At 44.0% G+C, this 144,179-nt stretch overlaps 1 protein-coding gene across 1 annotated transcript; it reads right to left on the minus strand.

Annotated features, from left to right (window-relative positions):
* Nucleotides 1-8,172: 8,172 nt before the first annotated feature.
* LOC129325992 (amine oxidase [flavin-containing] B-like) lies at nucleotides 8,173-107,923 on the minus strand. Its single transcript, XM_054974042.1, has 15 exons — nucleotides 107,795-107,923; nucleotides 75,052-75,146; nucleotides 73,369-73,506; nucleotides 44,957-45,061; nucleotides 37,852-37,943; nucleotides 27,673-27,814; nucleotides 25,002-25,151; nucleotides 22,935-23,094; nucleotides 21,305-21,401; nucleotides 20,084-20,137; nucleotides 16,738-16,795; nucleotides 15,560-15,657; nucleotides 15,100-15,211; nucleotides 10,375-10,437; nucleotides 8,173-8,623 (listed from the first exon to the last, which is right to left on the minus strand). Exons 1-15 carry the CDS (start codon nucleotides 107,841-107,843, stop codon nucleotides 8,465-8,467), a joined length of 1,572 nt encoding a protein of 523 aa, XP_054830017.1. The 5' UTR covers nucleotides 107,844-107,923; the 3' UTR covers nucleotides 8,173-8,464.
* Between the last annotated feature and the right edge of the window lie 36,256 nt (nucleotides 107,924-144,179).

The raw sequence follows: 144,179 nt of genomic DNA on the forward strand, positions 1-144,179 counted from the left end.
TAGACAAAAAAAGATGGCACCCACACTGGGATTAAAAGTGGCATGCAGAAAGGTAGGTGGCCAAAATAAATCTGGAATCTGATCCTTGAGGAGCAAACACTCAAAAAGAGAAGAGTAAATCACTCAGAAAAGGCCTTAATTTTCAGTAGATTCTTTTGCAGGGATGAAGTTCCAGAAAATTTTGAATTAGATAATTATCCAATGCCCTAAGTAAAGCATGATCTGACTTAGCATGTTGTTACTGAGTTATATTTAGTAAAAAGGTGTTTCAAGTACCCCATGTTAGTTTTTTGTCCCAGTAGTAACAAATATTTGAACTGAAATATTGGATTAGAAAAAGAATGCAAATGTGCTTTAAATGTTATAGTCAAACACATTCAAAACCTATGTGGAAGCTATTTTTACTGGAAAATACTTGGGGGGAAAATAAAGACAATATAGCATGTAAGCAAAACTTCAACAGGAAAGAAGAAACCTTAAGAATGAACAGAGCATGGGCTCCAGTTCTGAAAAACACCAGGCCAACAAAACACTCCACACCCGACAATAGCCCTGCAGAGAAGATTAGCACATCAAGCACCAATCCATATGCAAAAGAACCGCCTCAGGATACAGTGAAGCCTCCCGCCATTAGCATTCCACACCCTGGGAAACTCTTACAGAATGACTCAGCTCAACCCCACCCCTCCTGAGTAGATACAAATGACCTACATCTTTTCCACACTGTGACACTGAGAGATCTCTGTCTTTTGGTGCTACACCTCTGAAGATGCCAGCCACAGCTGCTGGCGAAACGTCAGGAACTACAATGCCAAGACCACGGCAAGACAGCCCGGAAAACCCCCAACAACCATCGTTCTCCGGCCGTGAAAGCCTTCGACAATACATCAATATAGCATGTACTTCCTGTATATTGTTTGCGGGGGGGGGGGGAGGATCACAGCAGCAAAAATGTGGACAAACCAAGAGTGAAATCTTTAGCAAAATTATACCCGTCTAAGTCTATTGAATTAAGTGTTTTATGCATGGTCCCTTTAAACTGGTTTTTTATCTGATCCGAATAGAATTGGCACGGCTCTCCTGCATTCTGTATCATCAGAGATAGCTTCGAGTTGGATTCTTGTTTGCATTTTACATGCAAGCGAATGGGTTGGTAGAATGCATTGATGTAGTTTCGGGATTTCGGAGATTTTTTTTTTTAAAAAAATTGCGCAAGCGTAGTAACGTTGGTATGTTACTTCATCATCTGACTGTCATTCTCTTAAGTTTCCAACAGCTGGAGCTGTCTTTTTTTTCCCGCACAAGAGCATTTAGGTTGCCACGATACTACAGTACATCAGTAGCCTGCCAGTCTCCTTCCATCTCAGGTGGTAAAAGTTGTTAATTGGACAGTCGAGTTCCCACCAAAAGTTGTTTGCCAAGGCTTGGGTAGAGATTTTTTTCCCCCGCGCATGTGTAGTTTCGTTGTTGTAACATCAAATGTTGCCGTACACTTTTCTGATGAGATGCACATGTAGCAATTGCGCTAACATAGCAGCTTTACTTCGACTATTATTAGATTAAGAGGCGGGGGGGAGAGAATCGCAAGCACAGAGATCAAGGCATCAAATGTTGCCCTTCACATTTCTGAGGAGAACGTGAAGGGCAACGTTTGATGCTTTGATCCCTGTGCTTGCGATTATTCCACCCCTTTTTAATCTAATAATAGTCGAAGTAACACTGCTACATAGCAGCATTATTGTGTTTTCGCTGAACAAAAAACAATGGCTGTAAAAAGGTTTCCCTCAGATAGACCAATCAGCTCCCGGTGGAAAGAAGGGGCAGGGGAAAGAAGCAAAATGGGAATATTTTGATCTGCACTGACAGAACTGCATGCTGCATGCCATCGGCTTAAAAAAAATTTGGGAAATGTGCGCAGGGGGGGAAACCGGGTAAAAACCAGGCAAACCCCATTTCTGCTTCCCATGACTTTCTTGCAGGTACGTAACTCTGGAGAACATGGGAAGCAGAACAGATTCAGAAACGCTATAACTGGACCATACATAAAACACTTTAGTGGGATGTAACCCTGCTTAGGATAGCACTATGATTTTAGAAAGAAAACAAAAGGGTCACAGCAGTCATTAGGAGAATATGCAAAAAAAACCACGATGGTGCAATAGAAGAGAATAGAAACATACAGAATTAATAACCCCTACATGTTTTGCGTTAACTTTATTGGAGACATAGTAAAGTAATAATCCTTTCTACTCACAGCTCATACAACATAGAATGTTCTTGCAAGTAGAAAGGATGGATTATTTTGTTATATCCCCTGATGAAGCTAACACAAAATCCTGCAAATTATTCAATGCATTTCCGCAGTCTTCTATTGTATCATTGTAATTTTAGCACTCCCAAAGAACTGTGCTTCATATGCCATTTATATGGTTGTCTATTCTTGTATTTCAACAGTTTAACTCTCTCCCATGGCACCTCAGTTTCGCATTGTCTGTTGCATCACTGCATTCCTACTACTTTAAATCAGATTGGAGATTCCACTATTCCTTCCACCATGTATGAAGAGACATATAAATAAGAATTTTAGCTTTGGTTTTGACTTGACCTGCATGGCCAATCAGACAAATTCTTATTGAGTTTCTAATTTGGATTATTATGTTTATTTGTGGTTTTACATCACCCCCATCTACAAATTAATAAACCATATGCTCCTTCACACAATTCTTAAATATAATCATCTGAAAAACTAAATTGCAACTTTGAAATGGCAAGGCTTGCCTAATATTATATTGGCAAATAGCATCCATTCTTTGTTATTAATTTTTTGGAAAAAAAATTTTTGGAAATGAAAGATTTCCTATGGAAAAATAAACAACCGAAAAAATTTCCAGCCTATACATTTGCATAGCTCTCATTTTCATGGCAAGACAAGTTTTATTACAAATAATGTTAAAAATTATATCATGTCCAAATGTATGCACTAACAGAAAGCAAGAATTCCAAAAAGATAAAATGGAAACTCAGAAGACATTTAGTATGACAGTGTTTATTCATTTGGGGTTTCAAAAGGTTCACAGCTGTCAGATAAAAATAGCTAGAAGACATATTGAATCAAAAAGGAATGCAAGAAGGGACTTAGTGAAGAGACAGCCACCACAGAGGCACTTGAGAAAAACACCACAGGTATATAAGGCACAAACAAACCATAACTTACAGAATCCATATCTCTGTGATGTAATGTCATTTTTGATATACAAAATAGACAGACACTACTACTAGTAAGCAGCATGTGATCAAAGAAGGAACACAATCAGCTGCAGCATGTAATGCATTTAATGTTGGAAAATCACCTTACTTCGAATTTGTTACTTTTATTTCTCTTGGAATAGAAGTTAAGCTGGAGAGAAGGTTTCAGGGAAAAGGAGCTAGAGGAATATTTTGTTTAAAGGGTAGATTTTGTAGGCTACTTTTAACTGCACTGTTCATATTTGCACAGAGAATTGGGAGGTCTTCCACAGTTGAGCTTTTCCATTTTTAAACACTCAAACTTCTAGAGTATAAAATTCTCTTTTTCTGACAAGCAAATATTTTCTTTTCTCTCTCTGCAGAATTGATATTAATTTAAAAAGCTCACCACTGGACACAGTTCTGATACCAGTCAGTCTGGTCTTCAAGACTAATGCTTCTGTACTGGCATCTTCCATACAAGAGGCTAGGTAGTTTACAAACCTTAAGTAATGGATCATAGACATAGTGCAGGAACTGAAAAGGCTCTCTCTGGAGCAAGGGATTTACAAATTCTAAATCAGGTAGGGAAGGAAAGCCCTTTAATAGCATGAAAACAGACGATCCTATTTTGAGCTGCTCTGGGTTTGGATAGAAGACTATCTGAGAGATCCATATAAGCTGTGTGTAGCATCCAGGAGGCGATGAGAATGAAATAAAGTAAATAAACTTGAGAAGAAATTAGTTTGTCACAAACAATAGGCAAAGCAAACTTGTATGGTTTGTGAGCCGCTAAGCTGAATGCAGCTCATCACTCATTACTTTACTCACTAAAGGGGTCATAAGCTTCCTGTATTTGCTGCCTACCTGGGATAGAACTTCCAAACACCTGGCAGGCTTCCAGATATGATTGACAAACTTCATTCTGGGAGTGGAGTGGGGGTGGGGAAGAGACGTGGCAGCTCATGAACTATTCTGGCTGAAATAGGGACATGGCTCATGGATTTCTTTTACTTTTAGTTGAGTCTTTTAGAGACAGTGTCTGAAGAACAAACTGGTAGGAATCTACACTAATGTATTGTGCTATGCAGACATCATTAACCACACTGGTCTTGTAGGATCACCTTTTGTTATGCAGGTGACCTAATGTTTAGGACAGGTTGACCAGGGTGAGGTTCATGATGATTACTTTGTGGAGATCAAATTCTTCTGAAGCCCAGAGACAAATCAGTGTGGACATTATCTCCTAAGCTTACTTCTTCTGGGTCTATTGAGCTAACTTCAATGGTAGTAGGCTAATTATTTCAAAACACTGGCTTTGTTCTCCTCTCCATCACTTAACAATGTGCTTCATTCCTACCAATATTTCTGATACAGATGTTATCTAAACCAAGATATACTGTATGAGAATCTTTCTAAAACTTAACCGTTTGCCACAGAATATTCATTTGATCCACTTGCAATGCAGTTTTAGTTTAAAAATGTATGTTGCCTTTTCACCCAGTATGGGCCCTCAAGGTGGCAAACAGCTTAAAACCATTAATAACCAACATTATTCTCTGTTCACTCTCTCAGTGGTAAATGCTGCAGCTGATTCCCTGACCACACTGACAATAAGAACATCAATACAATGGCAACAGCTATACAGCATATAAACAACAATGCTTAGAGAGATAAAAATTAAGAAAAATTAACAGACATAGAGCAGCACCCATTTTGGCTTCCTTCATTGTTTCCCAGATTCTGGACAGCTTTTGTAAATCTTTCTTATGCTAGCTTTGAATTGTAGAATTATATCCATAAAACCCACATGAAATGAGAGATTAAACTATCATGATGCTTCAGCAGCTTTGAGGCATTCACATCTGGACCCCATCTGACGAAGAGACCTGTGGTTCTCGAAAGCTTATGCTACAATAAAGTTGGTTAGTCTTAAAGGTACTACTGGACTCTTTACTATTTTGGACCCAATGTGTGACTATACCATAGCATCCGTTGGGCGCTGGAATTGGCAGCAGGGTGTGCCCCCCTCCAATAAAGTGAAAGTAAAGCTTGCAGTACAAATATCTCTTCCATAGTGCCTGGAATTCCAAAGTGATAAACAGATTGTCATACTCCCCTCAAAAGTGTTGGCATCAACCAACTATGTGGAAGTGTTGCCTGCTGCCCATTCCAGAATTGGGCAAAGATACATACACACATGCTTTAGAGATGTGGCCCAACAATGCCACATAACAGCCATGGCTAACTGGGGTCAAGTTGAAAGGAGCACCATGATCAAAACACAGTTCAGTACACAATCACCTTAATTTGATTTTTTTTAAAAATTATACCCATAGCAGCAAATATGCTGTTCTTACTGAGTCAATAAAGTGCAAATGTTTTAGTACCATGGCATATTGCTGATCACCTTTGGCAAATAGTTAAAAGCACTGCACAGAAGAACCATCACTGGCTAAGAATGTCAACCATGCAATACCTCATGCTATTTCCCACAAGCCATCCTTTTGTAATAATAGTGAAGAAAGGATCTCTAGCCTGTCCAGCTGGAGAGTTTGCTTGGGGCATTTGGCTTGTTGCTGAGCTGACACAGTGCTGGAGGGGAGATGCCAGTTGCCTGGTCACCTGCAGGACAGTTCTCGTGTTCTCTTATTGTAATGTTGCCTGTTCAAGGAGGTTATGTATCTATCTGGTAAGTGAAAAAAATGTCTCTAACATTTGGGCATAGTTATCTCCATGTTAGATTGCCATGTGATCAATTATATTGAAATGCCTTTTCAAAATGGGGTGTTGTTATTTACCTCCATGCCATGAAAAGCTTCAGCTGCCCATTTCCACTCATATTAAGTCTCTGTTTAAGACAGAAGATGTTTTTCTCAGTACTGTTGACAACCCTATACAGAACCCTACTCTTTCCCCCACCTCCTCTTCAATCCCTGCTTCCCTCATGAATGATCATCATTGTAAACACTGAAAGGCTAAGGAAGAAACAGGGTCAGTTGGGATCTAGTTTCTGCTTCCTGTTCTCCCTGCCTAACTAGGAATCAAGGAAGACAGCCATGTTAGGTCATCTGCATGGCTGCAATATCTGGTGCTTGCATTCAGTGTTTTTTCTGTAATGTTAATTAAAGGGTGTGTGTGTGTGTTTGCTGGTACTCATATATAAAGTTGCACAATTTCCACCAGTTCCCTCCTCAGGGCTTGGGAGAGCTCCCACAAAAAGTACCTGTTCTCAGATGTTGGCTTTGGTGCCTTATCAGTAATGTTTGTACTATTTGTGCAAAATCTTGATCAGGAACCTGTTTCATTCATTGTTTTTGTTTAATGAATGGGATATGTAGAAGAAAGGTACACTGAAACAAGTAGACACCCTTCCAAAAATATTGTCAAACATAGTGCTAGAAGGAACAATTCTAACCTCTTGACTAAAAGACAGAAGCCATCTACCAAATGTCAGAGATCAATTTCGGCAAAGTAGACCACATCTAAGGTCCTAATATGCAAGCAATTTCTGTTTCTCCTTAGGCCACAAAAGAATTATGTCCCATTTACCTAGAAATATCCATTTCAATTTAATACAAGAAACAAGAGAAACTGAGTAAATGGAATATACAATTAAAAATGAATGATCAAACCTAAGTTTTGAACTTTTGTTGAAAACATTTGCGCGCTTCTAAACTGTTTAGTCATTATAATTAATTTTCTCATTCTTCATGGTTGAATTCCTGTAACTGCTACATTCAAGCTAAGCTAAAACAAGTAAGACAGGCACAGCTGAAACTTTTTGAGTTTATGGAGACACACTTTAAGTAATGTGGTTCCTGTAGGTCTGTTTGAGTTGTATTTTTTGCTCACTCCTGCCACATATTCCTAGATATGTATCCTTACTTACAACTACACCCACAATTATTAAACATTTACTTTGTCTGTGTTATCTTGTCCTATCTTATGAACACAGCTCCAATACAGAACCAAATATAAACTCAAAATTAAAATGTCAACCACTACACTTACCTCATACACACTGAATGTTGGCTGCTGATGGTCCAGCTAGATGTTGTTTATTATTATAAAGATCTACAGCTGCTAAATGTCTTCCAGCTCTGTATACTTTGTAATGTCCAATATAAACAATGCAAGATACAACAACCATAAGTACTGCCGAAAAATGTAGACTAAAAGTCCATATGGAGCTTCCATGCTAGAATTTATTTATGTACAACTCCTTACTTAAAATTAGCTTTCCTCTCCTTTACTTAGCAGGCCCCCAAAATCACTGGAGAAAAAAGAGAAGTTCACACAACTATTTGTTTCCTACTATGCCATGATTTTCATTATTCAAACCAAAAGAGGCTATCAAAGATGCTCACCCACCCAAACTTGCCAAAAAACACAAATGAGCACTGATGCAGTGAACTAAATTCTTCACACAATGTTCACAAAAATAATTTAGTGAATTTGAAAGTAATATACAAGAGTGAATACAACATGTGAAATTCTAAAACATCATAATCACTATAATATCATCACAATCAATCACACACAGCAAGGTGTTACAACACCGAGTAGCATGTGTATCCTCAGAAAAGGGAAGAATCCCAAGAGCCCCTCGGGGGCTCCCGGTTGCTGTTCTCCACCTGCACATTCCATTCTCCTCCCAGTCTTCCAGCTCCTTTCCACTTTGTCCGGAGGGACTTTTCATCTGCCCCCGCGGTTTCAGCGGGAATCCTCAGTGTACTGACTGAAGACAGCTCATAAGAGAACTCTTGGGATTCTTCCCTTTTCTGAGGATACACATGCTACTCGGTGTTGTAACACCTTGCTGTGTGTGATTGATTGTGATGATATTATAGTGATTATGATGTTTTAGAATTTCACATGTTGTATTCACTCTTGTATATTGCTTTCAAATTCACTAAATTATTTTTGTGAACATTGTGTGAAGAATTTAGTTCACTGCATCAGTGCTCATTTGTGTTTTTTGGCATGATTTTCATTATAACACTGTGATGAGATGAATGCGGAATTTGATTTTTTTTTAAATGGTGTCAGCAGCACACAGTGTGTTCAATGCACCCAGGCCTCCATACATTTTGTGGTGGTTACCAATTATATAGTGGGCTGGAAAAACATATTAGTCCCATTCACAAGGTAAATGTGTGAGATAACTGAAATAATCACTGCTTAGAAAGAGTAAAATGATTGCACAAATGCACAAAAGGGAAAAAAAATCTTCATATTAATATATTCGCACCACCAAGCCCTTTTTATATGTAAAGAGTCCAGCTACAGCCACAGATGTGAAAAACATAGAAAATCCTATCAACTTCAGCAGTCCTGGTACAGAAGGCAGATTCCTTTCCCAAAAGGTACTGGTGATTGGCAGAGCTGGGACATCCTAGATGGAAGAATATTAATGATTAGGGTGGGCTCACCACTCTGACCGAACAAAACACCAGAAACTTTAACACACTAGAAACAGAGGTGTGTTTGGCTGTTAGGCATCTCTTTTGCTCCACCTCCCCATATTCTCTTGATAATATTCTTTTAAGCATTCTTTACAAATGGGGTAAGACTGCATTTATCAAAATTAAAACAAATGAAATGATCACATTTAAAATAGAGAATGGACATTTGCTCCCCTTATCTTTCTCCTTGGGGCAAAACAAAAAGAAAACAAACCCCCAAACATCCTTCTTCATGTACAAAGCCATAAAGAAATAAAAAGGTGCAGCAGCAATAAAAATGGCAGATTCCAAGTTGATCATTATCAGAAAAGGAATTTAAAAGGTATCAATCAATATTGAGGCATTTATATGAATATACGTTGCATCTTTGGGGGCAATACTGCAAACATTTCTGGTTATATCACCACAAAAAGGATGTCTCACAGCTGGAAAATGTAGAGAATAGGTTTTTCAGTAGTAGCACCTCACTCATAGAATGCCCTTCCCCTTGAGGCTCACCTGTTGCCTACATTACTCTCTTTTAGGTACCACAGGTGTTTAAGAAAAGGGTTGATCTTTTAACATTAACTTTAGTGTGTATTAGTCTGAAAACTGTATTTCATTTTAAACTGATCAATTATATATAGTTTTATGCTGGATTATGCTTTTTAATGTTTTAATGTTAGATATTAACATTTAATTTATGTTTTTATTATGTTTTATTATGTTTTGTTTTGTAAGCTGCCTCAGGCGGGTTCCCTGGAAAGGCAGCATAGTTTTCTTCTAACTAACTAAATAACTAAACAAAGACAAATAATCAAGTACAGGATCAATCATTAGGTGAGAGCATGACAGATTCTTATGAAGTTACTTAAAAATTGTCCATCGTTATGATGGACAGTGCATGGGTGGGCCTCTTTAATCGCTGGACTTCTCCCCTGGAAGGAACCAGGTTTATGTAATATATCTGAGTGAGGAGTGTGCACAAGAGGCACATTGGGCATATACCATGCTACCTCTCTCAGCAGAAATCATTTGCTTATAAGGAAAAAAATTATGAAGTGCATACCTACGAGTGCCATTGTGAAGAGGCATAAGCATATCTTTAGTGATCCTGGAGCTAAGCTGAATGTCAGGTTCTGCCTTCTTGACTATACCTAGCCTGCAGACCATTTATTCTGGCTCACTGAACTCAGTGGTATCCATAGAGAACCAAGATAACCTTGGCTGCATAGCTGTACCCTGGCTCCTGCTTGTCAATGCTACGAAGTGGAATGTTAGGAACTGAGATAAAATGATAGGGACATGGAAGAAGAAAGCGTTTTTTTCACTTCACATGGAAAGTTAAGATCACCCAATGAAGTTACTTGGTAGTAGATTCTGGACAAGCGCTTGGAACTAATTCTCTATAAAACTTACTAACACAAGATGTGACAATAGTCAGTGTCTTACAGGCCATATGTCTCTTCTAGATTGGAACAAACAACAGGATAGTCATTAACTGTTTGCTACAATTTAGTCTCTGTTAGGCACAAAATGTTATACTAAATAGACCTTGATGTTGCTAATGTAATTAACTACAGATCATGTGCAATGTATGTCATAAATTGGTTGACACATGTCTGGTATGCTCAAATAAATGAAGAATTGTTTTACCTTTACATTGTCAGCAAAATAAAATGGCAATTCAGTAAAAACTTACAAGTGATTCTGGTTCTGATTTCCAAATTTCTCCTTCTGCAATTTTCCCCATACAGAACAGTATCTGAAAAGGGAGAAGAACATCATTTATTACCTTCGACTCTTTCTTGAAAGGGAGAAACATACATGATTTTCACATTCCACAATGTTGGTATTGCCATGGTAAGGCTTAGAAAGCAATTATACGTTGAAGGCACATTAAGGTTTCAAATCTTACCGAACTGAGTGAGTTTTACAAAAGAATGTATCATGTAAATTTATTAATAGAGTCAGCATCATTGTACTGATCTCTTGCCGAGTCAGTTCAATACAGAGAAAACATTTTCTCCACGTAAGCAGACATGGGAATAAATCTTGTATCTGCAACAAAACATTAACAGCTAGACATTAATGATTTCCTGGGAATTGTTTAGAATATTGCAGCTCCCATTGCCACCATTCAATTTCAGGCAATCATTGTAATTTAAACAAGCTGTGTCTTACTAGAAATTCTTTTAATACAAGCCTTCTTAGAATAAATGGGCATTGCTCAAGAGCTCAGGCAATATTAGGCTGCAATCGGTGGCAATGCACCAAATGGTAAGCTGGGGGTGAGAATGAGGTTTACCACTTGTTCACCATCACTGCACAGCATCCAAGAAAGGCAAAGGAAGCACTGTGTTGACTGGCCCCAAAGAAAAGAAAGTCAAAAGGGGAGGCACACCAAATGCCAGAGTAGATAAACCCGAACAGCTAAGTTAAACATTTAGTATGAAATTCTCTTTTTCAGGATGATCACCAAAAGTATACATAGGAGTCTCCTCTTTACCTGAGGCAGTCTGGGGCAGAAACCCCCTCCCGGGGTACCCTCTCTAGGCCTCTCTTGGAGGGGGAATCGGAGGTGCCTCAGGGCCAAGCTACACATGACGAATGACACTTGAACAGCAAGTGTATTTCTCCCTCTTCACTTGCCCTCCAATCAATCCACTTGCCGTTCAAGTGTCATTCGTCATGTGTAGCTTGACCCTCAGAAATGGCAAAGGAGGGGGGTTAGAAGCACATCCTCTTCCCTCTCTTCCTCTAGTGTTGAGCTGCCTGTTCTGCTCTGAGAATGTGCTCATGCTCTTCCTTCCCAGTCCTTGTTCCTGTGGCCTTTTAAAGGCTTTCCTGGGGGAAGAGCTGTCCTAGACTCTGCGTCCCTGCTTGCCCATTCAGAGGCCTCTGCAGGGCTGCCAGGCAATTGAGCTGGTGCAGTTCCTGGGTCCTACCCCCAGCCCTCAAGCCCCTGCCCCTCAGGAGCTGCAAGTCCCTCCCAGGTGTGGCACCCAGTAATGCCATCAGTTTCAGAGCTGGTGGAGTTGGCCATGCCTTTGTGGCTGGCTTCTTGATTGGGGGGCAGGAGTCCCCCTGGTCACTGCAGAGCCTGGGCTTGGGCTAGCCCCCAATGTCTCCACCTGAGGTTCTGCTCCTGTCTGCCCAGGCAACCGCCTCATGTCATTGTGGCTGTCGAGCAGGCCTCTGTTGCCTTCTGAAGAGACCAGCAAGCAGGGCTCATCCTTTGCCACAGTGTCAGTGCCTCCTCCTGCCCCCCCCCCTGAAGATAGGGAAGCTGCAGCAGCTCTCTCTGTGCTGAGGGAGGTTCTTCTGGTGTTGCTGTGGTGGAGGGAGGGGGAAAGACCAGCATCGGGAGATCCTACTCTGGACAGTATATTTTTGAAAACATTCATCATGTCTTCCTGGGGGAAATGATTAGGTAAAATTGGGTGAACATCCACAAAGACAGAACTGTTATTGCTTCTGAGATGTTCTCTCCATCAGGAAAAATGGTACAAAAGTTCAGGATAGAATGCAGTGGTTAGCCAAGACAGGAATATATAAACTACAACTCTCCAGAATAAACAGCTATAAATTTGCTTTAACATGTAGAATGATTAGTATTTAATTAGAACAGCTGAAGGTGATTAGGACAAGATGCTAAAGAGATGGAGCTATATAACTATTTGCTATTTGACACTATGATTTCCCACTGTATTATATTATGTTTTTAAATATGTCTCTTTTGTGTAGTCATATAATTTTTTCTAGTCATTATGAAGTCATTTCTTTTATCTCGTAATTTCATTTATGTTATGCTATAATAAACTATAATAATTTATTTTAGTTAAACAACTTAGCTTGTGTATCCTCAGTATGGGCAGACTGAGATGTTAAAAGCTCTGGAGCAATTATGTCTGGTAAAATCTCTATAAATAAGATGTGTATAATACCTAAATTTCTATCCCTTTTGAATATTTTATTTAAAAAATACAAAAGAAAGAGATTAACAATTGACAAAAAGTGACTCTAGAGTTCAGTTTCAGAGAGAAAAGGTCATGAAACCTTTCCTAAACATTATTTCATACTATACGAGTGAGTGTCCCACAAGGACTTACAGAGAGGCACCACATTTTCCATTGTATCCCCTCCCACATTATTTCTTCGTTGCCTTCTCTAGCAGCCCTCACAGCATCTCATCTTTTCCCGCTTTTTTTTCTTCTTCCCACCTACCAACATCTGTACCCTGTCTTAACTTTTCCCTCCTTCCCCACCCCACTCAGTATCTCTCCAGGAAAAGTCTGGTCAAGTCATAGGGTGACTATGGTTGCCAGGTGCCCACTGGTGGCAGGCAAACTCCTGGTGGTTTGCCCCTCTGCCAGCCAATTGCTGTGATAAGTGGGAGGGAGGGCAGCTACCCAGCAATCACTCACCACCAATGGGCAGTCTGGACAAACGTGTACATGTGCTCCCAGCCCTGTGTGCAATGATGTCAATTCTGGAAATGCTATTATTGTGCAGAGTGTGGGAGTACTCTGTGTTTTAGGCTGATTCTGACATGAAGCATACATGGGAAGCACATGTGTGGAAGTACACATGCAAAGTCCAGTAAGTACTGACCCTCTTACTGGTTGCCAGAAAGGCCTGGCAACCTTAGGTGACTGGCAGTAGAGGTCTGTCCCAGTTGCACAGTCTGTCCCCTTAGGTGACTGGCAGTAGAGGTCTGTCCCAGTTGCACAGTGACTGCAACTGCTGGGCTTCCTTCTGATATACCAGCCAGTCTTCATTTATCTGCTCTCATGTCTTCATTGTTCCCTTCTTCCCTACCCCTGGCAGCCTCTCCCTGAGAAAAGTGGCTTCCAGCTGAGGACCAAGCACAGCTGCATGGTGGCCTCCATGGTTGGACTGGTCACAGTTGTACAGTGGCCACTGCTACTGGGCCTTTTTCGTTCTCTCATTCTGACCCAACAGCCAACCTGGCTTTATCTGCCTCCATGTCTTCATGCCTGCCTCTTTCCCTACCTGATAGCTTCTTCCTGGGAAAAGTCTGGCTGGACTGCATTGTGGCTGGTGCTGAGCTAGGCTATGTAGTGTCCTGGAGCAGTTGTGTGATGAGTGACCACCACTGTACAAGACTGGGCTGGGCTATGTGGTGACCACTGCTGCCACTAAGCTTGGCTAAGTTGTGTGGGTAGGGAGTTTCCAGTAGTCACCACTGGGCCTGTCTCCAGTGAGTCTTCTTCCATTAGGGGACATGACAGTGGAAGGGATGTAGGGTTACCAGTCTCATAGGCAACTAGCGGGAAAAGGGGTGGTACTCACAGCAGTTCTTTCCTTCACATGTGCACTTTGCATGTGCGTGCTCTTGGCTTCTGCGTGACAACATCTTTCTGGATGTTATCACATGGGTCGTAGGAGTGCTCCCATGCTTTGTCTGGGTGGGGCTAAAATCAGCCCCATGCAAAATGCAGGAACACTCCCATGGCCAATGCTACCATGTCACTTTCAGATGTAACATCATCATGCCCCATCAGGAGCACATAAGCCACACATTTGCCTGGACTGCCTCCCAGTGGTAGATGATTGCCAAGCAGCTCGGCACCTCCTACCAATCACCAGCAATTGGAGGCACAGGGCAAACCGCTGGGAACTCCAAGCAGCATGACCTTTTGGGGGTCTGACAGCCACCCAATCTATTTCTGCTCCCCCTCCCCACAGCTTTTCTTTAGAGAAACCAAGGCTTGGAAATATTGCTATGGTTGCCTGGAGTGATGGTGGTGCTGCGACTCTACTCTGACTTGGGCATGGCAATGATGACATTGTTGGGTAGAAGCTGAGTGGCCCCTTAGGTACTGCCAGCACTACAGGGGCCACTTGGCTCAGCTTGCTCTGGCCACCAGTAGTGCTCTAGGGCACTGGCCAGTTCACCCTGCTTCTTAGTGATTATATGCTACCCATTAGAATGGTAGAAGACCCAGACATATGCTGCTGAGGAAGAATCCATGGGGAATTTTACATCATTGCTCTGACTAAAAAATTTTCATACTAAGTTATGAACCACACTTTTTTTGGCTGTACTTATTGGCAAGTGCCACTTGGAGAGAGTGGGGTGGGGGGAGGAAAAAAGTCCTGAATGCTCTGTGAGTTGCCATAAAGGAAGCAGCTAGAAATGCTCAGAACAGGCATCACCAATATGTCTTTTGAATTCTCCTCAATGGGGTGATTCCAAGATTTGTCCTGTCTTATATTTCCTGACAGGATATTTCTCTCCCAGATCAGATCCAAGATGGTTGTAAAGTTAATCAGCATAATTGACAATGGAGGTGGAGATTCCAGTAAAATTTCATCTGATGGTGCATCTTTTGGATTATCTAAACACAACTAAGATAGAAATATATTTAAAATGTCTGTGATGCACCCGCATCCTCTGTACCTCTCTGGCTGCTCTCTCTCCGGCCTGTACTGCACCTTCCATGTAGCCACTCCATTCTGAAGCAGTCTCAGTACCAGCAAAGAAGATCCTCCCAAAAGGCTCGCGAATGATCCTTCAAAAAGAAAGCATGAAACATTTTTCTGATTACAAATTAGCCAAGGTTTTTTCACGAATTTTGTTCCCTAAGACAAATGGTCTCTGGCTTCCTTAAGGTATCTAGAGAAACTTAGGTTTCAACACTTCATCACTGCCACTCAGTCCAACACTGCATGTATATGTGAAAAAGGACTAACTTGCGGTGATGAAGCCAAGACCTAGGGAGAAAACACCCAACACTCTCGGTCATGATTCACAAATTAGAGAATGACCACTTTCTAACATTATTGTTCTATAGTTTTGCTGCCGTGGGGGGGGGGGCACAAGTCTATGAATGAGACATCCCTGTTTACTGTTCTCATACCTTCCGTACTGAGTCATTATCCCTGGTGGAAAATAGGCTGTGTAGCACCCTCCAGAATACTGCTCTTCACACCAGTTCTTTTCTTCATAATGCACTGGCTAGAAGGCAAATTGAACAAAGCATGAAGGAGAGACGAAACTTGAAAAGGACAGTACCTCTGATTATATTTCCTTCACCAATAAAGAATAGATTTCCTCCATTAGTGAAGTAAACAGCTACTCAGTTTTCAATCATTACATCTCTCCAGCTGCAACCCTCCAACTCCTTCCCATATTGTTTCTGGGAGTTCCTTGAGCAGCATTTGTGGGGGCCGTTTGGGACTGAAGTGGGAGGGGTAGGGTTGCTAGGCATCTGATTTTCCTCCAGATAGTTCGGTACTTTGCTGGACTGTCCAGGAGAAATGTAATAAAAAACCAGACACCTTGAAGGCCTTCCTCTCCCCCTTCTGCTTCCAGCAGCACAACTAGTAGCAAGAGAAGTGAGAGTGAGAAGCCTGCCCAATGGAGGAGGAACAGGCAGTTACAGGTCCAGCCAGGCAGCCCCTTTCCTTTCTCTACTGTTACTGCCCCATAGGCTGGAGCATCCTGGCACCACCAATGGTGGACCCTCCTGCATTGGTCAGAGTGTGAGTAAGGGCTCTTGGGACTTGTAGGGAATGGGGCCTCCTCCAGAAGTGGGACATGGCAGGTGCATAGCAAGAGTGGAGAGGACTTTCTGTCCACCATTTTCCTTGCCTTGCTTCACTGCCTGAGGCAGCAGGGTGGGGGGAGGCGGCAGATGACCACTTTCAGAAGTGACATCATTGTGCTGGGGCCCAGAAAAAAACTTTACAACAGTAAGTCTGGTTCTATTTCCCATACTATCTAACAAACTTAGGGATGGGGAGATGAGGAAGATGCACTATGTGGACAGAAATCCATGGAAATTACTGTGTATCCAAGCCAATGTTTTAATTTCTATCTTCCATCTTCTAGAAGTTCCTTTAATAACTAATTCTTGGATTTCATACAAAAATGAAGGAGCATATGAGTCATCTAATGGGCAGTGAATTTTGTTAACAGTTTCTCATTTTTATATTTTGGAAATCAAACTTTGGAAATTTATAAACAGATCACTAAGCTAATTATTTGTGTATGGTGCAAAAAGATAATATAACACACTGGTTATTAAGTTCTCACATGTAAGGCCTCCTGTGATCCCAACACTTTTGCATAGAGCTCACAGATCTGAGTTTTCCTGTAGAAGAAATGCAAACAAGCCCAAAATATAATATTGATCTTTACATACTTTAAGAACACAAATAATAGTAATGGTCTGCAACTTGGATGTAAATGTTCACATATTTTATATTCAGGCTGAACAAGTGGGGACCCACAAGATCCAATCTGCCTTTTCACTGGCCTTCTCCCCCTGCCCCCACTCTGCCAGGCCTCTTCCCTATTCTCCCTCCTACACTCTGCCAGACCTTCTCCTCATCCTGCAGCTCCCCTGTCCATCTGCAGCCTTGCTGCTGCCACAAGCCCAGCATGGCTCCCAGCCTCAACACTGTCCTATGCCAATGGAGAAGGTAGGCGCATTGTCTAAACAAGCACAGACAACAATCATGTTTGGTGGGGATTTAAACTCCCCCCAGAAGTATCATGCCAGGACTGACAGGGAGATGTAACAAAATGTTGTCCCATGCAGCCTTTCCTGTTACTGGCCCCCTACCCACCCACCTTATCTGGTTGGGTTGCACCTCCCCCCCACCCCAAGGCAGCCTTCTGTGTTATCTTCCCTTGCTTTCCAAAGAGTCTTCCCCTCACAATCCACTCCCTTTGAAAGTTCCTTACTCTTCTCCCCCTTTGAAACACCCTCACCCTTTGTGCCCACCCTCTAAAACACCCTTCCTCGTGTTTTTCCCTGGGCCCGCAGGGTCTTGCCTTGCTGCAGTGCTGGCCACATGCAGTATGGCTCCACACATCCCAGTGCTGGCTGGGCACAGTGGTGCTCTGCATGTAACAGCTCTGGCTGGATGTGATGGGGCTAGGGGTGTGCGCTTCGGGTATCCAATTCAGGTAAAAGTGGCCCCAATTTGGAAATAATGAATCAAAGCTTCCTGAAGCATTTGTAATGCTTCGGGAAGCTTCGGAGCCCCGGGGGTTAAGTTTAAAGGGCCCTTTTGCAAGCCTCAGGGCCTTTTAAACTTTCCCATTCCCCACCTTTATCCCCCACCCTCACTTACCCGGCACCGTGCTGGAGGAGGCAGCCCTCCTGCCTCCCTGCTGGCCTCCGGCACCAGCAGCCCCTCTCTGCTGGCCAGCTGGCCATGCTGTGACACTGGCAGGGCAGGGAAGGCGCTCTCTGCTGGCCAGCCACACCAGCTACGGCTGCGTGGCGGTGACAGGGAAAGCCTTCTCTGCCGGCCAGCTGGCCCGCGTGGGGTTGGCTCCAGCCTTCCGCCTGACCAGGTAAGTGGTGTGGGGGGTGAGGGAATGGTGTTAAAGGGTGGGAGTTTAAGGGTAGGGATGGGCCTCCCCCTCTCCCATCACTTCAGTATGCTCCAAATCTTTACAGAGCCTACCAAAGTGATTTAGAAACCCAAATCCAAAGTGGCAATTTTGGGTTTTTCCAAAGTTTTTTCAGGTAAACCCGAAGTGAAAAACCCAAATATTTTTCGGGTGCACACCTCAGGGGGGGGGGGCTCCACATGGTCCAGCTCTGTCACCCTTCTCAGCCCACCAGCCTGCTCCATGTGCCCCAGAGTGGTCGCAGAGCAATGGAATGGGTCCCTCCCAATCTGGCAGCATTTGGGCATTTCCCCCAGCTCAGCTGGAAGAGCATGCAGATCTGCTTGGGCCTCATGGGGCTGCTCAGCTCTGTAAGGGCAGGTGGGCATGTGGCACCTGCTCACAGAGCATGCTGCTTAAGCCCCTAATGTTTTCTTACTTTTACCATTTTTATGCAAACTTAGGGGGTTGGTCCAGCGTATTACTGGATAAAAGTCACCCAGTGAGCTTCCACAACTAAGTGGTGATTTGAACCTAGGTCTCCCAGATCCTACTCTGAAACTCTAACCGCTACACTACTATGGCTTTTGAAGGGGGGCTGCAGCCTCTTGGGTGAGTCATTCAAGTCATGTGGTAGAAAGTTGCTTCCTGGCTGCTTCTGGGCCTCACCCCGATGAGTCTTCCCTCAAAAACAGTGCCAGAGAGACCATTTTTCAGATGTGTAGGAAGATAGGTCTTTTCTGTTCATGGATCCATTCTCCAGATTTAAGTATCTTCAGATCAGAGCAACTTGGCTATTAGTATATAGGATGATAATTTTGACATCACTTTAAACCACTTTCTATTTGATGTGTGCCTCCTGGGAAGTCAGTTACCAGTCAGGCACAGGCCTGGTTTAGATTGTGACCACAGCATGTGGGGAGAAGGAGTGTATGCTTTCCCCTGCACTGTTTTCCAAACCTGAAATGGCCCTAGTAAATCAGTACAGGTAATGTGTTACAATAGATAGATGCAAGTGTCCCCTACTGGGCAAATAGCAGTTCACCTGAGGCCATTTCAGGTTGGGAAAATAGCACGGGGAGAGGCCTCTTCTCTCATCCCCACACGAGAACTGAGATTACAGTGGGGAACCCCCACACAGAAACATGAAAAACTCTGGTTACCTGTGACATGAGACTTTCAGGTATATTGCCATGAAACTTCTCCTCATATACAATGAATAATGTTCCAACTAAATACTTTTGGCCTCCCAAATGAAAAATATTTATTGCCAGCTAAATGCTGATCTTTCAAAGCCAAATGGTATTTTCAGAGTCAGATAAATGTTTCACTTACAAATAATGTCCTTTTCTGGCACTCTGTTACAAATAACTCAAACATCCATTCATTTCACAGCAGCAGGAGCCACTCATGGGATGCAGATGTGCAGTACTATACACTGATACTAACTGTGAATTTATGGCACTTTATTAATGTATTGGACTTCATGTTACTGAAAAATGCTACATGATGCACACATCAAGTAATTGGCATATTTAAACAAATACTTTAAAAAGATTTTCTTGCCGCCAAATGAAACATAAGAGCCATCACTTCTGCAATTTCCAAGCTATCCTACTGAAGTAATTTGAAGTTCATAAAAAATATCCCATAGCATGAATGCAATTGAAAAAGCCATGCTAATGATCCTGTAATTGACTAATGCTACCTGCGGACTCATAATATTAATTTTATCATGTCTAGTAAGAGCTCAAAGGATATTTCTGCTAAAAAATTATGACTCTAAAAATGCCTTTTTCATTTCCCATCTCTATAGCGTGATCATAAAACCAACATTTGCTGGAATATGTGAGTAATTGAAAAAGGATTCTGCTCTTTCTACTCTGCATGAACAATATTCACAGATATATACCAAAAGTGAAACTCAAAACATCCTAGCCCAAAGCGTAATGGCATTATTTGTTTTTACTATCATATAGACATTGAAAAGACTAAAATCTCTGGGAGCTGAAACCAACTTATTTATTGTTCTTACCTTTCTTCTTTACTAAGGTGTGCTAATCTTCTACATTTCCGCGCAAGAATGAAACTAAAAACACACACACAAAAAACCCAAATTCATGAAGAGAAATATAAAAATTCACACAATTATTTATATTAACATATTTTCATTATTTTAAAAATGGAATATGCTGGTGTCAGTTTGATATGACAATGTCTCTTTCCTAACCCTTATAATGTCTGAAGGCAGCTTTCCATAATTCACAAAAGCACCAAAACAGAAAACATGACTGAGGTATTTTTTTCCTTCCATGCTTCTAGGGTAATGTGGAAAGAGAGATTGCATTTCCCAATCTAGAAATATGTGAACACACATATCGCACGTGGGACAACAATACAAAGAGTCCCTTCATTTCCACAGAAGTTTGGAAAGCAAGCATGTTTCAGTACTTCTGCATACCACATAAAGCCTCCTTGAAATTATAAATGAAAGAAAAACCTACACTAATCCATTAGAATAGATATACAGTTAAAATCAAATAGATTTAAAGTTAAATTTACTAGACTGAACTAAGATAAAACTACATTATCTGAATATACTGCCTTCTTCAGGGATAACTTCTTCACAGATAACTTTCTAAACAAAATAGGAAAGACAAAGCCATGTATCCAATCTCTGTTTCTGCAAGTAGAGTAGGGTGGTGGTGGTTTTCACTGATTCTCCCTGCCTTTGCAGATAGTCCACTTTCCTCCTTGTTCTGTGTATGAAGATTCTCTGACCCCCCTCCCCTCCCCAAGCAGAATTTTGGGGGCAGGCAGCAAAGCTACACCACTCTTAACTCATTACATTTACCTGACTTTATAATGAATGTGAGAAACTATGAACAGAAGATTTTTTTCAAACCTAGAGACATTCTCTGTATCAGCAAGCTTAAGATGGAAGCAGAGAATCCAGCACACACACACATGAGAATCTCCACTTTAAAAAAAAAAATGAGCCACTAGCTCACATGACTAAGAGGAAAATGTAAAGATCTGAAATCAGAGGTTTTGCAAGCTCAAATGAGGTGAGGGTGTGTTGCCTCATTGGATACAGTCTAATCTTTTATTGTGTTGTTCTTATATCGAAAGTCTTATCACAATATATGGTACATACTTCAGTCAAGAGACATAAGTTTCTCCCCACATTTCCCCACATTCTCCCCTTCCTCTTCCACAAGACCCAAAAGATGATTTTTTTTAAGAGTCTTCTTACCCTATTATGGCTGGAAAACTTCCATCAGGTTTGGTATCATCTAGTGTCAAACCAATTGCTGCATCTTCGTCTTCAATGATCATGGTACCACAGTAATCTGAATGAAAACGAAAAGTTACTCAAGATGATAGCAGTCGGTATTACAACATATGTGACAACAAGACTGATGTCCATCTCATGTTTTCTAACAATACCTCTCAGGTGACTTTATTAATAAGGGCACCAAAGGAATATTTATTGCATTGACTGAATGCAACAATTTGACCATTGCAACAAGAAAGTGGTAACACACGCATACATAAACAAAGCAAGCAGGATTTTCAGTAGCTGAAAAAGCTTTGCAAAAATAACGGATCCCAGACTCATCTGGGGGCCTGAGTTGTGGGCAATGCGGGTGGAGGTGAGCGGGGAAGTGGCACGGCAGCCGCCATGTTGTGGAGGGGCGGAGAGTGTCCAGGGGCCAGGTTACTCTGCCCAGGCACATCCGGCGCAGGACCCTGGTCGGATGGGTGGTCCCCGCCCCTCAGCACAGCCCTGCTGTGGGTGGGGGGGGAACTGAAGGATGGCAGTTAGCGGGGTCAATTGGGTGTACACCCCTTATTGTCCCTCTGCCACCTGGGAGTGAGCCCTTATTGGCAGGCCCCCTGAGCTGGGCCCGCCCCCTGGCCTCACTCCCTTACACCCACCTGGCATCCCACTGACTGTCATCCCATGGTTCCCCCACTCAGCAGGGGTCTGAGGGGGGCATGTGGGTCATCGGCTTGGCAGGCGGGTCAGCCGATGCTCAGATCTGTGCCCTATGTGTGCCTTTGCTCCCTGAGCTGTAATCTCAATAAAGTTGTGGCCTCTTTACCTCCAGCACTGTGTCCATGTGTTTCTTGTTGCCATGCCCCCTCCCCACTCTCCTCCCCCCAACTTAGCACTCGTCTGCAACACTTCTTTGCAGTTTTAGAAGCAGGCCAATCTGGAGATGCTTGGGATTGAACCTGGAATCTTACACAGCAAAGCAAGGGAGCTAAGCAGTGAAAGAATACAGGTCACTAAAGGCTTACCTCCCATGCCCAAGACAAAGCCACCCACCATCATCACATGTGAATCTTCAGAAAATTCTGATTTCAGATCTTTCCTTTCAGTCATGCAGCAAACTTTTAAAAAAAATAAAAACGGAGATTCTCAGGATGCCAGATTTTGTGTTTTGGTAGTAAGCCTGCCAACACAGACAATGTCCCTAGGTTGGTATAAAATCTTGCTTCTCTTAGTGCATTGCTATGTTTATCATAATAGTAAAGGGCATGCCAAAAGAAAAGAAAGCATTAATAAAACAGAGAACAAATGTACATTTTAGGGTAGCACTACATTGGTAGACTTGAGTTTTTGCCCATCTCTCTACATATTAAGACACTAAAATGTGTTTGCTTGTAGTAACATGTTCTGGATGCCACATCAATGAGGAGCAGCAGTGGGATTCAGACACTTTTGGACATGTACACAACAAACTTTAGGAAAAACAGCTGAACATATTTTAAACTCCTTTGAAAATGCTGATATTGTTCCAGAAATGGAATTATGAATTGCTGTAAACTGAAGCACATTACTCCCATTCCCTTGCATCTCAGTTCAAATGAAATACCTTTTTCCCTCCAGAAGGATTCCTTGTAGTACACTATACATTTGATGACTGATCCCATGGGAATACGGTTAATCAACTGATTTCTCAGTGAAGGCAAAGGTGGATTAAAGTGAATCTTCAAACCAAGAGCTGGGGGGATGGCACTAATAACATACTGGGCCTTAGAAAGAAAAACAAGAAAAATTGGCTCCATCGGTCAATGAAAACACTACAGTAGATTTTAAATTCTGTTTTATAGAAAATGCATTCTCACTTTATCTAAGATAACGACTTCCACAAATGGCAATACATTTCTCACTAATCTATGGTCAAAGCTATCACTATCTAAATATCAAAAATGGCTATCCACACTTTTCTAAATGGACAAAAAGCAAACCGTGGAAAAAGTTGTTGTGATAAATAGCACACAAAGCTAATATGTGTTAAATTTCACAAAGAATACATTTATTCTTCAACTTACTGCTCATTATAGTTCCAGAAGATAATGTCTTAATCTGTATCAAGTGTTCATATTTTGTAATGATTCAGTTTAAGGTATTGTATAATAAAACCTCATCCGTCAAGAATAATTTAAATTGGAATCAACTGGTCTTAAACCGGCCTGAGCATATGAGCATTAGGACAGCTCACTGTTGCACAAGTCCTATTCCAGCCATAGGACTTAGCCATGGTTAATTATAACGAAAAGAAGTTCATCAGCAAAAGTAGGCTCAGGGGGAATCAAGGCCACCACCATGCATTCTTATGATTCATGATTAACTAGCAATATCACATTGCAGAAGTTCTTAATATTATCAAACCATGTCCATATGAAATGCGGCTGACTTTGGCTACTTCTGCCTCTAAAATACCCTTAACATAACTGGTGAGGGTACTGGTTTGTTCTCTATCCCTGTTGCAGTCATTTATCACTGCACCACCTCACCAGCTGCCACCTATACAAGACACTAAAGAGAATTAAGTTGGTACACAAACAGGGCCTAATTTTTACATATCTAATCCAGTCCAAGAGCAATTAAAACAGTGCCATGCATTCCAAGCTGGGCTCTGAACCACACACATAACCAGTAGTGCTGAAATGTGTTGAAAAGGGGCAAAGAGCTACTGTAGCACAGTAGTTAAGTGGCTGGATTGCTAATCAGCACTGTCCTAGGGCCAAGCTACACATGACGAATGACACTTGAATGGCAAGTGTATTTCTCCCTGTTCGCTTGCCCTCCACTCAATCCACTTGCCGTTCAAGTGTCATTCGTCATGTGTAGCTTGGCCCCTAGTTTGACTCCCACTACTGCCATGAATTCTGCAGATGGCCTTGGGTTAGCCACTCCTCTCAGCCCCAGCTCCCCAGCTATATTGTGGAGATAATAACACTGACTTTGTTCTCTGCTTTGACTGTGGCACTGATCTGTCCAGAAGGGTGGTATTTAAGAACATTGATGTTATTATTATTTTCCTTCCCTTCAGATCACCTCCATATTCACAGTAGGACCCTAGACTACAGTGTTTATTGTTCTTATTACCTTGGTGGGTTGATGGGAAAACCATACAGACTGAAGCAGCCTGCACATGTTAGCTGTAAAATACGGGCACCTTAGCAGAGGTACCTACCTAACTTTTTGCCCAGTATAAAAATACATTTCTCTTTAACAATCAAAACACATTTGTATGTATTCTTTTTCTTCACCCCACAGTGCCTACAACATCTTGATGAGTGGTTTAGAATAGGTAATTGGCACAGGAAGAAAGAGTTACTCCTCCTCCCCTTTCTAAGGGCTGCTTTCCTCATAAAATTAGCAGTCCCGTATGCATGAAGTAAAAAATACCAAAAAATAGGCAGTAACACATCACATCCTGTTTACCTCTACATGCAGGACTGCAGCCACCAAAATCAGTGGAAATAATTTAAACAGTTAAATAAGAAAGCATAAAAATTATGACTTTTTGATGGTTTCAATACATTTTTAGGGTTAATTTAAAAAACAACATATAAATATATCCTTTGTATTATTTTTCCTCTACTTTGCAAAGACAATTGTTCCAGATATTAGGATTCTAACTATAATTCACCTCATATGTTTCATGGTCTAGTGTCTCCACCATGACATTTTCACCTGTCTGATCAATGCAGACTACAGGCTTCTCTAGTTTAACATGCTCTCCAAGGTATTCCATAATTTTCTCACAAATCTGGCCAGAACCTCCAACAAACTTCCGCTCCTGGAAGACAGAGAGAGAAAACAACTGTACCATAGGCAAATGTGGTGATGTGAAATAACATCCCTATGGAACTACAAAGTAATCCACTTTTAAAAATCCTTTAGCTCTAGTTAAATTATAGGTAACATACTATGAAAAGACTTCTGCATGCTATAAAATTCCTTTTATGTATTGCTTGAGAGTTCATAGGTAGCACACGCACTTTGCATATATCAAGGTCCCAGATTCCATTCGTTAAAGGATCTCAAATATCAAAGACAGGAGGTGAGATCCACCACAGAGCTTCTGTGTAATTAAGGATGTCCACCCACAAAATGTAACTGTTACAGGCAGCTCTCTTTGTCCATGGCAGCCCTAAATGCTCACTCCACTCCAGTTCTGCTGTTGGATGAGAGTGGACCCCAGAAATCAGACCTGGGAGGCATTCTGAACTACCATGGGAGAAGGGAGCCTTGGAAGTAGAGATGGGCATGATCAGAATCACGATGTGAAAAAAACCCAGATAATGGTGTTTGCACCATCAGGACTCAGCTAATTGGTTCCGTCCACGGTGACCGATCCAGCATTCGGGGGGGGGGCTTGATCAGGGGGGCCATCGTGATCTAATCGGAGAGCCAATAATCTATTCCCCTAGCAACGGAGCCAGGGGAATGCCTGAGCTGTGTTTGCCCTCCTTCTGTCACCCTAGAAAATCGAATGGAAGCCCAGCTTTCCTTGATTAGCAGGCTTCCTTCCAACCATGGAGCAGCAACCCGGGGAGGGAGGGGGAAGGGGGTGTTCTGAAGCCATGGGCACAAAGGTTTTTTGCTTTTTAAAAAAACGGGGCTTTGTAGGAGGAATGGGTATTTTTCTGTCTGTCACTCTCTGTTTTTAACCTACTTTTAAAACTGTATTTTGTGGGAAAACCTCATTCACGGTTCTGTGTGTGTGTTCAAAATATGCTTTTTGAAGACTGGCTGCTTGCTTTTAAAATCGGGTGGGGAGGAATGGAGGATTCTGTCCCTGCTTTTTTTAAAAAGCTGGCTGAAACATGTTGACGGGATGTCTCTCTCTATTTGGAGAGGCAGGGATAGATTCCCCCCCCCCTCTGCTCTAAGTGTGTGTGTGTGTGAGTGAATCAGGGCCGGATTGACGGGGGGGGGGCAGGGGGGTAGTCCCAGTGCCACCAAAGAGGGGGCGCCGGCTGCAGTTGCCAGCCCCAGGAGCATGCTTGGGGAAAGTTGAATGGAGCAGGCGGCCTCCCAGCCACCCGCGCTGCCTTTTGCCTTTCCCGCAGGACAAGGGGCAGTCGGCTTGCGGAAAAAGCAAAAGGCAGCGCAGGTGGCTGGGAGGCTGCCCACACTGTTCGTCTTTCCCCAGGACAAGGGGAGCGCGGGCAAGCCAGCTGCCCCTTGTCCTGGGGAAAGGCAAAAGGCAGCGCGGGTGGCTGGGAGGCTGCCCGTGCCATTCACCTTTCCCTAGGACAAGGGGCGTGCGGGCAAGCTGGCTGCCCCTTGTCCTGGGGAAAGGCAAAAGGCAGCGCGGGAGGATGGGAGGCTGCCTGCCCCGGCCACCCCTTGTCTTGCGGGGCAGGTGAATGGAGCGGGCAGCCTCTGAGCCACTCGCTCTGCCGCCAGCTCTGCAGAGCAACGGGACAGCTGGCTTGCTGTGTGTGGGGGGGGGGGCGACCCAGGAGCATGCGCGCACGCAAGAGCCTGACTACAGTTGCCCTGGGCACTGGCAACCGTAGATCTGGCCCTGGCGTGAATGTCCCCTCCCTGAGGGGAGGCGGCTCGTTGCCAGGTTAAAAACTTCCCCCCCTCTGCTCTAAGTGTGTGTGTGTGTGTGAACATCCCCTCCCTCCCTGAGGGGAGGTGGCTCATCGCCGCCTTCCCGTGCCCACCAGGCCTGGCAGCCGCTGTCACCAACCACCATTCCTATATTGCTGGAAACAGCGGGGCGCCTCCCGCTTTGGCCTCCCTGATTCCCGATTCTGGATTGGAAACGGGACTTGATCGGTTAGAATCGGTGACCTGGGTTCGGAGGCGGCCCGGATTCACGAACGGCTTGATCGGTATTTTGGGGGGGATCGTGCCCACCTCTACTTGGAAGTCACTTTGCAGGCAGAAGTCCTTGCACCCAAATAAACGCTATGCTGGTTGCTGTCCATGAGTTCCTGGAGAACTGCTGCCAGTGAGAACAAGCAACAACAACAACTATCTAAGGCTACTTCATATGGTCAAATCTGGTTTTGCAATGTATTCTGCTATAACTGATATTCTGAATCATTGACTCCCTAGATGTCAGAAGAACACCTTTAGGCTGTACACAGGAAAAGCATATTTGGGTTTCCTTCTCTCTTACCCTCATCCAATTTCTGTGCTATTGTAGTATCTCTACGTAAAGACTAATTAACTTACTCTCAGCTATTTAACACAAAGAAACATCACATTACATAAAACTTTCAAAGATTCACACCACATTTCCTCAGGACTGAGAAATTGTTGTCATAGTATCAGTATGGAGTTATGGCTTACTATACCTGGCCTCCATTAGTTGTTGAAAATATCCTGGTTGTCCCTCCACACTGCTTAACATACCACAGGAACCAGAGAGCAGACACCTCATGTGGCTCAGAAGTAACATCAACATTCACAAACAGAGTAGCAAACCGCTTGGCAGCACTGTATGGAAAGGCAGATTACAGATATGAAGTTTTTCTGAGACCAAAGAATCCTTCTTGGAAGATACAAAAACATCTGAAAAACTTAAATTAAATTCTGCAACACCTCCTACTATGTATTTAAGCTTCTCTGAATTCTCTTTGTGTTCTGAATTGGATAGTCCAAACGTCATGCTCCATTTCCCCCTACAGTGTACCCTGATAAAGACATAATAATTCAGGAATAGAGAGGAAACAAGAATAATGAGATTTAACAGAAGCTCCCATTAGAATAATTTCTGTCATGGTGGGAATGGTGGAAGAATCAGTCAGATAGGTGTGGCATCCTTTTGGTTGCCTTCTGCCCATTGTAAAGAAAGCAGAGAAAAATGAGTACATATGGAACCACAGAGATACTATGGTACATAGGTATAAAGGAACATTTTCACTTCTGGAGATATGCCTTCCACAGTTCTCTTTCAAATTAAATCCTGGCCGTCGTCACACGGGCATCTCTTCCGTTAAATTTACAGCATATAGCGTCCTACCTGTTATCGGCACAGTAACGTTTCTTTGGGTCACCTAACGGCTCTTCACGCCACCAGCTGTCCAAACCGAAGCACTCTGTTCTGTTCTCTCTAACCGCACAGAAGCAGCTCCCCCCCCCTTTTTAAAAATTATTCTGGCGTTTAATTCCGCTATAACGGAATAACAGCATATAAACATTCCGTTAGAGCAAAACATTACGACCCAACTTTGAAATTATATAAATAGCCCTTTGCCCGCAGAAAACTCCCTGTCTGGCGTGATCCCCATCGCTGATGACTCTGCCATGGCGATTGAGTCATTTTTACTTCAGCAGAAAGTTTGCATTGTGTTATGTCGTTATGGCGTTATAAAGACATAATAAAAAAAAAAAGGGGAGTCGCAGGAAGAAATGGATTCTGGGTTTGAAGGGAGGGCATAGGACATTGCGAGGCGAAGTACATCGAAGTGAGGCATTCACACTGAGGCACAAAATAGCGCGACTATCAAGCACAAAGCAGAAGAGAGAAAATCGCTACAGTGTTGGAATAAGGTGGGTGTTTGCCGGGAAATAGCGCCATTTTAGCGCTAAATAAAAGCCCGTGTGACGACGGCCCCTATATCCAGAAGGAGACTGTCCCAAGAAAAAGAAAAAAAGAGTTTTGCAAATAGATAAAGGAAGGCTTTAGATGATGAGAAGAAATGAGAAAACTAGAGGATGAGTACAGAGGGAACAGAGGCAAACAGTGCTAAGGCTGCCAACATGCCAAGAGAAAAATTTCCTGTCACTTCATTAGAGGCTTAACGTGTGGAAACTGGCAACTGAAGCTTTTCATGAGATGGAGGTAAATATCACCTAGCAAATAATACGCCACCAAGTGATTGTCTTTATGGAGTTCTTTGAGCATGTTAACATAGATAAAAGTACATAGATAAAATAGTTAACATAGATAAAAGTACATAGATAAAAGCTATCTGGTAGACATCATATACTTGGACTTCAAAAAGACTCTTGGCAAGGTACCTCACCAGATTCTCCTGAGTAAGCTTAGCAATTGTGGGATAAGAGGACCGGTCCTCTCATTGATTAAAAGTCGGTTAAATGGCATGAAGCAGAGAGTAGGAATAAATGGACACTTCTCAGCTATTTAATTTGTTCATAAATAATTTGGAATTGGGACTGAGCAATGTAGTAGCCAAGTTTGCAGATGACACCAAATTATTCACGCTAGTGAAAACCAAGGTGGGTTGTGAAGAGCTACAGGAGGATCTCTTTAAATTGGGTGAGTGAGCAACCATGGGGCAAATGAAGTTCAATGAGTATACGTGTAAGGTGAAGCATTTAATTATATGCTGATAGTGTCTGAACTGGTTAAGACCAAGACTGAAAGAGATCTTTGGGTTGTTTTGGGAAGTTCAATGAAAAGTTGATTCATTGCGTGGCAGTAGTGAAAAAGGCAAATTCCACACTAGAGATTATCAGCAAACTGGATATCAGTTGGCAGGCCCAATTTTTAAATTTTCAGAATTTATCGGATGTCTAGGGTGTTGCCTTTTTCTTTTTATTCCTACTCTCTCCTCTTTGCACACCTGTGTGAATTATCGGAGGGGCAACTGCATGTGAGCCATTTCATTTACGTAAATACTAACACAAAGCATGTTTAATACATTTGAAATCTAGGGGGAGCTGTAATGCATGACTACTGTTCACAGCTTACTGAATGCTTTTCTTGTATTTCTGCTGCCTCTTGTGCTTCCTCTCTGTCTGCAAATTACTACTTATATCCTGAATGTCTCTCTGCTGTGGGAAGGGCTACAATAAGTTAATGCTTTGTGCAAATCCTGCCCAACTCTGATAACATTTATAAATCTAATGAATCACAAGTAAAGATTACTAGTTTTCTTAGTACTTTCCTGGCAAATATTAGGATAATAGTATTTTGTCATCTAGTAAATAATTTCTGTATTGAAGGCAAGGTAATTAGAGGGGGTGTACGAAGGGGCAACCTGGGAGGAGGGACAAAATCAAAATGAGAAGGGTTCTTCATGCAATTTTAAATTGTTCTGTGTTGAATTCTTTACAGAAATCAACATCTTCCATTTGTTCAAAGCTGAAAGAGCATACTATGCTTAAGGCTGGAGTTGCCCTCTAGGAACTCTGACTTTTGATCTCTTGTTATGCATGTTTATGGCAGCTGAGTTATATTTCCAAATGTCAGATGCTGAGATAGCAACCCTACAATGTTATGCATTATTAATTACGTGTTTTTGCCATTTGTGACAAACTTGCTGTTAAACATCTTTTTGAGCTATCCTGCAAAATAAATGATAAAAATAACTAGAGGTGCGCTCATGAAAAAAAAAAGGGGAAATTCAGTTTGGTAATACCAAAGTGGGGAAAAAATGGTATTCCCCATACACCGAATTCATTCTCTAGTTCAGTTCTGTTAGTAGTCAGACACCCTCTTCACACTGAGAGGGCAGTTTATTGATGGACTATCGTAAACACCTTCCTCCTGTGCCATAAGTCCAAGGCACTGGCCCATAAATCCTGGCCCAAGGCAGAGTGCATACCAACTGGGCAGGAGCATAGAAAACTCCCAGAACATGAGTCAGAGGTGGTTGAAAGACCAACTGCCCCTCCATGCCCCGGAGAGAGACAGAGATAATGAGCGTTCCTGAGAAAACCCCTGTCTAACCTCATCAACACCTTCCTATACCTCCCCTCACCCATTTACCCTAATCAAAGCTATTTAGCAAACCTGGTAGCTTTCTCACCCAGAGCTTACCAGGTCATCAAGCAATATTTTCACTTTTAGTCTGCCTCATATAGGAACCATCAAACCTCTCCCCACTTATTGTTCTATTTCCAGACAAACTATTAAGCCATTGTTTTTGAGAGTAAAACATCAAGGTTGCCCAAGGAAATATTTTGCCCTATAATTGGGCTCCCCAGCCATCTGCTCTGTGTGTGTGTTGGGACCTGCCTTACACACTCAAATTTGTTTGGGCTTATTCTCTTCTTCATAAAATGCTGGTCATTTTGCTGCTGTCTTCTTGGACATCGGTAATTACTGCCCTCCCTAAACTGCTTTCAGGATGATTCACATCCTTCCCTTGACTAACCCGGGCTCTACAATGCTGATACTGTGCGTACTGGGGGTCCTCCATCTTCTGGAAATGCTTCTAAATGTTGGAGGACAAGGTGGGGGCCATGCTGCCCTGTAGCTGTGGGCACTCCAGAAGACACCTCCTGTGAGGTGCTCGGGCCAGACACACCATGTCTAGGCTGGGCAGAAGAAGATGGATGAGGGTGAAGGGACAGAGATGTGGGGGCACCACTTCCACAATCTCTTCCTCTTCCTCCACCATCCTCTTCTCTTGCCTCACCCTGAAAGGTCTGCTGCTGACCTCAGAGGAAACTAGGGAAGGCTTACCAACAGTGCCCCCCTCTGCCAGTTCCGCCAACATCCTCTGGATCTCTGGAATGAGCACTAGGGATGGAAAACTCATGTCCTCAAAGCCCACCCCAAAGGACTCCTCATGCAGCTCCTCCTCTTGTTGCTGGGTCTCAAGAGCTGGAAGAGGGGGAATCTCAGCAGCAGGCTCCTGTTCAGTGCCAGCTCCTGCCTCAGGCACCTTTGGTGGGGGTGGTGCTCCTGCAGCTGTTTCAGGAGAGGGCCTTGAGAACACTCTTGCTGTCACCAGAAGCCAGGCTGGTGAATGACAACTGCTGTCGTGCACAGGGCTGGGCACTGCAGGCAGGAGGCTCACTGGTACTGCAGGGCTGAACACAACAGGCAGGAGGTCAGTAGTCCAGAAGGCAGCAAACCAGGGTCAAGAAGTCAGGCTGAGTGTCAGGACCAATATGCCAGTCAGAGGGAGAAGAAGGCAGAAGGGTAGTCAAAAGGCAGGCCGGGGTCAAAGTCCAATCAAGCAGTAGAGCAAGGCACAAGGCAAGGCAAGAGCGTCCAGGCGTAGGGCTCTGGTAGCAGGGAGTGGCGAGCTGAGTTGCTTCCACGCTTGGTTTCCTCGGCGCCTCCCTTTTATGCTGTCCTAATGAGGAACAGCTGTTGCCTCTCTATAACAGCTCTGCTCGGTGCTGTGCCTGTAAATGGCCACTCCTTCGTCTCTCCAGCAGAGCTGTCTTATCTCTAAGCTTCCTCCTTTCAGCTGGCCCCAGGTGCTCGGGTTTCGCTTTTGCCCTGGGGGAGTCTTTGTCTCTTACAGCCTCTGTGGAGGTTTCTGGCTGTTCTTGCTGAATTCCCTCTGAAGCAGCAGCAGTGGTTTCTGACTGCTCTTCCTCTCCAATAGCTTCTGCAGGGGCTTCTGGTTCTAGAGAAGATCCTGCTGGCCCTTCCTGCTCATCTTCTGAGGAGGACTCTGAGGCAATAGGTAAGGTGGCCAGTTGAGGCTGGGGCTGACTCATGACACCTGCACTGGGGCAGGCCTCCCCAATGCAGAAGTGGGGAGACACACAGCCCTCCCCCTCCCTTTCACTCCTCTAGTTTTATCCCTCACCTTCTTCCCAGGGCCCCTCTCTGGTCTCCTGTCATTCATTTTTGTTCCCCATGGAACTGTCACAAATTAGTAACTAATGTGAGGTCCCCCCCACCCCACCCCCACGATCTGCCATCCTGGGCTCCCACTGGGGGGGATAGGGAGCTCCCTCCGCCTCAGACTAGACAGGGGCAGCAGTTACTGCACCGGCTTCTGCCTCCTGTCAGCTGACCTGAGAGACTTTGTCACACCCTCTCTCTGCACTTTGCTCTCAGCCAACTCCTCCTCCTCGGCATCATTGGGATTCTCCCTTTTATGCTCCCACCTCAGCCTGCTTCCTGCCCCCTCACCAATCCACCCCTGTGCTCTCCTTCTCCACCGCCCCGTGCCTTGTCCTCTCCCTGGCCATTGGTGCCTTCCCCCATCCATTCCCGTGCCCCTCCTGTGTCCACCCTTCCTGTCACCACCTCCCTCTTCTCCCGTCTCCGGCCAATCCCTTCCCAGGCAGGCCAGCCCTGACTGGACTCGTCACACTGGGGAACCCTCCCAGCCATCCGTTCCCCAATCAGGGCCCTGGCTGCCAGGTGTTCCCGCCCCCCTTCCTGCGCCGGCGGCCGGGCCCACCCTCACCCCGGCATGGGCCACGCCTGGCCATCCACCATTGCCCCAGCGGGCCACCGGATTGGCTGCGGTCTCTCCTCGCCCCGCCCCCCTCCGCCGCCGGCTCCACCAGCAGCAACAGCACTGGGAGCTGTGCCCCCGGGAGCACCAGCGTAGGCTGTGGTGATGGTGGTGGTGGCCACAGCCACGGCAGCGCGGTGCCCGGCATCCCCGCAACCTCCTCCAGCCTTCGCCGTGCCTGGACGCCTCTTCGCCACCTCGCTCTCTGGCGGCTCCATTGCCCTTCCCCCCCAGCCCTCCAGTGAGTGGGGGGTCCTTCATGGGGGCTGGCGTCGGCGGGGCTGCCGTGGGGGGTGGGGTAGGGCCCGGCAGGGCCCAGTCCGGGGCAGGAAGGTCCTGCTCCGGACAACTAACTTTATTAAACAGTTCTCAAACTGCCCAAAGTACCTAGCCAAAAATGAGAATGTCTTTCAAAACTTACCCACCTACTCTGAACGTTTGCTTTTTGTGGGTCTAAACCTGGAGATAGGCACATACATCTCTTTTTAAAAGACTCTTTTTGGTATGTAGTGGCACTACACTAACAAGCAGCTTAATTCCTCTTTAGGAAACTGAATCTACAGGTGAGCCTATGACAAAAAACCTACTCCTGTGATGTGCCTAGCTTGGCTCCAAGGAAGCCAGAGGTGTGCAAGGAAAATCTAGTTAAATGTCACTAATGGGCAGCCTATTTATCTATAGAATTTGAGTAGAACATGAACTCTTCTTAATTCCTACAAAAGCCTATTAAAGGGGGAAAAAACTCTGTTTGGTTCCTAAAAGCTACCTATTAAGTTTTGCTTTACAAGACCTACAACTAGACCATCTTAAAAATACTTTTTAAAGTTCACACTTCACAACCCTCTCAGGATATCTAAAAAGTATACCCAAACACAACTAGGTAATTTAAGCTAAACTTAACCAAGTACCCTAGCAAACACCCTCTTCTCGGTAGAACAACCTTGAACCAACAATAATTGAACACCAAACCTATGGCAACAGAAAACAGAACCTAGCAAAAAAATGCCAAGCAAAAACAGTGAACACTATCCCAACAGCATCCCAAGCCCCAACAACAGGGGAAAACAGCCCTGCCCCCCAGAACAAGCAGCAAAAACAGGTGTAATAAAATTAACTGGAACTATAACACTAAACAACCAATCACTCAAAACAGGACAAAACAAAAAACCCCACCACCCCCAGAAGAACATGCAGCAAAATGAACTGTAGCCAACTGTGAACCTAAGCCCATACACACACACACACACACACACACACACACACACACACACACACACACAAATCAATAATAACATATGACCTCTGCTTATTGTTGATTGTATTTTGGATAATTTGAATAACAACAACAACATTCGATTTATACACCACGCTTCGGGACAACTTAACACCCACTCAGAGCGGTTTACAAAGTATATTATTATTACCCCCACAACAATAATCATCCTGTGAGGTGGGTGGAGCTGAGAGAGCTCCTAGAAGCTGTGACTGCCTTAAGGTCATCCTGCTGGCTTCAAGTGGAGGAGTGGGGAATCAAACCCGGCTCTCCAGATTAGAGTCCCACGCTCTTAACCACTACACCAAACTGGCTCTCTGAATTTACTGAATTAACCTAAATTAATTGGGTAAACTTGAGGTTGGGAATATCAAATCTGATTCAGTATTCCCTTTTGAGTTTGGGAATACCAAATTTTACCAAATTATATCAAATTCAGTATTTTTAAAGGAATACTGAACTCGAACTGCACATCCGTAAATATAACCCAAGAACTGCTGTTTGCTAAGATAACTGATTAGACATTCAACAAAAACAAGTTTCTCTAAAAGACAACCATGTCTGGAAGCAGCAACTATACTATTTCCCTAGCCTTTTTAATATTTTTCCTTTGGGGGAAGGGAGTTAAGGAATGCTCCAATACTGTCATTATTGTAACCAGCAAGACCAAGATACACATATTTACATTTTAAAAAGCCGCATGCATAGATCCTGGGACTACCTCGGTTGTTTTCAACCACTGACATGAGCTGTCAGCTCCCTTCCCAAGTCCCCCCCCCCCCCGTTTGGAAACTGGCTTGTTGAATGTCACAGTGAGGTATTCTCCTAGATGAGGGGGCCTTGGAAGGTCCATTGAGAGCACTGTACACACTGCGTTGTTCTAGAATGTGCTCTCATAAATAAATTATCTCCAGTCAACCCAGAATGTACAGTTTATTTGTCATACTAGAAACTACTTGCATTCTGACCCTGGGAAAGTTTCACTATCTTCCTCTACATAAACATAATTCTTATAGAAGCAGGTGGCTTTTTATATACCATTGCCCTGAATGGTATATTGCTTGAAATATATACAGTTGATTAGAAAAATCATCTAATATACAGTTTTCTGACATAATTCTTTTTCTGCACTTCAGTTTGCCAACCCTGACTTCTTGTCTAGTATTCCACACATTTTCAGCTGCGCAGGATAACATTCCAGCTTGCTATTTCACACAAAAGCAAATTTGCTGTATCTGTTAGTGGAAGAAAAAATGAAGATTACCATTCTGCTCCATTGCACCTTTGGAAGGAGTAATCATTTTTAAATGGAACATAGATCTTGATCCCAAGTAAGATCAAAGATAGAGGAGGTATAAGTGAAACATGAACAGTCAGTTTCCAGAGAGAAATGGAAGAGGCTTTCCACTGCATAAAAACTATACTCTCTTAACAAGAAGCCTTTTCCATGCTTAATTTGAGAATGGTCTAAACCCTGGATCCTGTTCCAAGTTATTTTACTTAACCCAAATTCCAGTGCAGCAGAACAGTGACTATATGAACAGCCTCAAAGTCCTAAAACTGTTTACAAGGCAGGCGTGGGACTTCACCATTTCAGTACTGCCAGAAGCTATCTAGATGCCCAGTTCCAGATGCGGACCCATGTTAGTCTACAGCAGCAAACTCAAACTGGAGTCAAGTAGTACCACAAAGACTTTATTCCAGCATGGGCATCCATGAATTACAGTTCAGCTGTGGTGCAAATTAGGTTCTTACAGTTAAGTGTTGGCTTCACAAAAACTGGAGAAGAATAACAGAAGTTTCCAGAGCATCCTGAGAGCAGATGACACAACCGTTGCATCTGAGTGTTTGCTCAGGACTACTAGTGGCAAAAAATGCTGAACATACAGAAATACGTGCTAGAAGATATAAACACACATTACTGCAAACAGGCCTAGAGACATGTTATGTCAGTTTAAGTATCTATGACGTTTTCAAGATTGGTTCCTGAACATTTTGTAACACCCCAAGGTGTTTTTTTCCACAATCTGCTTGTGGAACCTCTTCCTGCATATAGGTGGACTGTGGGGCCACAGTTCCCAGCCGAGCAAGGATTAATGCAGAGCTCACTTGATAAATGTAGCAGCATGGACCATAAGGAACCAGCCACAAACCAGCCTTAAAGACATCTTGTGATTTTAAAAAAATGGGGCTTCAGTAGTAGAGAACCACCTCTGGCAGTTAAATGTTAATTGAACAGTGTGGTCAAGTAATAAACAAGAAAGTCTGCATTTTAGAAGCAGGCATAACTACACCTCTCCACACAAATTATTTCATTGTGGTTCCCAATTCTGAACACAGTTAGTTTGTAGTCACACTCAGAGGGCCAAATGTGATATTTTTTCCTGAGTTGGCCTCGGTTTCCCTGAACCAGCTCTCATTTCTGGCAGTCAAATAGCAGCTGCCGGAAACTAATTTCCCAAGCAGGGGCCCAGTTTGGATCAGAACCAGGGCTTTTTTCAGCGGGAACGCGGTGGAACGGAGTTCTGGCACCTCTTAAAAACTGTCACATGGCCGGTGGCCCCGCCCCCTGATCTCCAGACAGAGGGGAGTTTAGATTGCCCTCCATGCCGCTGAGCGGCATGGAGGGCAATCTAAACTCCCCTCTGTCTGGAGATCAGGGGGCGGGGCCACCGGCCATGTGACCATTTTCACCAAGGTCAATTTAAACATTAAAAAACTTCCCCCACCTGTTCCAGCTGACCCAAAGTGACGTCATCGTGAGGTCTGGAGTTCCACCACTGAGTTCCACCACCTCTTTTCCCAGAAAAAAAGCCCTGATCAGAACCATAGCATGAGGTGGACGGGCTTCAACCTCTGAACTGAAACAGGCTGGAAGGCATTATTTGTCCCACTGGGGTTTTTACATGCAGCTCCCCAGTACATATGCTGCCCCCCAATAGAGCAAATAAGGCCCTCCCCTCAACTTTCAACTCAAATATAATGTAAATTACTTCTCTGCAAGAAGTTTAGGGTTTATTTTCTCTCAGGTACTGTCGGTGTCTGTATTTAAAGGTGTTACATACAAAAACATTCCTCACTTTGTCCAGCAGACTCTGTTTAGAAACTCCTGCATAGTTATTTTGTCCCATTCCTCTGCATGTGGTGCCTTCCAGGGAGCTTCACTTGGAATCTAAGAGAGAAGAAGAACCATATCTCATAAAAACATTTTTTAAAACCCTGCTGGATCAGACCAGTGGTCCATCTGGTTTTCTATAGTGACCTACTAGATGTTCAGAACAGCCCACATACAAGGGTACAGCAGCCTGTTCTTGGCCCCCAGTAACAGGCATTTAGAGATCAACTGTCTTTGAGCATGGAGGTTCCATTTACGCATCATGGCTAGAAGCCAACAAAGGAGAAGTCTCTCCATGAAGCAGCCAATTACTTTTTAAAAGAATTCATATTGGGCTGGTTAACTACCTTACTAGATTTATCTAGTGGGGGAAACGTGGAGAAACCGTTAGGCATAATGAACAGAGTGGATGGCTTCTAAACATTTAAAAAGCAAGTATTATACAACTTCAAAAATATGTGCTTTCTCCCTTCAACTATTCCAGGTAGCCCCCAAAACAACATAGTTGTAAAAAAATCACAGTGACTTGATTGCTTCTGCAATGCCTCTCTCCCTTAATTCCTTTTGCATTTAAATCTTTCCCCATTTTCTTTGCAAAGACATCTCCCTTGATCTCAAAAAGAAGCATCAGCAATATTTTGGAAGGATGCTTTTTCTCGCCTTTTGCTGAAAGTGTGGGGCAGATGTTCACCCCCCCCCCCCAATCTCCTCTTTCCTTTCCCTCCCAGATGTCTGTCCTGTCCTAACCACCTCTCTCCTCTCCTTTTTTGCTCTACAAGCTCAATCTGTCAACTGTCTCAGGCTAATTGCCTCTGGCTCCAGTTTGAGGGCAAACGCTATAGTGATTTGAATGGCAAGTTAAACCTGGCACTCCCGGATCTATCTTTATTCACAGCAGCAACTGACAAATTAAAAAGTTAACAGTGCAGTCATAAACAAAGTTATACTTTTAAGTCTGTAGAAGTCAAGGGACAGAGGGCAACTCTAGATGATGCATCCTCCATAAGTTCATGCAAATGAACAGAATTCCACATGCTCACTCTCTGATGAGAGATACACTTTGCAGCAGCAACCTTTATTGGCATTACATCCATATTAACAAAAACAACGCAACCAGAACTCAGTCTACAAATGCACAACTCGCCTCATAGATGCACGATACAAAAATTTAGCTACAGTTTTGATAACTTTTTGGTTCTGAGTAGCCAATAGGAAGATAACTTTACATTTATCAGATTTTCCAATTTGCTGTCTCAACAGCGGATCAATGAGTGTGGGACGTATATCACAGTAATAAGTACAATACAAAAAAACATGTTCCAGGTTTCTATGTCTCACTCAGCACAAGTGCATAACCTGTTAGCATATGGCATTTATGGAATCTCCCATAAAGTATCTCAGAAGGTAGCACATTAAACCAAGCTAACGAATAAGCTCTGCGATAATGTGGGGCCACTAAACAAATGAGATATTCTGCCCTATACCCATGGGGTAAAAACCCCAAACCTAGGGGTGAACATCTGCCTTTTGCAAGACTCCTGAGATTCTGAATCTCGATGTCAAGGAGTCTTTGTCTGATCAGTGCATAAGCTGATTTTTCTGTGAGGGAAAATAAATCTTTAATATTAATCCCTATTGAGTTAATTTTTTTTCTATGTTGTTAAGCCACATGGCTGACTGACATTCCATCAGCATGTGAAAGATGGGGCTATCCTCATTATTCTTAAAATGTAGATGAAAAGAAAATTTGATAGTATAATCCATGCTTTAGTCTCAAGGAGTCTTTAGTTTCAAGGAAGATGGCCACATAAGACACACACATGGGAAGGCCCAATATTTTCTGTAGGAAGGTGGATTGTACTCTTTCTACTTCCTTGTTGAAAGCCATAATCCATATCAGTACACCATAAAACAGTCCTCCGCTAATTTTGTGGTTGAATACTCTGATGGCTGCGGGCACAAATTATAATAATAATAACAACAACAACATTCGACTTATATATAAATTGATTACCCTTAGTGAAAAAGAAGCGAGTGAGCGCAAGTACATAGCAGTTCACAGATTTTATCAATTCCCTCCTATGCGGAACCCATCTAGCTCTATAATCAAAATAGATTCCTAGATTCCTAGATAACGAAAAGTTTTGACTTGCTCAATCCTGTTACCTCTTATATTCCATTTTAAAGGTTTCCATGTTTTTGCGAAAACCATGATTTTCGATTTCTCAAAATTCAGGGTCAGTTTATTTTGCAATAATCATGAAAGCATGATAATAATCTTTTCAACCCGATTGGGGAGAAAGAAAGTAAAACTGCATCATCTGCATATAAAAGCAGTGGAACATGGATTGCCCTGAGTCTTGGGGTGTGGCCATCTATATCCTCCAGAAAGGGAGCCACTTTGTACTCCCCACTTTTGATGGGAGTTTGTCTGACCCTTGCAGACTCAGTTAAAAGCCTAGGGGTTATACTGGATCCAGCATTATTACTAGAAAAATGAGTTAAGGCAGCGGCAAAAAATGCTTTCTACAACCTCACTCTAGCCTGGAAGATGGCTTATCTTGACACGGCTGACCTGGCCACTTGGATCCATGCTATGGTAACATCAAGGCTTGACTATTGTAATGCTCTGTACATTGGCCTCCCACCTAAGTTAAGTAGGAGGCTCCAATTAGTGCAAAATGCTGCAGCTCAATTGTTATCAGGAGTGAGCAGAAGCATGAACATCACTCCCATCCTACAGTCGCTCCACTGGCTACCCATCATTTACAGTGCTCAGTTCAAGGTATTAGTTATTATGTACAAAGTTCTTCATGGCTTTGGTCCAGCGTACCTACAGGACCACCTCCCTCCCTATGTTCCTCCATGGCAGCTTTGCTCATCTGAACAGGGTCTCCTGCAGGTGCCAGGCTGCACACAGGTGAAGTCAGCAGCAGCCCATACATAGGCTTTCTCTGTGGTGGCCCCTATCCTATGGAATGACCTGCCTGAGGAAGCCAGAAGAGCCCCCACTTTCCTGGCTTTCCATAAACGATGCAAAACGGAACGATTCAAAAAGGCTTTTTACTCAAATGGTAGAGCTGCATTGTAGGGATGGGGTCTCAGGTGCTTCACTAACAAATTGGGGGTCATAGACTTCATCACCATTTTGCCTCATATATTATCTGCTGCTTTAAATATGTACTCCTATGTACAACCATCACTCCATGCTGTCTAATGTTAGTCCTAGAATTGATTATGTTTTGCTTCAGTATCTCTACGTCTTGGATCCTTGCTAATGTATATGTTTACCTTATGGTATTGTATTGAAATGTACTTACTTGATACTGATTGTACTAACCTCATACTGTGTAATCCGCCTTGAGTCTCAGTTAGAAAGGCAGACTATAAATTTAAATAAATAAATATATAGAGATTGAATAATAGTGGGGTTAAAATACAGCCTTGTTTCACCCCAATATTTATTGGAATTTTGGGGGTTAGATCTCCTTCACGAGAGCATCTAACCTGACATGTAGTGTTTTGATGTAACTTTTAATCAAAAATAATAATCTCTTATCAATCCCAGCACTTATAAGATTATTCCAAAGTAGTTGTCTTGAAACAGAATCAAAAGCACCCTTGAGATCTAGAAATGCCATGAACAGTTTGGAGCCCTTCACTTCCTTATATTTATTCACAAGATGGCTTAGCACTACACAGTGATCTACGGTAGATTTCCCATGACAGAATCCTACTTGTTCTGGTCCCAAAATTTGCCACTCTGACACCCAGGCACTTAGTTTATTCACTAAGTGTCCTGCATAAAGTTTCCCCGCAATTGACAGGAGGCTAATGGGTCTGTAATTACTTGGGAGTTGGCAATACCCTTTTTTGAATATTGGCACCAATATTGTGTTTGTCCAAGCGTCCAGCATTAACCCTGTCTTGTCTATTTCAGTAAACAGAGTGGCCAAAAAGGGAGCCCACCACTCTGGGAATGCCTTGAACAATTCAGGTGGAATTGCGTCAGACCAGGGGGGCCTTCCCTGGCTTCAGGTGCTCAATCAGGAATTCTGTCTCCTCAGCCTGTACCGGAGGCCATTCAGGGCAATCACCCAGATTGAGAGGAGTTTCCTCTGATAAGCTAACTCCACTTTTATAAAAGATTGACAGGAAGTAATCATGCCACTTATTTGCAGTAATAGGACTATTTAAGGCCACCTTCTTATCCAACAAGTCTGAGACCAAAGCCCAGAATTTCTTTGTGTCATTATTTATTGTGGCTTGAAGAATATCCCAACATTTCTGTATGAAAGCTCTTTGTTTGTTTCTAATGGTTTAATTTAATTGATACTTTCGCTCAAGATAGATTGATGGTGGTCTTGATAAACTTGATTCTCTATACTGCTTGTGTATGGCACGCACCTGGGCTTTCATTTTTAAGCAATTCATTATCAAACCACCCTGGTGTACCTAACTCCTTATGACCTTGCTGTTGTGCTGATTGCACCCCAAGGGCATACATAAGCTGAATCATGATTCTATCATATAAATAAACTAACTCTGAAGTGTGGGATGACTTCCTTGACAGTGCCATGGATTCTGCTAGAGTGTTTGAATTAAGAAATCTTACAGCCTTGCAAGCCACTTTTTGTGACCAGTAAATTCTAGGAATCCTGTTTTCCTCCTTCCCATAATCAGCCCCATCAGTGTCCCGACTCCTGGGGGAGAGAAACTGGCCAAGAGCCAGTATCAGGGGGAAATGATCACTTTCTGAGCGCTCCTCAATTTTAAATGAACTCACCTGTTCCATAAGAGATAGGGGGATCAGCATATAATCTACCACACTACACCCCTGTCTAGCAGCAAAGGTAAATTCCCCTGGAAGGTCATGACAGAAAGAACCATTCAATATTACCAGATTGAACCGAATGCACAAACGGGCTAGATGGATTCCAGCATCATTAATGTGGGTATCCTTAGAGTGTCTAGGAATAGACATACAGGTAGGGAGAGCCTCATCTGGGTCTAATCCTAGACTCTTTGCCAAGTCTAATCCATTTTTGCCTACTATAGCATTTAAATCACCAGCTACAATCATATCCAGGGCTGGAAATATCCATTCAAGATCCTCAAGGAACTCTAAGATAGAGTCTCAATAATCAGTCCAAGTTTGTTTATCAGTACAGGGAGGAATATACACATTAATAATTTTTAAATTCTTTTCCAGGCCCTTCAGTAGGAAAGCTTGAGCCAAATGACCACATTCCTTAAGAGGTAATACAAGAGAGACACTTGCTCTTGCAGTCCCACTTACATCCTACCGGTGCCTACCTCCAGGAATGTGGCTGCCAGGGTTCCTCCTATTTTTTTTAGATTGCATCTCATCAGTCTCTCTCCCCACCCTACAACCCCACCTCCCTTACAGTTGTACAAATCAATCAATTCAATTTCCTTTTGCTCTATTTCATTTGGAGTTTGTTTGGGGGAAGGGACTTCTCTTTTTTGTCTCTCCAGACTTTTGTTTTAAACACTAATCAACAACATTTCTATCATCAAAAACTCTTATTACATCAGTTCATAGCCTTAGCAAACAACACCAAGAGAAAACAATACAGACAAAACCATTTTCACAAGTCAGGAATCTCTGTTTAAAGCTTACATGGTATGTGTGTTGAAAGAAGGGTGCTTTTCTGAAGAAGAGGAAAAGAGGAAAAGAGGAGAAGAGGAAGAGGAGGAAGAGGAAGAAGAGGGAAATCCCCAAAACAACGTGGTTGAAAAAAAAATCACAATGACTTGCCTTGCTTGGTTCTGCAATTCTCATGTCCTTCAGTCCCCTTTGCACTTAAATCCTTCCCCATCTCCTTTCCAAAGACAGATGTCTCTCACTCTCAAAAAGAGGCATTGGCAATATTTTGGAAGTATGTTTTTTTTCCCTTTTGCTGGGAGTGTGAGGCAGGCATCCCTCTCTCAATGACTCCTCCCCCACCCAGATGCCTATCCCCCCTCACCACCTCTCTCCCCTTCCTTTTTGACTTTTTACAGTCAACTATCTCAGGTTGATTGCCTCTGGCTGCAGTTTGAGTGAAAGTGCTATTGTGATCAGACTGTCCATTTTTTTAAAAAAGGAGGCTTTATATTTATGAGTTTATTGTTGCCTGAGTGAACACAGGGCCATATGTCCAGGACATAAAATGAATGGAGGAGACATGTGGAGTGCTGCATAACAACAAGTGGATGTACAGCTACACATTTAAATTAAACTCAGACAACACTTGCATGAACTCGTGGAGGATGTATCATCTACAGGCACCCTTAGAAGGGTTTAACACTGCTTAGGGTTGCACTGTAAATCTGTTGTTTTAAGAATACTTTTATTTAGACAGTAGACACCCCACCCCACCATAAACAGATTTGCTCTGACCTTTTAAAAGTTATGCATGTTTGCATAGGGTGAGAGATCCTACTTACATATTAGATTTTTACTTCATTCCCAGGGAACCCAATGGGGATTACCCCCAAATTAATATGCATAGGATTGTATCCCTACAGTGCAGCCCTATGCAGAAATACTCCAGTCTAATCCCGTGGCTTTTAATGGGTTTAGACTGGAGTATCTCTACATAGGACTACACTGTATATCTTATAGTAAGAAATTTCCATCAATCAACCAAGGTGGACAGGGATCCCATTCCCTCAGTGGAGGTGAGGGATCCCTTGCTCCCAGCCTCTGCCTCCCGCCACCACTTACCTAGCTGGCAGGAGGGAAAGGCATAGGGAATGGGCCGGGAGACAAGAAACCTTCTGGGCAAGTGTGCTGTGGGCGTGCTCCCAAAGGGCATGATGATGTCACTTCCTCAACTGATGGCATTGAGCCTGTTGGCGGGCATGCTCCCACACTTTGCAGGGGCCAATTTTTGCCCCCAGTGGGCTGAACTGGCCCCATGCAAAGTGTGAGAGCAAGCCCACTGCCGGACTTGTGGCATCATTGCATTGATGCAGGAGCACACATAGAGGATTTAGCCTCCAGGTAAGTGCCAGGTTCCCCCCGCCCCCGCCACTAAAGCTGGAGCATCTACATTCCATACCTCCTTTCCCATTTCATCCATTGTCCTCCACAGATTATTGCAATCCAAATAAGCAATGGGATTCCACATAGGAGGGAAAGGGCCATTGAAAGGATATGATCTGCCCTGCAGGGTAAAAGAAAAGGAAATATTTGAGTCAGAATTTTCAACTTGACAGGGCAAGTCACGAAAGGATATGAATCAAAATTATAAATCTCTTTCAAAACAGAACCTTCAAGCATACAAAAGCCTTCAACAAGTTTCTAAGAGTTCAATGGAAATCACACAATAAAGAGTAATATTAAATACGTAGAGGGTTGTTGATGTGATCTGTTACCCTTGCACAAAATCCTCAGAACTGAATGCAAGCTCTAAATTGTTTAAACACTGAAGGACATACATTAGTGAAACTGAAAATAAAGAAGAATCCCTTATTCTATTCCTTTACTGTCTGAAATTACACTTTGTGCTGCATTCCATTTCTCCTCAGCTCTGGTTTAACTAGGAAAATTTCTAACACAAATTCTGGAATTGAATCATGCTTAGCTTGGCTCCAAGTTTAATTTACTTTGCTTCACTTGCATCTTTTTGCCCCTTCTTCTTGTAACTGATGCATCTGTGAGCACTGATAAACCACTGAAAAAACAACCTTTATACCATCATACATATGGATACACCAAGATTTCTGAAATGTAGACATCTTCCTGCACAATGAGTGAAACTCTACTCCAAAAGAACTTTGATGCAATCATACATGTAATTGTCTTAAGATTTATTTTTAATTGTTTTATCACTGTCCATAGGGTTGCCATTCGCCAATCTGCAGGTGGGACCTGGAGTTCCCCCAGAATTACAATGGATCCCCAGGCTACAGAGATCAATTCTCATGGAGAAAGTGGTGACTTTGGAAGGTGGGCTGTATGGCATCACATTCCTACTGAGCTCTCTCTCCTTATGGTCCTCCCCCAAATCTCTAGGTATTTTTCAACCTGGAGTTGGCAACCCTAAAAATACAAGTGTACAACAGTAATGTTGAGGGGGAAAGATACAATGAATTTTAGCAACATCAGAGCTCTGTATGAAATCTGGAAATAAACAATGAAATATGTTCAAAGTATCTGTACCACTTTGGAAACAATACCAGGGCTTGGACCTACAGGAAATTTCTACTGATAGCAGGGATTTCCATCAGCAGAGTGCAATTTTCTTGCATCCTCCTCCTGCTGAAATCCAAATATCCATTGAAATGCTGCTTCTGGGGGACAGTGATCTGCACTTAGAGGGGAAAATCAGCAAAACTGCCCTCTTCATTTGGGGAAATCCTTCACTGGACTCAACTCCAGGCAATTTAGAACTCTATGGGTCAGGCTCTTGTGGGTTCAGAATTCTTGATTTTTTTCATTCCAGGAACAATCAAATCTTAGCAGGGTTTTCCTTCCCATGTCATTGGGGTATATTTTGAACCAGGAGATCATGGGAAATGTTGGTCTACCCATTTAAAAATTTCTTACAAACACCAGACTCCTGTTGTTTTTTCCCTAATGAAGTGCAGTGCCCCGAAGTTCTTTTCTCCCCCCCCAATGCCTTTTATTTTTAAGTTTGAGGTTCACTAAAAGGGTTTCTGGGGTCATTCTAACCCCCAACCAACTTGGCTTGAAACTGAAAGTACTATGCATAATCATATTTGGGGCTTCTAGTGACCCCAACAAATGCTGAAATTTTTTTAGCATTATTTCCATGTATAAATAGATGGACTAACTCTTATTATGTCATTTTTATAAGAAGGTGGAACAAATAGTAAAACTAACGTGTCTCTCCATAATTGAGAGAAAGAGAGAGAGAGAGAGAGCGTGCCTGGACATGTTGGCAGTCATCTTTCCAAATTCTGCAAATTTCCAGGTTGAATGGCTCATTCCAGGCTGAAAACTTTAGTGGACCCCTAACTAGGGGTACCAGTCCCCCACTCGGAGAAGGAAATCCCCTGCTCCCACCCTCTGCCCCCTGCCACCGCTTACCTGGCTGGCAGGAGGGGAAAGCGGGAGAATGCACCTCCCAGGTGTGCTTAAATTGGCCCGCTGTGAAGCACAGTAGCTCTCCAGGACACTCCCAGTAGCGCTCCCAGCTCTGCTGCCAGAAGAGCCCTGGAGAGCTCCTGTGCTTCATAGCAGGCCAATTTAGGCCCCAAATGGGCCTGATGCAACCCCAAAGGGGCCAAAATTGGTGTGCTGCAGAGCACAGGAGCGCTCCCAGGGGAAGCATGAGGCCCTGCATTATGACGTCACTTTCCAGAAGTGATGTCATCATGCAGCCTGGGAGTGCTCCACACTAAAGGTGAGTGCTGGGTCTCCCACCTCCCACTGGGAGGGTAAGGGGACCTGGCAACCATACCCCAAGCCATCTGTTAACTGAGTTGATTGTTTCCCTTCGTCCTCCAGGAAGAGGCTGAGCTGATTTGTTATACAAAAAGAGCTATAGCCTATTAGTGATAACATCCTACAAGTGCAGCCTGAAGTCAGGTTACAGGAAGGTTAGGAGAAAGAGTGAAAATATTTCTTTTTATTAACCCTTTAACTGGCAACAGATAACTTGCACACTGCACTATTATTACATTAAGTTTCAGTATTGTACCAATTAAAAATTATTGCTTTCTTAAAAATAAACAGTTTTACAGATCCCCAACTGTGTCTTATGCTTTAAAAATGGTAGGGTCAGTTTGACATTCATGTTTCTGTGGGGGTTTGATGTTTTCAATTACATGTCTTTTTGACCCCAGTTATGAATTTTACTCTTGTTTGTTCTGCATTGCTGATGACAGTTATTTATTTATTTATTGCTGCAATATGGGGTCACCGAAGTAGTGTAGTCAGGTTTTTTGCCTTAGGAGGGTTACTGCTGGTGGGTCAGTGTCACAGTTTTACAGACAAACACAATAACCTTTGTATGTTCAATGGACTGTTATTGATTTACACTGTGTAATCCACATCAAGTCTCAGTGAGAAAGGCAGACTATAAATATACTAAATAAATAAATAAAAGAAAAGAAATATGTAGTTCTTATATACTCTGAATTCTTTCCTGTAAACTTCACCTTAGCAATTGTAGACTGGGGTAAAGATTTCAACTAAAGAATATTGCAAGACTTTTCCTTGTTAATGTTTCCTGCAAATTGTTTTTTGCAGATGTAATCTGTTTGTTACCCACCCACCTTGAACCTGAGTAGAAAATATGGGAAAGAAATGTTTTAAATAAATAAAATCTAACTTTTAAAAAATGGAGAAATCATAGATACCTTCATTATTTGACTAACAATGTAAACATAAGATATGATAACATAATACATGGTGAGAGACAAGCAGGATGGAACTTCTCCCCTTTACCATTCACTTCCAAGAAAGTGAGAGCAAAGAACTTTACATTGACTCTCTGTTGCAAAGAAGCTCTATCTTCACAATTTCTGTCCATCTTTTGAGTAAGGGAAATTTCATGAGAGAGGCTTACATGCAACTGGGCCTTGGGTTTTTTTTTGTAATTTTTTTTTATTTTTAATATCTAACATAAAAAACTACAAAAGACTACAAAAGTATAATGGGGAAAAAAGGAAAGGGGAACTGGGAAAAAGGGAAGAGCAACATACAAACAACAAACGCTACACTACATGTCTTGTATTCCCTTCATGCTGCAATTTTTCTTAAAAGTTAACTTTCTAATATGCTATCAGATTGGTAGATCTTATACAATACAGACTATATTCAAGATCAGGTTTTCCTCCCCCCCCCCCTACGTCTCTGTCTCAGTTCTCTCTGCGCAGCTGGAGCAGCTGTGCCCACTCTCTCCTCCCCCCCACTTTCCCCTTCAGACTTTGGACTTTCTTCTTGCTGGAACTCCTGATGGTTGAACAAAAAGTCTGTCAGCTGCGCTTCCGATATAATCTTGTAGGTTTGATCCTTATATCTAAACCAGACGCCTTCTGGAAACAACCATTTATATTTTACATCACATTTCCTCAAGAAAGCCTCAAGTCCTTTAAACTTAAATCTTCTTTTACGAGCCAAAAATGGAACATCCTTCAATATTTTAACCTTATTGCCCAAATAATCCAAGTCCACATTGTACGAATTATATAAGATGGTGTCCCAAGTCTTCTTAGATGAAAAGTCAATAATAATCTCGCGAGGCAGCTGATGCTTCATTACATACTTTGAAGATGTCCGCCGGACTTCCAAAATATCGCTTTTTAACTCTTCTTTGGTTGCCTTTGCGAATGGCGCCAAAAGTCCAGACACCAAATCTTTTAAATTTTCACTTTGCTCCTCTTTTACATTCTGAAGACGCAGTACCGTTTGGGCACGGTCCACTTGCAATCCTATTATTTGATTCTCCAAAAGCTTCACTTCCTTACCTGTTGCTTTCATGAGTACTACGTTCTCGTGTGCAGACTGCTCTGCTCCGGTCGCTGTTTCTTTAATGGTTTTCACTTCGCTTTCCACTGAATCAACCTTTTGCCCCATTTCATTCAATTTCGCTACAAAGGGCTGCACAGCATCAAAGACTGCTCGTCTCACCATCTCTTCCAAAGTTTCCCCCTTCCCCTGTAACGTCGCCATCACCGATTTACTCATTGCTGGGCTCTGCTTTTTCGTTGCCATCTTAGGGGGGGGGGTGCCAGCTAAGTTCCGAAACTCCGTGAAGGGGAAGAAATCCGCACCTTCTTAGCTTCAGCTCCCACCAATCCTTTGCATACGCTTAGAAATCAGAAGGGATTTGCTTACTTACAGGTTTTCACCTTAAATCTGCTTATTGCCGTTCTCCATGGCCCGGCTGCATGCGATGTGCGGCGCAAGTCTGCCGGCCTCCGTTGGAGCAAATGGGCAATTTACCCCCTGCATTGCTTTCAGGGGGTTCTTCCCACCACGCTCCGGACCCTGTCTCCCTCACTGGCTGTCCTGGGGGTTAACCCTCACGGGTCAACCGCCTGGTCAGGCTGCTCGGACGTTTCCTCCCGGACCTGCGGACAGGAGCATCCGACATGGCCGGGAAAACGAAACCAAATCCGCAACTGGGCCTTGGTGTGGAAGTCCTATATCTGATGGTGAAGCCTCGCTGCTCCTTTGTCATGAGGTGGCAGCCACTACCAATAGTAAAATTGGATATGTAGCACAATGTCAGATGGTCCGATTTGGTTCTGGGCAGATCAGCGTCTCACTGCCCTTAAAACATAGAGATAGCAAGGGTGAGGTGACTAGGGAAGGCGAGGCAGCTGCTTGCAGCATGCAGAATAACCTAGTATTCTTGGTCTCTCCCTTCCTTCCATTAGCCAGACCATGCTTGGCTTTGGATACAGTTCATAACATCTTAACTAACATTTTGCTCTGAACATTGCAGAGAATGGAACCTCCTTTCTCAGCACACTTTGCTTTAGAAGTAACCCTGGCTGAATTCTTAAACGAATTAGGAGCGCTTCTAAACACAACCCATAATGCAGTCTACAGCAAATAATGAGGATGTTCTGGTGAAAGCTGTTTCTTTGTTCAAGGATCTGGTCAAGAGCATAAGCAGCCTGTCTGGTTTTCAGAGGAACACAAGACAACAGCGGCACCGGCAAGTGTGCGATAAGGGAGCGGCTCAATTACTTTCCCTCATCTCAACAGATTCCATCTCCCACAGCCAGATTTTGAGAGGCCTTTTTAGAATAATTAGAGAATCCTTAATAGCCCAGCACCAATAGCTACAATTGACATATTCCAATAAAAAGGATTTAAACTAGATTTGCTTCCTTGTTTCTATCAATACAGCTAGTAGTAGTTTATTTTCCACGGTCAATGACCAGCAATTTACAAAAACACCAATAAAAGGTACCACAGAAGAAAATAAAACATCAATAAAACCATTCACAATACCTGGGTAAAATCACTCATGATACAATAGTATAAACTTTAAAATTCTCAGTGGTACAATAAAATCATTCACTTAGACACTAAGGATTTCCTAATCCTTGAAGCAATCCAACCAAATCTGGCCACCTGAAATGTGATCTTAGGATGTCTATCTGAAAAGAAACCCCTCAGAGTGCATATCCTTTGGCTACGGGTAAGGGGCAAAGTTGAAAAAAGAGGAAGAGATTTGCAAAGATTGTTATACACCTTGCAATCAAATATAATGTGTTCTAATGATTCTATCCCTTCCTCACAGCAGAGACAAATCCTTTCCTCATAAGGGATTTTTTTAAACTTCCCTTCGAGGACAGCTGAGGGAAAAACATCCAGTCGCATTAGTGTGAAAATTCGTCTGAACTCCTGATTTGATAGGTTGAGGAGATAAGGCATAGGTGTTACCCTATTGGGGGGCTCCAAAAGATCTCGCCATTTCTCTATTCTGATTATATCATGTTGCCTTGCAATATCTAATATCCTCTGTTTTACTATATCTTTAGCTTTTTCGTAACCCATAGAGCACAGGTATTGTTTAGAAAGACCGTATGAAAGTAACTTCTTATCCAGCGCCCTGAGCCATGGGGCAGCAAAGGGATCCAATATTATTAGACTTGTGAGCCCTTTGGGAAAGAAAACTAATTTTAGCCAGTACAGGGTTACTGCAATCCACAACCTTGCCTCTACTGTAATCATGCCAGTTTCAATTCTGATAAGTGCATTTGGGACACCATGGGGCACTTGTAAGATTGTTCTCAGGAATTTAGATTGAACTGTGTCCAGCTTCTTTAAATTTGAGGTGATATTTATTGGAGCTCCATAGGTAAACTGAGAGAGGGATTTAGCCTTGAATAGTCTGAGGGCCGCAGTCAGGCATTTACCTCCTTTATACCAGTAGAATTTTTGAATTGCCCCTGAGCTTCTTTTGGCATCTAAGATGACAGAATTTATATTAGCCGTTCTTTGGCTAAGTTGTTTTGTTGACAGTACTGGGCAAAAGAGCCCATAGCTCTCCTAAGACCAACTGGAGTCCTTGAGAGCAGAACAGCATCGTCAGCATAAAGAAGCACCCCTATGTGTTTGTCGCCTAACCTTGGGGGGTGGAACTCAGGTCTATTTATGTGTGTAACCAAATCATTGATGTAAAAATTGAAAAGGAGGGGAGCAAGAAGGCATCCTTGTTTGACCCCCCTGTTGGTTCTGATGGAGTCTGTAAGGTGACCTTGGGAGGTGCACTTGACCCTTACGGATGTATGATTGTACAGAGCCTGAATTAGAAACAGTAAACGTTTGTCAATGCTTGTGGACCTTAGTTTATCCCATAATATAGCTCTTGAAACTGAATCAAAAGCTGATTTCAGGTCCAGAAAGGCAGTAAAGAGTGACACACTTGAGTTGGAAGAGTATTTTGCAATCAGATGGTCTAGCAACATACACTGATCTAAGGTGGAGCGACCCTCCCTGAAACCAGCCTGTTTTTCTGCTAAATAAGATTCGTCTTCCAGCCAATCTCTAAATTTCCATAAAAGATGTCTTGCATAGAGTTTGCTAACTATACTAAGCAAACTGATTGGCCTATAGTTATTCGGGTCGTCTTTGTTACCTTTTTTGTACAAAGGGATTATGACAGCAACCCCCCAGTCCTTAGGGATTTTCCCAGATTGATCAATTTGAGTGCATAGTGAGGCCAAGACAGGAGCCCACCATACTGCATCAATGCAGCTAAATTGCCCCCCATTTCTTGCCTTAATCAGATTGGATTGCTTGTGTATAATATTCAGTTTTAATAAATATTTAATAAAATGTCTGGTTAAACTGGCAAAGTAATTCAAATGACGGTAAGCAAAGTAATCTGATTTTCAGTAATAATAAATTGATCCCAGTATGTATTTCCTGGTAGGAAACAGTGTGGATCACTGTTATGTCTCATTTTATTTAGCATCTTTTAACAGTAATCTTTGATAAAAGGTAGGCAGAATATTATTTAAATGTGCAGCCATTCCACAATATCTCTAAGGACAGTATTTTACAGCAAAAGTAACTGGAGTCTACAAATATTAGCTGGGTAATGCATATAAAAAACATTTAATACTATATGCTATTAAAGCCTGAGGAAATCAAATACAAGAAGACTCACCCTGCGGCTGCTCACAGCCTCGGCAGGGAGTCTCCGTTTGCCGCCCCGCCCGGAGGAAAGGAGGCAGGCTCCCTTCCTTCCCGGGCATCCGGGCATTGGCCAGGGGGCGGAGCCAAGGGCCGTTTTTCGGCAGCTCCGTCTTCCCCTGGCCGCAGTTTTGCAAGAGCTCGGAGGAGAGAGGACGTGTTTCCTCTCTCTCCTTCCGAGCGCGTGGGTGGCCTGAGCAGGCCGTTTGGGCTGCCTGTGCAGCCGCGGTTCCTTTCTGGCCGCTTTTGAGCGGCGCTTGTTTGTTTTCGGCCAGTTTGTGGCCACTTGAAGGGGGCATCGTTGCGGCGGCAGCGGCGGCGGAGTTCTTGCGGCAGCGGCGGAGCCCTCAAGGCGGCGGCAGCTATTATATGCTGGGGGCTGCGGCAGCGTTCGCTGCATGCGGGGCGGCATCTCTGGGAGGAGCGGAGGTGTGAGGGTTATCCCTGTGCACCTTTCCGCCCCCCCAGTGGGCCGGTTAAGCCCGTCCCTTCTTGTAATCAGGGGGTATATGTAAAAACAAACAAAAAAAAAACGAAACAAGCACACGCACGCACACACAGCGATTTCCCTGCACCCCCCTCCCCTCCATCCCGCTCTTCTGGCCCGGGTGGTGGTTGGGGGGCTGTGGATTCCCATGTTTGGGGGCTTTAAGAGGCCTCTTCCCATACTTAGGGGTCACTGTGCCTTCTGCCTGCCTTATTACTTGTGGCAGTTGGTGGCATCCATTTTGTCCCTGAGCTTCTGGCTGCTGTGGGGGCATCCATCTTATTACACTGGGAGACTAGGCAGCGCCACCTGGTGGCTGTTGGGGAGCAGTGACCTGCTGAAGTAGTCAGCATATAGGTTGCTGCCTTTAGCTGTGAGCCTGTGACATTGAATAGTGGTTAAGAGGGTAGGCTGTGAGCCAGTGAGACATAATTAATTCATTAATTGGGTTGGGACGTTTTCTGGCGCGTACACAGTTATAATGCCTTCCAAAAAGGGATCTGGCCCATCTAAGAGCAAGCAGCCGGCTAAGCTTCCTGCAGTTAGGAAGCCCCCGCCTACCATTTCCTCATCAGATGAGGACGACAGTGGGCCCACTAGGCGTGAGCTTCTAGAGAGGCTTGCAGCCTTGGAGAGGGTCAAAGGACATGGGCTGTTAGCGGCGCCGGTGCGGTCACGGCGGGCCGCTAAGAAAGTGCCCAGGAATGAATTTTATAATGATTTCTTCTCTCGTCTGTCTGCTCTGGAGGGCTCGTCCAGGGAGGCGGCTGCAGAGGAGGGTCCTTTGACCGCGTTACCCGAGGGCACTTTGGAGGTCGAGGCGGAGGTGACGGATGATGTAGGTCAGGTGGCCATAGCCGTGGAGCCGCCTTTTCCTGAGGGTAAGTCGGCTATGCCTCAACATGGGGCCAGTTGCCCGTGGGGTGTTGTGGGGCAGCAGGAGGTGGCTGGGGCATCCCAGCCGATTTCCTATCCCTTGCATACGCCTGGCTGGCCTGCTCATGATTCTCTTGGCCAGGGCGCCCCTCCTGCGGCATTTCCTATGGGTTCGGGTTATGCCTCGGGCCATCAACCTTATGGCTTACCGGCCTATGGGGGGCCTACCAGGCTGGGCAGCCACGGTATGCCTCTTTCCACCCTGGGGGGGTATGGGGCTCATTTGAGCTCCCCCCCTTTGGGCTTTTCCCCATATGGCACTGTCCCGTATAGTGCTTTGCCACCCGGGGACACTGCATTGCCGCTGGGTGATCATTTGACCCAGGCAACCCGGGAAAAAATTATACGGGGTGAATATGTGGACGTTTTTACCCTTCTCTTCAGGGAACTGGAGAAGAAGGATAAAGATGACATAGATGACAGGGATAAGGAAAAGATCCGGCGCAGGCGGATTGACAGGTCCTGGGGTCACTGGCTGCCTGGGTTCCTTATCTATGCGGGGGTCTTGGCCAGGGTGCAGCCTGCTAGGGCTCTCCCCCTGTTTCAATATATGAATATTGTATACAGGGCTTATACTAACTTCGAGGGGGTGGCTTGGCTACGCTATGATGAGGAGTTCCGCATGCGTGCGGCTATGACCCCGAGCCTTCCCTGGGATCAAATATTGATCCAACTTTGGGTCCAGGTGATGGGCCCCTCCAAGTCCATTATTGAGGACAGGACCGATAGTGGTCACGTGATTATTCGGCCCACACAGGGTACAGGTTCCCGCACCTCTGCGGGGCAGCAGGTTCAACCACGGCTGCTCTGCTGGGACTTCACGTCCAGAGGAGTGTGCAACCGGCGTGTGTGCAGATTTAGGCACGAGTGCCCCAACTGTGCCGGCCCCCATGCCCATTCTGCCTGTCCGAGGGGACGACAGGGAGGTCAGGGGGGGAAACGTTTTGGGGGCGGCGGGGGTAAGCAAGGGCCTGGAAAAGGGGCCCAGCCCGGTAAGGCTGAGGGTACTTGAGCGGTTGCTGCAAGTATATCCAAGGCACAGGGATGCTGACTATTTACTTTTAGGTTTTAGGTTTGGATTTCGCATCCCTTTTCAGGGCCCCAGGACACCTTTCATGGCAGCCAACCTTAGGTCAGTGGCTGGCATGGAAGAGGTAGTCCGACGTAAAATTTTGAGGGAGTGTGCTGAGGGCAGGGTATTAGGGCCTTTTGATGCCCCACCTGTCCCGTCCCTGAGGGTCTCTCCTTTGGGGGTGGTGCCAAAGAAGGCGCCGGGTGAGTTTCGCCTCATTCACCGCTTGTCTTTCCCCAAAGGGAGATCGGTGAATGATGGCATCCCCGATGAACTCTGCTCGGTGCACTACACTTCCTTTGACCAAGCAGTCAAGGTTGTGCGCCAGTGTGGGGTGGGAGCTGAGATGGCGAAGTGCGATATCAAGTCTGCCTTTCGCCTGCTCCCTGTTCACCCAGTAGACTTTGATCTTTTGGGTTTTGCATTTGAGGGCAAGTTTTATATGGACAGGGCCCTTCCTATGGGGTGTTCCATATCTTGCTCTGCTTTTGAGCGCTTCAGTTCCTTTCTGGAATGGGAGTTGCGTCGCCGCTGTGCCTGCCCAGACACCGTTCATTATTTAGATGATTTTATGGTATCTGGGCCTGCTGGCACGGGGCAGTGTGCCAGGCAACTGGCAGGGTTCATTGAGCTTGCGGAGGAACTGGGGGTTCCCCTGGCTCATGAGAAAACGGAGGGACCAGCTGTTGTCCTGACGTTTTTAGGCATTGAACTGGACACAGTTCAACAGACCTTGAGGTTGCCACTGGAGAAAGTGGTAGACCTTAGAGCCAGGTTGGAGGACTGCTTGAGTAGAGACAAGGTATCGCTCCTTGAGTTACAGCAATTGGTTGGCCATTTAAACTTTGCCTGTAAGGCAGTAGCGCCTGGGAGGGTTTTCCTCAGGCGGCTGTGCAATGCTATGGGGAACTTGCGGTTGCCCCATCATCGATTGCGTATTAACAAGGGGATGCGGGAGGATTTATTGGTGTGGAAGGAATTCCTTGCCACATTTAATGGGGTGACTTTTTGGAGGGAAGATCTGCTGTTAGAGGCTGAACTCCAGGTCACCTCGGATGCCTCCGGGTCTACGGGCTTTGGAGTCTTTTTCAGGGGGCATTGGTGTGCTGACCAATGGCCCGCAGATTGGGTAGCCCAGGGATTGTCCAAAGACCTTACGTTTTTGGAGTTCTTTCCCTTGTTAGTGGCCGTGTGGTTGTGGGGGTCTCAGCTGGCAAACCAAGCGGTCCACTTTTGGTGTGACAACTTGGCTGTGGTGCATGTGGTCAACACCATGGCATCTCGGTCCCCCAGGGTGATGCGGCTGGTAAGAGCCTTTACATTGAAATGTTTACAGATGAACATTTTGTTTAGGGCCAGGCACGTTCCAGGTGTTAACAATGGTGTGGCAGACGCTTTGTCTCGCCAACAGATGGAACAATTCTGGCAGCTTGCCCCTTGGGCCGACAGGCAACCAGCAAGGATGCCCCAGGAGTTGTGGGAGCTTGGACGGCGGAAGTAAATAGAGCCATCCAGCTGTCCATTGCCCCCAGCACACGCTGGGCCTACGACCGTGCGGTAGGGCAGATCTACAAATTCAGGGCAGCAGAGGGGCTCCAGCAGTCGTGGCCCATCCCTCCTGAACACCTGATGCACTTTTGTGTAGTGCAGCATGGGAAGGGTCTTTCTGTTCAAACTATCAGGGGACAGTTGGCAGCTTTGGCCTTTGCCAGCAAGGCGCACGGCCTCCCTGAATTCACAGGTGTTTTCAGGATTAGAAAAATGTTAGAGGGGTGGGCCAGGGAAGTTAGAATGCCAAGTGACCCCAGGCAGCCCATCTCCCCTTCTGTTCTGAGGGGGCTGGGGACCGCTTGGGGCGAGGTATGTTCCTTGGCATTTGAAAGGAAGCTGTTCCATGCAGCTTCCTTGACAGCCTTCTTTGGAGCTCTGCGAATCAGCGAGTTAGTGGCCTCGTCCCGTGAGGATGCTTCTGGCCGTGCCCTGGCTGCCAAAGATGTTAAATTTGTAGGGGATACAGTCTCTCTTTCAATTAGGCGGTCCAAGACGGACCAGCGACAGCGAGGGAGCACTTTGCTTCTCGACTCTTGCAATGAGCAGGAGCTATGCCCCGTTAAGGCCCTCAGGGAATATGTCGCACTTTGTGGGGATGACCAGGGGGTCTTGTTCCACCACGAAGATCAGTCCCCACTGACTAAATACCAGTTTTGGGTGGTGACAGAGAGGGCGCTTAAGAGAATTGGCCTGTCAGGGGTCAAATTCGGCACCCACTCCTTCCGGATTGGGGCAGCCTCGACAGCAGCTGCGATGGGGTACCCTCAGCAGGCTATACAGAGAGTGGGCAGGTGGCGGTCGGGGGCATATTGTGCCTACATCCGGCCCCTGCCTTGACTTTAAATGGCGTACTAATTGCTCTTTCCTCAGGTGCCGTGTCGGGCCGTGCGAGGAAGAGAATACTGATTTGTGGCCACAGCATGGTGTTCTGGGCGGCCAATCAAGCCAAGAACAAGCCGATTGGATCCCAGCTGGGATTGAGCGCTGTGGCCATGGTGGAGTGGCAGGGCCGGCGTGGCCTTAAATGGCCTGGCCTGTTGCCCCTTCTGTTTCGGGGACGGAAGGGTCCGCCCCCGCATATTCTGGTCATTCACCTGGGTGGTAATGACCTGGGATTCATGAAGGGCAAAGCCCTGTCATTGCAAGTAGCTGCGGACCTGAGATATATAAGCAGCCGATGGCCGAGCATGCTTATAATTTGGTCGGAAATGCTACAAAGACGGGTTTGGAGGGATGCTTTAAATCCCACGGCCATAGAGAAGGCCCGGCGTAAGGCCAACCATGATATTGGGAAATCTTTGGGGCAAGGCTTGGGCGTTTATGTGCCACACCCCAAGATTAGGGCCGAATTTGCCCACCTCTACCGAGGCGATGGTGTGCATTTGTCACCAGAGGGCAATGACATATTTACGGATGACCTGCGGCAAGGGCTTCGGGTGGCACTAGGCCACCTGTGGGGCGCGAGGGTCTAAGCAGAGGCTTAACCCTGGCGGTGGCAGGAGATTTTGGGAATAGGGTGCGGGCTGGTGAGCACCCTGTGGCACTTCCCCGTGAGTGGGGACAGGGCTGCCATTAAGGGCGGTATGCCTGGTTGCGGCTACCGTACGCTGGCAGAAACCTGCGGGGATCCTCAATACAAGGCCTACCCTCATGCTTTGCGGCTGGGGCGTAATAGGTGCTTCAATGGGGATCCATGGCCTGGCAGCCAGGGTTGCAGCCATTCAAAGGATGGCCTACACCGGGGGGCGTGGGGATCACCCAGACAGGTCAAGGCGGAGGTCCGGAGTTGACCCCAGGGCTTGACCTGTACCGCTTAGTTGGCCCTTGCCTTGTTTATGTTATGGTCATTTAATAAACGGCCCTTTAATTCCAAGCCTGTGTCTGTCTCTTCCTTCTGGCTGGGGTGGCAAGAAGACTCACCCTGCGGCTGCTCACAGCCTCGGCAGGGAGTCTCCGTTTGCCGCCCCGCCCGGAGGAAAGGAGGCAGGCTCCCTTCCTTCCCGGGCATCCGGGCATTGGCCAGGGGGCGGAGCCAAGGGCCGTTTTTCGGCGGCTCCGTCTTCCCCTGGCCGCAGTTTTGCAAGAGCTCGGCCCACCCACCTCTCCCTGTTTTAGTGCAGGACTAGCTGGCTGCTGTTCCAGAGCCGGGTAGGAATTTTTACCTTTTTTCCCAGATTGGCCACGGGAAAGGAAGGTTTTTTCGCCTACCTTGCACTAATGGCAGTGTGTGAGGTATTTGCGGTGGTGCCGTAGGGGTTTGTTCTGTCATTGGCAGGAGATTTTGGGAATAGGGTACGGGCTGGTGAGCACCCTGTGGCACTTCCCCGTGAGTGGGGACAGGGCTGCCATTAAGGGCGGTATGCCTGGTTGTGGCTACCGTACGCTGGCAGAAACCTGCAGGGATCCTCAATACAAGGCCTACCCTCATGCTTTGCGGCTGTGGCGTAATAGGTGCTTCAATGGGGATCCATGGCCTGGCAGCCCGGGTTGCAGCCATTCAAAGGATGGCCTACACCCGGGGGCGTGGGGATCGCCCAGACAGGTCAAGGCGGAGGTCCGGAGTTGACCCCAGGGCTTGACCTGTACCGCTTAGTTGGCCCTTGCCTTGTTTATGTTATGGTCATTTAATAAACGGCCCTTTAATTCCAAGCCTGTGTCTGTCTCTTCCTTCCGGCTGGGGTGGCAAATAGGAAAGCTATACTTTGAAAGGAATAATCTCAAAGGTAAATCTTTGTGGTAAGTAATGATAAGGTAGACCTGCTTGAATTGGAAAAGACAATAACCTACTGGAAAAAAAGAGATGACTGTTTTCTACCTAGGAACAGCATGAGGAAATGATTTCTATTTTAGTAAAAAAAATAAAAGTCTTGTAAAATACTTTAATCTTATCAGACCTGTGCTTTGGTCATCCCAGTGCAGAGTTTCCCAACCTGCAGGTAAGGCCTAAAAGTGCCTCATGAACAGGGGTGTGCACTTGGGGTTTCCAATTCAGGAAAAATACCCAAATTGGACCTGATTTGCAAAGATTCGGGATTTCCGAAATGGCCTCAGTATACCAAGGCCATTTTGGAAACCCCAAATCAGATTCCTGAAGCTATTTGTGTAGCTTCGGGTCAAGGGGTTGAAATGTCCCTCTCAATACCACTGCACAGCGGGAGGGAGAGGGACATTTAAACCGCCGATCAGCTGTTTGTCGAGGTTTCCCTGACAAGCGGCTGAGTGCAGCCTGCCGGAGTTTAAATTTTCCTCTCTGTGCTGCTGGGGAGTGGCACGAAGAGGGACATTTAAATCCCCGACTCAGCCGCTTGTCAGGGGTTTCCCTGAAAAGCAGCGGAGGACAGCCTGCCGGGGTGAAATGCCCCTCTTCCTGCCGCTGCACAGCAGCAAGGAGAGGGGCATTTCACCCCCAACTCAGCCGCTTGTCAGGGATTTCCCTGACAAGCAGCTGAGTGTAGCTTGCCAGGATTTAAATTTCCCTCTCCGTGCTGCTGTGCAGCAGCACAAAGAGGGACATTTAAATCCCTGACTCAGCTGCTTGTCAGGGGTTTCCCTGACAAGTGGTTGAGTGCACCCTGCCGGGGTGAAATGCCCTTCTCCCTGATGCACTGCAGCAGCAGGAAAAGGAGCATTTCACCCCTGACACAGCCGCTTGTCGGGAAGTTTTGGGACCTTTTAAACTTCAGCTGGGTTGCAGGAGCATTTTCCTCTTTAAACGCCCCCCTCCAGCCAGCTGGAAAGGGGGAGAGTTAAAGGGAAGAATGCTCCCAGCACTATTGGCAAGCAGCGCTGGGAGCATTGCAAGCAGCGGTGAAAGAGCCCTTCCATGCTTCACTTGGGTCACATGGGGGGGGTCTCCCATGACCCAGATGGAGTTTAAAGGGCCTGCCACAAACCCAGTGGGGTTTGAACTCTCCCCCTCGCCACTTATTTCACCTGATGGGAGGGGAAAAAAGGGGAAACCCAATTTTTTTTTTTTGCACATCCCTATTCATGAAGCCTCTGAAAGTAGGTCTCAGGCCAGCCATTCCTAATGGTGGCTCCTGCCCTTTGCACCCTTCTCTTTCTCTGCTCTTCTTCCTTGCCACTTTCTCACATTCTCACATAGCCCTTTGCAACAATAATGGAGGGAACTGTCTGGCAAGAAGTAACTACAATAATAGGTGGAAGAAAATAGGGAAAGGCTGGAGAGTAGGTGGGAGCAGAACAGCAAATGGAAAACTGAGAGGAGAGAGCATAGACTCTGTCTTGACACTGCCCCTTAGCAGCCCATTCTCTTGCCCAGCCCCTGCAGTGCCTCACTGCCCTCTATCTACTGTGAGAGATGTACTGCATTGAGCCACTTGCTACCCACCTTTTGACAATATCTGCCATCTTCCCGCATCTCCTTTACTTGGCACCCCTTCGCACAGTGCCTTCTCAATCTCTTGGGCCAGCCCTGAATGGGTAACCATACAAAGGAAATTTGGACTTTGTGGATCACTATACTGAAAAGGTTGGGAACCACTAACCTAGTGGATGACCTTTGCCAAGATACCAAGAGAGAGGACTGATTCTCTTGAAACTCTCTGCAACTTTCAACCCCCTCTTTTATGACTGACATCCTTCTGAGTCATTTCTAAAGGTTGGGAGTTGTAAGGACTACATTGCAATAGTTTTGTTTTTATCTATTAGGAAGCTCCCAGAAGCTGGTGTTGAGAGATTGCTGCTCTACCCAGTTTGGTGGAATGGCTAAGAGTGGTGGGTCTCTAATCTGGACAACTGGGTTTGATTCTCCACTCCTCCACTTGAAGCCAGCTGAGTGACCTTGGGACAGTCACAGCTTTTCCAGAGCTCTCTCAGCCCTACTCACTTCACAGAGTAACTGTTGTGGGGATAATAATCACATACTTTGTAAACTGCTCTGAGTGGTTGTTAAGTTGTCCTGAAGGGTGGTATAGGAATCAAATGTCAGAAGATATAAATGCTCCAGCCAGCCTGGGAGGGGGGAGTTGTCCTGCAACCCTCAGAGAGGCCAGGAGGCTCTTGCTGCAGATTGCCCACAGGCAGAGAGAGGCCTTGGGGATAAGGGAAGGCAGCAGTGGGAAGGGATCCTCAGAGGGAACCAGAACTACCTGTAGAAGGCAGGAGGCGAGGCTGCAGGTTGGTAACTGAACCTCATCCTGAGGGAAAATAAGCATAGGGATCAGTTCAGGGACAGAGGAACTGCATTTTGTCTTTTTTTTTTTTGTGCCTGGTGGTGTTTTCCTTTCTGTATTTGATTTAAAGTGCCTTTTTGTGTTTAAAATCCTGTTACTTGTAAATAGTCAATAAAATCTTTGTTCTTTGTTTAAAACCCCAGTCTGGTGCTCTGGCCACAGAGTCTCCCCCGCTCTGCCCGCTACCAGTGCCTTAAGAAGGGTCCTGGGAGGGAAAAAGCCCAAAAATGTGCAGGTGCCAAACTGAATTCTGTAAACCTTCAGCAGCAACCATCTATACCTTGTGCCAATAGCCACTGATGGACCTCTGATCCATGTGTTTATCCAGCTGAAGATAAATTTTAATTTTAATTCTAATCTGAGCATGAGTAAAAGATTTGAAAGCAAACAAGCGCAAGAGACAGAGACTTGAAAACGCTATGGTAATGAAGTTAAGACCAATCACTGCTTTCGTGCATCAACCACTCATTGAAGCAACAAGAGCCAGCAGTGAAGCTATCCAGCCTGAGCCAACTACTGACATGCAAGCAGACAAAAACCTCCCTGAAAGAGAAACAGCGAAGCAGGATGTGGAACAGCAAGCTGATTATGAGGAAGCAGCCATGATGCTGGCTCAAACTGAAAATATAGAACTAATTCAAGAGTCACTTAGTGGACAGGGAGAGGCTAAAGAGCCACAAGAAAATAATGTAAATAGTCAGATTTTGCAGTTCACACACCTGGTAAGATAGGCCAAGTCCAAGGTGTTTCAGATGCAGATAAAGATAATGCCAAACATAGATCTACTGTAACAGATGTTGGTTTGTGGTCAGAATTATCACACAAGGAAGTATCCTATTGGATAGAGAGGGGTCCCTCTCAAGTTCTGCATCATTGTGGACCATTTTCAAATTCCAAGAGAGTGTACAAAAAGCAGTCCAGGTTTTGCACAAAAGCTCTTTTTTATTCAACAAAAGCAAATGGGGAAACATATAGCAGAGTGGCTTGTATATTCTCCCTCAAAAGGCCAGATTTATTGCTTTGTTTGTAAACTCTGTCCAAACCTTGTATCTTCTTCCACAGCTTTAGCTACTTCTTATCCAAACTCATGAAAACTCAGAGAAGCATTGGAATGCCATGTTGGCCTACCTAACAAGGAAGCAAGGGCAAACATTAACTTCCAAGCTAGAGGAACAAATAAAAGCAGAACAGCAGTACTGGTGGCATGTCATGGAGAGAATTATTGCTGTAATATGCACTCTTGTAGAATGAGGCTTACCATTCAGAGGAGAGACAATGAACACTTTGGATCTCCAAATAATGCCAATTATCTTGGTCTTTTAGAACTACTGGCAAAATTTGATCCATTTTTCCTTGCTCATATCAATCGGTATGGACATTCTGGATCAGGCAATCCCTCTTATTTGTCAAAAACTGTATGAGAGGAAATTATTCAACTCATGGCAAAAAAAGTTAAGGATGCAATTCTGGCTGATGTGAGAAAGGCTGGATATTTCAGCTTTTCAGTAGATTCCACTCCTGACATTTCACATACTGATCAGTTGACTTTAGTTATCAGATATGTATCACCTAAAGATGGTTTGCCAACTGAGAGATTTTTAACTTTCCTTGAGCTAAAAGACCACTCAGGAGAAAGCATGGCTGATTTATTGTTCACCTATTTCACTACTGAACTTGAAATTGACTTAGAAAATGCCGCGGGCAGTCTTACGACAACGCTGCCAACATGGCTGGTAAGTACAATGGTATGCAGCAAAAAATCATCAAAAAACCCAATTTGCAAGATTTATTCCATGCGCAGGTCACTCTTTAAATCTGGTGGGCCATTCAGCTGTGGATTGCTGCCTTGATGCAGTGAACTGTTTTGGCATTATCAATAAAATGTGTACCTTCTTTTCATCCTCCACAAAGAGATGGGCAGTTCTAAAATCATTTTTGCCACCTCAGTCAAAAGTGCCTAAATATTTGTCAGACACTAGGTGGGACGCACACGCAAAAGCCACAGAAGCTGTTTTGGAAAGTTACAGTGCTATCACTGATGCCCTCAGTCATTTGTACTCTGATGTTAATGGGAAGGGGGAGACCAGGCTTCAAGCTAACAATCTTTTGCAGAAAATGGAAGAACTGGAATTTGTGTTTATGCTGCATTTTTGGACTCATGTACTAGGTCATTTTCACAAGGTCAGCAAAGCCCTTCAGAAATCAGACCCGTTATTGAGTTCTTGTGCAAGTTTGTACTGTTCACTTCTGGGTTTTTTAAGGAAAATTAGAGAAGATTTTGATGAGCTTGAGAAACAAGCAAAACCCACCTTGCCAAATGTTAACTACAAAAAAAGGAGACAAAGAGTAAGGGAACAGCAAAGAAATGACAGAAGTGCACCTGATGCCTTAGATGCGCTTTCTTCAAGAGATAAGTTTAGGATAAAATCCTTTATTCCTATATTAGATGCACTTGAAGCCAATTTAAAGAGAAGTACTGTGTACAGTGATGTTGCACAATTGTTTTCCATTCTTGCTAATCTGACAGCATCTAAGCAAGAAATTCAGCAAGGTGTTGAACTGTTGATGGAAGCATACCCAGAAGATATTGACCTGAAACTTATTGATGAACTTTTGCACATTCACCTGTACATGAGACAAAGCCATAGGCTTACAGAAGAGCACTCTGTCTCATACAGACCTTTATCAAATTATATACAAGGAAAAAATTCAGATGGCCTTTCCTAACGTGGAAGCAATCTTGCAGCTGTTTCTTAGCTTTATGGTCACTAACTGCTCAGGAGAGAGGAGTTTTTCAAGACTCAAAAGAATAAAAAATGAATTACGGGCCACGATGTCTCAAGAGAGGTTGTCCACACTGAGCATTCTGTACATTGAAAATGACAAACTTAGACAAACAAATTTTGATGAAGTTTTGGATGATTTTGCTAGAAAAGGCTAGAAAAAAACATTTTTAGTCTTACTGTATTTGATGGTGGTAGTTTACTTCTTAATATGTATTTTAAAACTGACTGTTTAATGACAACATAAAGTTGATTCTAAAAGTGCCATACTGTCAGGTAATCACGATCATATTATTTACACTTCCCAGGCAATATAATTTGTAAACTCAAGGTTTGTTTTTTTAAGAATAACATTACAACTTCATTTTCCTAAAAATTAATGCTTATTCCACAAAAGGTTTATAAAGTTCAGTTATTGCAAAAGTTTTTCAGTGTTAATTTTAACATTTATGAATTTTTTTACAATCACTATGGTATTTAACAATAACATCTTATGTCCTTTAGAGGAGAAATTGTGAATTGCAGATTTTTAAAAACCCGTCATCATCCTTGGCTTCACTCAATTTTGTTTATAACACTCTTCCATTTTCTTCTAGTAGTGAGGGTGGGGGATTGGGAGGGGCCTCACAAGTGGAGTAGCCTAGGGCCTCTCTTCATCTAAATCTGGCCCTGCTCCTCCTGCAGTGCCTCTGCCACTGGCTGTGGATCTGGGTCAGGTTTGCCAGCTGCCTCTCCCTCAGAAGAGTCCTCTGAGTCTCTCTGGTCTGCTGGGCCATGTTGGTCCATGACATCAATCTTACTAAAACAATCTTACTAAAACACCAATTAAATAGTACAAACAATTGACAGCGCCCACAAACACATCTAAAACGTTGCAGCTGTAACCAGCAGTGCCTTGTTAGATATTATTAACTACTTCATACTATCACCCCTGAAGATAACGGGAACTTGCCACCTATTGTGGCTGTTCTATGTGGTAAGCCATTTGTATATATTTACTAGTCACGCAAATTGGTTTGCATGGCACAATTGCTTTCTAACATTCCACTGGTTTTATTTCTGGCCATTGTTGGAGGATAATTAAATTACCATGCATCAGAGCAAGTTAAGAACTTCCTTTATATATATGCCACCATAAATCCAGCTATAAAAACCGCCTAATTCCATATTTCAATGCTGGGAGAAACCCCCAAAGAGTGATGACATTCTAGGTCATTTTAATCTGATGAAAATGAAGAGCTTCGTATTTTCCCTTTAATTAGACAGGTCTGTGAAGAAAAGCTCAAAAGAGAAAAATGGAAGCAATTTAATCTAGTCATTTAAAATCCATTTAAACTGTTATGCTCTAAGCTATGCCAAGGGAAACTGCCATTAATTTTGGTGAAGCAGGTTGGGGACTTGAATAAATCACAGCATTTAAATCCTACATATGTATCACCAGCATTATTGCCACAAAGGAACACTACAAAATCTGTTGCCTTCCAAGACAGCAATCTCTCACTTTGCTGCTAATTAAATCCAAATGTAACAGCAGTCTCACATATTTTATTCATGAACAAAAAGCTAGCAAATAAACATTTCAATACCCACAGTCAGCTCCAGACTAGAATGGGAAATAAACAAAACCTAAAAGGAGTGTAACATTTTTATTCACAGATCTCAGCCAGGTAAACATATATTTTCCAGTAATATGGACTGTAGCTTTAATTGAATATTTTATAGGTACAAAAAATGAGAGGATAATAATAAGAGGAAAAATAGAAAAATTACCCTCCATTAAGAAATTCATTTTTATATGTAAACTCAGTCAAGTGGGAAGTATTCAATTTGGGTCTGAAGTTGTATTTTTAAGCAAACTAAAAATACATTTTTAAAAGCAGCTCCTCATTCAGGGCCATTTGCTGCATTTAGTAGGAGAAAATCAGACTGTGCTGAAAGAACTATCTCCCCTCATGTCTCTGGGACTGGTCATTACAGGAAGCTGCACAGTGTTTTACTACAGCTCCCAGAATCCTTATTGCCTACAACTCCCATACTGCACAGGTCCAACTACATTGTTAACCCCTTTATTGCCCACGTGCTACTTTGTGCCACAAAGCTCCAGTCAATTCAGATCACACACAGAAAGGGCTCTTTAATTTTTAACCCTCCTCCACTTCATCTGGCCTGCAGGGACTGATTAAAAACAATATGTCCTTTTTCATTGTTAAGTCAATAAAGAGGTATCAAAATAAAAAGAGGAGAATTACAAGGTCCTTAACATAACTACCAGGGAGAGTTTGAAGGGAGGATATGCAACAGAAGACACAACATCATGAACACATAGGGTGAGGGCTGGTTGAAAGAGGGGGAGGAGAACACATGATCATGTGATCTCTTTGGAGAACTGCCAGAACAGAGTTCCACTTGTTCTGGCAGAAAAAAAGCCCTGCCTTTAACTACAGATTCTGGGGATTGGACCCTGGAACTTTTTGCCAAGGAAATGTTCTGCCACTGAACCATGGCCCCACCCCTACAGCAGCCCTTCAGCGAAAGACGCATTCTTCTTCCCTGCTGATGGAACAGCCTCTTGCATGAGGGAAAGGCTTCTTGCACCAGAGCAAAGTGCCACTGTGTTAACATAACTGCGAGATCCAATGCAATATGCCCCTAGCATTAGGCCATTTCAGTTCACCTTTTTGTATACTTTATGCAATCCGACTAGTGCCATGCTTAGAGTTTTTTATTTAACTATTCCAACTGGAATCTGTCAACAATTTCTGCCCTTTTTTAAGTCAGAGAGAGGGATCAGAGTCCATTAAACCTAGGAACCTAAATAAAATATTCATTTTTAGAACAGCAGTTTTCTCTATCCAAGCATAATAATTATTTTCTAACACACACATTCCTACTCAAAAAGCATTTTGCTAATTTGGTACTTCAAAGAAGGGCTCATATTACTTGAATTTAAAAAACACTTCAATTAGTGAATTTAATTAACTCTGAAGCACTCAACAGTAAAGCAGCAAGAGGTTTTACAAGATCCATGGTAAATCATTCAAAGAAACTAGGAGATGAATTCCTTCCATTTCACTGCCTTCTTCTCTTTTGTTAGTTTTAGACGTAAAAAGCACTGCAATATTGATCATCAGACAAGCATGCAAAATCTCATAATTATTTCATAACAATTTAATTAGATAAATCATTATTCCAGTTGTATAGATCAAAAACTAGAAATGAGGCTTAGACATGGTAAATTATATCCTTGCATCTGAAACTGGGCTCAAGTACAGATTTCCAAAGTGCAAGTCACTGGTTCTTTGAGCAACATCATTTAGCAGACATTTCATACTAATTTATCTGAGACCACTGAAAGAGTTTGACTGTGTTCTCATACTGGATTGCATTAGCACAGTACATTATTTAAAACCATTTAAGGTCTGATATAAGTGCTTAAATTTGTAGACATTCTACATGCATGATGGTTGTTGTGGGTTTTCCGAGCTGTATTGCCGTGGTCTTGGCATTGTAGTTCCTGACGTTTCGCCAGCAGCTGTGGCTGGCATCTTCAGAGGTGTAGCACCAAAAGACAGAGATCTCTCAGTGTCACAGTATGGAGAAGATATTGGCAGGTAATTTATACCTACTCAGGAGGGGTGGGGTTGAGCTGAGTCATCCTGTAAGAGTTTTCCAGGGTGTGGAAAGCTAATGGAGGGAGGCTTCACTGTATCCTGAGGAGGTTCTTTTGCATATGGATTGGGGTTTGATGTGCTAATCTTCTCTGCAGGGCTATTGTTGAGTATAGAGTGTTTTGTTAGCCTGGTGTTTTTCAGAACTGGAAACCATGCTCTGTTCATTCTTAAGGTTTCTTCTTTCCTGTTGAAGTTTTGCTTATGCTTGTGAATTTCAATGGCTTCCTTGTGCAGTCTGACAAAGTAGTTGGAAGTGTTGTCCAGTATTTTGGCGTCCTGGAATAAGATACTGTGCCCTGCTTGAGTTAGGCTATGTTCAGCCACTGCTGATTTTTCAGGTTGTCCAATGCTACGATCAGCAAAAGACAGTAGAGACCCCCTCACCTCTGGAGGAGTATACCGTATACCCTGCAGCTGTGGACAAGTTTACATCGGGACCACAAAGCGTAGCATCCAGACAAGAATAAAAGAACATGAAAGACACTGCAGACTTGGACAACCTGAAAAATCCAAGCAGCTTACATTCCTTTGGAGCCCAGCACCATTCAGCTTGCACTCATTCACTCATTTTCTCTCTCTCTCTCCCACCCCAGTCACAAATGAAAGTAAAGTGCAAAGGAAAATGGCTGTATCTGTATAAAGTAGTCAATGAATTGTATAATTAGTCTCATTATACAATTTCATACTGAATCTTTCATAAATGAACCGGAAGACGTCAACTCCCTCCAAAACTGCTTAAAGTCCAAAAGCTTCTCTTATGTTTTCCTTTAAATTCCCAAGCAATAATCTATTTAGAGTTTTTTTCCAATGTTTCTCACGATGGAATGGTGTACTTCCCATGGAGTATGTAACGCCAGACTGGTCTGTTTCTTAAGGCAAGGATATAGCCATAAGGCGTACCCCGATGGAATGCTCTCAATCTGAGGCCGGCTGCGAACAGATTTCGCGCCTGCTTCTTCAGGAGCTTAGCACCATCAATAATAGACATTAAGGGAAACAAATAATTCCTGCATCCCGGTAAAGGCGGTGTTGCTCTCCACACATATGAAATTGTATAAGAGACTAATTTTGTATAAATATGTTTAAGTATTTATGAGCACTTTGCACTTTGTATATTTTGTGGAATATTTGAAATTGTGTATCAATATATGAAATTGATTTTTGGTATTCTGTGGGTGTTGTCCCTCATTCATTAACTACAAATGAAAGTAAAGCAGCAGAGCAGAATGAATCCAAGCAGCTTACTTTCCTTTGAAGTCCAGCACCACTCGGCTTGTACTCATTCACTCATTTTCTCTCTCTCTGCCCCCCCTCACAAGTCACAAATGAAAGTAAAGCAGCAGAGCAGAATGAATCCAAGCAGCTTACATTCCTTTGGAGCCCAGAACCACTCGGCTTGCACTCATTCACTCATTTTCTCTCTCCCCCCCCTCACGAGTCACAAATGAAAGTAAAGCAGCAGAGCAGAATGAATCCAAGCAGCTTACATTCCTTTGGAGCCCAGCACCACTCGGCTTGCACTCATCCACTCATTCTCTCTCTCTCCCACCCCCACGACTCACAAATGAAAGTAAAGCAGCAGAGCAGAATGAATCCAAGCAGCTTGCATTCTTTTAGAGCCCAGCACCACGTGGCTTGCACTCATTCACTCACTCTCTCTCTCTCTCTCTCCCCCCCCCCCACGAGTCACAAATGAAAGTAAAGCAGCAGAGCAAAATTAATCCAAGCAGCTAGCATTCCTTTGGAGCCCAGCACCACTTGGCTTGTACTCATTCACTAATTTTCTCTCTCCCCCCCGAGTCACGAATGAAAGTAAAGCAGCAGAGCAGAATGAATCCAAGCAGCTTACATTCCTTTAGAGTCCAGCACCACTCGGCTTGCAATTATTCACTCAATTTCTCTCCCCCCCTCACGAGTCGCAAATAAAAGTAAAGCAGCAGAGCAGAATGAATCCAAGGAGCTTACATTCCTTTGAAGCCTAGCACCACTCAGCTTGCACTCATTCACTCATTTTCTCTCTCTCTCCCCACCCCCTCACGAGTCACAAATGAAAGAAGCAGAGCAGAATGAATCCAAGTAGCTTGCGTTCCTTTGGAGCCCAGTACCACTCGGCTTGCACTCATCCACTCATTCTCTCTCTCTCCCCCCCATGAGTCACAAATGAAAGTAAAGCAGCAGAGCAGAATGAATCCAAGCAGCTTGAGTTCCTTTGGAACCCAGCACCACTCGGCTTGCACTCATCCACTCATTCTCTCTCTCTCCCACCCCCACGACTCACAAATGAAAGTAAAGCAGCAGAGCAGAATGAATCCAAGCAGCTTGCATTCTTTTAGAGCCCAGCACCACGCGGCTTGCACTCATTCACTCACTCTCTCTCTCTCTCCCCCCCCCCCCACGACTCACAAATGAAAGTAAAGCAGCAGAGCAGAATGAATCCAAGCAGCTTGCATTCCTTTGGAGCCCAGCACCACTCGGCTTGCACTCATTCACGAATTTTCTCTCCCCCCCCCCCCGAGTCACGAATGAAAGTAAAGCAGCAGAGCAGAATGAATCCAAGCAGCTTGCATTCCTTTGGAGCCCAGCACCACTCGGCTTGCACTCATTCACTCATTTTCTCTCCCCCCCCCACGAGTCACAAATGAAAGTAAAGCAACAGAACAGAATGAATCCAAGCAGCTTACATTCCTTTGGAGTCCAGCACCACTTGGCTTGCACTTGGAGGAAAAGGAATCACGTGGGCAGGGCCAAAACTCACGTGACCTCTTTTCAAATCTACCGGAATGCCATTCCAGTGCATTCTGCCTCCAAATGAGCCCTGGATCCAGTGGAATTCCCTTCCTTTTCATCATCTTTAACTCGTTGATTTTTCAGGCTTCTACTTCATTTAAACTTTGAGATATATATACTAAAGATATCTCCTGCTCTGAGAGTTTGCTATATGATAAATGTAAGAGCAAAGCATTTTCCAGTTCTGCAGGGCATTATTCTAATCATGAACTTTCTCCTCTTCAGACTCATGTATACCAACATATCACTAATTAGCCAGAATTTCCTTATTACTCACCATTCCTTCCCTCCCATATCAACCCAGTGGTTGTGTTTTAACAACTTAGGAAACAGTAAAGTGTTTTCTAGGACCACATAATACTGACTTAAAAAAAATGTTAACATGTTCCATAAGACAGTGTAACAAATCAGTTTAGACATGAAAGAAATCATGGAAGAGCTGTATCATCCCATTTTTGAGACAGAGAAATATACTTGTAATTATAAGAGCCCCCTTCTATGAGAACTACAATACCCAAGTACAGTTGCTAGCCTCTAGAAGGGGGCTGGAAATCTCCCAGAATTACAACTGATCACAAGCCAACAGAGATCACTTCCCCTGGAGAAAATGGTTGCTTTAGAGGGTGGGCTTTATGGCAATACACTCTGCTGAGGTCCCTCTCCTTCCTAAATCCCACCCTTCCCAAGCTCTACCCCAAATCTCCAGGTATTTCCCAAGCAGGAGTTGACAATCCTCACACAAGATCTAAAGGCTTTTGCCACATGGGAGAAGCCTTCATTATAGCTCCTCATAGGGATGCCAGACCCCCAGTGGAGGCAGGGGATTCCCTGCCCCACTCCACACACCCCACCCCCACTTTCCTGGCCAGCGGGGGGCGTGCACCTTCTGTACACACTCCCCTACACTGCTGCATGCTCCCGTGTGCAGCAGCCACCAGGATTGGGCCCATTTTGGCCCGGACCGGGGCCACTGCAGAGGGCAGGAGCACTCCTGAGCTCTGCAGCAGCCCAAAATGGGCCCAATCCATGCCAAAATGGGTGCTGCAGGCTGCTGCAGAGCGTAGGAGCACTCCTGCACTCCACAGCAGTTCAAAATGGGCCCGATCTGTGCCAAAACGGGCCCATTTCAGGTGCTGCGGAGTGCAGGAGCGCTCCTGCACTTCACAGCTCCTCAAAATGGGCCCGATCTGTGGGTGCGATTTGGGCTGCTGTGGAGGGCAGGAGCGTTCCTGCACACCACAGCAGCCCCCAACCCAAGCCCCTGCAGAGTGTGGGCATGTTCCCAGGGCTGAGTGATGATGTCACTTCTCAAAGGTAAGAGCCAGGCCCCAATCCCCCATTGGGAGATGGAGGGGCCTGGCAACCCTAGCTCCTCCACATACCAGCATTGCCCTAATTGTTGGAAGGGGCAACATTGGTACAGGAAGGTAAATTTAGAAGGTAAATTCTAGCAATTTTTGACTGTCTGAATATGAGACACTGCAAAGTTTAGTTTGCCTCAGTCACTAAACAGCGTGAAATGTTCCATACATTTCAGAATGTCAAGTGAACCTAAATAGTAGAGTCCAGTAGCACCTTTAAGACTAATCAACTTTATTGTAGCATAAGCTTTCGAGAACCATAGTTCTCTTTGTCAGATGCATCTGACAAAGAGAACTATGGTTCTCGAATGCTTATGCTACAATAAAGTTGGTTAGTCTTAAAGGTGCTATGGACTCTTTACTATTTTGCTACTACAGGCTAACACGGCTAACTTTTCTGGAATTGAACCTAAGAATTCAGTAATGCTCCAAAATAAATATGATGAATAAGCAGCTACCATTGTCCCATAAAACCGCTTTGGAACTAGATTTGATCTTACCTTGACATGGTGAATAAGGCGCTCTACTTCATTGACTTTGTATGTCTTGAGCCCTAACTCCTTAGAGAGCCGCAAGACACGATTCTGTGTTGGCCCCACATATGCTCCTCCCAAGTCTACGTACTTGACTTGCTTATTCTGGTTGGAAAGAGGTAGAAAGCACAAGCTCTTTGTAAATAAGTGTAGAATGGAAACCAGGAGTATAATTTTTTGTAGGAAATCCCCAATTTTATGATATAGGGTGAATATATATAGATTAAGATGGATGGGCCTAAAATAATGCAGAAATAACAGAAGCAAAAACAGCTCTTGTGACATGCACAGCACGGCTATTAAAATAAATTATTATTATTAACATTATTTACAGTCTGCCTTTCTCACTGAGATTCAAGATAGATTACACAGTGTGAGTTAGTACAGTCAATTTCAAGGAATTTTCAATAGATGACGCTATAGGATATATAAATGCAAATTTGCAAGATTTAATACCAGCAGATATCCAATAGAGTTGAAGAACTGCTGAAACAGAGCATAAGCCATTCTAAGACTGAAATATTAAACAATACAGAACCACCCAGTAGGATCATACTTAAAACAACAGATAGTACATAGTAGTTCATAGTTAACAGATACAGGTGTGCAAGAAAAAATATTCAGATTTCCCGCTTCAGAATTTCCGAAGCCAGAAAAAAGGTTGGAAACAAGCTATTTCCAAAGCGGCAAGTCACTTTGAAAATTGGTTATTGACCAGCTTCAGTATGCTCCATAAAGATTCAGAACACACTAAAAAGCAACACTTTTCTTGCCGCTTGCAAGCCACATGGAAAGGAGCACTTTAATATTTAAACCTCCTCAGCTTGCTCCTCCAGTGCCCACCAGTCATCTGGAGCAACAGGCAAGCCTAAAGTGCCCTCCACACCGCTTGGAAGCAGTGTGGAAGGCACTTTAAAGTTTAAACCCCCACTCTCCAGTCAGCTGGAGCAACTGGGAAACTTAAAGCACCTTCCGCGCTGATTGCAAGCAGTGCGGAGGGTGCTTTAAATTTTAAAATCTCTCCCTGCTCCAGCTGACTGGCAGAGCCCACTAGTCAGCTGGAGCAAGGACACGGGGATTTAAACATGCCCATAGCTTTCCGAAGCAACCCAAATCGCTTTGGAAAGCTTTGATTTGGAATTACTGAATCTTTACAAATTGGGTCCTATTCAGGTATTTATCCCAAATCAGAAACCCGAATTGTATACCCCTAGTATTAAAGTCTATGGTTCCTCTCTCTACTTACTGATACATCTCTTTGAGACCACTTCCTTACAATACAGCCCTCCTGTCTGAGTAAAAAGCCTCTTGAATAATTCAGTTTTGCATCATTTGCAGAAAGCCAGTAGAGTAGGAGCTTTTCTGACCTCTTCCGGTAGGTTGTTCCATATGATGGTTGCCACCACTGAGAATGCATGCATATGGGCAGCTGTTGACTTTGCCCATGTGCAAGGTGGCACCAGCAGAAGGGCCTGTTCAGATTAGTAAAGTTGCCATGGTGGAACATAAGGAGAGATGGTCCTGTAGATATGCCAGACCAAGGCCATGAAGAGTTTTGATTGTATTTTGTGCTGTTAGCGTAACAAGTGCTTGAATCAATATTTTATCTGCTTATATATGTAATTCCTGCATCACCAGGACATTACTTACTCTTGCAGTGAATGTTCTGCCTCCAACTCTATCACGGGCTTCCAGTACAACAACTTTCAATCCTAGGTCAAAGAGTAACTTGGCTGCTGACATTCCTAAACAACAAATGAAAGTAGCATTACACTTTTCCCACTATCATAAGCATTTCACAGCACCATGGAAGATTTAACTTTAAAAATAAACCCAATCAGAAATGTCAGATGTTGAACCTCTTGGATGCTGACATAACAAAGAATGAATGGATACAACAGAAAAACTGGACATAGGCAGCATTAAAATGTCCTTGTGCAGTCTGGATGCATACAATATATGTGTGTTTCTGTACACATGTGTGTTTATAAAAAATACTGTGCCCCAATATGAATAACTGAAAACATTCCCAGGACCCTTTCTGTGCCACAATTCTTGTCCATTTTAGAGATATCACTAAAAAGCCATTGTTAGGATATGGGTTTTTTTTTTACACAGCTATGCAGTAAACTGAAAACCTCTCTTACTCAGGTTTAAAATTATAAAATGAACTCTTAATTCATAAACACATTTTTTACATTAAAAAATCCATTCTCTTAACTTGTTTTGGTCAGTTTCACCTAAAATGTGATAGAAAGTCGACAACGTTAGAACTTAAAAACAGAATAGAATGAAATTTAATGTTCATTTAAGAGGCATCTTAGGTCAGTCTCTCATATCCTCCACACAATATCGCATCCCCCGTTGCAAAGCATATACTTTCTGTTCTAATGATTTATTAAAATCTCAGAAAGGAACACATCAGCATTCCACTGGTGAAAGACAAGCGAACAAGAGGAGTCAGTGAGCTTATGTACTCTCCAGCACTGAGGTTACTAGCAAGCACAGACCCTCAACATCAATGACCATCTGTGGCTAAACTTGTTCATAGGTAAGCCTTCATGTAATGGAGTTAAAGTTAAGCATTTTCAAGTATCACTGGTTTCCATGGGAGAAAATAAGCAATTGATGAGCTCTCTCTTATTGGAATCCTTGATTTGAAATTCTCTCACTGGTGGTTCCCTCTTCACAAGACAGTATTCCAACAGATATCTCGTATCAAGGTTTACCAGTCTTTATATGGGGCTTCCCACTCTCCAAACATAGCTAAATAGGGAAATGTTTCTCAGATATGGTGTCTGTTGCATGACTGACACATCCTATGTTAGTCAGATTTCCAAGCAGGCAAATGCTCAGCTCCACTACCTCCTTGAGGATGCCATCCAACACTAACAAGACAGCATACAAAGTAAGGTAAGCTATGTAGAAGTTGTGGCCCCAGATTTATCTGGGTGGCCGCATTTGTGGCCTGTGGGGCAGCAGCGGGGAACAAGGCATGACAGCCGCCATGTTGGGGGCCTCCCATGATCCCATGGGAGGCCCACCAGCCAATAGGTTTAAAGTTCCAGCCAGCCCAATTGGGGCCAACTTGACAGGGGGTGGGGCAGGCTCCGAACCTGAGGAGGGAGGTTTTCCCTCAGGTCCAGCAGCAGAGTTTAAATTCTGGCACTGCCCTCAACTCCACTGTTTGGAGCCTGCCAGTGAAAGCCCACCCAGCCCTCCCTACGTTTGGGGTCTTATTATTTTTTGATAGAGGTGTTTGCCTTTTATTGTATTCTGTCACAACTTCCTGGCATTTTACATTGGGATCGGATCCCTTTGTGAGGGAGATGGGGCCTGCTGGCTATATCTCCCCATAAGGAATTTTGGGCTGAGTCTCAGAGGGGTATGCCCAGATCGGGGACTGCCAGGGCAGACTCACTCCCAGGTGGCAGGGGAATTCACACAGAGGTGTACACCCATGTGATATCCCGTGGACTGCCACTCCTTGGGTCTGAAGAGGTGGGGTCATCGACTGGCAGGCGGGTCAGTCGATGCTTGGGATCCGATCCCTATGTGTCACCAATGCTTCTTTCAGCTGTAATTTTCAATAAAGTTGTGGCCTATTTTACCTCCAGTTCTGTGTGTTTGGCTAATTTGTCGCCATGTCCCCTTCCCTCCACTGCCCGTCAGTGCTGGGCTGCAATAGCATTTAGGATTGTTGGGAAGGCAAGCAAAAAAAAAAAAGAACTGTATATACCACATATGCTCTGTGTTTGGAACACAAACTATGGTTTGAGTTCTAAAGCATGGTTAATATAAATGAAGGATAGGAGTAACGTCTGAAGTGAGCCACTGTGTGCCTGTGGCAACTTACAAGCCCTAAATCTGATTTCACCAAAAGAAAATTCAATATAAGAAAAATTAATAGAAACAAAGGTTTAACAAGTACAGATCGTACTTGTACAAATGAAAGTGCGTCTATGGAGGTTAAGGGAGGTAAATACAGCAAGCCTTCCTATGTAACTATGGCAACCTGCTATCAAGTGCAATCCCCTTGAAGATGCTACAACTGTGAGTAGACTTCCAAGGGCTTTGTGATGCCACTTTAATCTGCAGAAATTGCTCTGTGATGGAGAAACAATCTGTTTTTGTATTACTGTGTTGGACTGAAATGTCAGCAGTCATAGTGATGATTTGATCTCAAATCTTGTCTTTTTGCATTTTTGGTGGTTTTATCTTTTAACTAGCATGAGCCAAAATTTCAGATTAAATCAAGATGTCAGACAGACGAATCAGAAAAAATCAAACATTAAACATTTTTGCAATGTTAAAGATATAGCCAAACTCTGTACAGCTACAAATGTGAATTTTGAGCAAAAACCTTAATATGGCTGCAGGCAAATGAGTTTTGAAACCACCAGGGCTCATTTGGAGGGGGAACACGCCAGAACGGTGTTCCAGAACATCTGAAAAGAGATCATGTGAGTTTTGGCTCCGCCCACGTGATTCCTTTTCCTCCCGCTGCCTTCCAGCTGCCCGTGTCTTTAGCAGCAGGCAGCAGCAGAGGCAGCACCACCACCACCACCTACCATAACCGCCTCCTGGATTCCCTGGTAGGAACCCAGGGTGGGGGTGGCCAGTTCATTCTGCTTTATTTTCGTTCATGACTTGTGAGTGAGTGAGTGCAAGCAGGGCTGCTGGGGCTGGCTCTCCAGAGGAGGATAAGCTGCTTTCAGTTCATTCTGCTTTATTTTCATTTGTGACTCAGTGAGCGAGCGAGTGCAAGCCAGGCTGCTGGGACTGGCTCTCCAAAGGAGGGTAAGCTGCTTTGAGTTCAATCTGCTTTATTTTCAGGAAATACCTGGAGATTTTGGGGGAAAGGGACCTGAGGGGTGGGTGTTGCCTTCTGACACACTTCCAGTGATGTCAGGGGATGTGGCATATGCAAATCAATTATGCCAACAACACACTTCTGGTAATGTCAAGGGGCATGGCATATGCTAATGAGATATGCTAATGAGTTATGCTAATGAGTTCCTGCAGTTCTTTTTCTACGAAATGACCCCTAGAAACCACCAATGAAAACACTCCCACAAGCCCTGCTTTCTGTGCCTTTCAATATAGAGGTGAGGCAGATGGCAACAAAACGGTTTTCACTGGAGAGGTGGCATATAAATGTGTTTTTAAAAAAGCGGTTGAGGGAGGTTCAGTTCCTATAGTGTAAACACATTCTTTTATCACCCCGGCATCTCTTTTGAAACAAGGGAAAACAGCATATGTGCCAGAAGCCATGATACCCCTTTATAAGCTACTGCCCACTCACTCTCTGAAAAAATTAGCTTATATTATAGTTTAAAAGGCATTTCAGATCTAAACTGGATCCAATTCAAGGTGCTGGTATTAACTAGAAGTGGGCATGAACCGTGAAAAAACCAAGCCCTGCTGTCTAAATAGCCATTTCCCTGCCACTCAAAGCGGCAGGGAAATGGCCATTTAAACTGTGGGGATGGCCCGGAACTCCCAGCCGGCCAGCCAATCCCCACCCACTCTTTAAATGGCCATTTCCCCTCCACTCCAAGCAGCAGGGAAATGGCCATTTAAACTGTGAGTGGGGCTTGGCTAGCTGGCCAGGAACTCCTGGCTGGGCAGCCAAGCCCTGCAGTTTAAATGATGAGCTGCTTGTCGGGGATCTCCCCGACAAGCAGCTGATCCACGGGTTTAAATGCCCCTTTCCCTGCCGTTTTGCAGTGGCACGGAAAGGGGCATTGGTGTTTAAAACGAACCAAACAAACTAGTAGACCAGTTCATGGAAGTTCGTGGAAATGAGCTACCACGAACCGCTGGTTCACAAACCAAGCTGGTTTGTGGGGTTTTTTGGTTCATATTCCGGTTCGTGCCTATCTCTAGTATTAATCCTTAGAGCTCTATATGACTTGAGGTCTGCCTAATTCAGGGACTGCCTCTCCTTATATGAAGCTCTGTGTTACTTCAGGTCCCCTTACTCTTTCTTGCAACCATCTTTAGAATCTATAAATTGGGCACCAGCTGGGGACATCCCTTTTCAAGAATGACACAAATTCTTTGGATCAGTTTGCCAGAAGAGGACTCCCTCCCACTGTAGCTTATTTATAAAGACAGAGTAAGGCAGTCTTATTTTGAGAGGCCCTTTATGGAAATTATGCTAAGAACTTATGGCTCATGTTTGTGGAGGCCTAAGGGCTTGGCACTTGAACCATTAGCTGCATGAAGTCGCTTGTTGGTTTTAACAAGTTCACTTATTACCTCCTACGACTTATCAAGCTGCCTTGGATCACCATTTATGATTGAGAAAGGCAGAATAGAAATTTGATAATTAAACAAACAAAGGTAGGGAGTATTAAAAAACCACAAAATTAAAACATTCAGATCAATTCTAAGCCATAATATCTTAGCTTTATTATTTACTTAGCTTTACTATATCTTAGCTTTACTTTACTAATTTTTAGACAGTTTTTTAAATGTAGTATGTATCTTTGGAAATCAGTTCTGATAATACAGAGGCAACAGCTGTTCCTAAACCTTGCTGTTATGAAATTCCATTCTTCTACATGGAAAAATTTGCCTGGGAAAGAATAAACAAGTAACTTCATGTAGGTCCTGAAATTATAACATGAGATTAATATATAACTTTTTAAAAAAAAAAAATTATTGGATTAGATTATAATATCATTCAGTACATTCATTACCCCCTTGTAAGTCTATTTCTAACCCCCTCCCTTTCCTCCCCCCTTTTTAGTTGACTTCCAACAGTTTTCCAACCCTTAGTCTATTTTATTACTTAATTACTTAATATCTCATATAACCTGTTAAACACACACTTAAGACTCTTTTCTCTAAGCTTATTAAATCTCTACTAAAAATATCTCTATATCTCTATGGTACAAGTTTCCCTTTAAATACCTCAGGTAAACCATATATTCTACCTAAAATAATGCTGGCATAATCATATATATTAGCAATCAAGATATTAAAAATATAACATTACATCCATTTTACTTTCTGATTATCTAAACTCTTTACTTTCCACAATCCTCCTGATTCTAATATTAACTTTAATATTCTATTACACACCCATCTTTTACTTTTTCTGTAAATTGAAAGAAAATGCTACATTGGCTAGAATGTGCATTCACATTTCAAAAGTGATTCTTCTAATGTCTGTATCATGTTAACAGTCACAGGTGAGGCATTCTGGACTAAGAGGCATTCTTAGATTTATGTGTGAATGTGTTATTATTACAAAAATTAGTCTGAATGGCTTATTCAGAAAAATTTCCTACTTTAAGGCAGGATGCATTATACAACAGTATACCTGCACCATACTGGTCTGCAACTTCCCTAAACAACCTCCCACAAGAAGTGAGAGAAGGTTAAGGAAAGTCACAAAGACTTCAGAAGATCTACTGAAGAGAAGTCATTATTCCTCCCACTTGTGAAGCATTAATAATATGGACTAAGTACCAATTGTAGAGGGTCTTTTTTCAGAGCCAAGAATCATCATTTCCCCAGTTTCAGAACAGGAAATACTTAACCTTTGACTAATGAAGATTAATCAAAATATAACTCATATCTTAAAACCACATTGATTTAGTAAGTTCCTAATCAAAAAAAAAGAGAGAAAGCACCATTAAGTTTTATATGTCTTCCCACAAGTGTTCAGAATGTCCGAAACAGAACCCATGCATTAACCCCCACGGCAAGGTCTATTTTTCCAAAGAGGTTAGGCTCAGCATAGACTCAGCAGCAGATGTTGTAAACCACACAATATCCAAAGCTAACTCTTGTCACAAATATTGTATGGTGGGAGACAGGGTTCACCATGATGTATGTTTTTAACTATGCTGTTTTAGATGGTTTCACACAGAAATTAGAGCGGTTCCTCAAGACTGCTTTCTCTTGTAAAGGTGATAGATATAGGGTTTTCAGCCCCCCACTGAGGGTAGGAGGTCCCCCAGTCCCACCCACCACCCACCACCCTCAGCTGGCAGGGGAAAGGCAGGGAAACGCACCTCCAGGGCCCACTGAGCTACTCCAGCAGCACTTCCGTGCTCTGCTGCAGCCCAATTTGGCCCAAATTCAGCTACTGTGTAGTGCAGGAGCACTCCAGGGCCCATTGTGCTGCCCTGGCAGCACTCCTGTACTCTGAGGCGGTCCAAATTGATTTGGGCTGCTGCAGAGTGCAGGAGCACTCCCAGGGGCAGCACATAATCTGCACGATGACATCACTGCCTGGAAGTGATATCATCACACAGGCCAGGAAAGCACGCACAAAGGAGGGTGAGGGGACTTGGCAACCATAGGTAGAGTATAGGCAATTAATTGACATGGGCACAAACGGGGAAAATATTCCGAACACCCTTTTCGTTGTTTGTTGCCCTTACCGAACATGTTTGGTGTTCGTGGCCCTTTAAAGATCCCTTTAAACTATCAGCTGGCAGGGGGGATTCCCCCTTGCCACCTGCCAGCTGATAGTATAAAGGGCCCTTTCCTGCCACGTGCAAGGGGCAGGGCCCTTTAAACACCCCATAACCCCCACTTCTTCCCGCTGTCAGAGGGATGAGGAGGCTCGCCTCATCCCACAGCAGCAGGCAGAGTCAGTGCCTCCGTGGGGCCACTTCTACCTGCTGTCAAAGGGACAAGGAGAGACTCCCCTGGTCCCTCTGACAGCGGGCAGAGCCACCGCCACAGGGCCACTTATGCCCACTGTCAGACAGACGAGGAGAATCTCCTCATCCCTCTGACAGCGGACAGAGCCACCACCACCACCACAGGGCCGCTTCTGCCCACTGTCAGAGGAACGAGGAGAGACTCCCCTGGTCCCGCTGACAGTGAGCAGAGTCGGTGCCACCACGGGGCCACTTCTGCCCGCTGTCAGAGAGACAAAGAGAATCTTCTTGTCCCTCTGACAGCAGGCAGAGCCGGTGCTGACATGGGGCCACTTCTGTCCACTGTCAGAGAGACGAAGAGAATCTCCTTGTCCCTCTGACAGCAGGCAGAGCCGGCCCCTCCATGGGGCCGCTTCTGCCTGCTGTCAGAGGGATGAGGAGAGACTCCCCTGGTCCCTCTGACAGCAGGCAGAGCAGGTGCTGCCACGGGGCCGCTTCTGCCCAATGTCAAACGAGGAGAATCTCCTCATCCCTCTGACAGCAGGCAGAGCTGGTGCCATGGGGCTCCTCCTTCCCGGTGCCAGTGGGACAGAGATTCTCTCCGTCCCTCTCATACTGGGAGAGCTAGCGCCGCCCCCTTTGCTGTCATTTTCCCTTCACAGTGGCAAAACCTGTACTGCCTGTTGGAAGCTACTTTGAGGGGTTACAAAACTGACCTTCCCAATGTTCAATACCAAATTTGCAGGGGCCATAGTCCTCACTGTCCTCTGAAGACCCCCCAAGTTTCAGAGAGATTGCAGCCCAAGAAAAGTATGATCCATGGGTGTCCCCCCCCTTTGCTGTCTATTGCTCTTCTGAATAGCAAAAACTGGACTGTCTGTTGGAAGCTGAAGGGTTAAAGCCAGAAGGAAAGCCAGAAGGAGTTCAGACAGAGTTCAGTCCTTGCCGTTGCCAGAGGAATTGATTGAAGGCGCCTGAGTGTCTGGCTTCCCGAACAGCAGCCAAATGCAACAAACAAGGCTTGGGACGACCCCTTGTTTGTTTGGAATGGGGACTCATGAATGGCCCGTTTGTGAACAGACGAATGGGCTATTCATGGGTTTTTTTCATTTGTATTGCTGTTCGTGCCCATGTCTAGCAATTAAGATGTAACTGAGCTTTGGGATAATTTTACAATTAAATGGCAAATTATTAAGCAGAATATCTCTAACTTAAGCTAGCCATGAAAAAGGGCTCTAATATGGGAGGTTTCAATCTTACACCATCACAGCTATGAACAGTCTTAACAAGCCTTATGCAAACAAACTATACAACAGAAAACTATTGAGAACAGCCTCAGATCACGGTAAACTGTTGTTTACATCATCTTAAGTCTGTGCCAGGTCTGTTGCCCACTGTCTCTCCATATTGTTATTCCTTGTATAGTATGTTGCAATAGCCTCTTGCACCTGCTTCCTGTTGCTTTCCAGATCCCGAGACGAGCGAGCCCTTATCTCGGATGGCTCACTGCAGTGGCCTTGGGACAGCTCCTTCCATCCCGCTACAGATTGTGTTGGCCGGGAGAGCTGGAGGGGTGGGGGGAACATGCAAAAGGGTTGATATAATGTAACCTGTGCTCACTGCATCATTCTTAACAAGAGACCAGTGTACAGCCAGATGCCTTAATTGCTTCTGTGTAACCTATGGACCTATGTACCAAGATGCCTGTGATATCTCAATAAAGACCTATTTACTCAAGAGAGCTTGGATTTCTTGCTGCAAGGGTCGGGAGTCACCTTCAATGTATCCTGTCTTCCATAGACTGACATTGTTAAGAATCCCCCTTTATCTCCGACTCTGTACCCCGGAGGGATGGCTACCGGCTTTTCGTAGACTGAGACACCTGACCTGGGAGAGATGGAGGAGGAGAGTCTTTCACTTCAACCAGTCTGGCCCCTGGACTCGGGGCCGATGACCGGACGCCCTTCTGTGGAAACAGGGGTGATTCCCCGGAATGGGGTGACTCACCTGTCATGGTCCTCCCTGCCCACCCCGAGACAATGGGCCCCTCAGTTGAGGGAAGAGAAGGAGCGGCACCACGGGACTTTGTTTGTGCGCTACTCCTTGGGCACAGGGCTCAGCAGTGGTTTGGACCCCCAGGTAGCAGCTATCCTGGAGACCCAGCTGGGGTGAGAGACCAGCCGGTATTATACATGGGAGACATTCCAGCTCTCCGTGGAAGCAGAGGGCCAAATGATAGCCAGTGGTGGCCAAGAATTCTGGTGGGATGAGGCGGCAGGCCATTATGTGGGGGTGCCCTGCCAGTGTGAGAGCTCAACTGATGGAGGCCTGGACCCCCATTCCAACCCTTGACTGGCACAAGCCAGGTACCATCGCAGGAGCTCCGAATTAACCGAGGGCACAGAGCCACAAGGGGGGACCGTTTGGATGCCCTCATGGGAGGGTGAGGTGGCGGCACTCCCGTGCACCCCCCTCTGGCCCCCCTGGACACAGCACAACCAGTGCTGCTGGATGTACAAATCCACAGGATCACAGAGTATGCTAGTGAGGGAACCCAGGAGTCCAGCTCCTCTGGCTCGAATGAGTACCACAATGCCTCCAGGACACTCATTAGGGCCAGGACAATGCAGAACTCAGGGGGCCCCACTGAACCCAACTTCTCCCTGGAAGAGTGGGAACATGCGTGGCAGGTGCAATGTGCCTGGGAAGAACTCCGCTGCGAAGCCCTACAAACGAGTCAAGAGGAAGAAGAGCGGAGGGCTGCACAGGTGGAAGAGGCGTGATACGCTGTGCTAGCAGCCTAGGTGGTGGCAATGAGGGAAGAGTTGGTGCAATCGGCGCACCTCATGGGACTTATGATGACCCAGCCAGTTGGGCCTCCCATACGCCCCCATCCCAAACTCCCCCCAGTTCCCCAGGAAGAAGTGCTGCCACCACCGCCACCACCACCGGGCCCCACCCCCATTCCACCAGCCCCAAAAAGTGCCCAACCCTCCCGACACTCACCAGCGGTGGCAGGGATCAGTGCAAAGAGGGTGCAGGACCCCGACAGGGGCCATGGCCAGGGCCACCCCTCCAGCCCCACCCCCCAAATGGGGCCACTCCCAATGTGCCCATCCCAGCCAGGGCAATTCCAGGACAGTACCCCCGCCATCCCAAGGGACACCCCCAGAAGCACCCAACCAATAGCTCTGCCCCCAGAGCCGAGGGGGCTACCCTGAGGTCTGCAACCTGCTCAGCCAGCCGCGGGGCTATGGGACCACCACATCACTGTGCCCCCATCCCTGCAACCAGACCAGAGGCAGCCAGCACCACCCCCTTACCAGGGGGGTACCCAGACACACGAGCAAGGGGGATGGAACTACCGCTAGGCTGGATTAAACTGGAGGCCACCTTTGACGGAGACCGAAAGAAACTGGGATACTTCATCATACAAGCCCTGGAATTCTTCAACGAATGGGGCCATCTATTCGCATCAGAGAGAAGCCGTGTTACCCATCTGGGGTCCAGACTGGGGGGAGTGGAGAAAAGAGGAAGAACTAAAGCTGTTGGAGAACCAACTGATTGGGTTGCAAGTGGATCGTGCTCAGACAATATTGCGTCTCCAGAATGTGAAGGAGGAAAATGAGAATTTAAAGGATCTGGCATCGGATCTTTTGGCGATACCCGCAAAGGCAACTAAAGAAGAGTTAAAAAGCGCCATTTTGGAAGTCCGTCGGGCTTCTTCAAAATATGCAACAAAGCTTCAGCTGCCTCGCGAGATTATTATTGACTTTTCATCTAAGAAGATTCGGGACACCATCCTATATAATTCATACAATGCGGACTTGGACTTTCTGGGCAATAAGGTTAAGATATTGAAGGACGTTCCAGTTTTAGCTTGGAAAAGAAGATTTAAATATAAAAGGTTTGCAGCTCTTCTGAGGAAACGTGAAATAAAATACAAATGGCTATTTCCGGAAGGTATCTGGTTTAGCTATAAAGATCAAGCTCACAAGATAACATCGGAAGACCAGCTAAGGGACTTTGTGTGTAAACATCAAGAGTTCCAGCAAGAAGAAGAGGATTTCAAGCCTGAAGGGGGAGGGGAGGAGGGAACGAGCACAGTGACTGTAGATGTTCAGAGAGAATTGCGACCGAGACCCAGAGGGGGGAAGAAGACCTAATCCTGATTGTAGTTTGTATTTTATAAGATCTACCAATCTAACAGCATTTTACAAAGTTCTAATGTTAAATAATTGCAGTATGAAGGGAATGCATTACTTGTAGATGTAGTGTTTGTGTTGTTATGTGTTGTTTCTTCCCCTTCTCCCTGTTCCCACTTTTTCCTTTTTGTAGTACTAGTAATTAAAAAAATAAAAAAACTTTCAAGAAAAAAAAGAGGAGGAAGGCAATCAAAGAAAAATTGGGAGAAATTTGGTGGAATTTCAAAGTATTAAAGAAGAAAGAACAGAATTGTTTACACATACCTGCGGTTTTTGAGGAGATAGCGGTGGTGAGAAAGGGAAGGGAGTGCAAAAGAGGAAATAGAGCAAATTTTGCGAGACTGTGAAGGACATAGAGAACAGTGAATACTTGCCTAGAGGGGAGTCAACACAGGACGTTGTGAAGGAAGTGTTGAAAATGCAGAATATCACGGAAGAGAAAGTGGGGAAAGATCACGAGATGGAGGGAAGGAGAGGTCAAGATGAAGTGAATGCCCGCCATTTCAAGAAGGGAAAAGGAGAGAGGAATCTACCATAGAGGAATTGCGCCCAAAGTTTTGGTGAGGACCAATTTCATAACTTTATAAAATAAAAGACTGATTGGTTCAAAGCAGAAATTAGGGTTGATTTTAAAGACGGAGCTTAGAAAGAGAGCCAAGACTTGTGGTGGCACAAAGGTCAGTTCAAGTATGGCAAAAAAGTGGATAGGGACAAACAGGACTGGCAGAATGTGATGGATGCGCTAGAAAGTGTTGGATAGTAATAAAGAAATAGGCCAATCTATTCAAAAATTGGAAGAAAACTTGATTAAAAATATGAAAGAGTTAATAAAGGCTGAGGTGACAGAGCTATCTAAGAATATAGATGAAATGAAGAAAGAGCTGCAAATAACAGCGCAAACAGTGCAAGAGGTGGAGCAAAAGAGGAAAACCAGAGACTCCAAGAGTGTGTGGCAGTGATGGAGTGTAAAGTCATGGAAAACCAGTTGAGATTTAGGGGAGTGCCAGAGAATACAATGCAGAATGTGTAAGAGCAAATGATTGCTATATTGGCAGAATTTTTAAACAAGCAGCCAGAAGAAATAGAAGTAAACTTGGATTTAGTATATAGAGTGAATTCTAGCTATGCACAACAGAAGAATTTACCGAGGGATGTGATTGTACAACTGACAACTAAAAGAATGAGAGAGGAAATTTTGATTTTTTAAAAAAAAATTATTGGATTAGTATATATAATCATTCAATACAAACATTCCCCCTTTGTAAATATCTACTTCTAACCCCCTCCCTTTCCTCCCCCCTTTTGTTTGACTTCCAACAGTTTTCCAACCCTTTGTCTATCTTACTACTTACTTACTTATTACCTCATATAATCTATTAAACATACACTTAAACTCTCTTCTAAGCTTATTTTTTTATAACACAGAATTACCTTTAACCCCTCCTTTACTAAATTCTATATTCTAAATAACACATTGCTAGCATATATTAATAATCTTTATATTATTAGTATAACATTTTATCCACTTTCTATTCCCTTACTTAATCTCTTTAATCTCCCCCATATAAATTAATCAATTTAATTTATATTCTATATATTTCTTTAAACATTTCTTATTCTCAATCAATTTTAATTATATGAAATATCTGTTATACTAAAAACTTAACTACATTAAAAATACCTAGCTAGCATGCTCATATATATTCATAATATATATTCATGATAATACATCTGTTATTTAATACTGTGAATAATAAAACAGAATTTTCATCTTAACCCTAATAATAGCTTAGAATTTAATAGTTAAATCCCCCTCTTCTTTAATTGAGTCTCTTTGGCTTTTGAGGAAATTTTGAGAAAACATTATGCAAGCCCTTCGGTAATGGAAGGGAGCAGAATCAGAATTATGAAAGAACTTCCCAAAAAGATACTTCAAGAATGAAAGAAATATAGAGAACTAACTGAAAAACTGAGGGAGAAGAATATCAGGTATAGGTGGGAAATACCTGAAGGTTTGAGCTTCCATTTTCAATCTGCAAGAGTCAGCATTAAGTCAAGATATGAAATGACAGTGTTCCTGCTTGACAATCAAAGAGACTTTCCTGGAGCCTTTAAAAATAACACTATGGAGTACAAATTGATTTCTTGGAATGTTAATGGACTAAACTCACCTCAGAAGCATAAAGTAATTTTTCATTGGCTAAAGAACCAAAATTGTAATATAATATGTCTACAAGAGACACATATTAAAGAGCAAGACTTTAAATTTCTTAAAAATGGACAATTAGGAAAAGAATTTTTGGCCTCTGCAAAACAAAAGAAAAGAGGGATTGTGATATATGTAAAGGAAGAACTGGTTCCAAAATTAATTTTTAAAGACAAAGATGGAAGATATTTGGCAGTAGAAATAATGTTGAATTTTAAAAAGACTGGTTTTAGGAATTTATGTGCCTAACGGGGCTAAAGATGATTTTTACAAGGAGTTAATTCAAAAATTAGACCAATACTCCTATGACCAAATTTTAATGACTGGAGACTTTAATGGAGTTGTTAATCTGCAGTTAGACAGTCAAAGTCAGCTCAAACGAAAACAGGGAAGTTACCAAAATCCTTTTTTGAGCTGACAGGGCAAGCAAATTTGGAAGATATATGGAGAAAATGGAATCCTAAAATAAAAGATTATACTTTTTATTCTGCAAGACATCAGTCCTTTTCAAGAATTCATATGATTTGGGCAACCAAAGATATAAGTTTATTGACAAAGAAAATAGAGATGATGCCAAAGGTGAGTTCAGATCATAATCCAATGATGTGGAAAGCCTCAATGGGACACAAAAAATATAGGTGGAGACTAAATGAAGACCTTCGTCAGAGTCAAGAGAACATGGAATTCATTCAAAGGGAGACGAAGTATTTTTTTCAATATAACATTGGGCAGGAAGTACCAATACATATGGTCTGGGATGCTTATAAAGCAGTGATGAGAGGAATTCTGATTACTTTGAACAGTAAAGAAAGGGGGAAAAGGGAAAAGAAATTCCAAGAGATACAGGAAAAAATAGGTAAGAACGAACAAGAATTAAAGAAAAGGCCAGGGAAGAAAAAAAAATCAAGAAATTAGGGTACTACAGGAGCAGCTGAGGGCTTTTGCAAACAGAGAGTTAGAATGGAAACTAAAGAGTCTACAGCAAAAATCCTTTGAAGGGGCAAATAAGCCAGGGAAGTATTTAGCTTGGCAATTGAAGGGGGAAAAGGCAGAAAAAAGCAATTGGCAAGATAGTGGAGGAAGGGAAAGAGCTAATGGAACATCAAGGTATAAAAAGAGCATTCTACAAGTATTATGCCAAATTATTTCAAAAAAGGATAACAGATCCAGAGGAAATAAATAGGTATTTGGAGAAGGCAAAACTACCTAAGATTTCGGATACTATGAAAGAAATTTTAAATGCTCCGATTACCGAAGAAGAAATCTCAGAAGCCATAGAGTCAACTAAAGTAGGGAAAGCACCGGGTCCAGATGGAATTTCAGCAAAATTTTATAAAACAATGAAAAAAGATCTGGTGCAGACCCTACAAAAGTTGATGAATGAGATTATGAAGAAAAAAGGACTACCAAACACGTGGAATGAAGCAAATATTTCATTAATTCCAAAGGAGTCGCAAGATTTAACAGATGTTAAGAGTTACAGACCCATATCTTTATTAAATAATGATTACAAAATCTTCGCAAGAATTTTAGCGGAAAGGCTGAAGGGATTCTTAATGGACTTTGTGGGAGAGAAGAACAAGCTGGATTTTTACCTGGTAGGCAAATTAGGGACAATTTAAGAGTTGTGATGGACGCCATTGAATATTATGACAAACACCTTGAAAAGGAGGTGGGCTTTTTCTTTGTGGATGCAGAGAAGGCCTCTGACAATTTAAATTGGGATTTTATGTTTTTAACAATGGAATTGGGGCAAGAATTTATAGAAGCCGTGAAAGCTATTTATAAAGATCAAAGAGCGTCACTGTGTATAAATAGCGACTTGACAGAAAAATTTGAATCAAGAAAAGGTACAAGACAAGGATGTCCACTTTCTCCTTTGCTGTTTGTTATGGTTTTGGCGATATTATTAAGGCAGATAAGGTAAGACAACAGCATCAAAGGCATAAGACTTAGAGGTTTTTCCTACAAGTTCAGAGCTTTTGCAGATGATGTGATGTTTATAGTGGAAGACCCAGTCCAGACACTACCGCTATTGTTAGATAAAATAAAAGAATTTGGAGATCTGGCAGGGTTCTTTATTAACAAAACAAAATCCAAACTGCTCTGTAAAAATATGGCGAAAAAGAAACAGGTGGAGTTAACGAATGTTACAAATTCTGAAGTGGTTCAAAAGACAAAATACCTGGGAATAGAGTTAACAATGAAGAATATAGACACCCAACAGCGGCGGCAGGGGTCAGTGTGAGGGGGGTGCAGGAGCCCAACACGGGCCACAGCCAGGGCCACCTCCCAGGCCCGCCCCCCAACCGGGACCACTCCCAATGTGCCCATCCCGGCCAGGGCGATGCCGGGACAGTACCCCACCATCCCAAGGGACGCCCCCAGAAGCACCCAACCAATAGTTCTACCCCCAGCGCCGAGGGGGCTACCCTGAGGTCTGCAACCTGCTCGGCCGGCCGCAGGGCTATGGGACCACCACATCGCTGTGCCCCCCGTCCCTGCGACCAGACCGGAGGCAGCCAGCACCACCTCCTTACCGGGGGGGTACCCAGACACACGAGCTAGGGGGATGGAACTACCGCTAGGCTGGATTAAACTGGAGGCCACCTTTGACAGAGACCCAAAGAAACTGGGAATGGTACGTGACCCTACATGATACGGGAGCCACCGACTGTACGACTTACAAGCCTTCATCGGGGCCTTAAGAGCCCAATATGAAGATCTGATGCAAGGGGAGAGAGCCCGAACCAAGCTCTGCGCCATCTAGCAGGGGTCCTGGACAGTAAGAGGCTATGCCACCGAATTCCGCCAACTTGCCACCAAGTGCCTGGACTATCATGAAGAGGTTAAAATAGAGTTATTCCGGAACGGCATGAACCCGGACTTGCTAGACCGAGCCCTGATGCAAGATGACCCCTCAATGCTCCTGGGATGGATCCAGTTGGTGTGCGAAGTCGAAAACAGAATGCAGGTGGTCCGGTTGGTAAAACAACATCAGTTTACGGGGGTGCAAAGGCCCCCGTCCGGATTCACCCCCAGACGGGGGCCCCCGGCAAGCGAGACACCCGCTGGAGACAAGGGCTGTGCCTGCAATGCGGAGGTGTGGGTCATTTTGCCGCAAAATGCCCCCTCAAAGCCACATTTGACCGATGCAGCCAACGACCCCCACCAGTTCCCCGCGCCCCGAAAGCCAAGCACAAGCAACCCCCCAAGAGGGGAAGGCCAGAAACCGGCTTGGAGGCAGAAGAACACCCAGGCGACACAGAAGACCTCGGCCAGGAGGACAGGATGTACCTACAGATGGGAAACGGGACAGATCTGCCAGAAGATGGCCCCAATGGCAGGTCGCCAAGGAACCTACCCCACCACAGGTGAGGGAAAGGGGGGCCATCCTATTCATGCCCATAATACTAGTAAACCCAAAAAGGGGAGCCCACGTGTGAGTACAAGCCCTAATAGATTCAGGATGCTCCTGCGACATCATGTTCCCCGCCTTAGTAAACAGGCTCAGATTAGAAACCCGAAAACTGAAAGAGCCACTAGTATTTGAACAAATGGACAGGTCCAGCATGAACCCTGCCCCCTACGAGACCGAGCCAGTCCCGACAAGGATGGGAAAGCACTGGGAAGCCTTGTCTTATATAGTCAGCAATGTAGCAAAATACCCCTTGGTACTGGGGAGTCGCTGACTGTGGGATCATGACCCCTACATTAAATGGTCCATGGGAATAATCATCTTTAAAGGAGACAAATGCGTGGGCGTGAGCGAAGTATGGAGGAAGGAAGCGCCCTCCCTGCTGGAGGTGGTGCTGCTCACAGAGGAGGAGGAACAATCCATCCCCCTAGAGTACCGGGACCTCCGCTTAGCATTTGGGGACAAGGAAGCCAATGAACTCCCACACACACACACCGAAGCATGGATTGTGCCATTGAACTAGTCCCCGGGGAAAAGCTTCCTAAAGGCAAACTGTACTCAATTAGCCCAGCGGAAAGGCAGGAGCTGAGAAAGTTCATTGACAAAAACTTGGAGCGTGGCTTCATCCGCCCAGCCAGCTCCCCCCATGCAGCGCCAGTCTTATTTGTCAAAAAGACGGGGGACTTCGCCTATGCACAGATTTTAGAGGAATAAATGCCATATCCATGTCCATGTCCAATGCTTACCTGCTCCCCTTCATCCAAGACCTCCTTAGCGTGGTGCCCCAAGGCAAAATCTTTTTGAAATTGGACTTAAAAGATGCCTACTTCCGGGTGCGAATAAGGGAGGGGGACGAGTGGAAAACAGCGTTCAACACCCCCTTTGGACAATTCGAGTACCTGGTCATGCCATTTGGCCTCAAAGGCTACCCAGGCGTGTACATGAACCTCATCAATGAAGTACTACATGAATACCTGTATAAGGGGGTGGTGATGTACCTAGATGACGTGCTGATTTATTCAGTGGATAAGAGAGCACATGTAGAACTAGTCCGGAAGGTGCTCACCTCCTTGATGAAGCACGAACTGCCAGTAAAATTGTCAAAGTGCGAATTCCACGAGGAGGAACTGGACTTCTTAGGGTACCGCATTTCCCACCAGGGACTGAAATTGGACCCTGCCAAAATCCAGGCAATAGTAGGGTGGGGGGCACCCCAAACCAGAAGGGAACTGCAATCCTTCCTAGGGTTTGCCAACTTCTATACACCATTCATAAACAACTTTGCCCAGATAGCCCTACCCCTAACTGACTTACTGAAAACTAAGGGCAAGGGGCTGCCAGACAAAAAACCTGGCGCAAAGCTACACTGGATGGAGGAATGCCAGCAAGCATTTGAAAACCTAAAACAAAAGTTCATCTCAGAACTGGTGCTACAGCACCCAGACGAGCACCGTAAATTCATAGTGTAAGTAGACGCAAGTGATATGGCAGTAGGCGGGGTTTTACTGCAACCTGACAAGGAGGGGAGGCTACTTACCTGTGCCTACCTATCCAAAAAATTTTCAGACACAGAATGTAACTAGAGTGTCTGGGAAAAGGAAGCATTCGCTGTAAAACTCTCCCTCACAACCTGGAGGCAATGGTTGGAAGGGGCTAGAAACCCATTCAAAGTCTGGACAGACCATAAGAACCTAGAAGCCCTACGCGCCCCCCGAATGCTAAATGCAAAGCAATTGCGGTAGGTAGAGTTCTTTTCCAAGTTCGAGTTTACACTAAAATACCTCCCAGGGTGGGCCAACTTCTTAGCACACGCCCTCTCCCGCATGCCCCAACATGACAGTCAAAGGGAGAAGATTATCAACACAGTATTCTCACCTGCCCAACTAGGGGGAGTGGTGATGACATGCAGCAAAGCAGCAAAAATGCAAATTGACTAGAAACCTGATCTCTCGGAGTAGAGGGAGAAAGTAAAAGCTGAGGTGGAAAAAGAGGGGGGGATGTACCCGCGGGCAAGCTAACATAAATGGAGGCAGGCAAATGGTACCGGGGCAGCAAGCTCTATATACTGCACAGCTTGCAAAAGGAGATCCTACAGCAATGCCATGACTCCAAGTTAGCAGGCCATTTCAGCTACCTAAAAACCCTCCACTTAGTACAACGGCAGTTCTAGTGGCCCAACATAAGACAAGACGTCTCTCAATATGTTTCCTCCTGTCCAGTGTGTATCATGGGAAAACCCAGGAGGGGGAAGCCCTCAGGGCTGCTACAACCCCTGGAGACCCCACCCAGACCATGGGCAGTGATTTCAATGGACTTTATCACAGACCTACCACCCTCCAAAGGAAATACGTGTAGTGGTAGTAGACCTGTTTTCCAAACAAGCCCATTTCATACCTTGTCCCCACCGCCAAGAAACTGGTGAAACTGTTTCTGAAACATGTAGTAAGGCTACATTCTTTTCCCCTCAAGGTAATCTCGGACCGAGGCATGCAATTCGTTGCCAACTTCTGGAGAGAGCTCCTCCAAGCCACAGACATTGAACAAGGATTAAGCTCTGTTCATCATTCCCAAACCGACGGACAAACTGAGTGCACTAATCAAGTGCTGGAACAATTCTTATGGTACTAAATCAATTATCAACAAGATAACTGGACAGACTTTATCCATTTCGCCGAGTACGCATATAACAATGCGGTGCATAGCTCAACCAGCACCTCCCCCTTCAAAATAGTACAAGGATACGAGGGGACAGCCCTACCCTTTGCAACCAACCCCGAAACCCAAAGAGCCAAGGATCTGGGAGAATGGTGGTCGGCACTAACATCCCAATGGGAAATAAGCCAAGGAAGATTACAAAAATTTCGCTGACTGGCACCGCACGGAGCAATGGAAACTACTGCCCAGAGACCGGGTGTACGTCTCTACTAAGAACTTTAAAAGCGACCAGCCATGCAAAAAGCTGGGACTCAAATACCTTGGCCCCTTCCCCCTCAAGAGGGTAACCAATGAGGTGACTGTAGAACTAGAACTCCCTAAAAACCTATGCCAAATCCACCCAACATTCCACTTCAGCCTCCTGAAGAAAGTCCCCGCCCCAGACGAATGGCACCCAGAAAAAGGGGTCCCACATCTTACCCTAGTAGACAGGCAAGTCCACTATGAAGTAGAGGAAATACTGGACTCCAAATTAAAAAAATTTATTACTTAATCAGGTGGCGAGACTTCAATGAGGAATTTCGGGAGTGGATTGAACACTCTCATGTCAATGCCCCCCCGACTCACCACCAACTTCCATGAATGGTACCCGGAGAAGCTGGGGCCTGGGGGGTGAGGGGGGCCTTTGGGGAGGCAGAAATGTCAGGTCTGTTGCCCACTGTCCCTCCATATTGTTATTCCTTGTATAGTATGTTGCAATAGCCTCTTGCACCTGCTTCTTGTTGCTTTTCAGATCCCGAGACAAGCGAGCCCTTATCTCGGATGGCTCACCGCAGCGACCTTGGGACAGCTCCTTCCATCCCGCTACTGATTGTGTTCGGCCGGGAGAGCCGGAGGGGTGGGGGGAACATGCAAAAGGGTTGATATAATGTAACCTGTGCTCACTGCGTCATTCTTAACAAGAGACCTGTGTACAGCTAGACGCCTTAATTGCTTCTGTGTAACCTATGGACCTATGTACCGAGAAGCCTGTGATATCTCAATAAAGACCTATTTACTCAAGAGAGCTTGGATTTCTTGCTGCAAGGGTCAGGAGTCACCTTCAACATATCCTGTCTTCCATATACTGACAGTCTGCCAGTCAACACAACTGCTGCACCCTGGGAAACAAGACTGTATTGTGCCACAATTGTTACCAACTGTTTTGTAAGGCCAATGAATTGACACTTCTGACTATTTGGAGGAAACAGATGTTATTTACCAAGAGATCCATATCCATTCTAAATAGCCCTTCTGTCAGACAGATGGGCCAGTGCTGTGTAGCATATAATCTTAGGAGGACATTTACTTCATTGCGCTTTCAAACAATGCCTACAGGGATACTAGTGGGTCAGTATAAAAAGACACCAGTTGACCAACGCATCTGTATGTGTGGTCATTCAGTGGAGGACCTCCCTCATTATATCCTGGCTTGCCCTTTATACACAGAACCTAGGAATAAATTCCTGGCTAAGATCTTGCTTGCTCTACCTCCCTTGTCTGTCTCTAATAAGATTGTTACTATGCTCTCCGACAAGGATTCTTTGGGTTGTTGTGGGTTTTCCGGGCTGTATTGCCGTGGTCTTGGCATTGTAGTTCCTGACATTTCGCCAGCAGCTGTGACTGGCCTCTTCAGAGGTGTAGCACCAAAAGACAGAGATCTCTCATTGTCACAGTCTGAGAGGCACTGTGACACTGAGAGATCTCTGTCTTTTGGTGCTACACCTCTGAAGATGCCAGCCACAGCTGCTGGCGAAACGTCAGGAACTACAATGCCAAGACCACGGCAATACAGCCCGGAAAACCCACAACAACCATCGTTCTCCGGCTGTGAAAGCCTTCGACAATACAAGGATTATTTTATTTCCCTAAGATTGGCACTTTTTGCTTTAGCTGCTAGGAAGATCAGAGCAAAGGAATCAGCCATTGATTCACTGTGATTGCTTTTAGAAGGTTTTATTAATTTTAAAGTTTTTTTTAGTAGGGCATTTTATGTGGTTTTGAAGTGTTTGATTACCTGATCATTTTGATTATGTATTATACTGACATTCAAGAGTGTTTTGATATTGTGAAGGTCAATGGCCATATACAATAAAACGAATCTGATCTGATCTGTGTAGCAGTTCAGATCTATTAATAAAAACAGCCCCCAAACTTGATTATAATTATACCCCCAAACCTGGTTATAATTATTAAACACACCTTAACTTGTATAGCAGACTCTTTAGAAAGCACAAGCATGATAGTTTACTGAAGAAACCAAAAATGCAATATATTCTTTTGCTCTAGAAAGCAATTTCCCAAGTTTTCTTTGAAAGCCTCCATATTTATTACATTACTTTGTCTGAGACCTGACTTTAATAATATTAGGATCATTAGAGTAGGGTAGCACAATATAAAGAATCTGATTACTAAGTTGCTGCTGAGATATTGAACCTGGCATTAAGCATCTTCTTAACTTCTGGGCTTGCTCACAATCAATCATTCTGCTAGGTTCTCTTAACAAAGCTGTGCTGAAACTGCTCAGCTTTCCATGTTGCTGCTTTTCCTAGCAATTCCTCATATTTTTGGCAGACTTTTCCCCTATTTTGGACTAACTACATGTACTCCAATTTTGTAGCCTTAAAAGCTTAGAGTGAAAACTGACAAGAAAAAACATATCTGAGATCTCATAGAAAAGTCTCATGAGAAGCGACAAGAGTGCATAAGAAATGTGATTTATGAAACAGAGTGAAGCACAGAAAGAAGAAATATGTTGCTAAGCTTTTGGAATATTAGCTAATGATGAACATTCAAACAAAAACTAACATTTTTCTGAAACCAGATAGTCCACTCTGATTTAGATCAGAATACAATGTTAATAAAGTATTAGCAATACTATGGCTTGTAATACTATTATTTCAAAATTTTAAATACTGTACTCAGAATCAAGTTACAACATATATGCTTTTTAGAGTATGTCATTTCAAACAAAGTGAAATCAGTGCATTCATTCTGGAAACAGTGAACAGTGCAGTCCATAGAGGTTAAAAGTTCACACACTCGCTTTGGAAAATTGAAGAGGCAAAAAAATTAGCCACTTTCCAACAGTGATACAATGGCTGCAGACGGTTGCCAGTTCCAGGTTGGGAAATTTCTGGAGATTTGGGGGTAGAGCCTTGGGGGGTTGGATTTGGGGAGGGACCTTAGTAGGCTATAGGGCCACAGAATCCACCCTCCAAAGCAGCCATTTCCTCCCCGGGGCACTGAGCTCTGGAGATTGTTGTAAATCTGGGAGATCTCCAGGCCCTACCTGGAGGCCGGAAGCCTAAAGTTCACAGGACATTTTTCGTTGAATAACATGGGGCTTTCTTCTGACTTTGGATTGCTTCTACTTTGGATTGCTCCCTGTATCAATTTATTTGCCTCTACACATATACAGGTGAATAAGACCCCCACAGCTCAGGTGCTGTTTTAACAATACAAGTTTGGTTTTCAGATTCTGTCTCCTCTGGTTTCATTCCTTTGATTCAGGAGCCAAATAATTTGGCCTCATGGTTCAAAAACAGAGATTCTGTATCTTTCTTCAGTCCTTTACATTTCCTCAGCAAGTCCCCAACACATTAAAATCAAATAAATCTCTAGATCTGTGTGCATGAACTATGCAGGCAATTAAAATGTGTAGCATGCACTGTTTGATCAGCTGCTTCAATGCGCTGCAAACCAAACAGACTGGATTCAGTGTCTTATCTGGACAGCATAAATAGCATATAAAGAGCAGCTGCCAAGAACCAAAGAGGAGCTACAAAGATATTCCCTTTCCTGTTCAAACAACAAGAAAAAAAACAGAAGACATGTCCTACGATACAAAATAGCCGAAAAAGGGGAAATCGCAGCATAAATGCTGGACATTGATTTTGCTCCAGCCTTCATCAAAGAAAAATGGCACATGAAAATATCAGTGGGGCAAAGGAGATCTTCAATATGAGCTCAAACAGGGAATGGGGGGGGGGATTTACTGTGGAGCATGACAGGGCTGATTTGGTAAAAATCAGTCCCCAATCTAGTACTGGGGGCCAATTTTTACTCAACTGGCCTCTGGTGCAACCCCATGCTTCCACATTGTGCTGGGAATGATGTCATTCATGGCATGACACAGAAGCAATCCTGAGTGCACTTTGGGAGGCTTTCAACCTGTTCCCGCACCTTTCCTCCTGCCAGCCAGGTGAGAGGTGATGGGGATGGAGGTTGGGAGTGGGCCCACCCCAGCAGGAGAATGGGATCTCTACCAATCAGGGGACAGCAGCAGGAAGCTTTTGCTTTCCTACACCAAAGAAATTCACTGGAAACCCTGTGGGGCTAAAATCTAAAAAGGAAGGTTGCTTGAGATGTTAGGAAGAATTAGGTGTTTAATGAAATAATATGTTATAGCAAGTTTGTTCTATGCATCTTCTAGGACATTTTCACATGCAGCATTTATAACTCCTTTTAGCCTTCAACAAGCCATGCGTGGTAACGTATTGTTATCAAGTTTGAGGGTGAATGAAAGGTGGATTTGCAGGTGCATTTCATGCCTGTGTGGTTTCTACTCCCAGTGGAACAGCATCATGTTGAACAGGCATAGCAACTTAGTTACTAAATGTGAAGCATGTAAACTTTCTTAGGCTGAAGGATAGATGGTACTGGAGGAACTAGAAGCAGAAAAATGATGCAATGTGAATTATCATGATGTGGCTGTTTGGGACATGCATAACTTTTAAACATCAACCTCTGTATCACTCCTTAGGAACTGGCCATCATGTAACAATGACTTAGATTCACTGATTCCATTCCTGTGATTATTCCTCCAATAAGGAACAACTTAGCAGAAAGAAGTTATTATTAGATCCAACCTAATATAAATGGGAATAGGATTGGTCGGAATAAATACAACTGGTCCAGTCGATTTTGCACTGAACAAACAAACCCTCAATTACTACCAAAAGTACTGAAAAAGAGGATAATGATGTAAACAGATGCACAGATCAATAGTGGGGTCCTCAGCAACCACATATATTCTACTCCTCAGAAATAATATGAATCTTTCAGGGACTAGCCTGTAAACAGAAAAAGAAATTACAGACTTTTTAATACCTAGCATGTTTTTAAGCAAACTAGTAGATCAAATCTTTCAAAGCATTACCTTTAAGCAACAGGCAGCCATTATAAAACTGCTGACCAATACTGTGACATCTGTACAAGGTTACACTTGCTGTATTAAGTTTAAAGTTTCAGCAGTTTACAGAAACTGTGCCTTCAAAATCAAAGTCTTGCCTTTAAGCAACAGGCAACCATTATAAAATTCTGGTGATAAGTATAAGGGTAATGTATTCTTAGGGTCCAACAAACTGATAATAAGAATATTGTAGCATTCTTATCTGTAAAGAGTGTAGATACTACATTTTACTGTCCATATTGCAACAGCAGAAGTTAAACAGTGGCAACGAATGAGTTTTTCAAGTTGTAAAGTGAGGGGAGGCATGAGTGGCTTGGTTAATAAATGAATTTGGCCCTGTGGTGTTGAGCTGTCCCTGCCCTTTCCTTTCTCTCAAATCCTATTTTCCAGAAGCCACTTGCAGGGCAGGGGGCTGAAGGGGAGCGCTTTCAACCTTCATTACACCAGAAAGCCTTAACAATAGGAAGTTCCTAACCTGTCTCGGAATTATAGTTCAGTAGACCTCTGGAAGAACACACATCACTGGCTGCAGGCAGGAGGCAGAAAAATGCAGAAAGTTGTTGTCTCATGGTTAAGTCCTATTCAATATGATGGGATCTGTATGTGTAGTTACAAATTGTGGCAGTATCTATACATTTATTGTAAAAGCTAATTTGGCTCCTAATTTTAATTTTCTTATATAATTCCCGTATATAGGTTTTTTTATGGACATTTTAGCCAGAGACTTTTTACCACAAACTTTTAATCCTAAACTAAAACCATCTATCAAAATTAATCTGAGAGTGTAAATTCATCACTTGAGAGAAATCAGTAATAAGCTCTTCACATACATGGTTGCCTTCTATATTGCTTGCAACTGAAGCAAGCAAAAATTCAGCAACTACTGTCATGAATGCATGGAGAAAGAAACTGAACACTTCAGAACACACAATTAATTGAACTACCTTGATTTATTTATGTAAAGGAAACACAAATAAGTTATGTCACACATAAATGCAATAAAGTCTGCAGCTGAAAAATGTACACTGGAAATGGATTTTGAAATATTATATTGAGCTATTGCAAGACATGAAATTTTCTTATGCAACAATGAAATTAATGTTCTCAAGACCAAATCCATTTGCAAAGCAGCAACTACCTTCTGTGGGAAAACACTCTATGTTGACAGCATTTATACAAAAAAAAATTAGAAAAAAAGTATTTCACAGTACTAGCACGTGGCCCTGAATCACTGTGACCCCCCAAAAATGACCTAACAAGCACTTAAAAATCCAACTGGACTTTAAAGAATTTCTTTCAATGAATGCTTATTAAGATACCTTTATGTTTCTGCTAAATTTGGAACTCTCACACTTTTCAGAAGAAAAATAAAATATTATTTCCCATTCCCTAAGTGTACTTGTACCACCCTACTATTTTCGAGAAGGAGAAAAGTCGAGTGATGACTCTTTGCCCTTTTTTCTTCCAGAAAGACTTGCAGCTGGTCTTTGTCAATGTGCAGTTCATAATCATAAAGATTTGCTTGAGAATAAACAGCCTAGCCTGCCAAGTGAAGCATCAAGCTGAGGTGATTATTTTTAAATAAAGCCAGTAGAAAGAGAACCCTGTGCTGTTTCTTGAAACAGAAGCCTCCACAGTCATATCTGCTGCAGACCTTTATATAAAGCATGTTCTCATACTCTTGGTAATGTCTGCTCAAACTCTACATAGATCATCAAAGATGAGGTTTTCTTTAACAAGGAACTGACCTCAGCAACCATATCCAGAATGTGAGCCCTAATTAGTAATTCCTCTGGTTTCCCTGGAAAACTTTAACAACAACAACAACAACAACAACCGATTTATATACCGCCCTTCAGGACAACTTAATGCCCACTCAGAGTGGTTTACAAAGTATGCCATTATTATCCCCACAACAAAACACCCTGTGAGGTGAGTGGGGCTGAGAGAGCTCCAGAGAGCCATGACTAGCCCAAGATCACCCAGCTGGCTTCAAGTGGAGGAGTGGGGAATCGAACCTAGCTCTCCAGATTAGAGTCCCGCGCTCTTAACCACTATACCAAACTGGCATTAAAGTGGTACCTTTAATGAGGGTACCACTTTGTAGCCTTAAGGGGGAGCCTGCATTCAAAAACATTTATACCATATTTGACAGATATTCACCCAGACGTCATTAAAAAAAATCTTCTATAGAAAGAGGTTCTTCATCCTCCCTCGGCACCCACTTCCACTGATGCGTTACTGATGCATCTGTGGAGTATTTAATGATTTCAAAGCTAAGTCTGTTTTAAGAAGGCATTTAGTATCTGAGAATAAGTATGAGTAATTCTAGTAACTAGACATGGGCACGATCTGAATTACGATTTCAAAAAAACCCCGATTTTGGCATTTGTGCCATCGTGACTCAGCTAATCGGTTCCATCCACGGCAACCGATCCAGCAGGCGGGGGTTTGCTTGTTCGGTACTTGATCAGATGTATTGGTTTCTGTTCGGAATTGCAGACACTCTTGCGCCAGTAATTTATTCCCGGGGCAACGGAGCCAGGGGAATTAGCTGTGTTTGCCCTCCTTCTGTCGCCCTCGAAACATGAATGGAAGCCCAGCATTCCTTGATTAGCAGGCTTCCTTCCAACCATGGAGCAGCAACCCAGGGGAGGGAGGGGGAAGGGGGTGTTCTGAAGCCATGGGCACAAAGGAAAGGCAAAAGGCAGCATGGGCGGCTGGGAGGCCACCCATGCCGTTCGTCCTTCCCCAGGACAAGAGGCGTGTGGGCAAGCCAGCCACCCCTTGTCCTGAGGAAAGGCAAAAGGCAGTGCGGGTGGCTGGGAGGCTGCCCACGCCGTTTGTCTTTCCTCAGGACAAGGGGCACGTGGGCAAGCCAGCCACCCCTTGTCCTGGGGAAAGGGAAAAGGCAGCGCGGGAGGCTGGGAGGCCACCCGCGCCATTCGCCTTTCCCCAGAACAAGGGGCGCGCGGGCAAGCCAGCCACCCCTTGTCCTGGGGAAAGGCAAAAGGCAGCGTGGGAGGCTGGGTGGCCGCCTGTGCCGTTCGCCTTTCCCCAGGACAAGGGGCACGCAGGCAAGCCGGCCGCCCCTTGTCTTGTGGGGCAGGTGAATGGTGCGGGCAGCCGCTGAGCCACCCGCGCTGCTGCCAGCTCCACAGCACACCGGGACAGCCGGCTTGCCGCGTGGGCAGGGGGGGACCCAGGAGAGCGCGCGTGCACGCAAGAGCCTGACTATGGTTGCCCTGGGCGCTGGCAACCGTAGATCCGGCCCTGGGAATGTCCCCTCCCTGAGGGGAAGCGGCTCGTTGCCGGGTTAAAAACTCCCCCCCTCTACTCTAAGTGTGTGTGTGTGTGTGTGTGAATGTCCCCTCCCTCCCTGAAGGGAGGCGGCTCATCACCGCCTCCCCTGCCCGCCAGGCCTGGCGGCCACTGCCACCAACCACCATTCCTATATCGCTGGAAACAGCGGGGCGCCCTCCCACTTTGGCCTTCCCCATTCCAGATCGGAAATGGGACTTGATCGGTTAGAATTGGTGACCTGGGTTTGGCAGCGGCCCGGATCCACGAACGGCTTAATCGGTATTCTTTTTTTGGATCGTGCTCATCTCTACTAGTAACTCTTAACATTTATGTTGCTTACCAGAAGCCAAAGAGATAAAGCATCTCCTGAGTTTAAAGAATAAAACATCAAGTCTCTCCCTTGCCCTATTTCATCCAAAACATTTGCTGGAAGTACTCTCTCACATTAATTTTGGGTCATACAAAATACATAGCATCCCTCATACTGTGAAAGAAAAGATTGCTATGAAAAATCATACTTTTATTTCTTTGATTGCAGGCCATCATTCTTCAATAACTGCATTCAGATATCATTCTTCGTTGGAATGAAACTCCCCATTTTCCACAACAGGTATAGACACAACAGGTATAGATACAGGTGGTTTGGTATGCGCACACACTCCTGAGTAAATTCCATTTTGATGGTTGTTGTGGGTTTTCCGGGCTGTATTGCCGTGGTCTTGGCATTGTAGTTCCTGACGTTTCGCCAGCAGCTGTGGCTGGCATCTTCAGAAGTGTAGCACCAAAATACAGAGATCTCTCAGTGTCACAGTGTGACACTGAGAGATCTCTGTCTTTTGGTGCTACACCTCTGAAGATGCCAGCCACAGCTGCTGGCGAAACGTCAGGAACTACAATGCCAAGACCACGGCAATACAGCCCGGAAAACCCACAACAGCCATCGTTCTCCAGCCGTGAAAGCCTTCGACAATACAAATTCCATTTTACTCAGACATTCAGACATCATGAACAATGTCTGGGCAAACTGGAGATCATCTTTGAATTCTATATGAGAAGGGGAGAGGGGAAGGACAGAGAAGAAAGGGAAGTGCACACAGCAACAATGAACAAGCCACATCTGTGCCTGTTGTAGCAAACTGGAATATAATTCCATTTTAGTGTGACATCTGAATGCAACCTCTGAGAAGAATTTCAACAATAGCTTTCACCTACTGCAAGCTTGCTGAACATATTCTGGTTTTGCTTCAATTGATTTAGTAGACATCCCTCCCTTAAAGGCACATTAGAACATCACGGTATGGCTAACCAGTTCTTCCTATAGCAATGCAAGGTAAATCCACCCCCCACCACCTTGCCCATATCTACATGCATGATAGATTATTTGACATGCTCAACTTGAACTTGGGTCGATGGGGAAAAACCAACCAAGTTTAAAAATAAAAGAACCTCAAAATAACTGATGTGAAAAAATAAACTTGGCCAGGTAAAGTACAGCCACATCTTAGCCATGTTTCTTGAATATTAGTCATGGTTATAATGGATTTAAATGGGAATTATTTTCAAGCTGGTGCATGCAGAACTGCAGACTAACAGTACAATCCTAAGCAAAGATACACACTTCTAAACCTATGGGCTTCAAATTTGTAACTCTGCTTAGGACTGCATTGTTAACATTATATTTTATGGTAGAAACAATGTGCTAAACAATGTTTCACAGTCCAATGACCACATCCATATCAGAGACAACTGGAAGAATGAAAATTCTTCATATGATTCTGATATCAGAGAACAAGCTGAAATACACAGGAAGGGTAGAGAGAATCGCTGTCTTCAGATATTACAGTCCACAGGTATCATGAGGCCAGTAACCCAATATAGACAGTTTCATATTTATTGAAAGGGGCAATATATGGATTTTCAGCTTCAATACACAATGTAAAATCACAATTTTGTGCAGAGAGGCTGTGTAGTGTAGTGTATACAGAGTCACATTCAAAAACCTTTCAGACAATATGGCATCCATGCTATTGGGAGGATCAAGGGTAGCATATGCACTCAATACATGTGGTTGGCATAGGGTTGCCAACTTCCAGCTGGGGCCTGAAGATCTCTCGGAATACAACTGACTTCCAGACTGCAGAGATCTGTTTCCCTGAAGAAAATGGCTGGTTTGGAGGGTGGACTCTATGGTATTATACCCTGCTGAGGTTCCTCCCTTCCCCAAACTTCTTCCCAAATCTTCAGGAATTTCCCAACCTGGAGCTGGAAACCCTAACAGGCTTATCAGTTGCCCGCCAGTGACAGGCATTCTCCTGGGGATTCGCCCGGTTGCAGCAAACCCCCTGGTGATCACCCACCACTGGCAGGAATCCCAAGAAAGTGTTCACCAGGTGCGAGCCCGGCAAGGTACGATGATGTCACTTCCTGAAGTGATGTCATTGCACTGGCTGTGGGCCTGCTCTTGCACTTCTTTGGGGCCAATTTTGGCCCCAAAGTGCCAGAATTAGCCCTGTGCAAAGCACGGGAGCACGTCTGTGGCTGGCATGATGATGTCACTTCCTGGAAGTGACATCATCATGCCTCTCCAAAAGCATGCATGTACAAAGTGCGCACACAAGGAGATAACAACAGGTATGTCCCGGATCCCCCACCTTCTGCCAGGGGGGTATAGGGATCTGGGAACCCTATTCAGCCTCTTATGAATAGATTCCAGACTACATAGGATGAGTAGAGTGCACCCAAAGAAAACAGAGGCTGATTATTTTTACTTGATGACAAATATCTGTCCAGTTTTTCCTTGACATTCTTCCCAACACCCGCCGCCGCCCCCCCCAATTCTTGGTGCCATGACCAAGAAGGCCCGTTGTTAGGTTATCATCCCTCTAGCCTCAGATGACAAGGCACCTGAAGCAGAGGCCCTGAAATGATCATGGTTGGGTCTGTAGGTTCATATGCTGGTCCCAAGCTATATAGGGTTAACTAATTCTAAGCCTTCTTACCCTCAAACATCTTACCCTTGAGAGGAAATTCTTTTCAAATGAAAGGAAGAAGCTAAGGCGGGGACTATTGTTGTTTTTCAAGCCACTCTGCAGGCTGGAAATTACATAGTATGTAACCTGGAATCAATAAGCTTCGAAAATGAAAATTCAGGGGGGGGGGGTTGTTGTTAGTTAACTTGAGGCATTTTCTGAGTTATTAGGGATGTTTCAAATCAGGTGAACTGCTGGTTAAGCAAATATTTTTGTCAGTTGCTTATCATCAAGATACCTGTCACTGTCTTTGGTCAACATAACTACATTGGATACTGTTGTACTACAATAGTATTGTACTACAATGGATATTGTACTACAATGGATACTATTGTAGTAAAATGTTAGGCAATATTTGAAGTAACATGCATTACAGAACTTGAGATTAATACCAAATATGGATGCACACCATATTTGTGTGCGTTACCAGTCAAGTGCTTGGTGATTAGAAGCCAGAATTTAAACTGGGTTATGGTCATTCACACTAGAAACTGTTTATCTACTTTTCGTAGTTTTACAAAAATAGGAATAATACAATGGTCACAATCCAAAACAGAGACAGAACAATTGTGAATAAAAAGAATTAAACTGTGAAATTTCAAAGTGACAGTTTTAAAAAAAAATTACTTTTGCCTTTGAAAAAAGAGGGAACCCTTGTAGAACAATGACTTCCCCAGGCAATAGTGGCTGGTAATGGCATAACATTTGACTATATCTTTAATAAGAGTGCACTGCTTAATGTGGTTTGATAATGGAAATCCTGATTCTGCTTGCAGCCCCACCCACATCTACAATGTCCGGTAGGAACGCCTATCCTCAGCTCCAGAATTCTTCTACTGAGATAAGAAGCACAATTCATCAATTTTTGCTTGCGCTTGGCAGCTGTACACTGTATACTAATGGAGTGTGATTCCTACTTAAGCAGTAGGTAAAAGTAAAAAAAAAAAAAACCTTGAGAAAATTGTAGAACAAACCCAGCTCAGCCTTCTAACATTACAAACAGCATAGCAGCAATGTTATTGGGCAATATTACTAGTAACAGTAGTGATAATTCTGCTAGCTACACCAAAGTAAACAGGACCTGCAACAATCTCAATCTAGTCTCTTTCATACTTAACTTCAAGTTTGTGGTTTATTCCATATTAAAGCGTGGGATGAGACAGCATCCATAAACAAATTGCAAGTTCAGAAAATACACACACTACAGATATATATCAAGCAATTAACTCGCCAACGTGTATTTTATATAGTGTTTCAGAGATGGCATTAAAATAGATGCACTGAGGGCAGAGCAACAAGTTATGTTAGTACTTCTAGTCTTGGCTAGAGCACTGGGAGAGAGCTAGTTCCTGGTTGAATAAGGACGAGCTAGGAAAAGTACCGCTAGGAACAGCTCGCATCCCTAGCTATGAAGCGAGCTAGCTGAATGGCTGGCTGGCTACCTGCTGGCTGTGTAATAGTACAACATCAAAACGTAGGAGACTGAAAGGACGTGCGCAGGAAGCGGCTGGGCTCACGTCGCGTGAATACTGGAGATCCCCAACAAGCCCAAAGAAAATCTGTCTAGTCAGCGGCAAACGCTGTTGCGCGGGGCGCAAGTGTTTCATCGTCGGGCCGGATCCCATAAAACGCTCAGCCTTTGACTCCTTCCTCCTCCCAGGGTCAAGATCGGGCCCATTCTCCTTCCGGACAGCCAGCTCTCAATTCTTGCACTAACCTGAGATGCCTCCCCCAATAACGACCACATCGTATTTGTTGCTGCTCATGGTTGCCTCCTTCGCTCTTCTCGTCTGCTGGACGTTCCTGCTGCAGCCTCCAAAGCTCCAGGCTTAACTGCAGTTCTCGAGCAGCAGCAGCCCCAGTTTGCTACCGCCCCTTTGTTCAGCCCAGCGGGGAGCTCCGCCTGCTGCTTTATTGCCAGCAAGTCAAGTAAGGCAAAGAAGAGACACGAGCCTGGCCAAAGCTCGATCTTGGTCTAGTCTCTCTAGAACATACAATTAAGGATCGGAAAGCTATGCCTTTTAAGAACAGTAACTATGTTTATTCATGGCAAGAATTCTGCACCTTTAAGAGTTTCAGAACAGGTAGTAATCCAGCAGGTGTAGCTTCCCTGTCCTGGAGATGTGGCAAAGTGGGGGAGGGCTTCACCTGTTAGATTTCTGCTTGACAGCCACCTGTTAAATCCTGATACTTCTTATTTTGAAATAAACAACAGAATAGCAAAGAATACTCTTTGGAGAATCACAGCAACTCACATTTTCATAATTTTATCTTCTACATTCCCACAAAACCACATACTTTTCTAGAGGAATTCCCAACTGCCAGCTCAGCTGCCTATCCTTCTAGCAAGTCCTTATAATTGCTGTTGCCTGCCATTATATATTTCCCATAATTACTCAGGTGCATTATGAAAGCAACCCACACCTTCCAACTGGAGCCATGGTTCTTTCCCAGTTTCTCAGATATTCCATCTCTTCTTCAAAATAGAGAAGCAGCCGTATTCACTCTTCGCGTCTCGATTAGAACAGGTATGTTGGAACCCCCTGGAATTTGGTACCAACCTTGGCAGCTATAAAAATAGATTTACTACCTCCTCCCCACAGCCTCACTATCAACCTTTCTATTCTACAGACAGTTTCCAATGTAAACTATAGCATGCTACATTCCCACGGGCTTCCTCCTCATCATTTTCTGTTACGTTGGCGCTTCAGGGCTATGCCACAACTTCCCTGGCACCCCAATTGTTTTCTCAGAGTTCTGTTGGTATTCCATTTTGCTCCATGGTCATTTCCACATGGGGGTGATTCACTAGTTTAACTGAAGTTGTGAATTGTGTTTACACAGTGGCTATATTGCAACTACTGAAAATTATTACCTAAAGTCAGCAAAAAGCAAGTCAGCGGTAGGGGGAGAGGAGATAAAATGGTGCCAGGTAGGCAGAGAGGTGTGGATACCCACATCTTCCCATTCATGCCTTTCACAAACCTGATACCAGTACAATCGTTTAGCAAAGATCATGCCAATGAAGATTTGGGGAAATCAGCAGAGTCAGGGAAAACCAACAAGAGGGACAACCACACAACATCAACATCTCCAAAAGCATGCATGTACAAAGTGCGCGCACAAGGAGATAACAACAGGTATGTCCCGGATCCCCCACCTTCTGCCAGGGGGGTATAGGGATCTGGGAACCCTATTCAGCCTCTTATGAATAGATTCCAGACTACATAGGATGAGTAGAGTGCACCCAAAGAAAACAGAGGCTGATTATTTTTACTTGATGACAAATATCTGTCCAGTTTTTCCTTGACATTCTTCCCAACACCCGCCGCCCCCCCCACCCCCAATTCTTGGTGCCATGACCAAGAAGGCCCGTTGTTAGGTTATCATCCCTCTAGCCTCAGATGACAAGGCACCTGAAGCAGAGGCCCTGAAATGATCATGGTTGGGTCTGTGGGTTCATATGCTGGTCCCAAGCTATATAGGGTTAACTAATTCTAAGCCTTCTTACCCTCAAACATCTTACCCTTGAGAGGAAATTCTTTTCAAATGAAAGGAAGAAGCTAAGGCGGGGACAAGGGTTGATGTTATTGTTGTTTTTCAAGCCACTCTGCAGGCTGGAAATTACATAGTATGTAACCTGGAATCAATAAGCTTCGAAAATGAAAATTCAGGGGGGGGGGGTTGTTGTTAGTTAACTTGAGGCATTTTCTGAGTTATTAGGGATGTTGCAAATCAGGTGAACTGCTGGTTAAGCAAATATTTTTGTCAGTTGCTTATCATCAAGATACCTGTCACTGTCTTTGGTCAACATTACTACATTGGATACTGTTGTACTACAATAGTATTGTACTACAATGGATATTGTACTACAATGGATACTATTGTAGTAAAATGTTAGGCAATATTTGAAGTAACATGCATTACAGAACTTGAGATTAATACCAAATATGGATGCACACCATATTTGTGTGCGTTACCAGTCAAGTGCTTGGTGATTAGAAGCCAGAATTTAAACTGGGTTATGGTCATTCACACCTCATTCACAATAGAAACTGTTTATCTACTTTTCGTAGTTTTACAAAAATAGGAATAATACAATGGTCACAATCCAAAACAGAGACAGAACAATTGTGAATAAAAAGAATTAAACTGTGAAATTTCAAAGTGACAGTTTTAAAAAAAAATTACTTTTGCCTTTGAAAAAAGAGGGAACCCTTGTAGAACAATGACTTCCCCAGGCAATAGTGGCTGGTAATGGCATAACATTTGACTATATCTTTAATAAGAGTGCACTGCTTAATGTGGTTTGATAATGGAAATCCTGATTCTGCTTGCAGCCCCACCCACATCTACAATGTCCGGTAGGAACGCCTATCCTCAGCTCCAGAATTCTTCTACTGAGATAAGAAGCACAATTCATCAATTTTTGCTTGCGCTTGGCAGCTGTACACTGTATACTAATGGAGTGTGATTCCTACTTAAGCAGTAGGTAAAAGTAAAAAAAAAAAAAACCTTGAGAAAATTGTAGAACAAACCCAGCTCAGCCTTCTAACATTACAAACAGCATAGCAGCAATGTTATTGGGCAATATTACTAGTAACAGTAGTGATAATTCTGCTAGCTACACCAAAGTAAACAGGACCTGCAACAATCTCAATCTAGTCTCTTTCATACTTAACTTCAAGTTTGTGGTTTATTCCATATTAAAGCGTGGGATGAGACAGCATCCATAAACAAATTGCAAGTTCAGAAAATACACACACTACAGATATATATCAAGCAATTAACTCGCCAACGTGTATTTTATATAGTGTTTCAGAGATGGCATTAAAATAGATGCACTGAGGGCAGAGCAACAAGTTATGTTAGTACTTCTAGTCTTGGCTAGAGCACTGGGAGAGAGCTAGTTCCTGGTTGAATAAGGACGAGCTAGGAAAAGTACCGCTAGGAACAGCTCGCATCCCTAGCTATGAAGCGAGCTAGCTGAATGGCTGGCTGGCTACCTGCTGGCTGTGTAATAGTACAACATCAAAACGTAGGAGACTGAAAGGACGTGCGCAGGAAGCGGCTGGGCTCACGTCGCGTGAATACTGGAGATCCCCAACAAGCCCAAAGAAAATCTGTCTAGTCAGCGGCAAACGCTGTTGCGCGGGGCGCAAGTGTTTCATCGTCGGGCCGGATCCCATAAAACGCTCAGCCTTTGACTCCTTCCTCCTCCCAGGGTCAAGATCGGGCCCATTCTCCTTCCGGACAGCCAGCTCTCAATTCTTGCACTAACCTGAGATGCCTCCCCCAATAACGACCACATCGTATTTGTTGCTGCTCATGGTTGCCTCCTTCGCTCTTCTCGTCTGCTGGACGTTCCTGCTGCAGCCTCCAAAGCTCCAGGCTTAACTGCAGTTCTCGAGCAGCAGCAGCCCCAGTTTGCTACCGCCCCTTTGTTCAGCCCAGCGGGGAGCTCCGCCTGCTGCTTTATTGCCAGCAAGTCAAGTAAGGCAAAGAAGAGACACGAGCCTGGCCAAAGCTCGATCTTGGTCTAGTCTCTCTAGAACATACAATTAAGGATCGGAAAGCTATGCCTTTTAAGAACAGTAACTATGTTTATTCATGGCAAGAATTCTGCACCTTTAAGAGTTTCAGAACAGGTAGTAATCCAGCAGGTGTAGCTTCCCTGTCCTGGAGATGTGGCAAAGTGGGGGAGGGCTTCACCTGTTAGATTTCTGCTTGACAGCCACCTGTTAAATCCTGATACTTCTTATTTTGAAATAAACAACAGAATAGCAAAGAATACTCTTTGGAGAATCACAGCAACTCACATTTTCATAATTTTATCTTCTACATTCCCACAAAACCACATACTTTTCTAGAGGAATTCCCAACTGCCAGCTCAGCTGCCTATCCTTCTAGCAAGTCCTTATAATTGCTGTTGCCTGCCATTATATATTTCCCATAATTACTCAGGTGCATTATGAAAGCAACCCACACCTTCCAACTGGAGCCATGGTTCTTTCCCAGTTTCTCAGATATTCCATCTCTTCTTCAAAATAGAGAAGCAGCCGTATTCACTCTTCGCGTCTCGATTAGAACAGGTATGTTGGAACCCCCTGGAATTTGGTACCAACCTTGGCAGCTATAAAAATAGATTTACTACCTCCTCCCCACAGCCTCACTATCAACCTTTCTATTCTACAGACAGTTTCCAATGTAAACTATAGCATGCTACATTCCCACGGGCTTCCTCCTCATCATTTTCTGTTACGTTGGCGCTTCAGGGCTATGCCACAACTTCCCTGGCACCCCAATTGTTTTCTCAGAGTTCTGTTGGTATTCCATTTTGCTCCATGGTCATTTCCACATGGGGGTGATTCACTAGTTTAACTGAAGTTGTGAATTGTGTTTACACAGTGGCTATATTGCAACTACTGAAAATTATTACCTAAAGTCAGCAAAAAGCAAGTCAGCGGTAGGGGGAGAGGAGATAAAATGGTGCCAGGTAGGCAGAGAGGTGTGGATACCCACATCTTCCCATTCATGCCTTTCACAAACCTGATACCAGTACAATCGTTTAGCAAAGATCATGCCAATGAAGATTTGGGGAAATCAGCAGAGTCAGGGAAAACCAACAAGAGGGACAACCACACAACATCATGTGGAAGCCCCCAGAAAAACACTGCAGTTCAGGAAGAAAGGTAGAGCAAGAACTCCATGTGGAAGCAGCCTGTGCCTGTATAATGCTTTTCCTCAGCTACAATCCCTTACCTTTCATGTACTCCACAGTCCATATATATTCCCACAAAATTCAGAGTTTTTAAGAATTGTCATTCAGCCTCCCCTGTTGCCTCTTACAGTTCCCACAATTATTGCTCAGCTTTTGGTTTCTGTCTCTGTAGATACAAATTCTTTGACTTTGAGAACTTTCAGTATTAGAACTGCATACTGTATTATTTGGTGCCAAAACTCAATTTCACTGTACTTTGACTTTGCCTGCACCTGCATTTTCAGGATCTGATTTGTGTATACTGTCATTTTCTTTCTTTGCCTGTAATTGAAGCATTTCCTGTGAATAAAAGTCAATCTACCTTAATGGCTAAGAGAGAGATTACATTTGAATCCTATTGACAAAAAAGACCAGCCTTTTTCCCATTTCCATTCCATCTGCATCAAATAATCCTGATGTAACAAGATTGTTTTTCATCTCCCTATAATTTCCAGATCTGTCTCAATACAAGGTATTAACAAACAGCAGACCTTCCCTTCTATCTGGCTGGCTTTGGTGCTTAGCAACTATCTAATCCACAGCAGCGATTCTTAGGGTTGCTTCACACACAACACAGATACACTTTTTGCTGCCCCCCCCACCATGTCTGTCGCCTGGCAGAAAAGGAATCCTGTCGATCCAAACAAGATAGTGTCACGTTATTCTGTCCCTGCCACACTTTCCATCTTTCCACATGTGATTTATACTTCACACATTGTAACTGTATCATACTGTGTTATTGAACTACTGTATATCTACTCCAGTGAATTAATGATACAAGACAGATGCAATAGCCCTGATGTCCTGTCCTATGTTTTAACACTGGACCACAGGATCCAACCAACGAAATACACTTTACCAGGGTGGGGACTCATACCAGGACCCCTTCCAGTCCAGACCCAGCACTACTTGGTATAGCAACAAGGTTGCATTTTCTTCTGGCCTTCTCAGTCTGATTTTTAAAGAGCTTGGTCTGGATTTCAGTCACACAGCAGCTGTCGGGAATGGCTGTTAAAAAATAAAAGACAGCCCAAACAGCCTCAGAACATCATTGTGGGGGAAGGAGGGGCTCCTGCCTCACCCCTCTAGCTGGTTCCCAGTGTCAAAATAGCATGGGTGGGAGGGTATTTTCCTGTCTTTACTGCTTCATGGCATGGAGTAGCAAAAACAGAGGACCCCACCCTTGCTATTTTGAAAAATGGCTTGAGGAGGAAGGCAGGAGCCCTTCCTCCCACTACAATGGTGTTTTGAGGTGTTTGGGCTCTCCTTTTTTTTAACAGCCTTTCCTCACAGCTGCTGTGTGGCTGCGAGGAACCCAAGTCGAGTCTGGGGAACCTGGATCCAATTCTTTAAAAACCTGCACCACTCATTTGACCCTGAGTTTGGTGCTTTTGCTTCCCTAACCCAGCTTGGCCTGGAAGGTGCTTCTTGTCCCTGGCTCTCTCATTGGTACTTTTGACTCTCTGTCTGATGCACGGAGTTACATCTTGACTTCATTCTGACACGCATAGATTATACTTGTTACTTGCTTAATAGTGCTGGAGTGGAAAAATGCTATCCTAAGATTATACCACAGTTTTGAATTCTGACACTTTCAGTAGAAAACATCATGATGATAGGTAGACTTAGAATTATTGGCTCTTATTAGCAGCCAGTGTAGTTCCAGGTTTCCTCCCCTTTATCTCTGTTACTATGAAAAAGGTATCTGTTGGTAATATACTTTCTGTGCAGCCTTTTCTTCAGGTATCTCCACACAGGGAAGGTAAAAGCCACGCCCCCCCCCCCACACACTGTGAAATCAGCAGCAAGTAAGATCAAGGTGCATACATAAACCCTACTGCTCACTGCTGGTGCCACCCCTCTCCACTCCCTTATTCCTGTTGCATCAGGGCAAAAGCTAATACAACTAGAATCTTGCCAGTTCACCTGTAGCCGAGCAACTAAGGATGTGTACTGAAAAAAAATGTTTAGGTTTTGAATCCAAGATTTCCAAAAGAACTATGTACTCTTATTGTTTTTTTCTGAATGGGGCATTGCCAGATAAAATCTGTTTTTTTAATTATTTATTATCATGAGTTGCAGTCCCCTTCTTTGCAAACAATGACACAAACAACGACGACAATGGACCCTGAAGAAGGTGAGGGTTGGCAGGTGCATACTTTGGTGAGAAACTGACTGGCAAAGGAACAGCAGGTCAGTGATGACATTAAAAACAATCCTACTTTAAGTTCACTTTTTTTCTTTTTCTAAGTGATGATGGTGCCAATAAATTATTACCTTTGCATCCTGTTATTATCTGTTGGTTCTTGGTGCCATGTGCTTTGCAGTTTTGTTCCCACAACAAGGAGTGAGCCCTTTCTGTTAATGCTCAGCTTTGTACTGCAAAATGGGGTGTTCTTATATTAATTGCTGCCAATCTCCATCACTCAAGGGTGGGCAGGCAGGGAGGCAGGCAGCATAATTTTCTGATGGTGGTGGGAAAACCTGAGTAGTGCTACAAAACAAACGAAGATGCACCCCCACCTTAAGAGGTCTACTCAGATATAAGCCCCATGTTATTCAATAGTGCTTACTCCCAGGGAAGTATCTTTAGAACTGCAGCCTATAGTTGAAGTCTACACGTTCCTCCTTTCAAGAGTTTCCAAAGCTGATAGGTGGGGAGGAGTCTCCCCTTATGAGGACCTGATTGGCAGAGCCAATGCCATTGTCCAGGTAGTGACAGGAAAAAAAGATGCACTCATGCATAGGGGTGCCATTCCCCTGCCTGGGACAGAGGATCCCCTGCTCCCACCTTCCTCCCGCCCCCACTTACCTGGCCAGCGAGGGAGCATGCCCCTCGGGGCACCCCTGTTGTGTGGCACGGCATGTCCCCAGGTGGTACGGTGTGCCCCTGCGCCCACAGTGGCCTTATTTGTGCCCTGCAATGAGCCTGTTTCAGGCCAAATCATGCCCCACAGTGGGGCGATTCAGCCTCTTGGGGCAATTTAGCCACAGGTCAAAGGGCACCCAGACCACCCTTTGACCCACATGATAACGTCACTTCCCAGAAGTGATGTCATGACACCAGCCGGGAGCGCATGCACACTGCACATGCAGATGAGAGGAGAAGAGAGTGAGAGAGTAAGGTAGGAGCCAGCATCCCAATCTCCCACTGGGGGAGTGAAGGGACCTGGCAACCCTACTCATGCACACTGCACACATTCCATCTTCCTGCCAAAAGAGTTCATTAATAATATAAGGGCTCTCTCCCCTCGGGATCCAATTGGTGAATGTTGTTAAGGAAAACAAGATGCTGCCATGCAGGCCCATTGCCTGCCAGCCTGCTGCTACTGGTGCTGCAAGATAAGAACCAAACAAACTCACTGACGTTGGGGTGGGAGGGAGTCATTATATGTTGTTTTCCTGGATTTGGTTCACCATTCTGGAAGCTGCTTTAACAAAATGAAACAGCATTTTCTGGGTGTATTTCTAGCTCATTTGTTTAGTTTTGTACACTCCTACCTACCAGCAACCCCCCTCCCCTACAGCTGATCTACAGTTCACAATTGAGCCATAATTACTTATAGATTTGTAAAAGGTCTGTTAAAGGGCTTAAAGGGTGGGAAAATGCTAGAGCTGAGAATTGCCATTTTGAAGGTGATTATAAGTTGTGCCACCATCTGGACTGGTAGTGGTAAGTTTTCACACAGACGAGCTGCCTGCAGCCACCATACTATTTCCCCTTTAAGTTGGAGCAAAGTAGGTTTTCTTTGCTCCACCTTAAAAGGGAAATCCAGAAAGTTCCATGATTCATACTTGTAAAGATCATGGCTTCATGTGGAAGCCCCCCAATAAACTGGGGGCATGCTGTGTTCCATCTAGGAGGAAATCCTACATGGAAGCAGCCTTCATGACACTTAATACTGGAAATGAGGATGAGATCACTTTACAGCACAAGAGATTCCTTGTGAGTGAAAGAAAACACAAATTTCAGGAGATGGCCTAAGAAGCTTTACTCAAAGAGCAGATTTTCATTGAGCAGCTCTACTGTTCATGTAAGCAGCGCAAGTATGTTTGGGAGATTACATTCTATATATTCAAACAATACAGTACAGTGCAATTAGCACCATTTATGGTTGCCAGGTTTCCTGGTATGGCAGAAGAGGTCCCATCAGCAACCCTTGCTCAGAGCAGCAATGGGAGAAAATTTAACGAACAAAAACAACCTTGAGCTGACAGAGTGACATCACTTTGAGAGGAAACTTGGAAGTGACATCATGCCATCATATTCCCCTCCCCCCGTCTTCACCCCCCTAAATGCCCACTCTTTGTCAGGCATGTCCTAGCAAGTCTGGAACCGTTGCATTCGTGTCTGTTGTCACACAGTCTAATGTCCTCCTATGACAAGGATCCTGCTCCTTTTTGTCATTCACAAATGCTCTGTATGTCTGTTTGGTGTCTGCGCTACAACTAACATCCATGGATTTCTGATGAAGCCAGATGGATCCAAAGAGTATCTCAACCCTTGATCCTGGCTTTTCTCCTGTTATCTTATTTTATACCACTTTACCAATAATAATCTCTTCAGGCTGGAGACTTGTGAACAACCTCACCACTCACACATTCCTTTTATTTTACTATACAAGATCCACTGGCAATTTAGGCATGTAAGGCACAGTGGATTTCTTTTATTAATGTGTCTTCTTTTACACACACAGGATTTCTTAGTCCATTACCAAAGAGCAAATCAACTGTAACTCAAGACTTTTTTTCTGGATCCTGCAGAGTGTGTAGCTGGTCATATAGGTTGAGGATAAAACAGGAGTCACATGAAACAAATAAGTTTATTTTGTTGGTAAGCATGACCTGTAATGGCTTCCCATTCTAATCTGATAGCTAACACACTTCCTATAACTAGAGGAGTGTTATTCTTAAATGTTACAGTGTTTGTTCTTTCAGCGTTTCAGACATAAAGGCAATAACTAGACAGCTTTAACAATTCACTGTTTTTGTCAAGGAACAGCATCCAAACCCTGCCTGCCAAAAATCATATACTACACTCCCTACTGGACTTCCTGCCTACTGAGGATATCTCCTATCCCTTCTCCCTCCAAACTCCGACTCCTCTTTTTGTCCATTGGCTGTTGACTTAATCTCCTTAGGGGTTTTTTTTCCACTTTAGCACTCCGTCCAGCCTTTCAAATCCAATTGGTCTGTACTGACCATGGAAAAAGGTGGATGGAATCTTCTCTTGTTCATCACAGAGAGCGAGACAGAAAAAGCTGTTACAATGTCACCTCAACTGGTATGGGCCTTCATAGACAGAGAAACTGGAGAGATCTTGTCTCAGAGCCTACCTTGTGTGTGTGAGCAGGCTAAATTATTGAATGTACGGAGAGAGAGATTTCATCTCCAGAATGTCTCAGGATACTATCTAAATCCCAGAGTCTGACTTTTAAGGGAAAGCAGGCCAGCACAGTACATGCTTTGGAAGAAGACTATGGCTATCTCAAAGCCCAATTTCTGAGGGACACTGGTGAAAGATTTGTGGTATCTGAGAGGACTTCACATTCACACTGTGAGAGTTCTGAGGTTTATGGAAGGCCAATATTGACCTCCAGAATACAAGTTTGGCTGCAAACTCTTCTGTGCACCCAAGAGTTAATGTCTGAAACATTGTAATTCAATGAGCTCAGCAAAAGATGTGTGTTATCTATAAATATTTTAAGCCTCATTTTAATCTCCTTATTTCTCCTGTCCCTGATAGTGAATAATTCATTGTTTTCTTATCCTATTTCCCTGATATCTTAAATGTAAGAACTGCTTTTAGAAGGCCAGCTAGGTTCAATCTGTCAGTAGAAGGTTGAGGTAGAGACCACTCTGGTTTAACTATGCAGCATATGATCCCAGTTTAAACACCATTTGGAACCCCAGATGAAATCATATCATTTCTAATTTGCACTTCAAGCAAAGACTGATGCTAAAATTGATCATCTCAAAGAGTAAGACATATTAGAGCAAGTGACAAGATCTTACATGGCAGACATCAGTTGTCACTCCAATAAAGGCCAACTAAATAAGGCCTTGGGATAGCACTCTTAACCAATTCCAGTGATGTCACCTCCAAGAAAGCTAATAAGCTACCATGAAATGAAGTCTTTGCCAAAGTGGACTAACAGCATTTGCTTGTGGATGATGTCACTGCAGAGGTCCAAATCATGACCACTCATCTTGGGACTGTCAGATTTGATACCACATCTGAATGATGAACTTATTGCTTGTGGATTCATTGAAGAGCTTACATGAAGTCCTGTAGCTATTTGCTCATGCCCTTAGGGCATGAGCAAATAGGGCAAATGTATGTGTGTTTGATGTCTTCCAGATTGAATCCCTGTTGATACAAATAGCATTTGCCCTATTCCAACTCAAGTGAAAGCAATACACAATGCCACTGAGCCAGGAACCAAGCAGAAACTCCAAGTTTTCATGGGGCTCCTGAACTTTTATCATATAGCATAAGGCCATAGCAGCAGAACCTCTGCATTGCCTTTTTAGTAAGCAAGCAGTGGATACCCAGCACAATAAGGTTTTTGATACTGTGAAGCACCTGCTGTCATCTGATTGGTTCATTATGATGAGCAGACACCCCTGATTCTCACATGTAATGGTTTACTATATGGTATTGGAGCATTCCAAGTCACCAGCTTGATGATTCCATTACTTCTTACTCAAGAACAGTGATCTCAACAGAACAGAACTACACCCAAATCAATAAGGATTATTATCATTATGCTTGATGTGAAGAAATTCCATGACTATGTTTATGGTCAGCCATTCATTATTGTGTATAATGATACCAGCCATCGCTCGGTCCCTTTGTATCTATCCAACAAACACCTCACATTGTCTCCACACAAGCTTCGATGTTCATAAGTATGAGTGCACCCTACAACAGGGACAGGTAGACCATGGCCATTTCCACACGTCTTTACCATTGTGCAAAATCTCGAAAAACTCATGGAATGATGATGTCTTCATGGTGCGATTTCCTGTCATTACTCCATTTTGTGGCGCAATGCCATCAGAAATTACACCATGAAGACGCTGTCATTCTGTGAGTTTTTTGCAATTTTACATAACAGTAAAGATGTGTGGAAATGGCCCTAGTCATGCCTACCCACAACTCTCTGTGAGTTCCCCACTCATCTCTCTCTCTCTTTATTTTTTTACTTTTGTCTCACTGAAAAAAAGTATTTTCATTCCCCCCACTCTCCCAAATCTATTGTCAACCCAAAAAAGAGGTCATATGAGCTTAGCTGCTTGAGTCACTGGAGCTGTTTCTTTTGCAAGTATGAACCTATTAGCCTTCATACAGATTTAGGCATATATGACTATGGGCTTCCATCTGCAGGAAATAAATAGTTCTCTCACATGTATGAACCTGCCTTGTATTCTCAGGAAGCAATTGTATAAACACTGACTGCATTATTGTTTTAAGACAAAAGATAACTCATGAAAGTACTTGTTGTGAGGCTCCCTGGATACCGGGCCACATAGGGCCATCATTTGTCCAAGCAGGCAAGAGGGGATAGTGGGGCAGGCTGGAGTGTAGTTAGGGTCATGCACAAGAATCTGAGTCATAGCCACAAGTGATCTGGGGTCACAGGAGCAAGGCAAAGTCAGGACCAGTGGCAGGCAGGTGATCATCACTGGGGCAGGTACAGGTTGTAGTCCAAAGCAGTCCATGGGTACAAGAGCTAAGCAGAATCAGGATCAGTGGTGGGGGGGTCGAGGGTGAATCGACTCATAGCTTCCACAACTGACCTCTCCCCCTTTCCCCCTTTTAATTCTGAGGTGCTCATCTCATCGCTGAGGTGCATCTGGCCCAGGCACGTGCTGTCTCCATTCCTGATTAGTTTCAGGTGCCTCTGGGCCACTAATCCAAACTTCACCTCCTCTCCCATAGTTTGCACCAGACCCTCCTACACCCCTCTGTCTGCATCTCCTGTGACAGAGGAGGTGAGGTGAGCAGCAGAGTAATGGTTGGAGAGAGGTGAGGTGAGGTGGGTAGTCAGGAGCTGGTGGGCACATCCTGGGCCAGGATCAACCAGAGGGCGCTGTCCGGCAGTGGTCTGTCGCTGGGCAGGGAAGCCATGAGTTGTGTCGGGAGGCTGTTGGTAGAGGGCAGTGGGTAAGGCCGTGCTGTGGTCACTCATTCTAATTCAAATGAGACTCCTTATAGGCAATTATTCCTTAGTTAATTTCACAGATTTTTTTAAACTGTCAAATAGGGTTTGGGGGGGTGACAGGTCTAGAAATAAAAAGCTGTATTTAGAACACCAGATGTCAGGGTTTTTAGCCTACCCTTTGTGATTGATTTCTTTTTACTGGTACCATTATATATTCTAATAGGTTAAGTATGGCCCCATCTGCAGATACTTAAACCTGTGGGTTGGGGCAACATTGACAGAAGGAAGATTTTTCAGCAAACATGAGGGACTCTCCCCAGTTTTGCAGAACAATGTGGAAAAAAAGGAGGGTGGAGTTAAATCCCTGCAAAGACAAGAGCATTGTCTGTGCTTGCAACGCCCCATTGTTCCTCTACCACCCACCTTAACATTGGAGGTGAGGCTGTAGGCAGGTGGGGGAGGAGTTGCTGCTATCACTGAGACAGCAAAACTGCAGGCTGGGAGGAAGGCAGAGAGTAGTAACCACTAGACATAGGTACGAACAGCATTATGAATGGAAAAAACCCATGAACAGCCCATTCATCTGTTCATGAACAAGCCATTCATGAGGCTCCATTCTAAACAAACAAGTGGTCGTTGCAAACCTCGTTCGTTGACTTCATCAACCGTTCATCAAGTCAGACAGTCTGGGGCCTTTCAATCAATTCCCCTGGCAACGGCAGGGACTGAACTCTGTCTGAACTCCTTCTGGCTTTCCTTGAAAGTACTTCCAGCAGAGAGTCCCATTTTTGCCACTGTGAAGAGAAAATGACAACAAAGGGGGAGACCCATGCATCATGCCTTTCCCGGGGTGCAATTTCTCTGAAACTTGGGGGGGCGGTCTTTGGAGGACAGTGAGGACTATGTCCCCTGCAAATTTGGTGGGTATTGGACATTGGGAAGGTCACTTAGTGGGGTGTTTAAAGTGCCCTGCCCTTGCACGTGGCAGGAAAGGGCCCTTTAAACTCTCAGCTGGCAGGCAGCAGGGGGAAATTCCACCTGCCACCTGCCAGCTGATAGTTTAAAGGGATCTTTAAGGGGCCACAAACAACTTACATGTTTGTGAACAGGGGCATGTTCATTACTGTTCATTGTTCGTTGTTCATGGATGGCAATGAACAATGAAGAGCTTGTTCAAGTATTTTTTCCATTCGTGCCCATGTCTAGTAAAACCACCACCAACACTGAGGTAGGAAAAACCAGGAACAGGTGACCCTTGATTTATTGGGCTTTTCCTCAAGCACAATAACAAACACACAACAGACCTGTAGAAGGTGAGTGTTGGCAGATGAGGCAGCAGCAGCAGGGTGCTCCCAAGCAGGAGAGTACTCCAACCAGTGTAGTGAAGTGACATTAAAAACAATGTACATATTCTGCTGCTGTTGCTGCTATGTTTCCTTGTACTTTGTGGTTTTGTTCCCACAATGAGAGGTAAATCCAAATCCTTCCTCTTGATGCTCAGCATTCCACTGCAAAACAGGTCATTCTCACTACCAACCTTCTCCATTGCCCAAGTGCAGGCAACCAGGCAGAATGATTGGCTTAATTCCACCCCCCACACACACACACACAGACACCAAACAGACATATGTTTTTCTCATAAGTTTTCCTTTTGCTGTGGAGGGGCAGGCAGGATTGTTTTGGAAAGTGTAGAGTAGATACACATTTGCCCTTTGATTCAGAAAAAGTGAGAGCCCTGAAAGATCTTGGAAGCAATCCTAAACAGATCTACTCAGATGTAAGTCCCCTGTTATTCAGTAGTGCTTACTCCCAGGGAAGTGTCTTTCAAATTGCAGCCTATGATTGAAGTCTCCCTTCTAAGCAATTCCAAAGCTGATAGGAGGGGAGGGGGAGGGGCTCCCCTTGCAAGGATTTGATTGGCAGGGAAGCAGAGAATGCCATTTCCTGGGTAGCGATGGGGTTGGGGGAGGAGATGCAGTCTCACACATTGGTCTCCTTTCCCCTTTCCACCAATGCTGGATTGTTTGTGATTGATTTTTGTATTTTTATGGTGTTTTAAATTTATATTTTATTGTTGTGAGCCACTCTGAACCTGTTTTTAGGGAGAGCAGGATATAAATATAATAAACTAAAATAAACAGAGATAATTAATATCCTAAGGTCTCTCTCCCCTTGGGATCTGGTTGATGAATGTGGTTCAGAAAAACAAGCTGCTGCCCTGTGAGACAAGTGCCTCCCTGCTGCTGGAAAGTACAAAATGAAATAAAACACAAACTTTTTGATAGGAAGGACTCATTACAAGTAAGTTTCCCAGATTTGGTTCTGCATTCCAGAAGCTGCTTTAATGAGCTGAATGTCTGTGTTTTCAGTTCGTTTTTTCTGTTATGCATACCCCTAACCACCCTTGAAGTAGGGAGGATGGATTCCCCCTTTGCAATTTTTGCAGGTCCTTGCTTGTCTTGTACAACATAATTTTGGGGTACATCAGAGGTTTTCAAGTTTTCTACATAAAGGAAACATTTTCCACATTAACCTATTTGCTATGGAACCCCTTTGCATGCTTGATGTGCCAGACTAAGACTTGGCTTCACTCAGCTCTGAAACTCATTGGTTCCCCTTAGGGCAGTCTCTTTTTCCCAGCCTAACTTTTGTGACTGGTTTTGTCTACCAAGAGGACATTTTGCAGCTGTTAATTCCCCAGGCTCTTGAAAATATTGAATAGCCCTACAATGTAGGCCAAGGAAGGGGAAGGGGATTACCAATGCTGATGCATTCAGCTGTCTTCCCTTCACATCGAACAAAGACAACTCCCTCCTTTTTCTGGAGGTGCTAGTGTAGGAGTTGCTATCTGAACCAATTTTTCATGCACCTGCCCAGAAACCCAGCCAAGGGCATGTTGACATGGAGTCAGTAACCAAAAAGAACTGGAGTCTAGTGAGGCATCAAGCGTCACTCTGTCAACTCTTATGCATGTTTTGGTTTGGCTAAGTCCATTGAAGTCAATGGGTTTAGAAGAACAAAGAAGCAGTGAAGAACAAAATCCACGTTTTATAACAGCAGCCATTAAGTGGTGAGATGAGTGTGGGAAAGAGTAAAGATCCTCCATGACATCTTGTTCCAGCCCTTTAAAAGTTAGTAAAAGAAGCAGTTGTTTTAAAATTTAGGATTGCACTGTAAAGCAGCAATTTAACACAGTGTTCTGACTGACTTTCCAGAATGCACAAACATACATGAGTAAACACTGTAACAGCAATTGGCTTAAAGTTATGCTGTACTTATGCTCTGACAGGGTTTTTAATGCTGTTTTTACTGCCTTAATCATTTGTTAATTTTTAACTTTTATCTGTTGGTATTTTTATCAAGTTCTATTTGTAAGCTGCCTCTAGCAGATTTCCTGGAGAGGCAGCATTATGTCCTATATAAATAAATAAATGCATACATGAATAAGTGGCTGTGCTAAGTTATATATGTGCCACACCTCAACAAGTTCCCTGAATTCTACATGCACCATACTATGCTCTGTCTTTTATAAACATCCAGATTCATAAACTCTCAACTACTTTGTTTAACAAACAAAGGGCATTGATAGCCAAGATTAAGAGTTCAAGACCTCAAATTAATTTGGATTATTTGTTAGCCAGTTCTCAGTGGGATTTTCCATATCAGTTCTACGTCTTGTTTATTTCATCAAAATGTTTTCGTTACTTCAAAGAGGTAGTTTTTCTCTAAACACTTTAATTGCAGGATCACAAAATAATTTTCTTGTAGATATTTCCTTGTTCTCTTCCAGCAGCTTTTTAATGAAACAAAAGATGTCCTTGTTAAAAAGAATCAAAAGAAAATGTATGCCTGAAATGGAGGAGCAGCTCCCTTTTTTGCTATGTTTTGCTACAGTCATTTTCTGTGCCAAAGCAATCAAACCCCTATATACCACATCCATTTTCTGTCACGTAATGTTCCGGAGACTTCCCTCTCTCTTCTTTCAGACATATGTTCTCCATGAGTGTTTACTCTAGTGACAATGCATCCAGCTATAATTAATGAATGGCCCAAACCAAATGCAGCTAGTCTGGGCAGCATCTTTTGAGAGCTTCTCATCTATGAGGTGAAGGCTTTGCTCACCACACCAAAAAGTACCGAGTGCCTATCTGACCTTTGAAAAACATACTGTTACTGTCTTAGGCTCCTCATCTGTCCCCTCTTTCAGTTGGTCATGCTCCCCCTCCTTGTGTGAAAATCTCTGAATATGTGACGTGAGGAAAATAATGGGATTTTAAATGCCAATAAAGTTGTAGCCCAGCATTTTTGTAAAGGACTTACTATAATAGATATTTGATAAATATTTTTTAGTTTTAGTGCATCTGATGAATTGAATTCTAACTCACAAAAGGTTATACCAGTATAAATTTTGTTAATCTTTATGGTGCAACTGGACTCCTGTCTTTTTTTGCTGCTACAGATTAACACAGTTACCCATCTGGAATTATTATTAAACTACAAAATCTTGTTTACTTTTGAATCTGTATTATCTATCTACTTTTCTCCCTTTATTTTCTCCTCTAAGTTTTAATAAACTCTTAAAATTTTCCCTTTACTATCTTGATTGTCTCCAGCTAGATAAGTTTTCTTTCATCAACACCTTACTGTGGGATGGAGGAGGGATGAGTTGTTATTGATCTCTGTATGTCCTTTTGTAGATTAAGAGCCGAACTACACAATATGAATGACACACAAACAACACACGAACAGATTTACATGTGTCTCCCCATTGCTTTTCTGTGCATTCGCCAGCATGGTCAGACTGTGCTTGATCCCATGTCCGTGCTGGCATGAGTTTCCTCTGCACTCCTCCAAAACACAGGAAACACACTGCCAGTTTGCACATGCTTAAACCGTCCCTGTAACTGTCCCCTGTCCCCCATTGTCTTTCTGTGTGGGAAGAGGGAAGCAGAAGCAAAACAGAATCACCACTCTGCAACGGTAACTTGATTATCTGATCCATGGACACTCATCAACATAAACCACTTTTTTGCTGACACATGCACAAAGCAGAGCCACCAACACAAGTTCATCAGGGGTAAAAGAAACACGGGAAGCTGAGGAAAAAACCCGAATCTAGCTGCTCGCATAGACTCATGTAATTCGTCTTGTCTAATTTGGCTCATACTGTGCAGACTTGTGTCCACTCATGATTGTTGAATGATATTGGGTATCATAGATAAATCAGGGCTCTTGCAGGTGCACTGTCTGCCTAACTTACCAGTAAGTACCCTAGCTGGGCTGGGTGAGGGGTTCTCAAACAAGATGTAAAATGAAGATATCAAGGTTGATAGTTCTAAATCACTGTTTACAGAAGTATACAAAGTCATTCCCCAATACCTAACTAGAAAAGCTCCGGTCTACGGCTACAAGATACCTGGGGATATTACACCAATTACACCAAATGGATTAGAAGACTCTTATTGATCCTCCTTCCTTTGCCAATAAATGAGATGGACAGACAAACAGATAGGAAGGAAGGAAGGAAGGAAGGAAGGAAGGAAGGAAGGAAGGAAGGAAGGAAGGAAGGAAGGAAGGAAGGAAGGAAGGAAGGAAGGAAGACTAGAGCATTGTTGTGGGAAGGCTGATCAGACAGGGCACTTTATAGAGCTCATTTGACAGTAATGGAATGAAGATTTTCTTCACCACCACCATTGTATCAGGAGAGGGGGCATTCACACTATTACCAGCCATGGATTCGTTTGCCCTGGCCCCTTCTATCAAATGAGGCATGGGGCAGTATTGGTTAGGGCTGGAAATGTTCCAGCAAAGGGGTACCTGGCAGGGTACCTACATAAACAGGCTACACTCCTCCCAAGCAGGCATTTGCTGTGAGATGCTGAAAGGAGTTGTTGCCTTGCTTTGTGCAGTTTTTGAATTGATGCAAGGTTGTAGAATGTTGTGTGACTGAAAGGTGTGGTTGTCTACAGTCTGGGATTTGTGTGTATTGAAGTTAGAGTGGTTTCATTGAAAGCAATTCTTGTGTGTGCTTGGGTGAGTGTGGAGTTGTGAGTATCATAGTATCACCTTTTTAGGATCATTCCTTCCCTCCACCTTCATTTTCTCTATCTCCCCAATTCCCTTTAATTTTCTTCAACATTCTTTTCCATATTGATTTGGATTTGGGGGGCACAGCTGGCTTTTGTTTGTTTTACTAGTTCTGTTCCCTAGAATTTGAGTTTTAATATTATTTTGTCCAATTGTACTTATGGCTCAGCTATTCAGGTTGAAGTAATAAGGACTGTACTGTAGCTGGTAGTCTTATATGAATTACATTAGTTAACAAGATTGCTGTTGAATAATCTGAGTTGGTATTGCTGCCCAGCAGGGTTTAGTGATTTAGCCAAACAGATCTGGTATTACATTACAGAAGTACTTGTTTTATATTCTATCCATAAGCAGATGTTACAGTATTAACTGAGTTTGCATTAAAGGTTAAGCAAGGTTTGTATTTGCAAAGAGTTTGCACAGTAAGTTAAGCAATAAGCAGAGTTGGCACTAGGTGGATTTTGAGCATTCTAAGTATTTTACTTTGGAAATAAGCAGTTGGTGGCATTGGAAAGATTTGGCAATTCAACTTAAGCAATAGGCAGAGTTTGCATTGTGTGGATTTTGGTATTGCAAGGATTTTGCATTGCGAACTGGGTAATAAGCAGAATCAATGGCATTGCAGTTGTAATGGTTAGAGTGTTGGACTACAATCTGGGCAACCCAGATTGAATTCCCCCTCTTCCATGGAAGCTTGCTGAGTGACCTTGAGCCAATCACATCCTCTCAGCCTAACCTACCTCACACAGTTGTTATGAGCAAAAATCAGAGAATGATGTAAGTTGCTTTGCTTCCCCACTGGGGAAAGAGACAAGGTATAAATGAAGTAAAATAAAAATAAATAAATAGTATGCACAGCTGGTGGCAGGCAAGCGGTTTGTCTCGCATCAAACTGAGTCACTCTGCAGCCTGGAGCTTTTTAGTAGGTGTTATCTAACATTACCTGAATGGATCTGAGCTTTGTTGTGTTGTATTGTTAGATGTCCAGGCCAAGTGGGCTTTATGAGTGGGGACAGTGGTTTCTGATTCTTGCTATTCTTTTGCAGTGTAATGGATCCAAGCTAACAAACAAAAAGCAACTTGGAAGTCTGGAAGCCCACCCACCCACCTGACAGATGCCCATTCCACAGTTGTCTGATGAAGAATACTCTAGCATCTGCCAGTGGCAGCCAGAATAGAAATGCTCGAGGAGCAGTACAGTATCTGAACGAAATTTCTCTGGAAAGGGAAGTTTAAGCCCATTGGCATAGAATAGTCCAGTCACAATGTTAAGAGATCTTTACAGAGGGTAATTGTGGAAGGCAGGCTTATATACTTGATAATTCACTGCAATATGCCTCATCTGCAATAGACCTCATCTGGAAGAGTGTGCCACCTATGTGGCTGATCTGCACCAGAACCTGCAAAAAGATATAGCCAGCAGGTGGGGCAAGGGGTGTCAAGCTAAGTGAGCCCCTTCATTTGGCAGGAATACATATGATAGGTAGGGATAATTGATAAACACCCTGAGGCATCAGTGTAACGGAGGGTCATGTTCTGAACAGCCCATCACGTGCCTTATGGCTTGGTGGATTGGAAAGGAGTGCCCTCGCTGCTGAGCAGCATCGTTCTAAACATGGTAGTGGCCTGATGGCTCATCAGGATAGGGGTATGAGGATTGGTGCACTCTGCATATTATATATGCAGGTGAGGCTGCAGAATCACTGGCCAAATTTGGAGCCAGAGTGGATCTGCCCACAAATACAGCCATTGTCAGGCTACCTAGCACAGCCCGCCCATTTAAATTTAATAAATTATGACATAGATCAGCCATTTAAATAAACTAGTTAAACCCATACCGTTGTCTTGTGTCCTTAGTTGGGGAGTGCCTGGACAATATCTTCCAGTACAAATCTTTATGGAGTCTATTGATCCCTATATCTAACCCCTTTGGTTGAAAGTTTGATACCATGGCTAATTTTTTCATTGATAAAATCTCTTTCATCTGGTCTATGCTAGATTTCACTCTCTGAACATTTCTCTTGTCAGTAGGGTTGCCAGGTCCTCTGACTTCCCCAGCAGAAGATTGGAGGCCTGGCACATATCTGGTCTTCTCCCTTATGGGAAATGACATCATTGCACAGGCTGGGTGTGCTCTCATGCTCCATGGGGGGGGTGATTTGGGCCCAATCTGGGCCAAAATCAGGCCTGAAACAGCCTGGATCACCCCCAAAACAGCCTGGAATGAGCCACTACTGAGTGGGGGAGCATTTCCCTGCTCTGCTGCGACCCTATCCAGGCCAAACCAGGCCTGAAATGGCCCAGATTGAGGCCAAAACAGCCTGGATCAGGCCCAAAATGGCATTGAATGGGCCACTGCCAAGTGCAGGGACACTCCCCCACTCCACAGTGAATCGGGCCAGAACAGCCCAGATTGGGGGAAAAAACAGCCCAGATGGGGACCAAAACGGTCTGGAATGGGCTGCTGCCGAGTGGGGGAGCACTCCCCCACTCCATAGTGGGCCAATTCAGGGTAATCCAGACCTGAATTGGGCCCGCAAGAGCACTCCCTGCCACCCGGGAGCACACCATGTTCCTAGGAGTGTGCCCAGGAGACCCATGCCTCCCCCGCTGACCAGGTAAGTGGGAGCAGGGAGTGGAGGGAGGAAGCAGGGGTTTCCCTGCCCCCAGCGGAGGACTGGCAACCCTACTTGTCAGTAGGGGTGTGCAATTCGGTATTCTGATTATGTTAAAAATACCGAATCAGGGCCGTTTCGTTTTTTTCAGTATTACGGAAACTTTTTCTGAATACCGAAAAATTTTGGTAATACTGAAACACAGATTACCGAAAAGATTCGGCCATTGTTTTCAAGGAGAAACCCTTCTCCCGGCTTTCCGGGAGTCTGGGGGGGGGCATTTTTTGTCCACATCACACCAAACTTGGTGGAGACCTTCTCCTAACTCTCCTCTAACTACCCCCCAAGTTTCAGAAAGATTGGACTTTGGGGTGCCAAGTTATGCCCCCCCAAATAAGGTGCCCCGTCCTCCTACACTCTCCATGGTTCTCTATGGGGAAAAACAAGTCATCTTTCTAGGTGGCTTGGGGTGACATTTTGCAAGCAAAATGCAACCAACTTTCAGGGGACTTGCTCCCACCTGTCATCCCACCCTCCACCAAGTTTCAGGCAGATTCCACTTTGGGGGGCCATTTTACGGCCTCCCAAAGAAGGTGCCCCTATCCACCTCCACTCCACTATTCCCTATGGGGGAAATAAGAGAGGCTTGTCTGGCTAGGGGTGGCATTTTGCATGCAAAATGCCCCCAAACTTCAGAGGACCTCCTACTACCTGTCCTCCCTCCCTCCACCAAGGCCCAAGCTGATCCCAATTTTTTTGGGGGGGGCGTTTTATGACCTCCCAAAGATGCTGCTCTTAGCCCCCCCTTTCTCCATTATTTCCTATAGGGGAAATAAGACAGGCTTGTCTTGCTAGGGGTGGCATTTTGCATGCAAAATGCCCCCAGGCTTTAGGGGCCCATCTCCTACCTGTCCTCCCACCCTCCACCAAGGCCCAAGCTGATCCCACTTTGGGGGGCCATTTTATGCCCCCCCCCAAGGTGGTTCTCCTGCCACACCACTTTGTCTTTCTACTGTGGGGAAGATTTCCACACCGTAGAAACACATGGGATTGGGGCTGCCAATGGCCACAGCCACAGTCCACCTGCACCCAAACTGCCAAATACCACACACACCCTCCCCAAAACCTAACCTCCCTGTCCTGTGGCCAGCCACTTTCTATTGATTCCTGTTATGGGAAAATCTCCCACAACAGGAACCCACAGAATGTGGCATCTATGGCCACAGGAACAGTCCCCCTTTTAAATCCACCCCCCCACAGCCCCACACTGACCCAAAGACACCCTCCCCAACATTCCCACACCGGCCACTACCCCAGGAGCAGGCTGGCCAGCCATCCCCCATTGTTCCCTGTGATGGGAACTTTTAAACTCTCTTTCCCAGGGCAATTATGCACAGCCCAGGGGTGCCACAATGGTGGGCACACTCCTGAGTGAGAGCTTGTCCCTGTGAAAGAGCACCTGAACCACGGACACCCTCCCCCAAATTCCCCCACCACCTACAGAGATGGCTGGCCAGCCAGTCCCATTGTTCCCTATGATGGGAACCAACAGCACAACAAAGAATAAAACACAAGCACACACTGAATAAAGTTTTTTAAAAAATATTTTCTCACTTTCAAAGTACAAGTAGGCAAAGCATTGTGACACATTACACCAGCAGTCCCCTACAAAGAAAAATAACACAACTCACTTAACATCAGAGAATCACAAAAACACAATTCCTGTCAAAAACACTTTATTTCTTGAACAGCTTTAGGTAACACAGCAGGGGGGCACACCAAAGGGCATGCCAACAGTATCTTACACAAAAATAACACAACTCAATTCACATTAAAGAATCACCCAAAACACAATTGCTGTCAAAAACACTTTATTTCTTTAACTGCTTTAGGTTACACAGTAGGAGGGCACAACAGGGCATAAAAGCAGTCTACTACACAAAAATAACACAACTCACTACACATCAGAGAATCACCCAAACACAATTGCTGTCAAAAATGGTGATGTGAGTTGTGTTATTTTTTTTTTGTAAGATACTGCTGGCATGCCCTTTGGTGTGCCCCCCTGCTGTGCAACCTAAAGCTGTTCAAGAAATAAAGTGTTTTTGACAGGAATTGCGTTTTTTGTGATTCTTTAATGTGAAGTGAGATGTGTTATTTTTGTGTAAGATACTGCTTGTGTTTTATTCTTTGTTGTGCAGTTGGTTCCCATCATAGGGAACAATGGGGCTGGCTGGCCAGCCATCTCTGTAGGTAGTGGGGGAATTTGGGGGAGGGTGTCTGTGGTTCAGGTACTCTTTCACAGGGACAAGCTCTCACTCAGGAGTGTGCCCACCATTGTGGCACCCCTGGGCTGTGCATAATTGCCCTGGGAGAGTTTTAAAAGTTCTCATCAAAGGGAACAATGGGGGATGGCTGGCCAGCCTGCTCCTGGGGTAGTGGCCGGTGTGGAAATGTTGGGGAGGGTGTCTTTGGGTCAGTGTGGGGCTGTGGGGGGTGGATTTAAAAGGGGGACTGTTCATGTGGCCATAGATGCCACATTCTGTGGGTTCCTGCTGTGGGAGATTTTCCCATAACAGGAATCAATAGAAAGTGGCTGGCCACAGGACAGGGGGGCTAGGTTTTGGGGAGGGTGTGTGTGGTATTTGGCAGTTTGGGTGCAGGTAGACTGTGGCTGTAGCCACTGGCAGCCCCAATCCCATGTGTTTCTACGGTGTGGAAGTCTTCCCCACAGTAGAAAGACAAAGTGGTGTGGCAGGAGAACCACCTGGGGGGCATAAAATGGCCCCCCAAAGTGGGATCAGCTTGGGCCTTGGTGGAGGGTGGGAGGACAGGTAGGAGATGGGCCCCTGAAATTTGGGGGCTATTTGCATGCAAAATGCCACCCCTAGCCAGACAAGCCTGTCTGGGCCCCTGAAGGGCCCTGAAGGGCCCTGAAGTCTGCCACCCCTAGCCAGACAAGCCTCACTTACTTCCCCCATAGGAAATAATGGAGAAAAGGGGGGCTAAGAGCAGCATCTTTGGGAGGCCATAAAATGGCCCCCCAAAGTGAGATCTGCTTGAGCCTTGGTGGAGGGAGGGAGGACAGGTAGGAGGAGGTCCTCTGAAGTTTGGGGGCATTTTGCATGCAAAATGCCACCCCTAGCCAGACAAGCCTCTCTTATTTCCCCCATAGGGAATAGTGGAGTGGAGGTGGATAGGGGCACCTTCTTTGGGAGGCTGTAAAATGCCCCCCCCCCAAAGTGGAATCCGCCTGAAACTTGGTGGAGGGTGGGAGGACAGGTGGGAGCAAGTCCCCTGAAAGTTGGTTGCATTTTGCTTGCAAAAGGTCACCCCAAGCCACCTAGAAAGATGACTTGTTTTTCCCCATAGAGAACCATGGAGAGTGTAGGAGGACGGGGCAGCTTATTTGGGGGGGCATAACTTGGCACCCCAAAGTCCAATCTTTCTGAAACTTGGGGGGGGGTAGTTAGAGGAGAGTTAGGAGAATGTCTCCACCAAGTTTGGTGTGATGTGGACAGAAAATGCCCCCCCCCAGACTCTCGAATAGCCGGGAGAAGGGTTTCTCATTGAAAACAACGGCCAAATCAAGCCAAAACGCAAATACCGAATCGGCTTGCTGTTTCGGTATTCCCTGAATACCAAAACGGTTTCCTGATTCAGTTAAAACCGAATCAGGTTCAACGAAACAGCCCTACGTTGTCAGTATTGTGGACTGAATTGTTCTGCCTGACCAATGCACTGATTAGTTACTCTGTGTGTTTTTGTATAGTGCCATCAAGTCACTGCTGACTTATGGCGAACTCTGCTGGGGTTTTCAAGGCAAGAGATGAACAGAGGTGGTTTGCCATTGCCTGCCTCTGCATACCAACCCTGGACTTGCTTGGTGGTCTCCCATCCAAGTACTAACTAGGGCAAACTCTGTTTAGCTTCTGAGATCTGACAAAATCAGGTTAGCCTGGATTAATCCCTGTCCCCCCCCCCCCCCGCCGCCTACTTTTGAGTTTTACATAGAAATATCAATTAGATTTCTTGTCTTTTATGGCCTTTTAACCTCACAGTTTACAAATTTCCCTCTGTATATTTTTACCTGTATACTTAGATTTCACATCATACAATTCTTGAAGTGGGTTCTAGCCTATGAAAGGAGTCCAGTAGCACCTTTAAGACTAATCAACTTTACTGTAGCATAAGCTTTTGAGAATCACAATTCTCTTTGTCAGATGCATCTGACGAAGAGAACTGTGACTCTCAAAAGCTTATGCTACAGTAAAGTTGGTTAGTCTTAAAGGTGCTACTGGACTCTTTTCTATTTTGCTACTACAGACTAACACGACTAACTCATCTGGATCTAAGCCTATGAAAGGTTATTCTACAATAAATCTGTTGTAAATGGTCTTGCAAATCTAGTTTCAGAAGACCCGGATGTGAGAAAGCTACTCTGCCGTCCTGATTCTCCAGACCAGCCAGACTCCCATTTCCCTGCTCCCCTACTTTTGTGTTCACTCTCTTTGCTCACCTTCCACCACAGTCCAGGAATTAGGAGGACTTCCTACTTAGGGAGATTTGACCGCAGAGTCCTTGCTGCCACTGCCATTAAAGGATTAGCTTCACCGCTCCCATTTTGCTCTTAACAACTATTTGCACATCCTGGAATCTCCAGTTGCCCCCTCCCTGAATTTCTCCTTGATAAGTATGACTGCAGGTGAGATAGCTCCCTATAACAAGGCAGGATAGTTATAAGAGTTCAGAGAGTTACAAGAGCTTCTTCCTTGTGGTCAGGGCATTGCCACCCCGTCTTTTTCTGTTCCCCAGAAGAAAGATTGGGTCTTTCTCATTTGGTCTTCCAAGCTCTGTGACTTAGGAGTAACTTTTCTGTTTTGTTCTTCCATGGCTAGGCCCTCTGCATATCTATGGAGCTGGATGGCTCTGGAACTGGCAAATGCCGCACCCATCCCTCTTTTCTCTTGTGTAGCTGTTAGCTTGTAAAAGGTTCTTTATAGACTCTGAGTCTGTGCAGAGTGCAACTATTGTCAACTTTAATGTAATTTCTGGGGAATGAGGCATTTCAACACATGCCACAAGATTCCTTTTTGTTTCTCCCACATTTTATGTTCAGAAGGGTTTTTCCCCTGATAGGTGATATCCTTTACTCAAAATATCACATTGTACCCCCAGTCGGAAGTAAGAGACAGACACAGGCTTGGATGAAAGGGCCGTTTATTAAATGACCATAACAATAACGCACGGCAAGGGCTAACTAAGCGGTACAGGTCAAGCCCTGGGGTCAGCACCTGACCACCGCCTTGCCTGTCTGGGCGAGCCCCCAATGCCCCGGGTGTAGGCCATCCCCTGAATGGCTGCTACCCGGCCAGCTAGGCCCTGGGATCCCACTCAAGCACCTGTTGCGCCCCAGCCGCCAAGCATGAGGTGAGGTCTTGTTCCCGGGGATCCCCTCAGGCGTCTGCCCTCCCTGACGGTAGCCGCCCAAGCATACCGCCCTAACAGCAGACCCTGTTCCCCAACCTTGGGGAATGCCACAGGGGGTCACCAGCCCGCACCCTATTTCCAAAAGCTCCTGCCACCGCCAGGGTCAAGCCTCTGCTTAGACCCTTGCGCCCCACAGGTGGCCTGACACTGGGAAGGGGCAGAACGCGCGCAAGAGCGCCAAGCCCCGCCCCTTCCCAGAAACCCGGATGAAGAGGGAGGGAGTCTGCCTCCTCTCCGTCCAGGGCTCCAATTGTCGGCTCCCAGCTTAAGCGGCGAGCCGCGGCTGGGAGAGCCGAATTAGAGCTATTTGAGTTCCAGATCAGGATGAACAAAATGGCATTTGGAATACTGTCTTATGATTTCAAATATCTCCAGCTCATTATGATAGTAATTGCTTCTGCAGACTAAAAGGTCAAAATTAATTGTCCTCTAAAAATAGTTTGCTATAAGTAAATAAAAGTAAGTGGATATAGTTTCAAAACTGTACTTAGTAAAATCTGCAATTTTCATAACTATGTTTGCTAATGTCATACTTTATCATACCAATGTCTTTTGAAGCTGATAAATTTATCTAAAAAATGTACTGCCTACCAGGAACACAGAAAATGTAGCCCAAGCAGAGGAAGGTCAATGTTTTCTTTTAACCATGGTTGCTCTTTGTCTGAATTCATTCTACAGCACTAGGAGTAGGTAGCAATTACTCTATAACTGTGTGCCAATAATAGGTTTTTAGAGATTTAGAGTTGCATTATACAGTTGTTCCTGCCCTTTGCGCAGGTTCCAGCCTCCTGGCTGAGAAAAATCCTGCCTGCCCACAGCAAAAGGAAAACTTATGGGGAAAACACAGTTCATTTTTGGTAGGGGAGGATGATTCAGGCCCAGGCTGGTAACTCGTGGGAGACCTAGGGGCCAGAGAGATGGAGAGGCAGCAATCAGTGATGGCATGACATCACTTCCCGGGAAAACCCAGAAGTAACATCAATACTCTGTAGGAATTGACAAAAAAAATGTTTTATCATAGAGTTTCCAGCAATTCTTAGAGAGGCATGGCATCATTGCCACATTTCCCTGGAAGTGACATCATGCTATAGGACTGATGGCTATTTTGAGGGGAGGAAGATCTTGAAATAAACAAAACTTGCAGCAGCAGTATTAACACAACCTGCAAATGTGAACATGCAGTTTCAGATTGGAATGGGGAATTAGCTTACTTGTTCATGCAAGGTGTGAGAACAGGGACCTTTACCTTTTGAGGTGGCTCTGAGTAGCTGTGAGGAGTGTGATTCAGCTGGAAAAGGACAACAGAAACAGATTTTAAAGTTTAAAAATAATATGGAGTTTATTGGGTGATTGGGTATAATATTAGGAAGAGGGAGGAGGAACTTATCCCTTTAGCAAATATTAAAACAAAGTGCAAGTAACTAGCACATTTCCAAGCCATACTCGGAAAACATCAACCAAAACTATTTCAATTCCAATTGCAACATCAGTTACCTCTAAACTTAAAATGTAAATGTGGGGGGAAATGAGGAACAGGATAGAAGAGAAGTGAGTGTCTAGTTTTTCTAACTAGAAGACAGAAGCAGAATGCCAACTCTCTATGTGGTGCAGTGTGAACTGGAAAATAAGAGTAGATAGGTGAAAGAAGGAGAGCAAAGATATACCTGTCCTAGTCTGTGTTGGAATCAGGAGAAGAAGGAAGGATCCAGTGGCTGGAAGTCTGTTGCAGTTCTTGGGAAGCTGAAAGTCACTTAGACTTCAGCAAGGGCAAGCCAACTGTGGGGTTGGGATAGCAGGTAGGAGCCAAGAATCAGCTAGAAAAACTGGGGGGGGGGGTGCTGCTGCTGAGAGGTGACTTTATGTACCTCTAGTTGCATTGAGAGGAAGACAGTGTCTCTGCTGAGATGGGATTAGTTCCAAGCTAGAAACTTTAAATTTTAGGGGAGTGGAAGGTAGAAGGAATTCCAAATATGGACATGACTAGTTTACCTGACAGCTAACCAGCTCAAGCCTGTTGGACAAAGATTTGATTGGTTTGATTGACTTAACAAAGGCCAGGAGATGGCTGATGCGCTAGCCTTCCTTATGGTTAATTTGCTCAGGGAACTCTGCATTTTAAAGCAGATTCCTTGATGGTTCTGGAAAATTATTGCCCAGCAAACTCTGATCTTTAAACTTGACGTGAATTGTGATGACCCCCCAGGAAGCCAAATAATAGAACTATTGTCAAGGGAGTGTCCAGGCCCTCAGGGGAGCCTGGCTACCTTCCTGCCTGTGAGTCAGCTTTTCCGTTCCTGCTGCCTGATCTTAATGTCTCAGTCTGATACCCAGCATGGTCTCCCTCTCTCTCCTGCAGAGAGCATACAGCCTGGGAAGTCATGGAGGTGCTCAGAAAACATAGCTCCACCCCGGGGTTCCTTTCAGGGCTACAGCACTTGCCTGGGGCAGGAGCTGCTGCATTCAGGCTAATCAGGATCTCTTAGTTCCATGGCATCTGAGTCATAATTAGCTGAAGGGGCTAATTTCTGGATACAATATGGCTGTAACCTGGTTTGCAGGCAAATAATCAGAGGGATAGGGGGCTTACTGGGATGAGGGAGAGGTGGCCTTCACTCTTGTTAGAAACAGCAGAGAGAGAGAGAGGAGTAAGAGCAAGAGCAGAGGATTCCTCCCCAAAGCTGGTTAGGCCATCACAAATATAATTCTAAAACTATTTGTACAACTAAAACTGTCCAACTTACTGTTAAACTTTTATTAAACTTACCAAAGAATCATCAGGTGTGCCTGAACAACCAATCATAAATGTACAAGTAATTCTGATCAAACACACACTAGAAACTCATACAGAGAAAATCTTTTAGCAAAATGTCTGGTTGAGGAAACAAGTAAAACCAGCCAAAGTTCAGACTAGAAAGCCCTTTCAGAATGCCAGGGGTTAACTGATGGTATAACACTGAGCCATTCTTGTGGCGGTAATTTTGGGTACAAAATTTGGGATGATCTGAAGCTGTCACAGAGCATAGCCTCCAGGTTACATTAATGGTCAGTGATTGCATACCATGTGCCAGACAATACAGGGAGAGGTGCCTTTGTCTTTCAAACTGGTGGAGCTTGATTTCATTAGTCCTGCTTCACAGTTTCTCCTGCAAAGAGTCTTTTTCTTCAAAAGTACATTCAGGATAATGGGGGGCTGACAACAGCAGGGGCATCTTGTTTCCTTAATGGCATTCACCAATCAGATCCCAATGGAAAAGAGCCCTTGTTATTAATTAACTCTGTTAGTGGGAAGAAGGAATGTGCACGGTGCACACAAGTGCATCTCCCCCCCCCCTCCACTGCTATCCAGGCAATGGCATTGTGTCCTTGCCATTCAAGTCCTCACAAGGGGAGACCCCTCCTTGCCTATGCCAAATAGGGAAAGTTCACTTTTAGACTAGGATTCTTCTTCTGTCTTCTACAGGAAAATGTTTTGAATGGAATCTACAATAAGTTCTGTCATTTTTATAATTTAATTGCCTGAAGTTTAACTACTGCACATTGGGAAAACACTTCTGTAGTGGTACATACAGAATACTATTATGAACTCTGGTTTGGTGTGCTACAGTTCCTCCCTCTTGTGCCCAGAGTGCTTTGTAGGCCAGGCCTGAACGGTTTTGGCAATGTAAGATGTTTTTCTCTCTTAAAAATGTCTTTTGTCCCTTTAATATTCATCTTACCTAAACGTAGTCTCCTGTTATTGCATTTCGGGAGTGTGATGTTTACAAGTTAAACCATGTACCTTATACAGGGATCTTTTAAGGAGGGTAGTATCACTGTTCACATTGGATGCTTGCCAATTACTGCTTATCAATTCACTTGAATACATCACTCCTTACCAAGGCTAATTAGGGGGAAACAAGTGCACAAGTGTAGCCACATAATTTCTATATAACAATCAGAGAACTCCTCCACAGAAGAACATCAGCCCATGCTGAACTGCAGAAGTAGTGCTGCGCAACTGACCAGAACCAGGGTTCCCCTGTCATTTTCTGGGATTCCTGATGTAGGAGCATAAGTATATTCTGTTCTTGTTTATTTCTGTAAATTATCAGAGGAATGTAATAAATCTATTTTCCTTCAACATTTGTGTGTTTATTGTCCTCAAATCCAAAAGAACCATTGCTCCTTGGCAACACAGCTTCTGATTGGGTAACTCTGCTAGCATATGAAATATAACTGTTCCCAATATTTCAGACTACAGAGATCATTTCCCCTGTAAAAGATGGCTGCTTTGGAATGAGGATTCTGTGTCATTATGACCCACTGAGGTACCTCTGCCCCCCAAATGCCACTATCCACAAATATCACCCTCAAATCTCTAGAAATTTCCCAACTTAGAGTTGGCAACCCTAACAGAAGACCTGAAAAAATCTATAAGCAAGATGCCATCAAGCCTTGCATGTCAAACATATGTATAAATTCCATATATAAATTCATGAAGATACATGATTAATACTACATTCCAGGGATGAAAAGATGGAAAGTTCTAATCATGAGCCATTCTACAAAATAGGCATTTGTTTCTTCCCATGCCATTTTGGCATCCTCAGACAGGCATCTAGAGCTGCTATTTGCCCCTTGAAGAAAAAAACATACATGCTATCTGGAATTATTATCTGCTTGTTTTTCTTAATGAGGCAAGTAGCAGCTATGGGAGAAGACACCCCCCCACACACACACACACACATAAACACACACCAAAAATACCAGGGCAGAAGGATTTAAACCCTCTCTCACATTGCCATGGCTCCAATATGAATTGGTGTCTATTTACCAATTAAAAATGCTTCAGAAAACCATATACATGTCTCCCAGCATTTCATCAATTTGGCCTGCAGCAAGAATAAGGAACCCGGAATAGCAGCTATTTATTACCTGTAATAGTTACACAGTACAAAAACCTTTGTGCCTTTATTTATGACATCCATTGATCTAAGTTAATCATTTAAATGGTTTGCTGCAAAACATGTTGTAGAGTTCTAAACTACATCCTTGAAATGAAACTCAGAACAAATAGCTTACCCAGTAAACACTATTAATCATTCAAAGTGGGACTACTGTGAAATCAAACACAAGATGCTGGGATAATGGTGCTACAGCCCTGGTAGTGTTTTTCTAAAGAGAACGGGAGACCTGATCTTAGCAACCAGCCTGAACAAAAAAGGATTGCTGGCTCCCAACATTCAGCAATACAGTAGCACCACCTAAAGGTAGCACATACATATTTTCATTCAATATTACTTTTAAGTTCTTGAAAATGATGAATGCTTCGTGGAGTGGTATGTAAAATCTTTGCCTTTAGGATTTTCTTTTCTCCACACATCCTCAAGTTGTTCTTGCTGGACTAATTCAAAAAATATTTTTGGTAACTTTCCAGATTTCTTGTTACCTCCCTTTATATTCCTGTCTATTTGTAAGTCCACAACACCATTAAAGTCTCCAGCTATTATCATCTGGTCATATGAGTCTTGATCCAATTTGTCCATTATTTCTCTGAAAAACTGGTCTTTTGCACCATTGGGTGCATAAAAACCTATTATCAATTTTTTTAGCATTTACATTAATTTCCACAGCCACATACCTTCCATTCTGATCTTGAAAAATGAATTTAGAGTCTATAGCCTCTTTAATGTAGATCACTACTCCTTTTTTCTTTTGCTTGGACAATGTTATATATTCTTTTCCGAGTTGTTTGTTTTTTAAATATTTAATGTCTTGATCCTTGATATGTGTCTCTTGTAAACAAATTATATTGCAATTTTGTTTTTTTAGCCAATGAAATATTGTTTTTCTCTTTTGGGGTGAGTTTTCTCCATTTACATTCCACGATAGTAATTTGTATTCCATTATGTTACATTCTTAATGGTCTGGGAAAATCCTCTGCATTTTCCTCAAAAAACTTTTCCATCTGCTCTCTTGTCTTGATGATGACTCTTAAAGCTTTATAGTAAAAACTTAGTCCTTCTGGTATCTCCCATCTGTATCTGATGTCCTTTTCTCTTAGTTTCTGGGTCAACTCTCTATATTTTTTCCTTTCTTGGAGAATCCTTTTTGGCATCTCTTTCATTATCTTGATTCTATTTCCCTCCACTGTTAAGGGATTTTCAAAATGCCTTTTAATAATTTCCTCTTTCATTCTTTTTATTACTAATTGCACAATAATATCTCTTGGTATCTTCTTTTGTTGTGCATAAGCTGAATTAATTCTATATACCAGATCCATATTTGCTATTATTTCCTCTGTTTCTTTGTCTAAGAATTCTGCCAGATGTATTGTCGAAGGCTTTCACGGCCGGAGAACGATGGTTGTTGTGGGTTTTCCGGGCTGTATTGCCGTGGTCTTGGCATTGTAGTTCCTGACGTTTCGCCAGCAGCTGTGGCTGGCATCTTCAGAAGTGTAGCACCAAAATACAGAGATCTCTCAATCTCACAGTGTGACACTGAGAGATCTCTGTCTTTTGGTGCTACACCTCTGAAGATGCCAGCCACAGCTGCTGGCGAAACGTCAGGAACTACAATGCCAAGACCACGGCAATACAGCCCGGAAAAACCACAACAACCATAATTCTGCCAGAATTTCTGTCATTTGTTCCTGTACAGTTTGTGTATCCGATTCCTGCACGCCCTAAAATCTAAGTTGCCTCTCCGTCACCTTACATTCCATCATTGCCATTCTTTCTTGCATCACTTGGTTTTCCTGCTTCATATTCACCACTACATCCTTAGCCTTTTGCTCTACCTCTTCAACTTTATTGTTAGTTGCTTGCAATTCCTTTTTTATTCCGTCAATGTTTTTTGCCAGTCCCACTACTTCCGCCTTAATAGTATCTTTCATATCTTTTAAATCTTTTGCAAGCATTTCCTGCATTTTTTGTAGCAGCTTCTTGTGATTCTCCGTAACATTTTTTCTAATTCTTCAATCGCTGCATCTACTGAGGCTTGCCATTCTTTATCTGCTTTTTCCCCTGCCATCGTGGGACTCGGCTTCATGCCTCCCCATGTATCTGCTCTTTTCCTTAAATCCGTTTTGGCTTCTTTTATTCTTCTCTTCTTTCAATATTTTTAAATGTCTCTTTTTTGGCAATTAAAAATAGTTTCTCTTAATTCCAAAATGTCTAGCGTTTTTTCTCTATGGTTTCTCTGGCACTTCTCTATGGTTGCTGGCTTTGCTTCATACCTTACTTAAAATGGCGTGCTTCCTGTTCCTGTAATCCTTGTAGCCTTTCCAGTGTTTCTTTTATTTTGCATCTGGATCTTCCTTCTTCCAGTCGGCCTTCTTACTTCCTGCCCTCTGCTGTCCTCTCTAGTCACCAAGTTGTCTCCTCGCCTGTTTACTTTCCATCTCACGATGTTTCCCCTAGTCCACACCTCCTCTCTCACACTTGCTATCACTCTTCTAACCGCAAGTATGTATAAACAATATTTCTTTTCGCTTTTTTAGTCCTTAAAACTTCACCAGCACCCCAAAATTTTACTCAACAATTGTTCCTTGTCATTTACTATGTTAAATTCTGTCCTTTTGAAATTTTTATCTTGGTCTTTTCACTGCCATTTTAATTTACAAAGTTCGATAATGATCTTTACCTTGGGATGATTCTGCGGGTTGCCTGTGCTGTTTCCTTCACTTATAGTTGGTTAAAGCTGTTACTGAAGCTTGGTTTCTGATTATCTTAAGCCAATTAAATGACTCCTGAGGTACTGCAGAGATAGTAGCTCGCCCTTCTCCAAGGGGACTTCAAGGTGGTGGGGAGAATCCTTGCTTCAGAACCCCTCCCCTCACTGAGATCACACTCTCTCGGGGATGTGTAGTGTTCAAGCCCAACTTCTCCCTGACATTGGGTTGGTAGCAGGTGTTCAGCACCTCACTTCCCAGAAAAACAGTGCCTCGGATAGCCCAGATCTATAGGCTCATCAGATCACCATTACTCCCAAACCTGAAGTCGCCATTAATTCCAAACTTGGAAGAAATAGATCGATATTTACAAAAAACAGATTTACCAAGGATACCAGAAAAAATGAAGCAGAGACTGAATGCTCCAGTAACAGAGGAAGAAATTATACAAGCAATAGAAGCAACAAAGATTGGAAAAGCACCAGGACTGGATGGGATCACAGCTAAATTTTATTAAGTAATGAAGGAGGACCTTGTACCGATACTGAAAAATATAATGAATGATATACTTCAAAGAAAAGGACTTCCAAACACATGGAATGAAGCAAGCATTGCTCTGATCCCGAAAGAATCACAAGACTTGTCAGATGTGAAAAACTCAGACCAATTTCACTGATAAACAATGACTATAAAATAATGGCAAGAATATTAGCAGACAGGCTAAAGATATGGCTAATGGATTTTATAGGAGAGGATCAGGCTGGATTCCTACCAAACAGACAATTAAAAGACAACTTGAGAGTGGTTATAAATGCTATTGAATATTTTGATAAATGACCAGACAAAGAAATTGGCTTTTTTTTTTGCAGATGCAGAAAAGGCCGTTGACAATTTGAACTGGGACTTTATGTTTGCATTAATGGAAAAGATGGATTTAGGTAAAGAATTTATAGAAGCAGTGAGAACAATATATAAAGAACAAAGAGCGACAATCTGTGTCAATGATGACCTGACAGAGAAGTTTGAAATAAGGAAAGGTACAAGACAAGGATGTCCACTATCACCTTTGTTCTTTGTTATGGTCTTAGAAATATTACTAAGGCAGATTAGAGAAGATGACAACATAAAAGGGATAAAAATAAAGGGATCTTCTTATGTTAAGAGCTTTTGCAGATGATGTGATGTTTATAGTAGAAGACCCAATACAAACCTTGCCAAGATTACTGGATAAAATTAAAGAATTTGGAGACTTAGCAGGATTTTTTATAAATAAAAAGAAATCAAAAATAATAACTAAGAACATGACCAAGAAGAAGCAACAGGAATTGTGT

The sequence above is a fragment of the Eublepharis macularius genome, chromosome 3 (genome assembly GCF_028583425.1).
Source record: "Eublepharis macularius isolate TG4126 chromosome 3, MPM_Emac_v1.0, whole genome shotgun sequence".
Taxonomy (NCBI): Eukaryota; Metazoa; Chordata; class Lepidosauria; order Squamata; family Eublepharidae; genus Eublepharis; species Eublepharis macularius.

Bases quoted from the DNA above. Each gene is read 5' to 3' on its own strand.
- LOC129325992 (XM_054974042.1), bottom strand. From the start codon at position 107,843: ATGAGCAGCAACAAATACGATGTGGTCGTTATTGGGGGAGGCATCTCA. The intron at 21,402-22,934 runs GTATTTCATTTG...GTTTTCATTCAG, and splicing joins ATCCTTCTGGAGGGAAAAAG to ATTACTGTGGTACCATGATC. The intron at 10,438-15,099 runs GTACAGAGGATG...CTCCCTTTTCAG, and splicing joins GAGAGAGAGCAGCCAGAGAG to ATACTGTTCTGTATGGGGAA.